Here is a 144179-nt window from a genome sequence, read left to right as displayed (position 1 = left end):
ATTATTATTTTTAAAAATGCGTGTAAAGTCTAAAATAAGCAAGTAAAAAGTGAAATGGAGGGATAATACTATTTCTTCATTCATTTTTATTTTACTCGTTTATTATCCTAAACATTCATTTTTCACTTTTAGGATATCTAAAGAAAAACATACTTGCTTTGTTCGACATTTGAAAAATATATTTTCACTTTTACTTATTAGTTTTAACATATTAACAAATGATAATTTTATTTTTTATATTTTATTTTAATATTAACTACTTATTATCAAATCATTTTTCAAGACTTAATATTAAACATCAATTAATATGGACATTATGGTAAAAATCTCATATCAATGTCATTGTTTCTTAAGAAATGTGCAAGGTCCCAAGTTGACAGTACTCCTCCCATTTTTTTTTGTTGTCACGTTCCTCTTTTCGAGAGTCAATTTAACTAACTTTCAAATTTTAATTAAATTACATTGGTTCAATATTTTAAAAATAAAAATTTCGATATTCAAAAACTATCAAAAAAGTACTATAATTTGTAATTTTTTGATTAAAAAAAAACATCTTAAAATATTAATCAAATATTTATATCGTTTGACTCTAAAAAAAAATTATCACAACTAAAAAGAAATGGTACAAGTGAACAGAGGGAGAATCTTTTTTCTTCATATTTTATTCTTAACATTAATTATTTATTTTCAAAGCATTTCTCAAAATATATAAAGCAACAATTAATATGCATATTATGATAAAAATACTTATATCTATCATTATTCCTTACAAACATGCAAATGCAAACAAGATACGTAATGGTGAACGGAGGGAGTACTGTTAACCTCAGATTTATACTATAAAATATTGAAGTAAATATTTCCCTACAAAAATATAGATAAAAATTTTGTGTCAGAATTATTTATTTTATCAATATATATACAAGATTTTAATTGTAAAAAATTGTAAAAAGCAGGTTATGTTTGGTAACAGAAAGGAGAAAATAGAACTTCTTGAAGCCTTTGTAATCAGTGATAAAGACGCTACTACCCCTAAATACTCACAGGTAAATGTCCAATGTCCTCTCACTCCTTTTGCTTATGGTTTGCATATAATGGCTTAAAGCATTTATTTTGCATTTTTCAAAACACATTACTGGTCAAGTTTTGATATATGAATGTGGGTGAATTGCCAAAGCTGAAAATTGTAAAAAATGCGATAACGTATTAAAAATGGTTTGGGGTATTTTTTTAAAATCCAAATAGATGGAAGAAATGCAAATTTGATTCAATAAGTGGAAGAATTATATTTTTGAACTAATTCTAATATGTTAAGAATATTTCTTATCCTTTTCTATTTTTTCAAAAACTCACAGATGATATATTTAAAAGTCAATTTCATGTAACATGTGGAATAATTCATTTTGATATGTTTGTTTACTCCTTCATGCAGAGGATTTACCTTTTATATGGAGATGACGATAAGATCTTTAATCAAATAATTTCAGATACCACGAAAGCGTAAGTACTCCTCCCACCATGATCAAATTTTGGAATTCGATGATAAAAATGTATCGCATATAGTTTCATACTAGATTTACTTTTGATGAGTTCAGAAAATTGGGAGAAAATACGACTGTGGAATACATAAAAAGAGCAGGACATCTTGTTCAATTGGAGCGGCCTTGCACATACAATTGTTATCTCAAGAAATATCTTTCATGCAGTACTAGAATATAAGGAAATAGCAGTGGATAACAATTAGTAGCTAAACAACAAAAAATTCACGCTAATTTCATTTAGTAACAGATTAAGCTAAGAGCTATTTAGATACCAATTAATTGGAGATTACTGATAATTTTTGTAGCTAATTTGATTTTTTCTAATAGTGATAATCAATTGGTTATGGGAACATGTGGTGAATCTATCGATAAATTAAATGTCACATTTTTCGATTACATTTCTTCTTATGGTGATCACGTAAGTCTTGGTGTCATGGTAAGAATTATTTTGTTAATTCTTTTCATTAGTGTGATTATACTTTTGGTTGATCAATTTTTTTATGAAACCTAGCTAGTAGTATATATGCTATACAGACACTATAAGAAAATAACTGAATTAAATTTGTCTATAATTATCGGCGTTTGGAATTATTTTTCTCTTAACTTGAAGTCTTTTACTTTGATAACTAGCTAGATACAGGGGCCGTGCAATGTATGTTACTTTATTTGTCCTATGACATAAATGGAATTTAAAGAGTCAATTAATTCTTTTATATGTCTTTTAAAAAAATTTAAGTTGTTAATTGTTGAGATTTATATACGTTATTTTCAAGTTATTTCCTCTGTTATAATGTATGTAGCACAAATGAAATCGATAGGGTCAACCAAATTTCTCATATAATGTTTAAAATTTTTTAATTGTTAATTATAGAGATAGTGTTTGAACCATCTTGCACCCATTTCTACCATTCAAAAATGATTATGTAACATTTTTAAAAATATTTAAAGTTAACATAATTATCTTTTTGTATCATTTCGGAGGTCTTGGAAATGATTTGAATCGTATTCGACCAGAATTTCATATTGAAAATTCGAGTTTAAGAGGACTCCATCAGTGTATCCCAATTATATCCCTTGTATATTTTGATATAAATTTTTGTATAATATCACATTGTGTATCTGTTATCTCAAGTATATATCCATGAAAATGAGTGTGTAAATACATGATATACTATGGGATATACACTTTTCACAATGACATCCATGAAAATGTATGTGCGCTACACTGATATCATAGAGGTATTTTTAGGTATGATTTTTACTTGAAACAAGTCCTAATCACTTGTAGATTTTCTTAATTTTTGTTTTTAGCCTTGTCTTAATATTTTCAATCGCTATCACCCATGCCCGTTCGATCTAAAAGATAAGGAGGAGGATAAATTTTGTCTAAATAAATAGTCACATAAATTTTGACTTTGCTCACAAATTTAGCCCTTCAATTTCTTTCTATCTCAATTTCATGATCCGATTCATTCTTTTTTTTTTTACCTCTACCCCTAGAACTTCTTAGAAGTTTCCAGTTTTGCTCTTTTGGTGATCTGAATCTATAATTTAAAAATTGAAGATGAGAAGTACTTACATTCGAGCAACTTCGTACAATTTGATACAATTTATGTTTGAATTTTGTTTAAATTAAATTATTAATATAAATTTTCTTGAATAAAAGAGTGTATCTTTTTATTTTTTAGTTGGTGTCTTTTAAATAAAAGAGTGTGTCTTTTCATTCTTTAGTTGGTGTCTTTTAAATGAAAGGTTGTGTCTTTTCATTCTTTGGTTACCACCAATTCTATTTAAATCTAACTACTACAAATTTACAAATAACTTTTTACTGGAAACATTTTCTTTACAACATTCCCTAAAAAAATATTTTCTTTTTCAAAAGATCAAGTCTTCTAGCTCTTGCTTTCCAATAGGATTTCTTCACTATTTGTTTAGTGCAGAAATTCATAGGCTTGTCATATCCACTAAAACTATTTGCATACAATCCCATAGCAATCTCGTGGATGAGAGGGAGCAAATATCGTTTTTAGGAAAGCATTTTGCACTTGTTTCAAGCCTACAATTTTCTGTTCTTTTTTCATATTATCAAACCTTCATCTTAACGATCTTCTTCATATAAATTTGTGTCCTTGATATATATTTTCCAACAATCTAAAAACGATATTTATCATACATTGAATCTCGATGAAAATTTTAAAAGTGATCCTTGATTGAAGAAGAGGAAAAGAGATATTTGTGGTTCAATAGTTGTCATACGGAAGTTGGTTTTTTCCGTTCGAGATGTACCATTCATGTCAGTTTTTGAAAGGAACACTTTTGGTAGCGTTTCAGATGCAATGTCACTAATAATTCTTGACTGGAGAAGAACAAATATCAACCCCTTGGTACATAGTTGCCTTCTCAGTGAACTATGTTTTCTTGATCAAACTAATTTTTCGAAGGGAACCAAAAACGGAAGATGAATGCACAAGGTTCAGAAATTAGGAGGAGATTAAAAGTTGTTTGGATAGTAACAATGGTGAGTTATTTTGGAGATAACGACTTCAATTTTGATATAACAAAAGTGATCATATCAAAGGGTGGAGTATGATAAAATCGGGTTTTACTTTCTTAACCCTTATTATTTGTTTATATATGAATTTCTATTAATTGTGATTTTTGCGAATTTATTATCATATGGTAAGTAATATATTTGTGATGTCTTTTTAAATGCTTGATAATTTTCATAGTAACATTTTCTTGAGTGATAATTGTGATTAGTTATTTTTGCATAAAGATGATATGTGAAGTTTATTTTCAAGTTATGAAATGATATGTGAAAGGTTAAAAGACTTTTTACAAGTTTGATGTATTGAATGAAGCCTAATAATTTTGTATATTTTACTTGTTTGTGATTTGAATTATTCAAATCGTGGAGGCTTTTTGATTATGATTAAAAGTCAATATTAGACTTAGCAATAACTTGAGATAGTTTTTATGCCTTCAACTTACAATTGTTGATGAATATGTGATGTTGTATGATAATTTTTCGGTACATTGATCACAAGAAATGATACGAAAATCATAACAAAAATGAGGAGGTTTTTAATTTTCCACATTTAAAGTGAAGGATCTCGGAGAAATTGGTACCGTGTTGGGTATCAAGATCAAATAAATAGTGGGGGTACTGTATTGAGTTACTCTCATTAGATTGAGAAACTCTTAAATAAATTAGTCACTTTAACATAAAGAGGATATACCCTATTTGATCCTTGATCGGGTTAAATAATAATAATAAAATAATTATGGCTTAATTTGTTAAGCAAGATCTATTGGCAGAGCCAGTAGTGGAATTCTTGATTTTCTTTAGAAAACTAAAGATTTGAGAAACACTATGTTTCATACTATTTTATAAGGATATATTTCGGTGACAATCAAGATATTTGAGAAATATAAATTTTCGACATAATGGGCATTTACCTTGAGAGAAGGTGGAATTTCTTGAAATAAAGAAATGAATTTACATCAGTAGAAGCAAGAAAAGGAGTTGAGTTGTTGAGAGATTTCTATTCTTTTAGAAAATACATTGACTTTGCAAAATATGAGCTCAATTTTGTGATAGTTAAGCCGCTCTAACTCGAACATGTTAAAATTATATGTAGAAAAGTCAAAATGCATAACTCATTTACATGATTATGTGAGAAAGTTAACTTAAGGTGGAATAACCTCTATCACCTCTATCACATTGGTGTAGTTAAAGAATTTGACTAATCTATTTACTAAATCTCTTAAACGAGAGTTATCGAATACAACATTACGTTTGATTATGTTAAAACTCCTTATTTAAGTCCACCAATAGTGGCAACCTTACCCAACAATATAAAATGAATAGTTATTGGTTCAAAGGGTAACAACAAGTTATTGATACGTGGATGTTTCAACACTAAATTAAGAGATATACTAGTACTGGTTGTCATAGATTCGAGGGTTGAGTTCTAATACCCTTAATGATGTTCAGTTTTAGGAACAAGTGTCTCAAATATGACAAAGACACTGAAAGAACTTCACCTATATGAAAATAGAAGTGGTGCCGCTTCAATTGAGAGTTGGAGTTACTTTCATAAATGTTCATGAATTTTGGATAGCACATGGCCATTAAAGTGCTAAGCATGTTTGAGTGGAAAACAAGAATACAATGTTTACGTGTGTAATGTCACCGATGTTATCACAAGGAATAACATGTTCAAAGATTCCATCTTGTGATACTATACTAAGGTAATGTTCAAATCGAAAGATACATTACTCTATGCATGAACATAATTGGATCTTTGTGTCCTAATTTATACTTAAACCAGTAGGGGATTGTTGGATTTTGTTTAAACTAAATTATTAATATAAGTTTTCTTAAATGAAAGGGTGTATCTTTTCATTCTTTAGTTGGTGTCTTTTAAATGAAAGAGTGTGTCTTTTCATTCTTTAGTTGGTGTCTTATAAATGGAAGGTTCCGTCTTTTCATTCTTTGGTTACCACCAATTCTATTTAAATCCAACTAATACAGATTTACAAACAACTTTTTACTGAAATCAAGTTCTTACCTTCCAATAGGATTTCTTCACTATTTGCTTAGTGCAGATATTCATAAGATTGTTATATCAACTAAAACTATTTGCATACAATTCCATAGCAATCTCGTGGATGAGAGGAAGCAAATATCATTTTTAGAAAAACGTTTTGCACGTGTTTCAAGCATACAATTTTATGTTTTTTGTTCATATTATCAAACCTTCGTCTTTGTGTTTTTCTTCATATAAATTTGTGTCCTTGATATATATTTTCCAACAATTTATTGTCAATCATTTCCTTTCATGGAGCCCTAGCTAGTGTGACAGCGATATTTTATTTGTAACTTGGAAGTATGAAACCAGGAAAAGAATTATTGATTTTCATATAAAGCAAGTATAGCAAATATAGGGTCAATTTTAATCTAATTTCAAGTGAATAAATTTGTTCATTGTTCTCTCTTGTCTTCCATTTGCAATCCTATATATCTGATTTGGATAATATATGGATGGTGATGGTATATTTCAGAGGTATGGAGAAGAGTCGTAATACCAAACAGTCACATCAAGTCAATCATCATACTATCTTTTGCGTATCAATTTTAATTAATGTGTCCTTTTCCACTTTCCCTTAATTGCCTTCCAAAGAAATATCTTTTACTTTTTATTTAAAAAAAATATTTCTTTCTCTTTTTATAACTTTAATTCCAAAAGGAGTTTGACTGGGAACATATCTAATTAAGGAATAAAGTATATATTTTTTTATTTCGAACTTGCAGTGACCTTAGACATTTTTTTTTTATGATTACAAAGTATGTCGAGTATAAAAAGATTTCATTCTTTTGAAGAACTAAAACGAAATAGAAGATGGATATACTATGATGTATAATCCAAGGACTAATTAAGTTGAATTTGCGATGACAAAATGATAGAACCCCACCGAAAAAACACATGCACAATTATTCGACATGTTGCATGTGAGGTAATAAATTAAATATGCTCATTTCTTTTGAAACTTGAGAGACATATATAAGAGATTCATACGATTCGATAAGATATTGCGGTACTAGTACAATACAATAAAACATGGTGGAAGTAGCAGAAAACGTACACTATTTTACATAATTAGGACAAGGTACAATGCAATTTCCATAGAGTACTGTTAAGGGCATCTTTTTTTTTTCTTTTGTCATATACTTGACTTGATAGGTAGTGATATCCACCTTAATATCTTCTTGCCAACATCCTCACTAGTGCAGGTTCACATACCTCAGAAGCCTACTCAACAATTACAAAAGAAGAATTAAAAAAAAGAAATAAATAAATCTATAATAAGTGAAATGAAAGAGAGACTCATATTGTTAATAATTAGAAGCGTAGTGAAATTACTAGTATGAAAATTTTACATGCAAACGGCCTAGACCATAAACAACATATATTCTAAATTAAGTTCGATTAGAAGTTTGATATATATATATATATATATATATGTATATATACACTCAAATATATATACTCTAGTTAATTAATCACTTTAGATTAAGAAAATAACTCTAGTTACGATCTTACTCTTGTATCAACCGTGTTCTAAAGGGGATTAATCCTCTAACTAACCATAATCAAGAAAACGCAAACGTTTTTTTACATCGAGTAAAGTAAAACAAAAGTTGAAAAGAAGATACTAACTGAATACTACAAAAAGGCAAGAATATTTCTTAGGTTTTACAAAATAAACAAAAGTTAGAAATATGTAAAGTAATTAAAGTACTCATTTGAACCAAATAAAGAATATTTTTGAATGGTATGATGTAAAATATATCAATGATAATAAAAAAAAATACATTAGGTATCATTAAAAATACCTTTGTTGTTCACGGGTGTAATTAGGAAGAGGGACACGGCCAGATTCGATGCGCCTGAGATCTTCAATAAGTATTTCGTAGTGTCTCTTCACTTCATCGGCCGATTTTCCACCTCCTACGGCCTTCGCCACATTCTGCCAGCGGTCAGGTGTGTCCTTATCGAATTCGGCTAGGGCCTTCTCAAACTTCTTGTTTTGCTGTGGAGTCCATGAAGAAGATTGAAGTGAGCTTGATGCCATATCAATCGATCGATTTCCTAAATTAAAATTGTACTTAGGAAATAAGGTAATATGGGTGATGGAAAAAAGGGCGGAGCTTATAATGAAAGAGGTGAGAGGAGGAATTGAAGAGCCCAGTTGGAGAAGAATCTAAAATTTTGGTGACTCGGCTGCTTTGGAACCACAAAACCTACTGCCGCGGAATCTCTCTTTCTCTTTCTTCAACCTACTTAAAGTTAAAGTTTCTCAATCGTAAAATCATTGTTGATAGCAGTAAATAAATACTGCCATCAACTCCGATACCAATATGAATTAAGCAGCTGGCCGGGAATATCGTTCTGATTCCATCACATTGAACTTGTATTAATTTCCTTTTATTATATAATATAAAATATAAATTATAATATTTGAATACGATAAAGTATTTTTATTACTATGTGCGCAAATAAAAGGGCAAAAGACAAGGGATTGCATGGGTTTGATTTGAATGAGGTGATCTTGATATTTTCTTACGTGTCAGACATAAGCCATTAATCTTGTGTAGTAGTATGTGAATGGGTGGGGGGCGGGTGAGAAAAATTTAATTTTACCGTGCACGAATTAATTTTGGAGGCACATAGGTTGAACAAAAAGACAAAGAAGAACGATCCAATATTGTGTAGTGGCAGAGTTTTAATTCATTAGTTTCTCTGATATCATTGGAATTGCTGTTTCGGTTCCTTTCTGCGCCTCTCAGAAACGTTCCAAAAAATGGCCACCTGAATTAATGCATGCATCTTTTATTTTATTTTCCTTTCTGCCTCCACTTGCCAATACTACTAGTTTCCAACACTTGAATCTGGTTTTCCTAACCATTCTTTTTTATTAAAAAGAAAAAAAGCAGTTGGGGCAAGGTTAGGGATGACAGGAAAGGGATTACAAGATGGGGAGGATAATGCAAGTTTTATTCGAAAAAATTTAATTAGCTAATCGACTAAACGTAATCGTTCAATTTTAAAGGGATGTTAATTAATTCATTTCGGTGAAAAACTTACAAATTGAATAGAAAAAAATGATATTTTTAATTACATATAAAAATGACATAAAATTAAAAGCAAATTTATATAGGACTGCATAATCAAATCTCTCATACAGCTAGATCATAGTTACTATATGATGTATACAAAATGCTAGACGCAATATGATTGAATATGATGAGTTATTCCGTAATAAATTAATTTAGATTGTGATATCTTAATTAATCTTGGTGCTAGTTTGGGGGGGACATCTTAGAAGTGAAAATCATAGTGCTTTTAGTTATCTTGATAATATAAGTATGCAAGTCATCACGTAGAAATTTCATGTATTTGATGAGATAAATTTTCTATTCCAATAAATATATATATATATATATATATATATATATATTTAAACTGATATAAGATATGATCAATACATAGCTAATTTTCTTAAAGATGAGATTATATTTTTATTATATCCCAGAGGTGATCAATGTCCTATAGAGATTCCTTTTAGGGGTGCCTTAGGGAGCAGGGCAATCTTTAAAATTTAAAGGCTTGTCATTCTCAATGGGTTTTAGGACAATGATTTTGTGATATAACATTCCTTAAAATGAAGACAGGTCTAAAATTTTTGAGCACACACTAAAATTCTTTTAATTTTTTAAAAATCAAGAATCATATATGGAGATCTACACAAGTTTATAATGTATACTACTATTTAGAAATTGTGATAAGATATTGAAAAGTCATAATCCAATAAAACATGTTGCATTCTAATTAGATGTTCGATTTTGATCTTGATATTTACTGACAATTACTCTATTACTTTTGTACGATAAAGTGGTCCTTCTATTTTTTTGTGTGTATTATATTAATACCAACTTTTATTTAGTTAATCTCATTTTTTCTTCCAGAGACATTCTATAAAACCGAAACGATATAGAGAAAATTAATATGGCTCATACGTAAGCATGATACGTACCAATCGAGAAATGGACCATGTATATTATTCCTGGATAAAACTTAAATAAATTACCAATCTGATTTTTTTCTTGAATTAACCTTTTTTTTTAAAAAAATTTCTTCCAGAATGTCATTTGTCCACCCCTAAAGGTTGGACATAATTGGCGTGGTCCATTTGGTGTCAATTGGAACTCCTTTTCCATGCATAAAGAGAAACTTTGGAACAATTCCAAGATTTTGTGCCTTATACCTTTTCCATGCACTATCAGCTTATTGTTGAAAAAGTTTTGTAGAGAAATCATCCGCAAAATTAAAGGTAAATTTCATCAGTACGTAGTAGTAATTCATATTGAGTTTAACAAATTCCTCTTTCTCATAGTTAAATGACTTTTATGTAATTAAAAATAATTGTCATAAACTCAAATCAAGTTAAAAAAATTTATCCGAAAAATTAATTAGTTGGTCTTTCATACCATGTTTCTTCTAAATTTTCAAGAGATTAAAAGGTCCACTATAGCTAAAAATGAATCACCATGGTCCATGCCATTTGCAGTAAAAGTCATAGAAAGAATCTCTTTAGATAATACATATCATTATATTGATCCTATTCTAAGAATCTCTTTAAATAATACATATCATTAAATTGACTATTCTATCGTGACAATAACTAGTAGAGACATTGGGTATGTTTGGTATGAATGAATTATATATTTTCCTCTAAAAATACTTTCATGATTAATAAGTGCAGGTTTTCTTGCTTATTTTTTTATATTTAGCAGAAAATATTACTCAATAACATTTATATATAATTTTAAAAAATACTTTATAGAAATATGAAAGGGTGGGGTGGGGATGTTACGGTGCAGGTGGAGAGGAAATCACAATGAGCGTAGAATGCTATTTATGGAAATTTCTTTTCTCGACTTCCTTTAGGGAAATTATTTTTCTTGATTTTTAAAGAATTTCTTGTTCAAAAAAAAATATTTTATAAATATTTTGATCAATCAAACATGAAAAAAAATTGAACGACCTTTTTTTATACCAAAAACCAAACACACTCATAGTATATACTAACATATATTCTAAAAAAAAAAAAATCATATATTTACATGTTTGAAATTTTTTCAATAATTAGATTCGAGAGTGAAAGGGGCATTTGCCCCGATTAATGATTGAAAGGTGAATCTGTCCCCAATTTTTATGTATTGGATGAATGTCATGATCACCCTATATTCTATCAAATTGGAAGGAAAGAAAAAAGGACATGGGAAAAATAAATTCTTGGTAAAAAAGAAAACAGTTTTTTTTGCACATCATACATTTGGAGATAAGTAGATAGACGTATCTCTTTCGTGTGCCAAGCAAAGGGAATATAAATTTATCACCTAAAATTTTCTGTCAAAATTCTCTTCTTTTTCTTCTGTTGTTTTCATCTTTACTATGCAAGTTGGACATTAGATCCAAATAAATCGTCGTTGTTGGATAACGATAAAATATCGCCTATAGTGAGTGAGTGAGGTTCAAATAATTAATGATTCATGACGAAATTATGAATGAACATGACACTAGTCTCTAGTCTTCATAATGGCTCGCCTAGTTTATGTTTCATTTAAATTACCGTCTAAAGATTTTTTTTTGAGAAATCTCAAAATCATAAGAGAAAGTGTTAGGTTATGGTCTAAAATTTTATCAGTTATTCAAATGTTAGATAATAACCTAATATTTTATTTGTAAAATTATAAAGTATATTAGCAAACATATGATCGGTGTCTAAAATTATATGTCTGAAAAGTTAACTTTTTCAGGGTTAGATTTGCATAATTAAAATAATAATAATAAAATTTAATTAGTGGCCTAAAAGAATAGAATATTTATCTAAATCAGCAATTTAAACTGTGGCCGAAAGCCATTGCGCCATCTATTCCATTTTTGGGAAAATATCATAAATTTTATTAGTTTAGGGTCTAATTATGTGTTTTTTCATGAGTTTTTGAAGTTGTCGTTCGTGTCTGATTTTGGTCATCAGATATATGTGTCTTGCGCGTTCAGATACATGTATTTCGGATATATGGGTCACAATTAGGTGTAATTTATTTCAGATACACTGTATCCAAGTGGATTCGCATGTATATGGGATAACTAACTCTATTGCTTGCCTCTCTCCCACTCTCCCAATGTATCTATATCTCAAAATATATTTAGAATGTATTTGGTATGTATCTAGTGTGATTCACATATATTTGTAATATATTGACTTTCTTGCTCGTCTCCCTCCTATGTATTTATATTTTAGCGTGTATTTGATAATAAATATATATGTATGTAGGTGTATCTGACTTAGCTGGTTTGAAATTATTAATTAGTGAGACAATATATAATTATTTCAAACTAAAGAGAGAATTAATAATTATAGTAAAAAATATTTGTTATTTAGGTAATTTGTTCCTTCATTTTTAAAGCCTAACCTTGTAAATCCAAAATATGATTGGGCCATTATGTAATTCTTCATCAAATCAATACATTGGGCTATTAAACAAATGTAATGGGCTCTTATTCTTCTTCGTCGTCTTTTTCTTCACCATTGTAATGGTCTGTTCAAAGCATCCCCAACTTCTTAATTTGTATTTTGTAGTAGTAGGTAGATGGAATAATTACGAAGCTGAATCATTAGGCCATTCTAGCTTAAGAAAAATGTATAAAATGCATAAATTGTCAATATTTTATATTAATTATACATATATTATAAATATGATATACATACATTTATTGATAAACTAATTACTCGAACAATATTTAATGGTAACTATTCCGTTGTAGATAATCTTAGTGGTGCAGTGAGATAAAATCCGCAAGAAAATACTTTCTCAAACGATTTGTTCAACAAAATTAGTTTCAATAAATTAAACCCATTTTTTTTAAATGACCGTGTTTTAAATTTACAAAAGTTGGAGAATAAGTCAAGGGGTCATTTGGTAGTTGATTAGAGTTATACATGTATTAGTAATCAGTGGCGGAATCAAGATTTTTAATAAGGGAATTCAAAATCTGAAAAAGTAGACACACGAACTAGCCGAAGGGGGTTCGACATTTACTATTTATACATATAAAAATATTTTAACCGTGTATAAATAGTAAAAAATTTTAAAGAAGGGGATTCGTCAGAAGGGGGTTCGGACGAACCCCCTGAACACATGCTGAGTCCGCCACTGTTAGTAACAAAGGAATTAGTTATGATTGACTATGTATTATTTTATGAAGGTTAGGGGTGTTCATGGTTCGGTTTGGGTCGGTTATTGATTAAAATCATAACCAAACCAATTTAATCGGTTTTTAAATGTCTAAAACCATAACCAAACCAAGTATAATAATAACCACCGGTTTGGTTATTGTCGATTTGGTTCGGTTTTTCGTTTTATGACTAGCCGGCATTCTTCAAATTTCTTATGATGCTCTTTTTTCCTCAGAGCCCACAAGGGCAAACTTTGTTGCATATTGAGGGAAAGACATGCTAATGGCAAATCAGGTGGACCAAACTTGCAACAAAGTTTAGATTTAAACGAACAAGTCAAACAGAGGTTTTAAAATACAAATAACTTTGTCCATTAAAATGAAAAAAATACATATTTAAACTAAACTAAACTAACTTGAGAATCCATAATATAATAAAAAGTACTTCGACCATCTTAAATTAATAATTAAAAGGTATAAAATATCTTTAATTATTTATGAAAAACTAATATTATACATATAAATAATTATAAATTTTATGTATATATTTATCGGTTTGGTTCGGTTATTTTTTACTTTAACCATAACCAAACCAAATATTATCAGTTTTTCAAATTTAAAACCAAATCAAACCAAATGTCGGTTTATTTATTCGTTTATTTTTTACTATAATCATAACCAAAGCAAATATTATCGGTTTTCAAATTTAAAACCAAACCAAACTAAATGTCGGTTTTTTATTCGTTTTGGTTAAATTTTTGATTTGATTTTGGTTTTAATCAAAACTGTGAATAGCCTGAAGGTATTAGACTATTGATTGTGCAAAGATTAGTTATGCATATATTAGTTATTCGACTTTCTATCTTGTATAAAATAATATATAAATTTCCTCATAACTCATGCATGTATTGTATTAGTTTTTCAGATTTCTAAATTGTCAACCAAAAGTTGTATTAGTTTTATTCATGAATAACTTATTTTCTGTCTTTCAAGCAAACGCCGTATAAAATATACAAAAATTAATATATGAATAACTTATTTTTTATTCAACAATAATAAGTTACTGTTGAACGAACAAAAATACACTGAATTGATATGCATTCACATCATAATCATTTTTTTGTTGTTGTTGATAAACTAATGTAGTTACGTTTGACTTATACATCCAGTATGAGTAAATTTTTTCAATATATTTCATACCCTAATGGGTGCGAGGACTTATAAAAAAACAGAAGGTTGATGTGAAAATGCAAATTTATTACAATTTATTTTATATAGAAAATTAATAAACAAATTACATAGGAAAAAACAATAATTTCGTCGTAGGATTATTTTCTTATAAATTGAACACGGGCATAAATAGGAGATAATATTTTGACTGAAACAATGATATTTAATCCAAGAATTGTCCAATCATGAATTCAGGATTCCCTCATTGAATAATGTTTTATACTTTCTTTTTTTCTTTCATAATTCAGCTTTGTCTCTGAAAATAATCATAAGATTCCAGAAATCTTTTTAAAAAATCAACATCTATATTCTTGCATCCCCACGAGTGGCTAAAAAAGGTGACATTATAACGCGGCCCTAATATTCTCCTCACTTTTCATAAGTCATTTCATGCTTGATTTAATTCAAATTTGTTATTATTAATTTAATCCAATAATAGAATTCCATATTATACAAATTTAATTTATTTAGTGATGTTAACAATGGTTATAAAGTGATGTTTATTAAAACTAGACCTTTTAGTAGTATCCCTCTTTTCATAATATATTTTCATAAGCGCAAGATTTTTTTTTTAAAGCAGTATCCCTCTTTTCATAATATATTTTCTATTTGTTACTTCTGCCTTTTAATAATATATGCATGTTCAATAAAAAAATTCGACGAAGCGACCGCTTAGAGTAAGGTAGATTTGCCTATGCTTTTTAGCACAAAGTTCAACGCAATTTGAAGGGATGAACTATAATTAAATTGAATTTTTTTGGAAGAAACAAACGATAGTGTGTGTGAACAATAGTTTCATGAAAAGAAAGGAAAAATCTACCTATAAGGTGTAGTACGCCTCTTAATGTTATGAGGCTTTGTGGAAAAAAATTATGAGAGTTGGTCAAAACGAATAAAATTATATTATTTTAAGAGTATCTTTGAATTGTTTTAGTATAACAATAAGTTGATTATGGTGGCGTGGTTAGGAGTGGTGGTGATTGGGATGGTGAAATTGGTTGCTACAAGCTAGTAGTTGATGGTTATTGCTGAAGAATGTGTAGTGGTTCACGATGGTATTGGTGATAATGTGTGGCAATGCTACTTGTGACAATGGAGATGATTGATAATAGAGATTAGTCGCGGTGATGGTATTGGCTGATAGTGGGAACTGAGGTGGTGGTTGCAATGAAAGTTGTGGTGCATATGGATCATATATAATTACAATGATAGAGATGATAAATGAGGTAGAGACTAATTATATATAATTATAATGATAGAGATGGTAAATGAGGTAGAGACTAATTATATATAGTGGCTGGCAACAGTGGTGGTTGCTTTTTGGTGGTGATGCTTGTAATGACTAAGTTGATTCGTTGTGGTGACTGATGATTGTGGACAAGTCATAAAAGGGCAGCCCAGTGCACTAAAGTTTTCGCTATATGCAGGGTTCGGGGAAGGGACCGACCACAAGGGTCTATTGTACGCAGCCTTACCTTGCATTTCTGCCAGAGACTGTTTTCAAGGTTTGAACCCGTGATCTCCTGATCACATTGTGGACAAGTCATAGCAAAAATTATTTACGAAAAAAATATAACTCTCAGTGACATTAACACTTTGATCATGTTTTAAATTATTAAGATCTATTCAAATTAAATATTTGCTTAAATTATAATGTAAGCAAATTAAATGCCCTTGGCCTAAGATCTAAACATTGAGATTCATACCTCTATTAATTGCAAATAAATGAACCTTAGCGTCTTTGTTCATCTACAAGTTTGTTCACTATCTTTGTCCATAGCTTTGGGGACACATACAAACAAAAAGCAGTCAGTAAATTTTGTGAAAATAAATACTCAATTGACATAAGTGGCACATGATTAATCTATAAATAATTAAGCCCATGAAGTAATCGATGAGTCATGTGGAACCTTTAAAGAGAAGATTGTTAAGTATGTGAACAAAGTTTCATATTAGTGGTTGAAGGGAAAAAAAGTTCATATTAAAAGTGTTGTGATATTTTTAATAGTATGAAGTTTTTTGAAGAAAAATTGCTTAGATTTGGCACAAAACAAATAATTCCACATTGTATTTTGAATATTTTTGAGTTGTTTTAGTTCAAAATATTCCTCAATCAAAAATAAGTTGACAACAGAAAGATTTAATTTTAAATTCTATATAACAAAGCTCATATCAAATATAGAGCCCGTTTGAATTGGCTTTAAGTTGGTCTTTGACAACAGAAAGATTTAATTTTAAATTCTATATAACAAAGCTCATATCAAATATAGAGCCCGTTTGAATTGGCTTTAAGTTGGTCAAAACCAACTTAAAGCCCCTTTTTAGCTTTTGGACGTGTTTGTCTAATGCTGGCTTTAAGCCATAAAGTTCTTAAAGTCAGTCAAAAATGAAAAGTTAGGATTTCTAACTTTTTTTCCAAAGTGCTTAAAGTCATTTTCTTTGACCATGGAAATTACTTTTATATCCTTTATATTTTAATTAAATTCTCAAACTACCTTTTTTTATTCTTTTAACCCCAAAATTCACATCATAAATACTTTTATCCAAACACTCAACTGCTTATTTATAAAAATAACTTTCAGCATTTCAAAGTTCTAAAAGCACTTTATACATAAAAGTTACTTTTTTAAGCTCATCCAAATGGGCTTATAATCCTTTCTTATAGGGCAACGAATATTTGGTAGGGTACGTTTATACCAAATATCCTTTTTATGGTGTAAATTCAAATTAGTCGAACTTTTAAAGTCAGTATCATCACCAAATAAAAAGGAAAATCACAGAATTAATTATTAATTTCAATCATAGTAATCATTTGGTGGTTGACTCTTGCCAAGCAAAAACAAAAAAAAAAAACATTCATCATTGTCTTAAACGACTCAATTTCTTTATATCAAGTCATATTAAAGCTAGTATCATTTCTCATAATGTTATAGGGCTGAATAAAAGCATATGTTGTTCTGAATATATCATGTCAAGATAATTGACAGCTGAGACAAGGGGCCTAATTGTGATGTAAATGTGGCCAACATATTCAACGTAATGTCTAATTTGTTTTCTCAACCCTAACATTAATCGCTAATATTTTTGTTAATGTCAAATTAGTTATTGAATAACGAATATTGGACTCTATTTGATTGAGTTGATCACAGCACTCTAATTGAAAGATTATTAATTAACTTAAAATAGATAAACCATTATTTACAAAGAATTATTGTTAGCTGATTTTATTTCTATTTTTATCTTTATTTTCTTATGACAAATCATTTGAGTATTGAAATAAACATACTCAAATCGAATGAAAGATTCATGTATGTCATTTTTTAATCAAATTGGAACTAAAGCTTAACAGTTCTTGAGAAAGTTTTATTTAGTTGATTAAAAATAGTCGATATGCATCGAGTATTAAAAATATCTTGTCTTGTGTGATTTTTCATTGTCTTTTTTACTTCACTCAATAGCATGTTCTGAAGCAAGCGGGCTATGCCGGATACCCATTTTTGATATTGATTGAAACTGATTTTGTAAATAAGTAATTATATGTTCGAATGGAATGTTCAAATGATAAGCAATTAGTATATTTATCATTATTTCACTCATGATACCTATTTCAACAAAAAATTCAAATTTAACTCCGTGAATCTTTTCTGGAATTTGAAACTCAAAGGACTTGTTCCATGTTTTAGCTAGGGGTACTTTTATCCAGATATCGTTTTTTCCTTATATATCAACTACTCCCTCCGTTCAATTTTACTGTGTCACGTATTGCTTCTAGAGAATTAAATTGTATGAACTTTGATCAATATTTTAAGATGCATTTTTCACCATATTAATATGAGAAGGATTATAGCTTATAGTATTTTTTGTATAATTTTTAAATATCTAAATTTAAAATATTTTATTAGTAGATCTAATTCAATATAACCCCGAAGATTAGTGATTCTCGTAAAATGACAGGTAACAAATAAGTGAACGGATGGAGTACTTTTTAATTACATTTGGAACGAGAGCTAAACTTCTATTGCAGGCCCAAAAACTTATCGTCCCTTCTAAATTTGTTTTTCCATTTTTTTTTCTGCAGGTCACTATTACTTGTAGAACTCCATTAACGTAAATCACATTTTGATCAAATTTATAAAAACTCAGCTCAATCTTGTTCTTCAAATTATTAAGCAAAATTCGTTGGTCATTTGTTACGTCAGGCTCTAACTAATTAAGACAAATTTACGGTTTTCCGTTTTGTTTAAAAGGCAACGGTTATATGTCATGGTAATTGGCTCATATTACCTAGAGTCAATTAATTTCAGAATAGTGGTGTTCAAGCCCCAAGTATGCAGTCTCTTTTATTAATAAGTGTTTTACCCCTAATTAATAAAACCTTAGATTTTTATCACCTAAATAATATTTTCAATATTTACAAATATTAAATGTGACATTCTTCCATTCTGTAGAAAAAGCAAGTTACTCATGTTTGAAGATAAAATTATATTGTCTACAAATAATTGGAGGAATGGGTTGTGTAAAGAATCCAAGGAAGTAATCAAAAAAAGAAGGTTTTTGAAGGCAAATTTGTCTTGTAATAAAACCATATATTATATATTTTATATAATAAATATAAAAGAAAAAGTATGTCTATATTTAAATCTTTGACCAGGGCCCGTTGACGAATCTAGACCTTATCCTCTTTAATTACTCATTCATGTATGTATCCATAATAATATATTGTTTCAAAATCTTTGTCCTACTCCTCACGCCAAATATAAGGAACTCCAATTTAATTTAAATAGCTTCAAGATTTTTTTTAAACATCCTTAATTACTGGCAAAGAGAATAAACAACTCCTTAATTAATTATCTGTACTTTGTTGATTGTGTACTCTCCTAATTATGGCCAGTCGTTTAACTAGTTATTGGATACGATAGTTTATGCCGATTCTTTAGAATTGTCAAGATTTGATAATTAATTTATAATGTATCATCAGAATTTGTGATAAGGTAAGTTGACGAAATATATAGTGATCCGTCGAATTCTTCAGCGTCTTTATGGTCCAATGATTGGCTATATTTTGGCCGCAATTCCATTTTTATAAAAAGTGGCATTGAAAATTGTATTTGTACAAAGATGATTTACAAAGTCGGCGATCCATGCTCAAAATCGCCAGTAATTGATCATAAACAGTATATTGAACGATTCTATTAATTATTGGAAAATTCGTCAGGTTGTCTTGTCGCAAATCTAATGATACATTAGAAATTAATCATCAAATTTTGACAATTCTAGAAGATCGCCTTAAAATTCATCAGAAATTAGTATCCTAATCTTAATAATTATGACAAGTTATCATTAACTTGTTTTGTACAAATTTCTGTAATATGTTTTTTCTTCAAAATTAAACCAAATTGTCATCAATTATAAAGGATTCCAAATATAACATTCAATTTTCTAATATCAATCTTGATAGTTTTCAATTATTCTATTCATCTCAAAACTTCACAAATCAATAGGATCACATTTCAAGTAGAAGTATTGGTGATTCCATAGAGAGTTTTAGTTATTCCGGGGAAAAAAAACTCCATGCATATAATCTAACATTGCTTGTGACGGAGGAAGTAGGGAAAGTATGTCAAGATCAAGAGTGAGACATGTATATTGCCATTCCTAGGTAGGAGTATCTTTTTTTTTTCTCTGGTGTTCGCTCAACTAATTTGAATTTACGTCAGGTTGACACCATTCAAAAATAACACTCCTTATAAAAAATAATTCATATTAAGAATTCGAATTCAATACCTGGAATAAACATTTTTATAAGTGCATGCACAACATACTTTAGTGGTAGGTGAGTGAAAGTTAGTTGCCTAGGAGTTCGTTTGTGCCATCTTCTACATCAAGGGACGCCATGCACACCCGACGTTCTTTTTTATACTATATGGAAAATGTTTGTATTTTTTATGATTTAGATTCAAAAACAACCCATTCGTGCAAGCTATATATCAATCATCATCTTTAATTTATGATTTGCTGCAATCTAGTGTATATGCCGATTTCAAACTGTTTTATTTTTATGTCAATCATTGACCTAATGCTACCCTACACTACATGCGTGACTTCTCCATGGGGCATACACAAGTACTACACATGTAATATTGTAATTTACTACTCTAATGATCTATTTTATCTATCTCAAAAAGATTATTGACATCTTATTTTTCATCTTCTAAAACTCTTTTTGTTTTGACATATTCATTGTGTGTTCAATAACATGTTCTTCTAATTCATGGTACCTTGAAGATTATATTGATCAAAAGTAAGATCACTGCATTTGTATGTTAATAATACACACGTGGCATATGCTACTTTAACTTCAGTACATTTCACAGTACTATTAGTGTGAATAGAGATCAAGAAATTATAAAATTTCGAAGGGGGTTCACTCTGTTGGGTTTTTAACCTGACTTTCCTAGTATAATTGGGTTTTCTTTTTCTAAAAGAAAAATAAAAAGTCTCATATTTGGCTAGTCTTTTTTCTTGTAGTAAAAGGTTTATGATTCTATAAAGGTTCATTCCTTCTAACATAAAAACATTCACAATGTAGTCCTACAGAGCTTTAAAAGTTCTATGTAGGGGGAGAAATGGTGAAACACAAGTGTTACGTTAACACTTGTGTGAACCTCTTTGTATTCAGAGTGAATTATGCGAGGTTTTTACTCTCGATATTTTGTTCTCTCATATTTATAGTGATTTCTCATCTCCTATTATGAATGTAGATCGGTTGATCGAACCACGTTCGAGATTTGCTTTGCTAACTTCCACATGACACCTAATTATTTTCGGTCCTAATAAACTCTTCACTGCCTAGTCACTTTTTTTTATTTCTTTCTTACTTGTGTGTGTGTGTTCCATGTATTTTGTTGTCCCGGCAATCTAAGTAGATCCAAAAATAAAAAGATCGATGATGAAAGAATATTAGCTGATTAAAGTTTCTTTTAGCCAGTTTTGATACTCTCTTCAGACCACTTCGCTTGTCATCATTCATACTAAAAATAGATCATCCAAAATAGTTATCGTTTTTAAAAAAAGAAATATAATTGAGTACATTATTTTTCTCATTTTGTCCTTAATCTTAATTATTCTTGTAAATAATAAACATTGACTAATTAACAGATTTTTAAATCTAAATCTATGAACATATAAACATACTTTGATATTGTGATTTCTTAGAATTACTTTCTTTTTATTTATTGAAGAGACATAAAGAGAGAATAACTAATTATTGAAAAGTGATTAACATTTTAAATAATTAAAGATAATAAATAAAAATATTAATCAAAATACATAATTTCTTATAGAATGTATAAGTATCAAGCGATCGATTGGGTTAGTCTGGGAACTCGTAAAGTTAGTTATCAGTAAAATAAGGATCCTACGTGAACGTTATTGATTCATGTATAGCGCAAGGGATTCACCGTAAATGTTACTATTATTTCTCACTTCTGTTACATTGGGAAATTAAAGCCCTTTATTTCATTATATTTTAAGTCCTTTCTAATTGTATATATATAATATGATCACAAAGTCACTTATCAGTAGCTTCAACTATTAAATTCTCAAACATAAAATATACCATTACTCCTAGAGTAATATTAAATTATAAGAATTTCTGATATATACTCTCCCTAAGATGACAGCTACTCTTGAACCATCTATTTTTAGTAAAAATGAAAATAAAGTAGAACAGGGGAAGTATTCAATAGGCAGAGCAAACATATGCATTATATATACCCAACATATCGAGAATATTAAAATTTTACAATATATTAATGAGAGTTTAAATTTTATCTATTTCGTTCTGTATCTGATCGTTTGGAGTTATAGTGAGAGTATTCTCTTCATAAAGCTATTGCTACAAACGTTTGATAAATGAATCAAATTAAAAAGGCAGTCCGGTGCACTTAAGCTCTCGCTATGCGCAGGATTCGGAGAAGGGTCCGACCACAAGGGCTTATTATACGCAGCCTAGCGATAGTTTAATACATGAATCAATCTATCGCTAGGTAATTAGGACTCAAAATACCTCTGTTTCTTAAATTTTCTTCACACAATATACTGAATTTTGAACAGAAATATATATTCAAAATAAAATAATTTATTAAAGAAGGGAAGTCTCTAGGTATATGGTTTCCTAGGAAACCTCGGATCTGGTGCAATATTTCAGAGTACCCATATCTGGTTAGCCCATTAATATGTTACCATACGTTATACCCATTTCCTTCTCAATGGAATGGAAGATATGATAAGATAAGAGGTTTCAATAAATACACCTAATTCTATATGTCAATTATTTAATTCTCTTCTGTGTGCTATGCTGCTTTTGTATAAAAAATAGAAATTATGTCATGCACATACAAGTCTGGAGCTGTCAGCTAGCCCTTATAATTGACTTCTATGGCCTCTTCTAAACATCAAGAGCTCATTTTTATTTTTATAATGATATAATGCACCAACATCAAGAGCTCATAAAGCGAATATTCAGAATTTTAAATTTATGAATTTTAATTTATTTGAATTTGTATAAATTATTTAAGTTTAGTAATTGATTACTAATATAAATATATATGGAATTTTGATCGAAACTATTATATCATACTATCTAACATGTAGTAGAACTCTAGCTCAGCTTATGCCAACCTTCTAAATTATCTTTGTTTCTTTCTTGATTTGATGACAACCAATATATATATATATACTATCTATTTTATCTACTTTTTCTTTCTTTTCTTTTGTTGGTAATGATAGATTGTGTATTTCTTTAACTTCGTTTAAAGTTTTTTCTTTTTTTAAATGTAACATATCTTACCCATGTTTTCACATGGACAAATGGTGCATGAAAACAAAAGCAATACTGTGGGGTAGTACATTGTATGTGGTCTTGTTTATCAATATATATAAAATAAAAAATCAAGAATACAAAGGGGGCAGGGAGTGGGTTGTGGGGGGTGGGAGAATTAATAATATAAATTAATAACAAATAGTAATAGATTAAATAGATTGGTATATAGGCTGGGGAAATATATGTGCTAGTGGTAGAAGGCGGTAGTTTTCCGTTAATTTTTCCCACAATAGAAAGCGATAGAAGAATAGTGATTGAGGATGACACACAAAATGGCCCCATTCCCCTTATTGGTTTTGGTGTAAGTGTATATATATATATATATATATTCTATATTTGAAATCACTATTACCATTAATTTGAATTTATGCTTACGTAAAATTTCACTTAAAAAAAATCATCATGTTTAAAACTTGAAATAAAGACTTCTAATTAAGGATGGATGAATTCTAACTATCTAGTAAGTTTGTGGGTTTTAGAATAAAAGTGTGGCCCAGTAGTGGCCATTTTGAGGATAATGGTAGTAGCCTTCATCCTCTCTGGACTACTATTAATTCAAGCAATATATACATGGGGGTACCACCCTCTACGCACCTTTCAAAAATGATTTGCTTTTTACTATTAAAGATAAGGATCAATAATAACTTTAATTTTAAGTCTGGAAATTTAGTGATTTATCAAGCTTTTAATCATATGCTGTTTACATTAAGTTTGATACATAGATGGTTATAAAGAAAAGCACATGTACGTAGCTTTGTTGTCAAACAATAATTTTGACAAGAGACCAATCTTATTATGATTTCCAAAATAATTTTTCCCAACTTATTACAATAATCTAACTTTAGATAAAATATAGATTGGCAAATGGTTAGGGTTAGTAGGAAGTCCGCTAGACATATATTATCGAATTGTATTCTTTAATGAGTACCATAGATATGAACAAGAAGCTTCAAATGCTTTCTGAATTATATATATGCAGCTAGTAATTATTAGAAAATAAAAAAAGTATGCTAATTAACTAGCATATCTTAACCAATAACTTATTTTAATGGCAAATATAGCACTTGATGTCCACACATATAGTGATGTTCTGATATATTAACAGCAAGTAGAGGTTATTGAGTAGTCTCTTTTGCTGAAATAAACGCATTGCTAGCTAACATGATTTAACATTTGCAGCCATAGTTGACCCAACTGTTTGTTAGTTAATACTAAACACTTACAGAAAATATTTGATCAAATAAACAATTACTTAAAGAACAAGATACAATTATTAATTGTGAAAGCAAAATTAGGGTATTAATTAAAGGGAATTAAGGAGTCAGTGGTCACAAAATTATATTCATTGAAAGCTGAATGAAAATGAAACCAAATCTTTCCTCGATTATGTTGTCTCTTGATAGTGATAGCATGCATAGAAAATCTGCCCAGACCCCCCCCCCCCTCCCCCCCCCCAAAAAAAAAAAAACCTTTTTCCCCAGTGGTCCTAGCTCCATCACCCTATCCAGATTAATTCTTATATTATGTTATCCATTAAAGTGTCATCTTGCTACATTTTTGTAAACTTTTGTGTTTAATTAATTATAATGACCTACTAACAATTCAATTATTATTAATTCTAATGAATCACCCGTGACTATCTAAATATCCCTTATTCTACTCCCTATATGCCAATCAAATAAGTGCTTCTGAATTTATCTCATCTATTGAAACATATACAATACGAAGGAGCTAAGGGTTATTTGGTAGCTGGTTAAAATTATGCAGATGTATTAGCAATAAATAACTTATCTCCTAATCAATTACCAAACGTAATATTATTTATGCAAAATTAGAACATGCATAACTCATCTCCAAATTCTACAAACAAACGACCCCTTCATAGCTCATCTCCAAACCAATCCAAATTGTCCAACAACTAAAAGGTTGCAATCCAAATTATAAAAATAATATCTAATTAAAGTTTGTTTCCTTGTTGCGAAAAAAATGTAGGGATGTGCCCTACTTATATCCTCCTTCGTTCTATGAACCCTTACTGATTCAAACTTTGTTTGCAAAAGAACCGAACTTTTGACGAGCCAACTCTTTTTTATGTGCCGCTTATCAAAAAAGAGGAGAAAGAGAAACAAGGTCCGCACCTCTAAGTATTAGGAACTCTCATCCCATGATTCACGAGAAGGAAAAAAGATGTTCCATCGGACATGAGGATGCCAAGATTTTTAATTTTTTCCTTCCTGTGTTGCTTACTTCAGTTCTAATTCAAAAAAATTGTGTACGTAATTCTCTTTTTCCTTTATTGGAGAAAATAATTAAGTATAGAAATAAGTTGAAGCGAAAGGAATTCTATTTTTAGCAACTGACAACCCCGTAATATCTGAGATTCTGCTGTTACGGTATTCAATTCAGTACATCATATACTCACTCCTTTTATAGGTTCGTCATCTACACGCTCCAATAATAAACAATCGTTTGATTCACGATCATCACACGCACAGCAGAGATAGCGTTTCTCTAACTTTCAGGTACCAAACACCAATTGCCCAGAATTCTGAAAACCCCGTTATCCGCTTTTTTAGGCTGGTGTCCACGTCATCCTTCTGACATGTCACCTTTGACGGGTCCATTGATTGACACGTATCAGTGAGAGACCCAATTGTATACTGTTATGTTAGAAGGCCCAAAAAAAGCTCTCTCACACTTTGCATTCTCGGGGACAGTCTCACGTGGTTAGCCATGTCTACCTGGGCCCACTAACCATGGTCCACTTTGGTTTGGTTTACGTTCTGGCCCACTTAAAAGTCGAGCTGAATTAAGAACCCGTTTGGACAGCTTTTAGGCGTATTTGTCTAATGCTAACTTTAAGCCAGAAAGTTCTTAAAGTCAGTCAAAAATGAAAAATTAGGATTCCTAACCTTTTTTTTTTTAAGTGCTTAAAGTCATTTTCTTTGACCATGAAAATTACTTTTATATCCCTTATATTTTAACTAAATTCCCAAACTACCCTTTTTATTCTTTTAATCCTAAAATTCACATAATTTTCCTCAAGCACTTTTATCCAAAACGGGCTCTAAAATGTATTTTCCTATACCATATTATCATTATCATTATTATTATTTATTTATTTATCAGCAAAACGGTTTAGTTTTTTTTTTTTGGTTAAAAAAGAAAAATAATATTCTACATTTTGTTAGCTCTTTAACTATAATAACATTTATTCCTATAGCCAAAAAATATTATAACCTTAAGAATAATTTGGGTATTCTCTCTATATATTTCGTGTTTAGTTAAATCAAGAGAAGTAATTACAATTCCGCATCTCCCCTTGTCATATTATCCACCCTCTCCGCCTTTTCTCATACTTACTTAAACCCCACTTTCCTAACACCTTTAAGTTCACGCATTCTCCACCCCATTCTCATTCTCACACAGCATACAAGAAAAGGAAGAAAGAAGCAAAAGAACAGAACCCAATTTCTTCTAATCTAAAAGTTGAAGAGAAAAGAAAGAGGGAGTTGGTTCAAGAGGACGTAACAAAGGAACGCGTTAGGAAGCTACCTAATATTTTTCTAGTACAATTTTGAATCGCCTTTGTTACTTTCCGCAAAGTAAAACAAAGGACAGTAGCATTTTAGCAGCTTTTGGGGAGCCTTTTTCTTCTCTTTAACTCTTTCTGAAATAAATAATCTCTATTATTGATGAATATTGCTTTACCAGAAATGCTACATAACATCACCAGCAATGGAAGCTCAGAACTGAGCGTTCTCGAACGACAACAAGCTAGAGTGAAATGGCAACAAGAACAGGTGCAACAACAAGAGATGAGTTATTTTAATGGACAAAATGATCAGCTGATGAATTCATTTCATCAAACGTCTGAAGTTCAACAGTTTCATGGTCTGATCAATGTAAATGATCAGAGTCTTAATGAGCTTGTGACTCGGGCAATTAAGCCAGACCCCTGTTTGGAGAATAATTGGGGTGATTTTGGGACCACTGGTACTAATGGTTTTGGTTATGTTCCAGTTGGGGTTGGACATGGAGGAATGTCACACCCAACTGAAATGAATTATGCCATTTCAAGAACTACAAGCTGTCCGCCTACCATGGCGGACAATGTTGTTTCTGCTGTTAAGCCCAAAGAGACTATGCTGAGTTCTAACAGAGGCAGAGAGAGCTTCAAGAAGAGGAAATCAGATAAGAATCAACATCTCAAGGTATGTTTCAACTCCAACTGAAACTGTTCCCCTATCCTGCCTATGTTTAAGCCCTGCATTTCAACATGGTTGAGGCATAATACAGTCAAGTAATTAAAAGCATGCTTTATCTAAGAGCGGAAGTTTTAGATAGATAGTCACACAACTCAACATGTTAATAGAATAGTCAAAGGTTTTGGGTTCAACTCTCACAGCCACCCAAAAAGCAAAAACTATTTTCACATAAAGAATCAGATCCACATCTCATGTTTTGAGATATAATATAATTACGTAAATTAAAGTATGCAATTAGATTTATAGTTTGTACCAGTTGTTCACACAATTCAACAAACTTGTAATCTACAATTGGTGGACAATTTCAGGAGGTTACAGAAGAGGAAACAAAACACAAGAAATTGAAAGAATGCATAGAAGAGGGGGATTCTTCCAAGGTAACAACAGAGAAACAAATCAACAAAAGAAGTGCCAATAACAGTAGCAACAGTAAGGAAAATTCTGATACTTCAAAGGAGAAGTCCAAAATTACTGATGATAAAAAGCTCGACTATATTCATGTCAGAGCACGTCGGGGTCAAGCCACTGATAGCCACAGTTTGGCTGAAAGAGTGAGTTGCAAATTTGGTCAAAAGTGTTTTTTACTACTCATCAGTAATATTTTACTCCAGTGAACAACTTAACCAGCAAGTCAATTCATATTTTTGGCAGGTAAGAAGGGAAAAGATCAGTGAGAGAATGAGATTTCTGCAAGATTTAGTACCAGGTTGTAACAAGATAACAGGGAAAGCAGGAATGCTAGATGAAATAATCAACTATGTCCAATCTCTCCAAAGACAAGTAGAGGTAAAAGAAAATCAAGAAACAATAGTCCTTTATGAATTTGATGTTGTTGCTAGAAATATTATGATTGAGATTCTATATTTGACAATTCATTATCATGACAGTTCCTATCCATGAAACTAGCTGCTGTTAATCCAAGACTTGACATCGACGTAGACAATTTCTTCAACAAAGATGTAAGGGAATATCATATCAAGAAATTATTTCGTTCTTCAGAATAAAAATATGTTCTTACTTCACATTTATTTCTCCAGATATTTCCAACTAGCACGTCTATTTTTCCCACAGTGGGAGCTGGAACATCATCTGAAATGCTTAGTATGGCCCAACGTCAGTTCAATTCATTGCAGCAAATAGTGTCAAGTTCTGGATTCGAAATGGGTATTCTAAATCTAAGCGAAATGGCGCTACGTAGAACCACCAGCGCTTCTGTACCAATCCCTGAAATGTTTCTCGACTCATCCAGTATCAATGTAACTAATTGAACCAATCTTAGTCAATAAACAGTTAATTTCCTCTCTTTTTTTCTCTTTCAATTTGCTAAACAAAAGTTTCATTCAACATACAGCAAGTTCAGAGCTTTCCAACTTGGGACACTGACTTAGATAACATGTACGCAATGGAGCTTCAACAAGGAAGATCAGCACAGTTTCTTCCCCATCCGCGTACAGGTATGCACAAGTGACATGTCTAGTCAATATTTCTATCCTGTCTATGATGCTTCAACAAAAAGAAGATAAAAAATCAATTAAGGTGGGTGATACTTTCCATTTTAGAGACCCAGAACCTATCATATTGCTTCGAGAATAGTTGGGTCCTCTTTGATTTATACTCCTGTTGAAAAAGGTTGCTGATTAAGCATCTTCCCTTTATTTCTGTCTTCCACCTTAAATGATCAAAACTGTGTTACTTTTGCACGGCAAAAAATTCCCCAAAGTAGTTGATTACCTGGTTGATAGGAAGGTACTAACCATCCAACAAAAATGAACAATTATTATTCAACTACATTATTAAGACTTCGAGTCTTTGGGGGGGCCTATATTTCATTCTTTCTTTTTTAATAACAGTAGTGTCTGGGCTAATTAGAGTGCTCTCCAACTATTCCACGAGTATCCACCAACTACTATTCCACAAGTATCGGGTAAATACTACACACCAAGCCGTATGCATATTAAAGGAAATCACTTAAGTGTTCTTTCTGCCTGTACTGAAATTTGAACCTTTGTCTCTCATACTTGGAGGTCCCTACGGCCCCTATCTATCTCAGCTACTATACATATGTAAAAATGGAACCACTTATTGTGGCACTAATCTTAAATTTAACACCAGAATAATAGCAGTTAGGCTTCTGTTCAAGTGTTGAAGCTAAAAAGAATTGATCATTGTGCAGGTTTTGTTGAAGCTGGACATGACCTGAAGATGGAAATGTGACCTTACAGTTCTAGACATTCAAGACCATTGAATGACTTCACCTCAGATGTCATGGATCCTGATTCTTTTTTTCCAAGTACATAAAATAGTATATTGTGTATGTAAATGTTGCAATTCAAGAGTATCAAAGCAATACTATGACAGTGTTCATTGGAAACCTTATCTTCTCCATGACAATTAATCAAAGCTCAAATGCACCCAAGTGCCAACCATGCCAAAGATATCCACTATAAAAAAGCTAGAAAGGAAGTAGAAATCTGGAAAATTGTATATACATAAATCTAATTTCCATCTATACATAAAGGCAAACAAAATCAACTACTGGAGGGGGAAATGAAAGAAACCACATCTGAACAAAAGTGCAAAATTCATCCCTTTTTTATAACCAAGAAAATACCCTAGGACCAGTGTAAAGTGCGAAATTCATTCCTACAGAAATAATTTGTTTGGACATGAAGGTATAACTTGGTTGCAACAAAAATCAGCTGAAACCTCTCAACCGTGCCAATAGCTTAATTAATTTGGTACCACTTTGAGTTATTTTTATTTTTTCCAAAATCAGATTTGAGACTATTTTATACACACTTGCCACCTTAACAATTCACATTTTATAAATTGAAATCTCTAGTAATTGATAAAGTATTAATTAAGACAATTTGTTCAAAGTACAATATCTATATTACCCAATAATCAACAGTTATTTCAGAAAATTCCTTGAAGATTTATTTATGACCAGACTAAAAACGAAAAAGTTTTTATAAAACAAACTAACTTAGCAAATTAATAAGAAAGAAAGATAGTAAGAGAAAGAGAGAGAGTTGAGAGATTTTTGTGTGTGTTCTTCATTGTTGAAAATATGGCTATATTTATAGCCAATTGACAAAGACAAAAGGTGGGCAACTTGGCTATTTAAGTGGTCCATTTAATTAATGGAACATCCACTAATAATACTTTATAATACTCTCCCTTGGATGTCCATGTAAAAGAAAAATTCTAGTGAAAGAACAAATATCGTGAACACTCATAGATGTTGTGCCTTGTTAAAATCTTACTAGAAAAAATCTAGTGGGACAAAACTTTGATTAAGGAAAAAACAGTAAAACGCGTATTTTACTCCCCCTAATGAAAACTTCATTTGATATTTTGGAGATGACGCATTTCAATCTTATACCTTCAAAAGTTGATGTTGGTAATGCATTTGTGAATAAATCTGCAGGATTATCACTCGAACGAACTTGTTGTACATCAATATCACCATTCTTCTTGTGAAATATGTTTCGTTCTGTTTTCTTTTATGAAGCCACCTTTCAATTGAGTTATGCACGCGACATTGTCTTCGAATATAACTATGGGTACTTCGATCTCAACCACACACATTCTCTACTTGCTTTATGAATTACTATTATTTCAGCATGATTTGAAGAAGTAACAACAATAGACTGTTTTGTAGATCATCATGATATAGCAGTTCCTCCGTATGTAAATAGATAGCCTGTCTGAGATCAAGCTTTATGTGGGTTTGATAAATAACCTGCATCTGCATAACTAATAAGGTCTGTATAGACTTTGTTAGTATAAAACAAACCCATATCAACGGTACCCTTTAGGTATCGCAAAATATGTTTTATACCACTCCAATGTCTTTGCATTGGGATGAACTATACCTTGCCAGCAAATTAACAGAAAATGTTATATCAGGTCTGGTTGAGTTAGAAAGATACAGAAGTCCACCAATAGCACTGAGATATGGTACTTCAGGACCAAGAAGTTCTTCATTTTCTTCTGGAGGTCGAAATGGATTTTTCTCCACTTCAAGTGATCGAACAACCATTGAAGTACTTAATGGATGTGCTTTGTCCATGTAAAATCGTTTTAAGAATTTCTCAGTATAGGCAAACTCAGACAAAGTTTTGTCTTTCCAAGATATTTCATCTCAAATTCTTTTTTTAGCTATCCAATCGCCCTTTTAGACCTCTTTAGAGGTTCCAATGAGATTTATGTCATCAACATAAACGGCGAATATAACAAACTTTGATTCCGTTTTCTTAATAAAAACAAATGGACAAATGACATCATTTATATAACCTTCATTTATCAATTACTCACTAAGGCGATTATACCACATACGCCCTGATTGTTTCAGACTATATAATGATCTTTGCAATTTGATTGAGTACATCTCCCGAGACTTAGTATATGCTTCAGGCAATTTTAATCTTTTGGATTTTCATGTAAATTTCAATATCAAGTGAACTATAAAAGTAAACTATAACTACATCCATTAGATGTATTTCAAGATTTTTATGTACAGCTAAACTAATGAGATGTCAAAAAGTTATTCCATTCATAACAGCTGAATATGTTTTTCATAATTGACCCCGGGTCTTTGAGAGAATTCTTATGCAACAAGGCGTGCCTTGTATTTTACAATTTCATTTCTCTCATTTCGTTTTAGCACAAAAACTCATTTATAGCCAACTGGTTTTACACCTTCAGCGGTTTGGACTACAAGTCCAAAAACCTTACGTTTAACAAACGAGTCTAATTGTGATTGAATTGCCTTTTGTCATTCTGGCCAATCACATCTACACGACATTCTTCGACGGATTTAGACTTAAGAATTTCACTATCCTGTATGAGGTTAAGTGTAACATTATATGCGAAAACATTATCCATCGTAATTTTCGATGGATCTAAATTTATTTCATCACCGATAGAACTTATTGAAAGTTTTTCATCCACTTAACTCTCGGGTTCACTAATTTCTTCAGGAATATCAAGATTACTCAAATCTTGACCTTCTTCAGGAGGTTCTTTTGTAGTATCATCTTTATTATTTCTTACGCTTTTCTTTCTAAAATTTTTATCCTTTGAATCCAACGGTCTACCACGCTTCAGGCGTGTTTGGAATTCAGAAGTTATGATACTAGTGATGGTCCTTTTAGGACATCAATCCGGATAGGCACATTCACTGCAGGGATAAGTGACTTAGTTATCCGTTTCAAATCAGTAAATGCATCTAGCATTTGATTTGCCATTTTCTGTAAGTGGATAATCTTCTGGACCTCCAGCCCACATGTGCGGGTACATGATCAAAATAAGATAGTGATGAAACTTTTCACGCAATTTCTCTTTCGGACTCATTTTTCTCTCCCCCTAATTGCAGAAAAGTTGTTTCATCAAACCGGCAATCTGTAAATCGAGCAGTAAATAAGTCTCCTATCAACGATTCAAGGTAGCGAATTATGAAGGGTGAGTCAAACCCAACATTTATGCCCAACCTTCGTTAAGGGCCCATCTGTGTACGTTGTAGTGATGCTACAGACACATATATTGCATAACCAAAAATTCATAGATGGGCTATATTTGGCTCATGACCAAATACTAATTATGACGGAGAGTATTTATTATAATTTGTCGGTCTGAGACGTACAAGTGTTGCTGTATATAAAAAAGCATGACCCCAAACAGTAATCGACAATTTTATTTTCATAAGTAGAGGTCTTTCTATCAATTGTAAGCGCTTAATAAATGACTCTGCAAGGCCATTTTGATCATCAACATGAGCAACAAGATGTTAATTTTTATCCCAATTGATAAGCAATAATCAGCAAAAGCTTGGGATGTAAATTCTCCAGCATTATCAAGGCGAATAGTTTTAATTGGATAATCTGAGAATTGCGCCCTTAATCTTATTATTTGTGCTAATAACTTCGCAAATGCCAAGTTGCGAGATTTTAAGAGGCACACATGAGACCATCTTGATGATGCGACAGTTAAGACCATAAAATATCTAAACAATCCACTAGGTGGATGAATAGGTCCACATATATCCCTATGTATACGCTCTAAAAAGCCAAGAGATTCGATGCCAACCTTCAGAATTGATGATTTGGCAATTAATTTGCCTTGATAACAAGCAGCACATGAAAATTCATCATTCGTAAGAATCTTCAAGTTCTTTAACGGATGTACAGTTAAATTTTCAAGAATTCATCTCATCATTATTGATCCAGTATGACATATTCGATCATGCCATAGCACAAATGTATGTAGATCAGAAAATTTCTGATTTACGATCAAATGTGCTTCAATTGCACTAATTTCTGCATAATATAGGCCATACGATAAAGTTGATAATTTTTCCAAAATATATTTCTGGCCTAAGACACTCTTGGTTATACCAAGATATTCAGTATTTATTTTATTTAGTATCTCACCATGATATTCATTTATGCGGATATCTTTAAAACTTAACAAGTTTCTTGGGAATTTAGAAGAAAATAGTGCATCTTCTATAACAATCTGTCCCCTTAGACAGAAATTATAGTAGCTCTTCCGGAGCCTTCAATAATTTTTGAATTACCAAAAATTGTAGTAACATTTGCTTTTCTTCTAAGCAAGTAGGAAAAATATTTTTCGTCTTTAAAAATGGCATGAGTCATTTCACTATCAATTACACAAATATCCTCGTGATTGATCATTGATCTAAACAAAATTTGAGGCATATCCATAATTTTCTTCAAAAAAAAATAAAGTAAACATTATAATTAAAACATGGCTCATTATACAAATTTTATTTATTTACATGAATTAGAAAAATATAAACATATTATTTAAGTACAGACAAATGAAAAGAAGATTATTTAAATATTATCAGGCTTATCAATATTCATATTTCCTTTTGGGAAATTGAAGAAATTAGCTACATCCAGATGCATAGGCTCAATATTGTCTTCAGAGATAAAGTTTGTCTTTAGATTATTTTCTGCTCTATTCAAGGATGCCTGATATAGCTGAACCAGACGTTTTGATGACCGGCAGGTCCGTGACCAGTGCCCCATACCTCCACATCTATGACATATATTTTCTGAGTTTTTCTTTAGTATAGCTTCTTGCTTTTCACTCATTTTTTTATATTGCTGATCATTTCTCGGTGCCAGCCGAGCATCATGATTATAATTTATTCTACGACCTCAACCACGACAGGAGCCATGACCTCTTTCTCGTTGGTTATAATTTGTTTAATTCACTTCAGGGAGTGGCAAAGAACCAACGAGCAGACTATCATGATTTTTCATTAATAGTTCGTTGTGGCGTTCAACAACAAAAAGGTGAAAAAGTAATTTAGAATATTTTTTAAAATTCTTTTCGCGATATTGCTGCGGCAGGAGCATATTCGCGGGGTGACACTGTGGAGTATGTTTTTTCAAATTTGTCTTGCTCAGTGATATCTTCTCCGTATAAATTTAACTGTGCTATAATTCTAACCAATGTAGAATTATATTTAGTTATATTTTTAAAATTCATTAATCTCAAATTGAGCCAATCATTATGTGCTTATGGAAGGATGACCAATTTTAGGTGGTCATATCTTTCTTTTAGATTCTTCCACAGTTTAAGAGGGTCGTTTAATGTGAGGTACAGTAATTTTAACCCCTCGTCAAGATGGTGGCAGAGAAATATCATGGCTTTGGCACAGTCTTTGACTAGATGTCATATTGTCATCTTTGATGGTGTCTGTCAGACCCATCGATTCTAGGTATATTTCATCATCTAGTGTCCATGATGAATAGCTTTTTCCAGATATATCAAAAGCAACAAATTCAAGTTTAGAGATATTCGATATTTTAAGAAAATAAAATTCTTACCCTTTTGTTATCTTTTTAAAATAGCTCAAAGCGATGGAGGCTCGTGCTGATAACGTGTTATAAAATAAATTAACTTAACAAATTAATAAGAAAGAGAGACAGTAAGAGAAAGAGAGAGAATTGAGAGATTTCTGTGTGTGTTCTTCATTGTTGAAAATATGGCTATATTTATAGCCAATTTACAAAGACAAAAGGTGGGCAACTTGGCCATTTAAGTGGTCCACTTAATTAATGGATCATCCACTAATAATACTTTATAATAAAAGTATGATTTTTCTATTACTCTAAATAAAATTTACATCCACTAATAATACTTTATAATAAAATTATGATTTTTCTATTACTCTAAATAAAATTTAGTACTTCATAAAATATCCATATTCATCTATTTACGGTAATTTATGATAGCTAGTCGGTGAGGATTCATATAGCCAACCGGACCCCACCTTATTTGGGACTAAGAAGTAGTAGTTGTTATTGTTATGTAATATTGTAACTTGCGGTTGTAATCAATCAATACTACTTATGATTATATTAATTTTCCACTTTACTGTCAGTTCTACAAATTATCCTCTTCCAGAATTCTTCATTAAGAGAGTCGACTATAGCTCTATGATAAGCATAAATATCCCAAACATTGATTATTAAGGGTCATACTCATCAAGTGGGACAAGCTGTTACTCTTTTGACTATAACCTGAATGGAAATATAGAGCACTCCATCTCCATGACTATTCTGAAAGGGAGCCAACAAGTAAACCATAGTGGCTAGCCTAGTTGCTTTTTGGACAGAATAAGACATGCCGATAAAGACCTACAGAAAAAAAAGAAGCCTTTTTTCTCTTTCAAAATAATTGGTGATACTGAGACATCTGAACTACTTGTTATTAGGATTAATCCCTTCTCTATTAGAAAAAAAGATAAGTCACTAATCATATGGCAGCTCATGCTTTTATCACAGAATTAGAATACACTTTGTAGTTAGATCATGAGTTAGCATCATTATATTGTTTTAATCGGTTGGACAAAGAAAGGTAAAAAGAGGAATAAGTAGTTTATGTGGTCTATACAAGGGACTGAAAGATTTTCAAAATCATATCCAAGTTCCACTGATGACATACATGGAGATGGCATATTGGCGGCTTTGAATTCAAAAAGAACGGATTCATGTGGATTATCATTAACCAAACTAGTAGTAGTGACTACTTGTCATCTAATCTAACTCATTACTCCACTCCTCCAGTGAGGGAGTTTCTTTTTCTCTATATACTTTTTTCGTGCTTGCATCTACCTTCTTCTTTTTTTGGTTGAAGGGAGGGGGGTTGCAAGACCTTGTTATTGTTTTTCATCTCTCATTCAGCATTATGGAATATATAGTCCATTATGTTCAGGAGGGTATCTTTTCATTTTTGATGGTTCAGAGAAAACCAAAGGCATTAATCCGAGACTGGGCAGCACCACCATTGGGCCTAGTATATGTCATCTTGTGCCTCTAGCCATTATTTCTTTGTTCTTAAAAAATTGCTTACCTTCACTTTCAGTGAACAAGGGGGGAACCTGGCCTCTTCTGCAGACAAAATCTACTGGATTCTTCTTGCCGGAATAGATGCTGAAAGATGGTTTTGCTTGTTATCTTTCAGGACCCACTAAGGTTATGAAGCAATTTCTTTAAAATCATTAATATTAATGTATGGTCCATTACAAGATATGCGACTTGAGTCCCACGTCAGTACAATATGTTGATGTGGGATTTATACCGCCTTGGGCTCTCCCACCTAAATAACTAGCTTTTGAGGTGTGGTTCTCCTTGGGATGTATCAATGTTATTAGGAGCTACTCACCACCCTCCATGCCCACCGTGCCATGGATGTTGCCACCAGTATTGCAATGTTCCCTCGGGACTAGCAATGTCTAGGCACAGCTAGCAGCGGGTTCTTGGACACCTGGCTCAAAAATGGCTACCTGGGAAAGAGCTATCTTCTTATGGTAGAGTGGAAACTACCTAGTGTAGAGTCGTGAAGCATGACGGATGCGGAATGTGGCAGTTTATTATGGTCCATTGTAAGGTATTGGGACTTGAGAGTCCCACATCGGTATTACAATGTGCTAATGTGGGCTTTATATAGCCTTGGGCTATCCCATCTCAATAGCTAGCTTTTGGTTTGTGGTTCTCCCTAGGTAGTATCAATTTATCTTAAAATTTCCTAAAAATCTAAGACAGTTCTCATGATTTGGTGTGTAGTACAACTACCTCGAACCAACAATTTTACATAACATTTATGTTTATGCCCTTTCACCAGCTCTCAACTTCTTAAAGAATCCCTCTAGAATCTATGGACAAAGGAAGACTCACTCATTAGACTAGGATGAGCAGGGGAAGAGTGACTGGGCCAGACAAGATTTTGGTGGAGTTTTGAAAGAACACAGGCAAGGAGGTCTGGAATAGCTAACTCGGTTGTTTAATGAAGAATAGAGGTGGAGTACGATGGTTAAATTGAATAAGAACAAGGGGGATATCTAAATTAGTATATTTAGTTCAGAATCCTTCTAATTGAGCTAACAAATAGATCTTAAATTATGCTTTTCCTGCTTATATGATTCGTGGGTCTAGAAGTGATGTCTTACATCTTGATGACAGAAATTGTTAAAGTATTCCAGCACAAATGGTACGCCATCAATCTCTTAGGAACATTATCCAATGTGTTTATAGATGAATTTTTTCACAGCTATCAGCAACTATTCACAATATAAATTGGTATTATAAACAAACTTAAATACTGAATATACATAAAATAAACACAATTTAACTGGGTTGTTATTGTTGTTGTTGTAATTTAAAACCAGATAAAAATAATTTACATCAATGATAGCATAAGCTTTTTATATAAACACAGACATTATAAAGGAAGAACCTGCCACTAGTAATACAGCTGCTGCCACAATATCATACAAATCAGCATTACTTGGATGGACATCACTTCAGAGTAAGTTCCCCAAAATTTGAAAGTTCCATTAAATCACAGAGGCTTCCCCAGCTTCTGTTTTGGCAATAATTTGGACTAGTTTAGATTATTGCAACACTTTTGAGTTCAAAACAGAAAAATCAAACCAACGCTAAAGAACAGAATGCTATAAACATTATACCTTTTCCAGGAACTATGACGACTGGTGCAATCTTACAGTTGTGTAAGCAATACTCAGCGACACTTCCTTGCAGTACACTAAAAAGAAATTAACCAGAAAAATCAGTAATCGACTTAACAACCAATGAGTAACCTGTGCATACACAAGTGTGTCTTTGTGTGTGATAGAGAGAGACCTTTGGATTATGCCACGTCCCCTGGTTCCCATAACCACAGCTGAAGGCTTCAACCTTTCTGCTTCCTTGCAAATTACCTTTCCAGCATCTCCTTCCACAATCCTAGCCACTGTCTTCACCTATGTCAACATGAATCCAAAGAATTGAGTTTACTGTGTTATCAACTTCTAGAAATTATACCTATGAAACCAGAACTATAGAGATTATTAAAACCAACATTTACAAACTTCTTTCAGGGTTTATAGTACATTCTTCTGTGAAGAAAAAGGTCTTCTTGTTACACCACCGTAAGGCTTTAAAATGAAATAAATATATATATATATATACACACACACACACACACACACACACACACATATATATATACACATATATAGTGGACAAACGGCAAGAAAAATATTTCCACAGTAGAATTGGAAATGCAGATGTTGCATATGCCATGAGAATATATTCCAATGTGCTAGCAAAACTAAACTTGTACATATTTTCCAATTGTCAACAAAACTATAAACGAAAAAAATAGAGAAAACTCATGAAGATACTGTTGCATAACAAATAAAAACTTGCATAGAAATGGTGTACCATGTGTGTAATAACTAAAAATAAATTAGAAAATTAAAGACAAATGCATCATTCAAGCAACAACTAGATAAATTTCTGACAATCTTCAAGCCCTCGGGGTCATGTCTCAGATAGGGACATAAACCTTCGTGGACTAGCATAATTCTCAATAACACAACGACCAACAAACTGGGGAATTGCAACTGCCATAATTTCATCTTAATTATTCCCAGTTGGGTATTGCATGTGTCATATTTTCATATGAAAATGCCTTCAACCACAAATTTAGACTACGTTGAAGCCCAAAAGAAGAAGCATAAGCGTAAAAGTTCATACCAACCAGAGTACTACACTTTGTCAGCCTTCAATAGGTCTACTTCATCCAAATTCATTTATTATAAGCATATGAAACAACTAATGAAATTGTGCATTTATAGATCAATTTATGCGTAAGTACTTATCTTAATAACTATACGAATAACTAACGACAGGAAAGAACTCATTGCCATGATATCTATACAGGAACCAATCAGTTATGAGAGAAGTCGAAAAGTAAATCAAACAGTATACAACACGATGTCCTTCAAGCAACTATCTATTAGCCATGTCTCATATAAATCATATTTGTTGCTTAAGTACTATGTTTAGAGAGAAGATTAGCTCTTCATATATTTGATTATTTGTTCCATGACAAAACATTTATTTCTAAACGCTTGAATGGTTAAGTCAAAAAGAACACAAGCGACAAGCACAATCATGTTACTAAAATTTTGTTATAAAAGCTTTCCCTCTAGTGTTTTTAACTTCTAGTATTAGTCGCGAACAAGGGAGAAAGGGATGATGCTCTACCCCTTTGACATAATTGCAGAACAAACTAGCAGCCTATGTTGGGTGTTTGCCCTGGCTTTCCTAATATTATTGGATTTTCCTTTTCCTAAAAGGAAAACACAAAGTCTCCATATTTGGCTAGTCTTTTTTCTTGTAGGAAAAGATTTATGACTCTATAAATAGAGATTCATTCCTTCTAACATGGTAGCATTCACAAGGTAGTCCTACGGGTTTTGAGAGTTTTGTGTAGGAAGAAAAACGGTGAGACATTGTTATGTTAACACTTGTGTGGACCTTTTTGTATTCCGAGTGAATTGTATAAGGTTATTTCTCTAGATATTTTGTACTCTCATATTTATAGCGGATTGCTTTTCTCCTCTTGTGGATGTCGGTCGGTTGACCGAACCACGTTATATGTTTGTGTCTCTTTTGGTAATTTCTCGTTTATCTTCTTACTCACGATCTTTCAAAGTTTGTTTTGCTAACTTCCGCATGACACCTGATTATTTCGGTCCTAACAACCTATTCTTGAGAAGGCCAGAATATGACCTGAGTACTGCAACACAAATAATGTAATAGATCTAGCTGAACATATATTATATTAAGTAGAAGAAAACACTTGCAACAGATTGTGAAATATCTCATGACTGCTATTCAATTCTGGAATTATAAAAACCATAAGCTAAAAAAACAATAAGTAACAGGTTAGGCACCTGACTAGAATCAACTCTCACACATAGCCTAATTCATGGTATATAGTTATGAAAACTTACATGCATGTTAAATAAACCAATCAAACCATTTGAATCATGGTATTATCCAGCAGAGTAAAGCTCTATATGAGCAGCTAAAACTTCAGAAGTAATGATCATGATGAAAACCCATTCAGAAAAAGACCACTAAATCAAATCGAAATGAAACATATGCAAGTTCGGTTCTGATAATCAGTTATACATATTTCCTACAATGAATTATTCCTTAATCAAGTAACTGCAAGTTCTCAAAGGAACTATTGTGTCTTACATAATTACTGCAAAAGCAAAGAGAAAGACTAACCATGGCGACCGAAAAAGCCTCAACAGCAAGCTTCTCCATGAGTCCCTGTGTAGCCTCATAGACAATTTCATTTCTCAGACCTGAAACAAAATTAGAAACAAATAGAGCTATATATTAACTATTATTGTTAAGATCAATTGGTTAAAACGGAGATGCGAAACTTACTGGAGACGGCGTGAACGAGATGAATTGTATCGGCGAGACGGCAAAGGTGAGTAATGGCCCAATCAAAAGCGTGTTTGCTGTTAGGGCCGTGATCTATAGCGATCATTATGTCACGGCCGCGACGTCGTTCGCCGGTTTCCCTATCCAGCTCCGGCTCCGGCTCCGGCACTACGGGTATGAGAGAATGAAGCTTCACTTCGCTCCAATTGTACTCTTCGTCTTCCATTACCGTTTCCATTGCCTTTTGGGTTGTTTTGCAATTTGTGTGAGATTTGCGTTTTGGATTATCCGACTTATGAGAATTCGTATACGAAATACATATAAATTAGCACCGATCACGTTTAAAAGTATATATGAGAGGCACCAGCCACCTTATTTGAATTCAACGAATAAAGTTTGCCAACGCATTCGTGCCTGCTATTTTATTTTTGACACGTTTCATCACTTTTAGCTTTTAGAATCAAAAATTAAATAATATTTTCTAAGCATTACTTATATTAAGAAATTACAATAACAACAACCAAATTTAGATTTCAGAAGGATAAAGTGTATGCAGTATATTAAGAAAACGATGATGTGAAATACTAGTTTAAATTTATCAATTTGGTCCTGTTTGATTATTAACACCCAAGAATGTAAAAATACTCAAATTACAATAAAAACGTAAAAGTTTAAGTAAATTTTTTTCGTTTGTCTATTGTCGTGAAGGCGGGTGAGCACTAGTCCTTGGCTTGCAAATATTTAATTTTTTATTTTAAAATGAGATAAAATTAAAACGTGTCTTAAAATTTAGATGAGAGAATATAGAAAAGTATTCTAAAATTTAAAATTTAAAAAAGAGTGTAAAAGGAACAAATATCATCAACTAAAGCAAACTTACAATTATGTTCATTCTCTCATAATAACATAAGCATACTTAAAACATAAATACTTTGAAATACTTTATAAAACAAAATTATGGCAGTATGCAGGTGTGGACCCACATAGGGTCAAGAGGTTCAAAGAAATCCACCTTGTCCAAAAATTTTGGTATTTTCTATGGGTTAAATTATATAAATTGCGTATATAAACTTATTATTATTCTTTTGTTTGTAATAAAGAAAAAAAAATATAATTTTCCCATGGAAAATTTGTTGAAACAGTGTTGCTAAATTAAGTAACTTTTTAGCATTTAGTTAACGTAATAGGCTTTTGTTATTCAATGTTTAAAAAAATATATTCTCCAATTTTTTTGAGGTAAAAAAAAAGAAAAGAAAAAAGAAATGTCGATCTCAATCTTAAAAATTGTTCATTTTGTTTGTAACCCTCATTCCATTAAATAAAAACGAGTGTTGAACATATGTATTTATCGATACTATTTTTATTATTGATTAAATTCATTTTCATTGAACAATAAAATGAAATTTTAGGTCCACTATGGATAAAATGACATCGGCCTTGAATATGTGAATAGCATGTATATATATATATATATATATATATATATATATATATATAACATCTTCAGTCTTCACCGTTCAAGTTTCAACTCGATCCATGCCTTCATCATTCATAGCATCAACACTTTGATCACTTCAATTATATGATCTATTGGAAAATCAACGAACTAAATTACGTTTCAATATATATTTCAATTTGAAAATATACACCCATGGTATATACTAGCAGTTCAAAGTTTAAAAAAATTGTTGATACAAAATAATAATCGTTGAATATTCATCCATTATTCTTTGTCAATTTTTTGAGTGAAAATCACAAAAAATAACTCAAGTGGTTAAGTAACTCTAATATGCGATATTAAAGAGCATCATTATATTAAAACTCAATGGAGAAGGTCGATATTAACAAATTGAATTTACCATTAATATAATACATTTGATCGAACAAAACAATAGTACTTGAAGGGATAATTAATGAGACACCAACAATTGCCTAGATAACAAATTAACAATTATTTTCTAGGTAAGGTAATAATACTGATTAACATCACAATAATTAGTAAAATAGATTCATTACGTACATTGTCAGCCAATATAATTTAAATTATTATTATATAGATTTGTCACATGTTCGCATGCAAAATCACTTCACGAGGATGAAAGAAATTTCTTGAGATAATGATTGTAAGTGCATGGTCTCTCTAACTGAACTAGATGTCCTGCATTCTTTATGTACTGAATTGTCGTATTTTCTCCCAACTTCCTGCACTCATTTTTAATGATTCTTATTAGATATTCGATAAATCTGATAATTAAAAACATTAGTATTGAATTCTAAGATTGTTCAACAAATATTCGGTTCAATCATAGTAGCCAGAGTTACTAAGAACTTACTTTTTCATGTCATCAGAAAATGTCATATTAAAGATCTTGTCGTTATCTCCACATAAAAGATAAATCCTCTGCGTGAAAAATGAACAAAGAGATTCATGAATACTACTTTAATCAAGAGGTAAAGGAAGAATTTTGACAATTACTATGAAAACTGAAAATTCTGTTAGATGTCCAAATTTGGGTAATGAAAGTGAAGTAATAATGTTTAGAGTTCGAAAAAGTGATTTAAGGTAGCCATTGCCCATTGTGGCACATAATTAATGACCTAGTTATAATTAATGAAACAAAATGAAAATTACGTAACAATAAAGTTTGAATTTCATCATCATTAAAAAATAAATGAAACATTAAATTAAGGTTGGACAAACCTGGAAGTAGTTAGGCTCTGTAATAGTTGCGTCTTTGTCACTGACTACTAAAGCTTCAAGAAGTTCCACTTTTTCCTTTCTGTTGCCAAACATTGCCTGTTTTTACAACATTTTACTATTAAAAACCATACTACTAACACGTCAATTTGACTTACATGCATAGATATTTTCTTTTACATAACAAGTTATTTATTGTGCTATATAGATTAATTAATTATATTTATTGTAGATAATAACTTGTCATTGTATGTATATGACATCGGAGAAGTGGTCCCCATGACGTGATTCAGGTAAGATTTCTAAATCGACATATGTGAAGTCGAGATTTAAAACTTATAACTTTGAATTTTAATTTTTATAAATTATTAAGTTTTAAATTAAAAATATATACATATTTTTTAAAAATTAAGATAAAATCAAAACTACTGGTGGTTCTATCGTGGATACCCCTCCTGCAACTGAGGGGTTACAAAACAAATTCATGTATCTCAAACGATGACTTGTCAAAAAGACATTATAGCAATTAGCACATGAGTATATTAGTCCACTTTTGACTTTGACTTTTACTTTTACTCTTTTGGGGGCTGCTTCTATTTCGACTTGAAAGTTGTAAACATTATAAAGTTAATTAGCATAAGTAATTAATAGTAAATAGAGATCTGAAATATTAGTTAAAAATAAGGTACCGCGTGAAAATCCTTGTAAAAAAATTGAGGCAGCCATGGCAACTTGTGAGAACCAATATATAGAAGCACTTTGACTCCAGAGACGGTTTTGGGCAAAAGAAAATCAGGCCAATTTGTGAACCCAATATTCTTCAAAGAAGCATTGCTAATAGATTCAGTCATCTCTATAACTGTGCTTGACATAACCATAGATTCAACCATGTGAGGATACAATTGAGCCAGCTTGAACCCAACCATTCCTCCATAACTTAGCCCAACAACAGAAAACTTCTCCACACCCAGCTTCATCATTCCCTTTGCTAAGCATTCCGCCTATTTAATTATCCCATAATTAAATATATTATACATTTTAATAAACAGTTTAAATTTTGTAGATGAGATGATAATACAATATGATACCTGAATACTTGTTGACCGTTCAGGACGAGTGGTGATGGAATCTCCAAAGAAAAGTAGATCAGGAACGTAGACAGCAAAATCTGAACTTAAGGAGAGTAGTTGAAAAGGCCATGTCACAATTCCATTGGCAACAAATCCATGAACAAATACAACTGGAGGCTTAGGAGATTTATTTGATAATTTGTTGTTTGGATGAATGGAATCAGTTGGAACCCAAAAATGCATTGTAGTTCCTGGTTCTATTTCCACTAACTGGGATGTCATTCCAATTACTTTCATTACACCATGAATAATTGGCTTCAAAATTACAAACATATTTCCCATTTTAACAAACTGCTCTTAATTTTCTCAACTGATCTGAGATTTTATAAACAATTAGTCGTGCACAATACTCCACACGAAAACATTTATTAACATAGTACATGATAACTCCATCAGTGGAGTTTGACCTGAGAAGGAAAGAAAGAGAAGAAGCCACAAGAAGAAGAAGAAAGAAGAGTAAAGAGGAATGTACAGAGAAGAATAGAGAAGAAGAAGGTTGTAGAGAAGGTGGAGAAAGTTGTAGAGAGAAAAAAATATCACAGTAATGAGAGTATCTTATTTGTCTTCAGTGCAACATATATATATATATATTTCCAAACTTGTACAGTAAAGTATTTGTGTATTTATATCATCTAACATGTAACCAATTCTAACAATTTATAACAACCATCTAACAACCTTTAACAATCCATAACAATATTCTAATTAATTCTAACTCAATTTCTAACTATGATAACTTGCCAAGTTAACAGTATATGTATGTACAACTACAAGTTGAGCTGGCCAACTATACATAACATTATATTCCAGATGACAGAGTCTTATCTTTTTATTATTTAATTCTAACTCATTCTTCACGACGGCTGACTACTTTTTGTTTAATTACTTTAACAATCCCTAAGACGTGACATATTATATGGCCATATTGGTAGAGGTGCATTTATAGTTGTATTATCACTATTATCATCAATTGTCAATTTCTCAATCTTCGTACATATGATAAGATCTCGGATCAATTTATATTAAATGATTGCCTTCATTATATTATTGCTAGCGAATACTACTATTTTGGTTTTGAATTTTTCGAACCCATTTTTACTTCATTACATATTTTGAACTTGTACGTGAAATAGAGTTTTAAAAAAATTCAAATATATAAATATATCATTATTTTTTAGAATATACTTAAAAGGGAAGAACAACATACATATATAAAAGGGGTAATGCATAAATACTCTCTGAATTATGATCGAAATTTCAATGACACACCTTAACTTAATTAATGTCATATTCTAATTTGAAGTAAAATTAATATCTCCTTCCAAACAAATTCTCAAATTTTAATCAAATACTCAACACACAGACCTCGACTTAACTAATGTCATATTATAATCTGAAGTAAAATTAATATCTCCTTCCAAATAAATTCCCAGATTTTAATCAAATACACAGACCTCGACTTAACTAATGTCATATTCTAATATGAAGTAAAATTAATATCTCCTTCCAAACAAATTCTCAGATTTTAATCAAATACTCAACACACAGACCTCGACTTAACTAATGTCATATTATAATCTGAAGTAAATTAATATCTCCTTCCAAACAAATTCCCATATTTTAATCAAATACTCAACACACAGACCTCACACATACACATAGGTTTTCACTTTGAATTTTTTTATCAACCTCCAGCATCTTTAATTTGTTGCAGGGGGTAGGAACTCAACTTCTGCGTAGATACTGTACATAGTATAGTACTACCTATTCTGCTCTTTCACGATACTTTTGGCAATGTAAACGCTATTACGACTACTGTGGTGCAAGCATCACTATGTTCAACAAATCTACGGCTCAACCATAGTTCCGAAAGTTACTAAGGAACTTAGTGCTTGTTTGGTTAACTTATCTAAAACAGTTTATAAGCCAAAAAAAATAAGTTGGGTATCCCAAAAACTTATAGTGCAATCTATTATCAATGTAAATTAACAAGTACATATAACTTAAAAAATACATATAACAAACGGTTCCAAATTTTAGATACGAAATCTTCTCGATATTTTAAATCTTTTGATAATTCATGTTTGTGGTGTGTCGAATTTTAAAAATAAAGGGTAAGCAACGAAGAAGAAAGGAGTAGATGAAGAATAAGAAGGGAGCAGGTGAAGAAGAAGGATGAGGAGGCCGATCATGGCTGCGTCGGTCTTATTATGTGAAAAAAAATATATGGCCGAATGGCCATTTTCATGATTTACTTTTTTAAATGACCTATTTTTTTGTATAAAAAACTTAATTCAATGGACACTTTGTTTGATTTTGCTTTTTAAATATTCATCTCATGAGTGAAAATGAGATTAGTTCCAATTTTGATTTTTGCTAAGATCTGATCTTTTAATAGTATAGTATTATAAGTTGGTCTCGGAGGCAGTGGTTCTCAATACATTTTCCCATCAGCTAATTCCTGAGACTAAATTATCTCACAAGACTTAAACAAAATAACTCATGCTTTATTAGCTAAATATTAATAATTAACTTATGAATACAAATTTAAAGAACGTCGTTATCTATGCTTAACACATTGCTAGAAATTAATTATTGAAAGTTAAACAAATAATATAGAAAAATCTTAGTAGTTTAGTCTTGGCTTATCCTTTTCTTTAAAACTAACATAACCTTATAAAGTTGGGACTAGAATACACATGAGAGGGAGTTTGTCACAATAGTATTAGTGTTGTAGATATTACTCATTTGTTGGGTAACATGCATTTGAATTTAAAATAAAATTCATTAAGAATATAATCAATGCTACAAACAAGCTTGAAATTTAAAACAAAACAAAGAATTAAAAAAAAAAAGGAAGGTACTCAGTGGATTTAAGAATGGATAGATATATTGTCCTCAGCAATAATCAGATTAACGAGATTATTCAACAACCTCATCATCGCACCTCCTTTTATTATATCAAATTCATATAAGTGAAAGTTGTAATCAATTAACTTAGAAATGCAATATGAAATAACTCAATTTCGAGTACGCTAGCTGGCACGAATCTGAATTAATTGGGCAGATAAAATAAAAAATCCCGAGATTGCAATCTGTTGGAAAACTAAAATAAAACAATAAATGAAGAAGGTGTAAAGAAGAGAAGTGCTCAGTGGATTAAGAATGGATAGAGAGATTTTCCTCAGCTATAATTATCAGATTAACGAGATTATTCAATAACCTCATCATCGCACCTCTTTCTTAAAACAAATTATGGAAAAAACATAAAAAAAAAAAAAAGAAATATGAAACCCTGAATTGAAAGTTGAAGAGATCTCGCCGAAACAGAGTCCTTACTTATTTTGTGAGATTAGGGTTTCCCTCAAATTTATAGAAGATGGCGACGGGTACTGATATTGAAAAGATGGGCTTTTAAATTTACAATCAGCCCATTGTCTGTTTGGACCGGAACAATAGTACCAGAGGCCTCATTAACTGGTCATTCACACTTTCACAACCTATAAGTTTATAATTTCTCATCATAATATTTCATAAGTTATTTTCACACCTTTAAAAAATTTATGTCTCGCCCAACATATATTTGATATCTAAGGGAAAAAATTAAAGACTAGCCTAAAAATTAAAAATCAACTCATTTAAAAAAATTCTATGCAATTAAATGTTGATTTACAATGATATTTAATTTCTTACAGCCACATTCAGACTCTGTCTTTATTTTTAGAAGTTATGCAAATATAGAGCCGAGGGTCTTTCGGAAACAGCCGTCCTACATTGGTAGGACTCAGGTCTGCGTACACTTTACTCTCCCCAGACCCCACGATGTGGGATTTCACTGGGTTGTTGTTGTTGTTGTTATGCAAATATAGAAAATTATCTTTTCGGATAATGTTAAACTTATTTCTAATGTTTATTTATATATTTCGCAATCTTACAGAGAAATCATCAACTATCGTCTAGCATTTGTCATAACTTACGAGACTTTTAGCTTGTAGTCTAACATTTTCAATTTGCTTAAAAAGAATTTTAAGCATGATCTAAAACATCCATAAACTAAAAAAAAAAATACAAGAAAGATCATTTACTAATAAGTTTTCAAGCTTATAACTAGTTATGGGCCTTATAATTAAGCAATTACATCATGCATATCATCATTCTGTAGATTCAGAAACAAGTAAAACGTTAGCGTGTCTGCTGATTTTGTTGATAATAACATCTCATACAACCATAGCAGTATCTCTGTTCCAACTCTTATGTAGACTTTTTAATTCTTCTTCCAACAACTTTATAAATTGTAAAATATTACTCAACTCTGAATGCTCCGTCATTACAGGAGATTGGTTAACCAGCTTTATTGAATAACACAATTTATATATATAGCTAAGAATGTTTCAACCATAAAATTGAGTAAAATGGACTTCATGAATTAACAATATCTCGAATATTCTTCTTCTTCTTAATCGACTTATCAACTACACCTCAATCTCAAATAAAGCTAATGTTACCGTGTGTAGTTTTGTCCTGTTTGGTCCCAAACTACAAAGAAGAATGATCAATGAACTTGTTTAGACATTTGGGGGTCGTAGGGACGAGCGGTGCTTCAACCCTACCCCCTCCATGTGTCTCTCTCAGTAGCGAAGCAAGGAATTTGTTAAGGGTGTTCAAAACTTTAATATATATTTCTAAAAAGTTGCTTAATTTGATCAATATATATAATATCATTCTCTATATGCATCTTATAATTTTTCGACAAATGGTGTTTGAATGAACACCCTGGGGTTGATGTAGCTATGCCCCTCCTATCCCCGATGTGTGCTCACATGCGTGTTGGGTGATTAATGAATCCTGAAGCTGAAAGAGCCAAGGAATACTGAATTGATAGATTGTCTCTCGTGCCCTCTTTGTGGTGTGCATGGGAGAACATGTGCTTCTTTTGAAACAAGTACGACTCTTGCATCGAGGAAGACATAGCGAAATCAATACTTGGCGTGAATTATATTGCAAAATTCCCGTGAACTATCGAGTCTGAACGTAAGTGATTGCAATTTGCATGCACTTGAAGACATTTAGGCTAACCTCTCCTCCAAGTTGTTTATATTAAGATTATATATATATATTTTACTCCACTAATGTTGAATTGAATGCATGCATGCCATGGTAACGTGAATGGTGAACAACTTAGACCTTAATCAATCAGCAAATTAAAAAGTAAGCCACCAATCCTTTGACACTAATTCTCGGCTGCCGGCGTTCATTAAGGAAGAAACCTTCTTTATAAAGCTTAACCATGTTTCAGCTTTTTAATCACCTTTACTTTTCTTAATTAATTTACTATTAACTTTATTCTCTGCACCCCCATCGAGACCGGTGTTTAATTACTTTGAAAAATTAATTGCACATGGATGCTATTTCGTTGATAATCCAATTTCATGTTATATTAGTTCTACTCATTTGTTGTAATTTAGCCATGGCTGCAAACGACTCTAGTACGAATTTTTCCACCGCCATTCTAATAAGAGTGGACCAATCAGGTCATGGAGATTTCAAGAAAATTCAAGATGCTATTGATGCTGTTCCATCCAATAATACTGAATTATTCTTCATTTGGGTTAAGCCTGGGACTTACAGGTTTGTGTTTATCTTGTATTTTAACCTGTTATTAGGGACGGAGTGCTAGAGTTTTAGTTAGAAGTTGTATAGAACCCAATAGCTTTAATCAAAATTTATGACCAAAGGTTTCTTTGGAATCATTTTTCATGTTATGCTAGTATACGTTCTCAAACAGGCATTTCACTATATATAACAGTCAAAAAAATATCCAAGACAGATGATATGACATTACTATATAGAGATGTTTGGTTTGACTGTAATATGTATGAACTACTTAATTATTCAGAACTCGTAAGTTGTTTTTTTCTAAAATTCAAAATTCATAAATTTAAAATTGTGGATCTGCCTATGATTGTGTTAGAGTGAGTAAAAGTCTCACATTGATTGTGATCTGCTTATATGAACTTGAGCAATCTTCCCCTCATTGCTAGCTTTTGGGGTTGAGTTAGGCACATGTGTCATATCTTTACATGATATCAGAGCCAAGTTCATCCCTATTTGGGCTCCCGGTCCATGCTCCAGTTTGGCCTGGGCGTAAAGGGGGTGTTAGAGTGGGTAAAAGCCTCACATTAGTTGGAGAATGGACTGATGATCTGCTTATATGGACTTGAATTTTTTTTTCCTCATGAGCTATTTTTTGAAATTGAGTTAAGTTCAGGTGCCATATCATTACAAACTGTTACAATAGGTTATCTGGCCCTAATATTTTTCAAGTTACTAATTTCATTTTTTATGTGCAACTACACATTAATTATCATGTAGGTGAATAATTCTTTTTATATTGTCTGTCTACATAAAAATTAATTAGTATTTTTTTCCTTAATTATTTTGCATGGATTTATCAGAGAAAAGCTTGTGGTGCCTGCTGATAAGCCATTCATCACGTTGAGTGGAACAGAGGCTTCGAACACCATAATTACATCGAGTGACGGTGGAGATATTACTGAATCTCCTACCCTCACTGTATTAGCCTCTGATTTTGTTGCAAGATACATAACAATTCAGGTAAATAATTAGTGCTCACTATATATTCCTTCTTTCATTTTAAGTTGTTTGTCTAATTTTAATTTTCAATACGTAGAATTTATTCGGAACGAATGGCAAAGCTGTGGCACTAAAGGTTAAAGGAGATAGAGTTGCATTCTTTGGTTGTAGAATTCAATCATACCAAGACACTTTGTTGGACGATGCTGGCAGGCATTATTATAGCAATTGTTACATTGAAGGTGCAGTTGATTTTATTTTCGGAAACGCAGCTTCTCTCTATGAAGTAAGTTCTCATAATTCAACAATCATCATTAGATTTAAATTGTACGTATTGACAATATAAAACTAGCACTGTTTTCAAGCAGAAAAATTTAAAAACTTTTTCATCGATTTGGAGTGGGAAAACCTTTCTTTGTGAGATACAATATCTTTTATTTGTCAATGCACTAGATGAAACTACAAACAATGTCACTACCAAAAAAATTCACTACATATGTTTTGCCGAAAAATGATCTCTACATAATATGAATTGATTCTATCAGACAATAGGTGATTCTTCTTCTAACTGGTCAAATGCATTACTAAGTTGAAGTCATTGTCAGTGCATATAACTTAAACTATATCAATTATATTTGTGTAGTACTAATGTATTTGCAAAATTTGGCAGCGGTGCCACATTCATTCAGTTGCAGCAGGAGCAATCACTGCACAAGGGAGAGAGTCCCCTTTAGAAAATACAGGATTTACATTTTTAGGTTGCAAGATAACAGGGTCAGGAGGGAACACTTCACTAGGAAGGCCATGGGGTTCATATTCTAGGGTGGTTTTTGCCTACACATTTATGGCTAATATCATACAGCCAGAGGGATGGAATGACTGGGGAGATTCTACTAAGCAAAGGTAAACATTTGTATTCACTTAATCTTTAGCCACCTTAATCTAGACTACCATTTCTGTATTTGACGGTTATAATTTGTTTGTATTTATATGGCAGCACTGCATACTATGGTGAATACAAGTGTTATGGAGCAGGGGCTAATAGATCAAAGAGGGTGGGCTGGTCACGTAGCCTATCCAACGAGGAAGCCGCACCATTTCTGACCAAGAATATGATTGGCGGGCGAAGTTGGTTAAGGCCCGCACCCACCCATTTCAAGAGATTAGCCTCAACAAATCTTGCCACTCCTACTGGGGAAAATTGAAATTGAAACTATCCTAGTATATTAATTTCACAATGTGATTATTTACTGTATTATATCAGAATATTAATTTGGTTATTCAATTTCAGTAATTATAGTTTTAGATCTTTACCTACAAAAATCATGCACTCTCTAAGTTAAGTGTCTAACTGATAAATCATCAGTCTATCGAAGGAAATATATATAATAAGGAAACGAAACTGATAAGGTCCGTTTATCCAACACTGGCCTTGTAAATGACATAACAAAATACAAAATGTAAGGGATAGCAGAGACATAAGGAAAAAATCTTGATCAAATTATATTGCAATATCCAAATGTAATGTATCATTTTCAATCTATTTTACATACAAACAGTTGATGAACATAAATTCATCACATAAATTGGCCCCATTAAATTCCAAATAGCCATCGGAGAAGAAACGAAAGCTCAATGTACTGGAAAAAAAAACAATAGAGAGCCCCAAAGCCTGAATTCAAAATAGAATTGCAATAAGGCATAGCAACAAGAAAACCAGCACCAACGCGCCAATCCAAAAAGCCCAAGTCCTCCTCCTCTTCATTCGATTAGCACGATCTAACTCCTTCATCCCATAATTCACATATCCACCAGCATTAACTACATTTTGCTCAATATTGTTCATCTGATCACCTTGTGTCTCAACCATGACAGCCATATCAAGAAACACTTGGTGCAGCTCAACCAAGCTTTTCTGTATCTCTTTTACAGCTTCATGCCTTTCCTGGTTCTCTACTTTACCCACAAGAACCCTTTCTTGCATCATCTTTTCAATCACTTCCTCACTCGGTTCCTTCCCGTTAGTATTACTATACTGTTTCCTTAGGCCTTCTTTGTGTTCTGCTACAATGTTTCCCCTTAAGCACTGTAAATCATTCATCATGTCCCTCAGTTTAATTCTCAAACCATTAGTCACTGAAATCCTCGTTCGATCAATGGGGCTTCCCTCTTTATACGCTGCTGATACGCCACGGTTGTCAAGATTGGATTTATCAAGCAATTCAAGTCTTGTTTTGATAATTTTCGCCTTCCTAAGAACAGTAATAATGTCAGAGTTAATCTGATCTCTAAGGCCTTGAAGAATTTTGGCACTCGGGGCTGACTTGGTATTTCGATTAAGGTCTTGAAGATTGACAAGAAGATTGTTAATTTCTTCCATATCAGACTTAATAAGAGCAACTTGTTCAAAGAATTTTGAGAGGTTTCTTTCATCAGTCGGGTCGAGTTGACCCATTTCAATATCAGTCCCTGCTTCAAGATCCATCATAGCCTGCTTCTTCAATTCCACATAACTTAAGAATGATTTCGTCATCAGGTCATTCATCTTTACGACAATTCTGCAAAAAACTCAGATGGAGACATCAAATTCTGTTCTATTTTTGAAATCATTTAAAAATTTCCCAATCTTGTGAATTCTTTATTTCTAGTTTTCAGTAACAAATTTCCCAAGAAAACAAAGATTATAACAAGTAAGCAACAGTTGGGATTGGCTTCACATAAAATTCTTGAAACTGAAAAAGATATCAAATCTTGAAATGAATTCAAAATTACAAGTAATTCCAAAAGATTCATTCCAATACTCAACAGATAACAAGCCCTAAAATCTACTTGAACCCAGAAAAGAATCTAAATGATATTACAAATCAAATAGAGCAAGAAAATTAATTGAAATTCAGAAAATTAAAACCACAAAAGAAAGATAAAAGAAGGGCACCTTGAAGAATTTCTCTTATTCTGTGTGTGAATTTGCAGAGAAAATGAGAATTGTGGAGTGAAGAATTTGGGGTGAGAGCTGTGATGGACTTTAAAGCGACGTCTATGGCCTCTTTTCAAATTCGAAGAAATATAGCCGTTATATTTAATTAGGCTCCATTTTCTTTTACACAAAAATCTCCACACTTGGAAAGTTATTCAAAAAATAAGATAAATTACATTTTATTACAATAAAAAAAATTAATCTCATCTTCGTTTGATAAAAGAAACCTCTTTATCTTAATTGGAATTGTCAATTTACTTTCATAAAAAATAAATATTACGGATAAAAAAATCAAAGTTAATTATGTTTTACCAATATATTCATTGCACACGTGAACATTATAGTATCATATTAATTATAATTCCAAATGTTCACTATATTTTTGTCAACATAAAATATAAATACTCAAGTTACAATAAAGTAAATACATTATTGATTATGTAAGGCAACATATAATCTAGTAATTACACTCATATTTGACATTTAAGCAATTTCCTCTTCTTTGTAAGAGTTTAATGACTCACATATCAAATATAAACCCGATAAAAAATAAGCACTACATTTCATCTTAGCGAAAAGACCGAGAAAGGTATGATTTTCTTCTACTTGATTGGCTCGAATTATACCTTTGTTCTCTGCTTGTTTTCTTAATCATACTCGATGAGGGGTAAAAACAAGTAACTACTGTTCATACTCTTAATGGTCTTAATATTTCCACTCTCTAGTACTTAAACTACTTTTTATTTTTCTGAAAGTCGCCCACCCTAACTTTGAAACTGGACTATCAATAGGAGTAGAGACTACTAAATATATGTGGACAAATCAATATTGATCATGGGTGTGTTCGCTAAAGAAGAAAATATTTTTTACACAAAATAGAGGATCCACACAATAGGAAACGTGCAAGGCCTTGTGCGTCTTCCTTTTAATTCAATTAATTGCGTAAGGAATAATGTCCGATACGCTCTTAATTTTTTGATTAACTTCAATTTTTTATCGTTTCAGAAGTTTGATTCAATTTTTTTATTAATTAATTCCAAAATTATTTTATTCCATCATAATGATAAAATTATTAAATGAAATATTTTTATTTTTAATTACCCCATTCCACATACTAAATGACCCATGACTTTTCTAATTTTTAACCCCTAACCAACTTATAAAATACTAAACTTTTCCATGGAAATGGAAACTCCAAAGCCATTGACCAAACGGCTGGTGGCTACAGATCGAAACGCAGAAAAAAAAAATTGTCCGATCTAACAGATGACGGCAGATTTCAGTTTGAAAAATTGGGGTAAAAACTCAGTCCCCCTCAATGGCCGATGGTTCACTGTTTTCGCTTCAATGTTGATCTTGTCTGTTTCTGGTGGCACTTACTTATTTGGTCTTTATTCACAACATGTCAAATCTTCATTGGGTTATGATCAAACAACCTTAAATTTGTTATCATTCTTTAAGGATGTTGGTGCAAATGTAGGAATCATCGCTGGCTTAATTAATGAAGTTTGTCCACCATGGGTTGTTCTTCTAATTGGGTCATTCATGAATTTTTCTGGGTATATTTACTTATGGTTAGCAGTCAACGGTGATGAATTAGTCAAACCCCAGGTTTGGCAAATGTGTTTATGTTTAATGATTGGTGCTAATTCTCAAACTTTTACTAATACTGGTGCTTTAGTAACTTGTGTCAAGAATTTCCCAGAAAGCAGGGGAATTGTGATTGGATTGTTAAAGGGTTTTGTTGGTTTAAGTGGTGCAATTATAACACAATTGTTTCATGCTATTTATGGGAATAATGGGAAATCTTTAGTGTTGTTAATTGCTTGGCTTCCACCATTTGTTTGTTGTACTTTGCTTAAATATGTTAGGGTTATGAAAGGCGTTAATCGTCAAGAAAATGAGGTCAAGATTTTTTATCAGCTACTTTATATATCACTTAGTCTTGCTGGATTTTTGTTAATGATCACCATTTTGCAAAATAGGGTAGCTTTCACTTTAGTTGAATATAGATTGAGTTCGTGTATCATGTTGCTTTTGTTGTTTGCACCTATAGTTATTGTAATCAGAGAAGAATTGAAAATTGGGAAGAATAGGAAACAAGTTTTGGATGATTTTACGCCGTTGAAAGGACTAGAGCAAGGGAAGTTACCTTCGAGAAGTCAGGGAAAAGAAGTTTTATGGTTCAAGAACGTGTTTAAGCCACCGGAGAGAGGTGAAGATTATACAATTTTGCAAGCACTTTTGAGCATTGATATGTTGATTTTGTTTATTACTACTATCTTTGGAGCTGGTGGAACGTTGACTGCTATTGATAACATAGGTCAAATTGGTAAGGCATTAGGATATCCTAACACGAGTATTGCAACGTTTACTTCACTAGTGAGTATATGGGGTTATCTTGGAAGAGTAGTCTCTGGCTTTGTCTCCGAGATTTTCTTGACAAAGTATAAAGTACCTCGTCCATTGATGCTTACTTTTGTGCTCCTTTTATCTTGCTTTGGCCATATTCTTATAGCTATGGGAGTTCCAAGTGTTCTTGATGTTGCATTGGCTATACTTGGGTTTTGCTTTGGAGCTATGGCACCTTTGATATTTTCCATCATATCAGAACTTTTTGGCCTAAAACACTATGCTACACTGCTCAATTTTGGCGGTGCAGCCAGCCCTATTGGAGCTTATGTATTCAATGTTAGATTGGTTGGTCATTTCTATGACAAGGAAGCTTTGAGGCAAATGGCAGCCTTGGGACTTTTAAGGAAGCCCGGGGATCATTTGACATGCATCGGTATCGAGTGTTACAGGTCTTCTTTTCTGATAATTGCTGCAGCAAGTTTTGTAGGGTGCATTGTATCATACATTCTGGTGCTTAGAACAAGAAAGTTCTATAAAGGCGATATTTACAAGAAGTTCAGAGAACAAGCTTAACTTCTGGAGAGTCAGAGTTAGCTTGGCGAAGTAGTTTCATTCTGCCACACATTTTGTAACATGCTATGGTTTATAGCTAATAGTTTGGAGTCCTACTGATTGGTTATAGAAGATACTCTTATTAAATATGAACACATTATACATATATCAGGAAAAATAGAATGGCATGTTGACAAATACATAGGATTATTGGCTCATGATATTTTCCATTGGAGTTTGGCTAAACCTTATATAACTTCTTTTGTTCTCTTTTGCAACATCTCCTATGTTTCATGTAATTTTTTAAATTTTTCTTAAACAATTTCTCAAGTCTCTCAAACTCCATAGGGCAAAGTTGTGTTCACACCACCCTCCCAAGATCCACTAGATATATTGCTATCATAACAATCTCTCAAATCTTTCTTGTGTTTACTTTTTAATGTGCACCTTATTTTCATCTTTCTCTTCTCGACTTTATGCAGATTTTTGTATGTTCTTAATAACAAAAGTAATATTCATAGGTTCTATAAAATTTTACATCAAATCATATAGAGAAAGGATTACGAGACATCAAATCACATTCTGACCTTTTGTTTTTGCCTCTGTAACTTGTAAGGCCTTATTTCTTGCAAAAGAAAAAAATCCTTTCAGGGTGAGGCAGAGATGACAACCAAATGAAATAACGCACCCCGGATTTGCATGAGCTTAAATGACATGTACATTAAGAATTCATATAATCGAACTCAACTTACTAGGAATGTCTCAACAAGAGGAACATAAGCGATGGAGCCACTTCACAAAATACTCATAATACTGCACAAGCAAACTCAAGTTCCTAACGTGAGGGATTTTAGTAACTCAATTGATTAGTTATCTAAACTGACAATTGCATCTTTTTTATCCTTCAATTTCTATTATTATTTATTTCTTATACTTCGATTGTCATATTATTTTGTGGAAGTTATTGTTCCTTCTCTTCAAATTGCTTTATCATGCTTTGTATAATCACTTCCATTATTTCTTTTTTCGAACTACTTTGTTTTGCTTTTCTTTGAACCAAGGATCTATCAAAAAACATCTGCATACACTCTAGCCTCTTAGACCTCACCCATGGAATTGTATGTTGAAAGGGGTGTAAATTTCATATGCAAATGAAAATCCACTGTCAGTCACTACAAAAGACCCTGCTCCGACCTCCATATACGAAGCTTCTATTGCAAACAAAGCAATAACTCTGGTTCTCTACGTCCCAAAATTAGATTTATATTACTACCAGAGATCATCAGAAAACTGGAAAAGAAAACAATTAAAGAACGCTAAGAAACTACTACATTTGTTTCTCCGTTTTCGTGTCAGAGATTAATGTAAGTACAAATCACATTAACTAAAATATGCAGCAATCCATCAAGTTTTCTTTTTTTTTCCTACTACACTTTCTCCTGCTCCCTCCTTCATTTGGTCCAAACCTGGCAAAGCTCAGTCAGCTCTTGGGCTGCTGCCACTTGTTGATGGCCTTTTCCCGGAATATTTCTGATGCATTAACAAAAGAAACCATGTTAAACATCTCAAAATGAGATTAGTAACCTAAAGTTTTCTGCATCAGCAGATCGAATAGCTACTGAGGTTACCTGCTTTCCAAGGTTGAAAGGAATGTATCTGTATTTAATCATGTGTGTAATTTGTCTTCTCATGGTAAGGACAAAAAGAACAATCCAGTAGCACAACAATATAGGCCAGAACACAGGAACATCAAATAGGGAGAAGAAAGTCATGACAAATGCCACACAGAAAGCCTTTGTAATGGCGTACCTGAAAAAAAGGGGAAAAAAAGAGAAATAATACATATTGCTGCAACAACAAAAAGGTTCAACAAATTACTTTTCTTTAACCAGGTTCAAGAAAGCACTTAATTATCTAAAACATGCATAAAACCTCTCTTATACCATGCCAACTATATAACAAAAAGATACAGGGCAACTTCACACCCAATTAAGTCACTTAAACATAGCACTGCGTTGAATTAGCTTTCTGGCATTAACACTATTAATCAACTACCTCAATCCAAACTGGCCTGGGGTTGCTATTTTCTTAAGACTGACAGAGGTTGGCTATATGAATATTTCATATCCATTCCGCTCCTAACCAGGTCTGTCTGGCAATGCCCTGCTAAAAGAAAAAGAAATCTTCCACCTTTCTTCAATTCATGTTTCTCACAGGCAGAACATTAGCCAGTGACAAATCATGCAAAAATACATTAGTGTTTCACAACGATAATTTCATGCACACAAGGAAATAAATGATACACCGTGCTAATTTTGAGGTGGTGGAAGACCCTGTAAAGGACCATGGGACAGAAGAAATTCAAAGTAATCAGAAAAGATTACAAAACAAGCAAGCACCAAAAGGAAAAACAGATGCCAGGCTGTCACAGCCTTGGGTAAATATTTCTTTGAAAAGGTATTAGTAACCAATTTGTTAATCTCCTGATTCCTGAAGGGCCCAATTCTAATGGGACAGATCCATCAGGGATCACATAGGCCAATGCAGCTTATGAAGTGAAAATTGGACATAATATCCAAGTCCATCTGTGATCTTGGGCGCATTTATAAGCCCATGCACTATGTTTGGCCATTGTTCTGTGGCATTCTGAGAAGTAATTGAAGCCAAATGACGTGTTTTGGATGAAAATCAAGCAAGTGTGAAATAAGGTATGAGTTCCAACATGTGCAGGGATTTTGCAAAGCAAAAGGCAAAAGAAATATGGTCCTGGCGCTATAGTAGCGCGATGCGCCACTGCAGCGCCAAAACCTGCATATACTTTAGTGGCGCGACGCGCCAGGATACAAACTACTGCGGCATGTTTTGGGCGCGATAGTGGCGCGATGCCCCACTGCAGCGCCAAACGAAATTCTTCAGAAATTCCCTGGGCGCGATAGTGGCGCGATGCGCCACTACAGCGCCATCACCTTTCCAATTGTTTATTATTCTTCTCTTCAATAATTGATAGGAGAGAGAACACTATAAAATAGTGGGGTGTGCTAGGGCAAAAGGGGGCGGCCAGAGAGGTGTTTTTGGAGGCAGAAAGAGAAAGAGAAGAGAAGAAAGAAGAAGAGAAGCACAAAAACATCTTAGGTTCTTTTCTTACCTTAGTGTGTTCTAATGTATTTGGAATTGATTCCTGATTGTTGTTATTTACATATGAGTAGCTAAACACCCAAATTCCGGGGCTATAGCTACGAAACATGATTTAATAGCATTTAAACTTGGTGGAAGATGGGTTGTTGATTCTAATTACTCTTTCATTCTTGTGATTATAATTTTGATGCTTGGCCAGCATTAAGATATATATGTTGTTTATCTTGAATTCGGAAGAGGACAGGTAGATAGAACAAAGAAGGGAAGGAATGTGTTCATACTAACATACGTTAGCATGATTAGTAGATAGGATGCTTGTGACACATACCTATTTACCACATTTGGTTATGATAAAGGATGATAGTTAAATGCGTTTTTATTGTTTCATACCTATCACCGCTCAAAGATGTAGTTAGGTTGGCAATGAAGATAGGCAATTATAGGTCGGAAAACCATAATTGGATTATTAACCCTTTTTATCAGTAATTAAATAACCCATCGGAAACTAAGATTGAATGATAGTAAACATGATTTCACATGATGCTATAGCCCTGGAATCTCTTAAAGCCCGATTAATATACATAATTATAGCATTGTCTTCACTTCGAGAAAGTGTTTATATTTCCGAAAATTAGTAACAAACAATCTCAACCTCATTGCATAACTATAATTAGTGGAGGCATTTGAAAGAAACTGTTTGCCTTATCAAGGTCCCTGTGGGTTCGATATCTGGCTTGAAAGAGCCGCTTTACTACTTGAGAGACTACATACACTTGCGTATGCAATTGTAGCTATAACAATCTGCGCAGGTCAAATGCATCTTAGTTGCTATGGTTTATGAGATCTTTGAAGTAAGATATTGTGTTAAGTCAAGAAAAGGAAAAAGGATTGTGTAAACAGAACCATAACATATGTTGATGAGGTGCAACTTCCTTTTTTTAAAATCTCTATGTTAGCTAAGTACTTAATGCTGAATATTCCGGGCAAAATTTATAAATAGCTGAATCTATGGTCATGCTGCTCGTTCGAGGTATAAAGTTAATGTTAGCACAGCCAAGCCAAATATTAATCATTTGAATGGGGACATAAGCATAGGGGTGACTGTTATATATGAAAAAAGGTAAATTAGCTTAGAAAATTCATCCAGATTTAAAATCTAGGCAGCAAGGAGGTTCTACTGCATCAATTCCTACTTTCAAAGTTTACCAAGAGAGCTAAGACCAATGCAAACGTTTAACTATGAGACAAGGCAAACTGAAGCAATTCTGATACAAGATAATATATAATGTACAGGTGACAAACCCTTTCTCCGAGAAATAAGCAATGCAAAAACCATAAAGCAGGAATTATTACCAGAACTTGAACTCTGGGAGGCGACGTATGAAAGGCTTGAATTCATCTGAACCTTTAGTTGGCAACATAGGTCCATCTGAAGGTTCCAGCTCAGGGTCAACAAGAGGTGACAGGAAACCGATCAGCAAATTGAGAACATAGATGCCCAAACCATAGGTAACAACATAGAATCCTTGAACATAATAAACCCGCAGAGCATAAAGCAATGCTAAGACAAAAGTTCCAATCCACCTATATGTAGAATGAGGAGTAGTTTTATCTAAATAGTATTGGAAAAGTTTCGACAGCTCATGCCTCCGCTGGTTCAATGCTGTAGCCGCTGAGGCACCATCACCTCCAACACCCTCCATAGAGACTCAACTTCACAATCCTAGAAGTGCCATACATAAATGCAATAAGATCAACACGAGGAAGACATTGCCAACTGAATGCACTACTTGCTCAAGTTAAGAAATAGAAGAATTAGGACTTTGAATTCTATTAATGCTTAGATCATGAGGAAATTAACACTAGCGAAAAAACTGATTGCTCAGACCCCCCACCATAATATCAATCATCAACAAGTGAATGACAATACAACCTTCTAAAAACTAGAAAGTTACAACACCCTTCAAGAATTCATTAAAAAGCATACAACTATCAGACCTTACAAGAAATAAACTAGAGCAACCAAAACTTTCTGGCAAAGTGACAGGCTAAAACAGAACCCACAGAAAGCATAAGTTTTACCCGCCCATGGTACTTGAAAATAAGGCTAGAAAGAAAAGATTCAGATACAACACCAACAAAATCCTTCCAAATTAGGCAGGATTGAGATTTGAGTGAGTGATACACTTATTTAAGATTTAAAACAAACTCATCGAAGAAGTTGGTTCAACTTCAGCTAGTAGTCACAACCCATGAGAGAATTTTGAAAGGGGGAAAAGAAATTATACAAATCCTCCCAATGTAGGATAAAATTTAACTGTATTATACAATAAACTATTTTTTTAAGCAAGTCAACTATGTAGCTGGAATTAAAAGAAAACAAAATGAATGGACAAGTGATTTTTCATTTCAATGCTTTGAACTAACTATGACCCACTCCTTAACTCATCTGACTCAACTCATTTTTTACCATAGCAAACTTTTGAGGAGTTCGGACTGAACTGACTAACCCCATCATAATCCATCAATTTAACACCCCTATAATCCTCCATTAGTGCCCTAATGGAACCCAGATGTAAACCATAAACACTCCAAAAGACGCAAGGAAAATAACTTTTTAACACAATTTATTTCTCCTAATCTTAAAGATGCCCAGACTGTGATACCCATTTTGAAACAAAGAAAACTTTTAGGAGTTCAAATTCCATCCAGCCAACACCTGATAATTCTCAATCGCTACCCTAAAATCAAACCCATTTGGTCAAATAGAACCCAGCTGCAAATTGTTATCTCAAATAAGATAACTCTTAACACATTTTAGTTCTCCTAATCTTAAAGCTATGATCGCCTTAAAAACAAGAATCTATATGTTTCAAACAACAATAAGAATCAGATCTAAAACAAAAATCACATAAAACTTTAGGGATTCGGATTACATAAATGTTAGGGTTAGATAAGATTGAAAACACAAATTATGAAAAGTACCTTCGCTGACTAAAGAGCAGTGAAGAGATCTTGAGTGTTCGATGGAGAGAAATTGCGATCGGATCTGTGGTTCTTAATGGCTGCCGACGAGTCAAAGAAATTTTTATCTGTTTTTCAATAGACAAATCTCCCCTTTCTGCTATTTCTCATTTTACTTTACTATTCCCTAATAAAACTAACATTTTCTATTTATCCGCTTATAATATAACAACATTACTTAATTCTAATTTCCTTCTCTACTTGGATTTCAATTAAATAATTCCTAATTTTTTAATTTTTTTTTAACTATTGAGCTAAGGAAAGGAAAATGGGGGCAGAGCATTACAAGATGGGAAATCGAACCTTCAATAATAAGGTGATGTAGTTCAGACAATCAATCGACTTAATTATTAAAATTTTTCGATTTTTAATTAATACATAATAAAGTAAAGTTTATTTACACTTGACGAATATCTTAATAATAATATTCATATTTCAACCATTAAATTTGATGAAGGTTTCATTTATTAATAGTCAACCTACTCTCTGCTATAATTTTTGAGCTCATTCTTTGGTTTTTCTTTCTATAATAAGTATCTTCTTAATTTTTTATTAAAGTCTATCAACTTATAATATGAGTATGTCATAATGAATGCTTTCAATTATTTTCTTTTATTTATCATGCAATTTATAACTTCTTAAACCAAGTTCTAAAGATTCCCTTAAAACAAACTGACAATATATAAAAAATTGTTAGACCACAATTTATTTTATGAACATTGAATGATAGTCTATTATTTTATTAGCCTAAAAGAATATATTTGCGCAACTTTTAATATAATAATATAAATAAAATTTATAAGATGGTAAGAAACATTTTCTCTTGCGTAAATCAACGAAGTAATCCAACACATAAAAGAGGGCCAAGATGGCCCATTTTAACTTCAAGGACACCCTACGAGAGTGCACCAAATTGGGCCCAACATTTGAAACAAATTGGGCCCTAGTTGAATTTGACCTGGACCAACATAAAGCAAATTGTAACCTGAATGACCTATCAGAGGATTTTTCAAAATATTTTTTTTCTTGTTTAATATGAGATAACAAAAAAAAAAATAGTAAGAAGTTGATGAATTAACTTGAACAAATAAAATGAATTGAGATAACAAATAAACGGATCAATAATTCACCTCTATTTGAACGGAATCAAACAAATCATGTTTTCATAAGCAAATTATATCACCCCTTATTTGCAACCGTTCAAAATAAATTCAAATTAATTGTCACATTTTTCATACTATAAACAGTGCTGTACACATGAAACCACAATTAATTTATGAACAATTGCATCGTATTTCACGTGACAAATATGGTACAAATGTTGGTGATTAAATACTTGTCGTTTTTTTGTTTTTTTTTTTGGGATAAGCAATTTGTAAAATCCATCAACACGAAAAAAAAAGAAGAGAAATAGGATTATTAGATTAATATAGGTTTAGTACAATGATGGGATTGAGATGGAACAATGATGACGTGGCATAATAAAAACCACATGAAGATCTCTGGTAGAAGAAGTACGTTCGTGGCTTTTAAAGTTGCCAAAGGGGGAAAATAAATAGTCTGAGGTTATTTTATGTTCCATGGTGTCATTTGCCACTGTATTTCGAAGATTAAAATCTTTTTAATATTAATGAGAGTCTGTTTAAATTAATTTATTTTAAATATTTAAATTAAATTGATTTTTAAATATTTTTATATTTAACCTAACAAGCTGTATTATAAATAAAAAATTATTACTATCCTCATGAGTCGAATCGAATCGAGTCAAACTGAGCCGAGCCTCATGAGTCAGTTTGATATCAGCCTTATGTGGAGAATCAGTCAAATGTAGAAGATATTTTGTGCATTTTTGGGCTGTATGAATCTGTATGACCCATTGTCTTGCTCAGTAGAGGAGCCACATACACTAATTGATACCTTTTTATTGATTATTTATATTATTTATATATATATATATTTATATTGATACTTCTTGATTTTTATATAATTTTACTTTTTAAAATTTTGATATTTTTAAATCAAAATTTTGATATTCGACACTGCTTTTGTTTAATGTTCTTAAATATTTGAATTAATAGAATCAAAAATGTATTTAAATTATTTTAGTTTTTTTTAGACTGCTTTATATCTAAATTATTGAGCTTGTGGATTTGCTATTTGAATTATTATCCATAAATAGAGAAACACACTTAGATGCTGACTAGGCTAATTATTTGTCTACATATACTTTTAGGCGTGTTTGATCATAAAATTATCTTTATTCACTTATCATATATAATAACTTTATTAATTGACACATTATTTTATTGTTTTACATATCTGTTATTCAATTAATATCTTTAAAATTCTAAACTCTTTTTTTTCAGACCGTACATATGACGTGGTGTCTGATATGAGATCATGACTAAGAACATGGAGAAGAATATATGGATGTCCGTTGAGAATAAATTAATTTATATGATAATAATTTTTAATTTTTAACTAAATATTAATTTATTAATTAGCTTTGCCACAATGAAATTATTTTTCCACGTGATAGAATTTGTAAACAAAAGCGAGAGTATCGTACACATATCATAAAAAATTAGTTAAAGTATGTTTTGCTAATCATTAAATGACAATTCGAGTAGAAAACTATCAATATTAGTAATTTAAATATGAAACTCAAAAAATTAGTTTAATTGTGCTTTTTTTACTCTTAACTCTTATTATTTAATTGGACTAGTTCTTCAATATCTGAAAAATGAATATATAAGTGTTATTAAATTAATATGAAACCTACTAACTAAGATTTAAGGTCATTGATTGCCTAGCGCAATATAATTAAACGAACATGGTTGAAATTTCATCTATACCTAATCTATTTCACAAACCAAATGTGCAATCATTAACCTAAAACAACTCATATTACCTTAATTAGATTACAAACCAAATTTCCAATAAATAATAAATGCATGGCAAGGAATATTTTAATACATATTTGTAACTTAATCTTATTCTCACATTGATTTATCAATCAAGTATGATAATTAGTTTAATTGTGTAAGTGTAGATAGTATTTTAAAGAATTTTTATAGATATTCAATTGGGACAAAGAAGTGCTAAGTTTTAGAAGGCATAATACATAATAAACACACTTAAATATGGCATTAGTTGAAAAATAAATATTTGAATTTTAAATATACATATTAAGATAGTTGAGCATTCTAACCGATGAAATGATCATTTGACACCTCAAAAAACTTCATGTCACGTTAGCGTTGGATGTCCATGAGCCACAATGAGAATGACTTGAAATGTTTAGTTACTTGTTGTAATCAAGTTACAGTAATTATTTGCTATTTATTTATGTAGTGTGTTTTTTTAGAAAAGCGAATATAGTACATCCTCAAAGAATTCGATGATAGACTCATTTCCCTTAAGTTTTAAAGAATCTGATGATAGACTCATTTATTTTTAATTTTAAAAAATTCGATGAAAGATTTATTTTCTTTTAATTTTAAATAATTCGATGATAGACCCATTTCTCTTTAATTTCAAAAGATTATTCGATACTATCTAACTTCGAATAGGAATCATTTAATTAACTTTTGGTCCTCTTGAAACTTATTCGAATGGAGTAATTGCTACTATGTACTCCCTATTTTTTATTCTACGACATTCCCTTAAGACTTGGTTGATATTTTATTAATTTTATTTGGAAAAAATAATTCGATTATAAGTATTTTATATAGTTATTTATTAACAAGGATAATATAAAAAAAATATCTTAATTTATTAAAATGAAAAAATAAAATAAAAAAGGGAGAAGGGTTAAAAATATTTATATACTTTTATTTACTTGTCAAGTTTGTCTCTCATTGTACTACATTGTTAAATATATCTAAATTGTTATCAAACTCAACAAATATATGCCTTAATTGGACGGTTTGCCCCAAATCGATTAAAATTATTCAATTTCAATTGAAATAACTTAATTTTTTTAATTCGAGTCCAACTCGCTAAATTAAATAAATCTCATACCAAATTAATCTCAAAATTCATCAATTTAATCTTCCTCATCTCCTTTAAAGGCTGAGTAAAATGAAACATATGGATTAATAAATTAAATCTTTTGGAAGAAAGAATTTAGTATGGTAAAACCATATTAATTTTTCTATTTATTTCTATTTGTCATATTTAAATTTGTTTTGTCAAGTGAATAATTTAATTAAAATACCAAATAAAAATAAAAAATTATTTTTAAATGAGTGGACAACTAAAGTGAAAATAAAAAAAATTACTCAGGTGAATACTTTTTAATAAATAATTATTGATTTTAGCAATATTTTTTTATTTATTACCACATATAGCAATACATAACAATATCCTGATAAATATTTTATGTATTAAAAGTGAATTATGCATACAATATAAATGTATAATTAGTGTTTTAAAATATATTATGTTTGTTTGATAAGAAACTGACACAATATATTAAAATGTGTGATAAATATATTATCCATAAATAAAATTTATATTATATATGTTATAAATTGCTTTATGTATATCAAAACTATATCATAAATATGTTATAAGTGTCTAGTAAAAAAATATTATTGATATAAATGATAATTATTATTATTAATATACTCTCTTTGTTTTAAAAAAGAATGGCCTAATTTGACTTGGTATGGAGTTTAGAAAAATAAAAAAGACTTTTCTATTTTGTAGTCTTAAATTAAAGTTATATAAAATATACCAAAATATCTTTTAATTTTGTGGCCTTAAATATAGCCATGTAAAAAATTAAAATTAAAATTTTATCAAAAAAGAAAAAAAGTTATTTTTTAAAAATGGATTAAAAAGTAAAGGAGATCATTTTTTTAAATATTTATATAAATTTCCGAAACAAAAACGAGGAAGAAAAAGTGCAGACAAAAGGAGCCCATTGTACAGTGAAACCAGAAGGTTGACAGCTCATTACTCATAAGGCGGCTTTTGTCTTCATTTTTTATTGGGAAAAAACCTGATATACCTAACACGTTGTTTAGATGGTTTTTACAGGTGGTATGATATTGTATTATTAGTTTAAATATAGTGTTTGTTTTGATTGTTATTTAAATTTTATTGTATTGTATTGTTTAAATTTATTATTAGATAATATCGAACGAAAAAATTTATTTTATGTAATAATCGATTTGGTGTGTTTGCATCGTTACCTTAATATTTTTTTCTCATTTTGTTTTTATTTATTATTTAATAATTATTTTTCATCTTTTATCCTATCTTTTCATAATAGCTCTATTTCGTACCTTACCTTTTTTTTGTAAGTTTTATCATTCAAATCATTAATGTGTGATATTATGTAACGACAGAGAACGATATAATTTTATCCAAACATTGCATTCATTAAAACAATATAGTAAGATACAATGTAACACAATATAATACAATACGATATATTATGAAACAATACGTAACAATCATCCAAACAAATTATAACTTTTTTAGTTAAAGCTAATTGCCCCTTGTTATAAAAGTGTCTCATATTTATCTCTATTATTAAAGGACAGCCTTTGAGTAATTGATAAAATTACTGTCATGTGACCAAGAGATCACGGGTTCAAGCCTTGTGGTCAGACGTTTTATGCGCGGAAGTTTTAGTGCAGAAGACTGACTACATCAAACTTAAATTATAAAGTTGATGCTTACATCATCTTATCCCTTTCTTATTTTTGGGTGTGCTACTAGGTTTGCTTGACTTTTTTTCTCTGGTCTTTGCTTCATCATCTCCTCCTCCGCTATTTTCTGCTCTCCTCTTTTACATTTAGGAAACATATTACCATGAATCCTTTTCTAGTCTCTTCAATTTCTGTCTTACTTTTGCTGGTGAGTTCCTTTTTTTTCAGTTGCTAATATTTTACTGTAATCTTGCGAAAGTTTTGATCTTTTTTATTGGGGTTTCTCGTTTTAGACTTGAATCATGGTTTGATACTTGAATTTCTAGCAATTTGACTTTTCTGTTATTTGTATTTTGGAACAGTTTTAGTTGTCTTGATAGCAATTTTCACTTTGGGTCTACATGTCTTAGACTTAAAATCTTGGCTAATACTTGATTTTGTAGCAATTCACCTTTTTCTGTTATTGTATTTTGGAAGAGTTTTAACAATTCTTGTGATTTTTAGAATATATGATTTCTCTGATTTTTTTTGGGTGTGAACCTAGATGTAATTGTCAAAATTGTGTATCTTTAGAAGGGATGTGTGTGTGAGAGAGAGACTTGTTAAGTAAACAGATGGTGAGATTTGATGTCTCAATTTTTATTTTTTTGATGATTGTCTTTAAAATTGGATTTTGAGTACTGATTAAACATTATAATCCTTACTAGTATCCATGATCCAACTAACAATGGTGGAAAATGTTGTGTGATTATTGTTGAAGATATATAATTAAGTAAATAAAATCGTACTCTCTCTGAAATTATCTAAGCTTGAGATGGTTGACTTGAACTCATGATATATGGAGTAACCTAGATGCATTTCCTGTATAGCGTATTTGTTGTTTGTGTATTTGTGATGTTCATATTTATACATAATCATTTGCATACATGTATGGAGGTCTTGAGTCCCTAGATCGGGTGCACGCCTGCACAGTATTGTTATTGAAGACCACGCTGCAAGGACATATATATGTCTTAGCGTTTAGATGAGATGGTCACACAGTTCAACAATTATTATTTGATTTACTGCTGTTTAATTCTCTTTCCCAGGTAAAGGAGACAACCTTTTGATGAACAACTGAAGGAAAACTAGTACATTAGCAAGATCTAGAGCCAAGATATAATGTCTGATAATGATACACAATCATTTTCGGATTGTGATGGTAGAACCGGGAAGTCCATACATTCAGTTCAATCTGTTTGGATGGCACATTGGACTAGGACAAGCTACAATTCTACGGCAGAAACACAAAATCATGCACCTACGGCTCTTGGAAACAAGGAAAATGACCAAGATTCTAAGCCTCCCCGGGAAGTTGTTAATATGGAGACAATGTCGAAGCTCTCTAAATCCGTCAAAAGATTAAGAGAATCTGAAACTCAAACTTTCGAAGTCATTAACGAAACAAGTTCAAGAACCATTGCAAAAGAAACTCTAGGCAATTGGTCCCTACCATTGCACAATCCTTGTGAAAATGTCAAAACTCCTTTCCAGGATCCTTTGGATAGTGGCGAGACTCATCCATATGACATTGGTCGCGGCATTGCTGCATCGAGGCCTTTGTTAGATAATCCAAGTCACTTAGCGTCTCATCTTGTGCCACACCGAGATCCAGGCCAGTACATAACTAGCGAAGGGGGAAAGAAGCAGAAGCCTCGTATTAGTAGATCATTCTTAGCTGCAAAAGAAGAAGTGCCAAGACTAGGAATGTTGGAGCATGAACATGGGAGATCGGTTACTCCATATTTGAGGCAGAATGATTCATTCTTGCTAGATGCACCCTCCACAAGAAGAAAACTTCTTCCAGAATTTGGCGGAGAAGAGTTCCAGAAAAATGCAGGTTGTTCCTTTGTTAGGTTGTTAAAAAATGAACCTAGTCCTTCCCATGTAACTGAATCAAAAGAGTCACATCCTGGCTCTTTTGACCAACAAAAGCTACGGCATCCTTTGCTTGATGTAGAGACAATGAGAACAAGCAATACCATGGATTCTGTAGTGGGAATGGCTGGATATTGTCCCCGCGTTTCTCAAACAACCCATAGTATGTTAATCACTGAAGGAGCAGATGCTGATCTGTTGGAAGGAAACAATGTCATCGGTAATTCAAGGAAGTGGAGTAAAATTAGTGGGAAAGCATCATCAAGTAATCGTGATAGCCCATCTAAATCTCTTGGTCATTATAAGGGAGGAATGAAGCTTCAAATTCAAAATTTCTTCACAGGTAGTGAAAGAAAAGAAAATATAGAAGATAGAAAGCCTACTGAATTTGTGTTAAAGAATGAATCTTCAGCTGAAACTGATACCATGGACATGGATGTGTTTCAGGAGAAGAACCTGCTTTGTGGTATGTACTATCCTCTGCTAGTGGTTTAAGAATTTTGTTATTTACTTTGTTCATCGCCTTGCTAAGATTTCACTGATCAAAGAATAAAGTGATCTTTCTAAGGCTTAGTCAGAGATTTTTAACTGAAAAGAAAAGAAAAAGAGGTTTAATTTGAGATATACCATTTGAGTGTACATAATTTTACTCATATAATGAATCTATCTTTCCTCTAATTTTGCAGGTACAAGTTCTTCTATAGTAAAGAAGGTGATCTTGAGATTTATTTAATTCTTCATAACTTCCTATCTTCTAGCCAGGTTTTCAAGAGGGTATTTGGTTTATCTTGAATTTTGTATTGTTAACTGCTCTCATACTTATCTTCCTACCTGCTAGTTGCCTAAGTATAATGGGAGAAATCTGGGAAATCAAGTAATAATGAGTTGGTCGGCTACTCCTGATCATTGTATGATAAGTTTAAAACCAAACAGGTTTTTCAGCAAAGTAATATCTTGTTGTCAACCAAGTCTGAAAGTGGAAATTCTAATAGTGAATTTTATGATTTTTTGTTCACTCAAAATAATATTGTAGATTATAAAAGAAGGTATACAATTTATATAAAGAAAATGAAAAACTATCTACTTTTTACTAAAAATATCTTAGATCTTTGAATTATATATCTCAAATCTTCATATTAATAAATTAAGTATTTACGAATAAAATTTTTCTTTAGGCCTGAGACGCCCTTGTCATGTAGGTCAATATGCTACTGATGACGAGACTATATTTGTCTATTTAACGTGTATTCTAGAATCTTGATTCTAATTCTGACCATTAGATATTTTGCAGGTGAACAAAATGGACCAAACTTTGCCCCGTCGATTTGCACATGACGGCTCCAGGAAAGAAGCTGGACACAAACAGTTCAAGTTGGATATAAACTTAGAGCTGCCTGCTCCAATGGATAATATGGAGGCAAGTTCTTCCAGAACTGAAAGTTTCGACTTGGGATTGATACTGCTCCATGCTGAACAACCTAATTCATCAAGAGCTAATTTCTGTCCCGAAGGGCTTCTTGGACATGACCCTGCTAGTAGATGGGTTAAGCGCCTCAAAGTGAGTACATCCGGTTCTTTGGCTTTTGGTACTAAAAGCTCCAGTTTAGTAGGGGAAACATCTAATGAGAAATCACTCAGCCAAATTCCTAAAGCAACCATAACTAGCTCCGAACTAGCACCTAGTAAACGTCATGGTAAAGAATTGATGGTTCACGATAACACTCCAGACTTAGCCATGAACTCTAGGCCCTCTTCTATGAGCGTTATCAAGAAAGATATAGAGGTTTTGACTTCACATTCTTGGATTCAAAGGTTGCTTCGTGATAGGGCTACCACTGCAACAATGAGGCCCCAATCGGTGGTGGTTTGTGAGCCTCAAACCTCAAAGTTGGAGCTTGATGATTTCCAGAAGAAACAACTTCCAAGCCTTGGTGCCATGGCCCTTATGGGTAAGGCAATGAATGGTTTCCAGCCATGTGAATTCCATAGAAAAGGCCCTTTAGTTGTTTGGAACACTAGAAGTCTCTGAAAAATCAACGTTGCCTTATAATGATCAAGTGACCTGATGCACTTTGTAGCTCGATTTAAATAGTAAGTACTGTCTTATTTTTTATTTGGATTCTGTATTTGCCTAGATGGTGCTACTTTGTATTTAAACATAATGATGGAAGCACCACCTTGTTTCTCCAACAAGCTACTTGCCTGGCTGCTTTCATCCTATTTACAACACTAATTATATGCCAAAGAGGTTCGGAATAAAACTGTTATCATGATTGATTGATTATGTGCAGTCTTGATTGTTTTGTGGCTGAAACCGAGTTCATGGGACAGTTAAACAATGCCAACTTTACTTTCTGAAGAACACCGGTGGCCGACAGCTTTAAATTTTTGAGATTTGAGTATTTACTTATAGGAAGCATAATCCTTTTGACTAGTTTTTTGGTAGATCCAATCTGAAATTTGGTTGTTCAAGATTGTACCTGCCTTTTTCATGAAAACAATCAACTTGGTCTACATTTAATTAATTAAAACATGGTTAAGAGCATATTTCCATATTGTGTAACTTGTATTTTCCAACATGGGAAGCATCTGGTGCAAGATCGATCTTCTTACAAGTTAAAACCAACATCATAAATTCTTGAATATGTTTTGAAAAATCAGAGTAAATATTGATCGCATTACACTGGTCAGCACATACAGTGCGCAGTAAAAAAAAATCGAACATTTTCTTTCTCAGCGACGGTAGCTTCGTTATTCCATCAACACATCTACCATGTAACTAGGGGTGTCAAAATGAGCCCAAATATAGGTTGACCCGCCCAATCTGTCCAAACTTTTATGGGTTGGGATCAAGATAATTTGTATTGAATTTAATCTCAATCCATTCAAGCCTTAACCCATTTTAAAAGAATCTTCAATTGAGCTCAACTTAATCTCTAATTTCAACCTGTTTTAAAACTCTTTATTTGCATTAGTATGTATATTCTCACATTAAATGTATGAATTACTATCTATTTTATTTCTTTTAGGATTAATCTATCCATTTTGTAAATTTTTATTTTTATGAGTTGAATTTCAAATTGTGGTTATAAAATGTAAATAATAATATGTTAAAATTATTAAGATTAAGCGGGTCAAATTAGGCAGGTCATGACCCAACCCAAATTTGAGCCCAATCGAGCCCAACCCATGTGAGCCCAAAGTAAATTTGAGCGGGTCATGACCCAACCCGATTTTTATTCCAAACTATTTTAATATTGTCAATTTCAACCCAACCCGTTCATTTGACACCCCTACATGTAACTATGCCCCCCCCCCCCCAAAGGTATATCAAGCCACCACAGCTACTAAATTTTCGATTAATATCTAAAAAGATTACATGGTTTCCATTACTTAGCAGTCACTTGGTGTGTGGGATGGACAAGAAAAAATAATTTTGGGATAAGTTTTTTTTATCCTTAATTCGTTGTTCGGCTACAAAATGTGGAATAATTTATCTTTGGATTAATAATCATAAATGGGATAAGTTATCCTAATTGTGAGTGAAATAGTAATCCTCTATAATAAAAATGTAAAAATAACAAAAGTTTCCTCCATAAACCCTCTTTTATACATCACTTTACATCTATGCATATTCAAATAATTTTTAATACTATTTATAATAACATTACAATCTTCACTACTCGTTATTTTTATTTTTCATTAAAAATTAAAATATATTATACGTTGAAATTTTTTGACTAATTCTTATATTTATTTATATTTTAAATATGACAAATCAAACAATCAATTTAAATTAATCTCAAAGGACGCTTGAAGTGCAAAGTTTTTTTTCTGCTACTTAATGTACAAGTATCAAATTTCAAAGAGAGAATAGACACAAATAGTCCTAAATAGATATCCTTGAGTTCCAAATGCTTAGAGAATAGATGCACAATAAGAGATGCATCATAAGAGAATTTTTTTAAAGTATAGTTTTTTACAATACGAAAAGTCTAGGATTGAGTAGTAAGTAAACCATTGTGTTCTTCAGAATGCTATCTTACATATATTTGACTCTTAGAACATGAACTAGGCATCTAGAGGTGCAGCTTCGGTTTTATTTTAGAGTCGTTGTCTTGATTATACTTGCTCTTTTTTTTACACGAGCACAGAAAGCTTCCTTCGCGGAGTCAGCTGCTGAATGTGCTTGGTTTCTGTTGGGAAATAGGTCACCCTTGACCTTCTTCACGTTGAGATTTTGACTTCCATGGATGTTTCCCAAGTTCATATGACCATTCCATCTTTAATTGTGGCTTTCTCTATTATAATGGTTATCCCTGATCGTATGTAGAATCCTTCCTCTGGTCGGGCTGCTTCTTGAACGCCCTAAAGTTTCATAGGAAAGAACATCAGTGAGAGTTAATTCTAAATTATGACTCAATACACCAACTAATTGGCACCAGGAATGTAAGCGCTCTATATATTCCAGTTTTCTTGGGGGGTAAGCTTTTCACGTGGGATCTCATCAATAGAGTTCCTATAGTTTTCATTATGGCTTCTTGGGGATTTTTCGGGGATTATGCTCCCATGCTACAAAGCGTCAAATCTACGCTGACATTCTGCTTTCTTTCTCGTGAGCAGGTAGCACATCAGCAATGTGTATTGTGTGCTCTACTGTGTTTTGAACTTCAGTGTGTGGACAGTTGATGGGAAGATGACCTCCTCTCTATAAATAGTTAAATACAACAATATTCTACTAGTTGAAAATAAGACACTAAAGAAGGTCCAGTGAGGACGCAAAAGAAGCTTACATCTTTATTCATGATCACAACATTCTTTCCTATCTTTGCATTCTTGTCAATGATGCATTTCCTGTATGAGTGAAACCATGATCAAATTTAAGAATTCTCAAGTGTCAATGAAATACATTCGAGTTTCGTGTCATTCTCATGAAATATTCAATGTTAAATTCAATGTCCATTTACCTTATTTTTGTATTTTCCCCAATTCCAATTGGTACTTTCCCCTCTGCTAGCAGGGAGGCAATCTCAGATTCTGTTTGGTAATAGTCTGCTCCCATCATGAAAGTATCCTGTGGTAGTAAAACGTGTTAAGAGGTCCATACTTTACAAGAAAATGTACTAGAATCAATAAACTGGTGCATTTTTTTCACAAACTAATGAAAATAAATGTGCTTGATGAGGATAAATCTTCAAAGGAAGATAAAACTTAGGAGTACACACAAACCTTCAGTTCAACACCACAATCTAAGCGCGATCTTTCACCAACTATGGAGTGTTCCACAGAACAATCTCGCAAGAAACATCCATGAGAGATTATGGCATCCTTAATCTGAAAAGCAGAAAACAAAATCTGTTAGAACCCACAAAAGAATAGTTAATGCAAAGTACTTGCACAATATACCAACTTACCTTGCAGTTGTCTATCTTGGTTGGTGGAAGGAACCTAGGAGATGTGTAAAAGGGTGTTTTTGGATCGTAAAATTGGAACTCTGGATGCTGCAATGGAAAAATTAATCAGTTGGATTATGCACTGATGTAAAACCGCCTTAAGATAAATTTCGGAAAGATGAGCTAGTCAAAATAAGTTCATCCCATATGATGAGAAGCATAGAGGGGAATTTGCAACATGCCTCTTCTGTGAGCGCCAAGCTAGCATCATAAAAAGATTTAAGTGTCCCAATGTCCTCCCAATAGTCTCGGAATATGTATCCCTGAGAAGACAGCATAAATTCGTTAAAACTACAGCTAATCTTTTAGTTGAACAATTAATATACTCAATTCATAAAAATAACTTCAATAGAAAGATCCAAGATCCAAGAATATTTACTTGGACATTGTAATCGTCTATTGCTGCTGGTATAATTTCAGAGCCAAAATCATTAGCTGTAGGATAACTCCATTTCAACAGCTTCAACAGTACATCAGTCTTGAATACATAAACTCCCATTGAAGCAATATAGGGGGATTTCTTCGCATCTTGTGGAGATAATCCAACGAGAGTAGTATCTACTTGCTGCAGCACAAAAAATTCTATGAGTTGAGTTATAAAGGAGCACTAGTCTGAATGTTGTTGTATATAGTAAAAGGTTGCGGCAGAATTTGCTACAGAAAAGTGGGCAGATAGGAGATTACATCAGCTGAATAAACTAGGCAAATTTGTCTAGAAAGAAATCAGCACATATACCAAAAGAAAGAGTTCAACTAAACCTACCATTGCTCGAAGATCAAAACCTTTTGGTTTTTCAGCAAACTGGACAACTCTGCCTCTGCTGTCAATTTTGACCAGCCCAAAATCTGATGCTCGGCTGAAAAGTAAAGCTTAAATCTCAGCTTAACACAATCACAATAAGGTATAAAGAAACGTGATTTTTTTACTTGAAGTAATGTATATTGTATGCATATGAATATTAAGGAGAAGCATTCTTTCTCCATCTTGTTTCTGATCTCACTCAATTCACTTAAGATGAAAGAACCATTGCTAGTTGTTTTATAGTAATGATGAAATATCAACTTATTGGAAGTTAAACAAACCTGTCCCCAGCTGGTGCACATGAAAGAGTAATATCAGCATTCCGGTCAATATGGTTCTGTTTTAAGATCGGAGGCAGTCAGAAACTTTTCGCAGACAGAATGAGGAGTGCATAGGTAGTTAAAGTGGACATACCTGCACCAACTCCATATAATCCATCCTATAAAGATGATCCCCAGATAATACAAGGATATTTTCAATATTCTTGTTCTTAGTATCCTGCAAGAATTGGTTGCCTTGTAATCACAAAAGTACTATATGTCTGTACATAATAACAGATTCAGGAAAAAATGATGAAACATTTTTCAGAAATTATATCAGGTCAACAGAAGAGCACTGGTGGATTAGTGTCCTGAAGAGTTGTAGAGACCAACCTCAAATACCCATATAAATTGTCTAACAGCATCTGCAGTTCCTTGAAACCATTTTTTTCCTGCTTCCCCAGGTGTCTGAGTTGCAGCTAGTACCTGTTTTATGACGGAATTCCTTTCAGTCAGTAAAATGAAACAAGAAAGCAGAAAAACAATGAAGCAATCATCCAAAATTGTTACAGATTTTGTGTGAACAAATCACTTGGAGGACCAACAAGTTTACTCATATTAATTAGCTCAGCTGTGATATCTAGCAAGATTAATCCAGGTTCCTTCAAGAATTTCAGAAGTATAGTCTCAAACCTCAACAAATCCATCTCCGAAGCTCACACCATTGCCAAAATATGTTCGAGCAATGTGACGATTCAGGGGAGCAGAATTGTACTGTGTCAGCACAAAAATCTTGTTAATAGCACTGTTGATACAGTTGCTCATTGGGATGTCTATTAGCCTGTAGCATCCTCCAACCGGAACCTGGTGGCATGTTGCACAAACACATCAGAATCTTTAGAAATTGACCGTAGAGTGAACATCAACTTGCAATCTTGAACACATATTTTATCTATTTCTAATCGATCTGTTTAAGGTAGAAATCAACAAATAATATATCATAAAAAAATCTGAGCACATCCTAAAGGTAAAAAACAAGAACATGAAACACAGATGATCCAATTTCCCCTTAATAAGCTTCAGAACAATAAAGGGCATACTGGAGAAGGGGTGAGTCATTAGTGCCTAAATCTTAAAAGTCATAGTTGGAAAAGTCTGAACTTTAACACAAGAGATAAACACAAATAACTTGGAAGAAAAGAAACACAGTTTTAACTGGACATTAGGCATCTAAAACAAAAAAATGAGAAAACGAATGTAAGTTCATGAGCAAAGATAAGTCTCTTACAGCAGGGGTTGCAGTTCTACTTGTAAGTGGGAATAACTTGGTCCCTTCACCTCCTCCTAGTATGACTGCAGCCACATCCTTGGGATTTGCCCGGCGTCTCTCAAGACGTGGCATCTCTACGAACTACATAGGTCCAGCAAACAATCACAATCACAGGCTGATGGAGATAAATATTGTAGGCTCAACTTAACACAGTATCTTCAACATGAAACATATATATAGCAAAAGACTAGTAGTACTAGAATTTCAACAAAATTAAACTCAAAACCCATAATCTTATAGTGTCGTGAGTTCAACGCTAAGAATCTCAAATATTGGACCAATCAAGTTTAAATGATGGATTCGATATAGTTCATATCAACCTTTTTCCACCATATCTACAACACTACTATGGCATTAGTTGAAGCAAATATGTTCTAATAAAGAAATTGATTATTACCAGAGTCTCTTTGTCATTTTCAGTAGTGATCACAGAGTAAGCAACCCCAGGTTTGATCTTGTTCTCCTTCTTCTCAAGTTTCAAACTTTTCGACAACTGATTAATCCTGAGATTGTTGTTTAAACTCCCTCTCATCTTCTCCCCAAAAAATTCCTTCTCTCCATTGTTAAAACCACCAGTGCTCACTCTCCCAAAATGGACAGTGGATTTCATAGCCACACAGCAAGTATCCATTTCTGCATACAATCAAGAACTCAGCAATCCCATATATTATGACTTATCAATGGATCCAAATCAAATAGATGTATTCGAATCCCAATAAAGTATAGGTAATCTCTAAGCAATCAAGAAAGTTATAAAATACAAAAAGAAAATATCATTAATTAAAAAAATAAATGGGTCAGTGACCCAAAACCCAAGCTAGCTATATGCTTTGTACTAGTAACTCATAGCATTACCATAACATGAATCTTTGTAATATCCTCCAAATATGGGGCCCGTGAACCCGTGATCTCTGTAAAATTAGGTATAATATTATGGGCTGACACCCATACTAGGAAAGGTTGCAACCATGTTTTAGAAATTCTAAATTCGTCTATAATATATATCATTAAAGAAGTAAAAACAAGATTTTGAACCTGGAAAGTGATGATCTTGGATCTTGAACAAGAATGTCAAAGAAGTAACCAAATCACTCAAAGGAAATGGAAATTGGTAGTGGTGTAGAATGAAGAATCTTGAAAAGTAATTAAGAAGAAAGTGAATCACAAGAAGTTTGTTTGTTGAGTGGTCAAATGGACAAGTGGGAAGGGTTGATGAGAGTGTGCTGAGCTTTATTGGCTTGTGAACTCTCACGAGAAACTTTGCAATCTTTCTATTTATACTAATTTCCATATCCCTATTTAGAAAAATTTATTAACTTAAACACACCACAACTTTTCTATTAGCAATGTATTTTAACTTAACCCTGTTTTATTTTTGCCTCATTACATCAACAACCCCTTAAATTTATTTAGACCCTCAATGAATACATAATAAAATGTTTATGTTGTTTGCTATGTTCATTTCTATGTTATTTTTACTTGTTTATTATTCTTAAAAAAGAGATTTTACTTTTATTTGTCTTTTTAACATATTCAGAAAAAAATAAAAATAAATAAAAAATATTTTACCCTCGGTATTTATTACTTATTTATCAAGACCTAATACTAAGCATCAATTAATAAAAATTGTGTGGTAAAAATCATATCAATTATTATTTTTTTAATATGTATGTCGGATTCAAATATAACAAATAAAAATGAACAAATAGAGTTATTCCGTTTTGGTTTAAATTTTGGAAAACTTTTGTGCATGTTGTCATATGACCGTTATGTAAATAAAATAATTACATTAAATATATCACATTCTTTAATTATATACATTAGCTTTAATTGGAATAGACTTGAGATTGTATGATTTATTGAGCCTAACTTAATTATGTGATGAGCGTGTTTTGAAAAAAAAAATAATCAAAATTTGAGTCAGGATTATGTAATAGGAATGTTATCATATGTTTAGATGTTCAATAAAAACATGTATACTTCAAGAATCTAAATAAAATCTATTGTAAGATATCCAATAAAAATATGTATACTTCAAATATCTAAATAAAATCTATTATAAATTTAAGGAGTTGTCGATATACTTTACTTGTATTTTTTAAATTGTTATTTTTTTTTCTTACGTGTAATTTGAGTTCTTTTAAATACTTGTGTGTAGTTACGTTCATTCTTTTTATTTGTTCAATATTGATTCGACATATTTTTATAAAATAATAAATAAATTGACTATTTTATTATATTTATTATTTGAATATAATAAATTTAACGCTTTGATAAATATATAGAGAAATGACTATAGTTAATAATAAAAATAACCGACATGGATTGTACTGTGCGATCTGAATTTAATTGAGGTTCCAATGGGGGCTGCGGACATCGAATGAGAAACTAAAAATAAAAAATTAAAAAAACTAGAAATAATAAATAAATAAATCAATTGATAAATTATCTCTTAATTTTTTAAAATTAAATAAATAAAAATAAATATCTATTTTTAATATAATGATAAATAAAAATGGTAAGAATTCTTTTCTTTTATCATTGTAAAAGCGATAAAACTTAAAGTCATTATTAAATAAATCACTGAAAATTAGACTGGAAAAGTCTAGCAAACTGTGAATTTTCCAAGATTATTTGACAGAAACCATAGTACATACATGTGTGTAGGCTCCACCAAGATCTCTAGAATAGAGACCTGTCTTTTGAATGCCACTATTATTATATGGTTTAAGATATGCTCATGAACATTATATGTTAACAAATATCAATTTGATTTCACACTTATGGCTATCATTTTATATTATATTAGTCTTAGAGAGATCTTTGTCCGTTAAAAATTTAGTGGGTCCAAATTATATCAGACATTATTTATTTGGAGATTAGCTGACAATTCCTGACCAAAATCTTCAAATAATTATGATGATAATGTTATACTTTATTAATTTATGCTACTTATCCATCACAGAGCATATTAGCATTCATGTCGTTTTCTAATTTGAAATTTTACCACTATCTAACATGGAGAGAGTCGGTTTAATTCATTTTAAGTTTATGAATTAGTCGAACTATACTTAAATTAAATTGATTCGAACACTATCATTTTAGTAGATAAAAAAAGGGGAGAAATATTGGGTGTCTATTGAATTAATTAGCTAAAGAACTTGAAAAATAAATAAAGCAGAAGGTTTGTGAAGGAGACAGAGAGACATTCCATGTTGGAGATTAGTTAGATAATTGAAGGTTTAATGTAAAAATATGCTTGTCTTCTTTCATGATGTACAAGATTCCACTATTCTCTCCATCTTTGTATGTCTCTCACTTTTACTATTCATAAAACCTCATACAACTAAATAGACTATATTAATTTTTTTTGCAACTGCTCTTCATTTCAAAATTCATTACGTATATAATATATATTAGTAGAGTACTATGGAGATTTAACATTGTAGGGGTGAATATGATTTTTTTTAGAGTACATGCAAATTTGTTCTTAAAGTTGTCTTTGATATATTTGTTTTTTTAATTCAATTTTAGAGTCATATTTACCTATATACTCTAAAAAGAAAGAAGAAGAAGTCATTTTTACTCTACAAGGTTAAATCTCCATGTCCTGTCCCCTTTCTCTTTTCCATAGTACTTATGCAAAAGTTGTATAACTAGAAATCATTGAATTGGTGGAGATATTATTTTTGTATTAGGAGTTGTATATGTTACAAACTAAATATTTTTATATTATTAGTTGTACAATCATATGTTATATATTATTAGAATAAAATCTATTGTTATTATTTTTCCATTATGCAAAATATCTGTGACGATATGACACATATTTAATTTATTATATCTTGACTAATGCAGACCTATGATATCATACGCTGCCAATTCTCTATTATTGAGCAGCCATTACCATCATCTGTGCAAAGAGAGAAGCGTCAACGGTTCAGAATGAATTGTACTTCCTCGTCCTATCATTGATTTAATACGTTGTTTAAAAAAAATATTTTTAAAATTTATACTTTAAAACAATAAATATTTATGTGGTTGTGATTTATTTTATTAAAGGTAAAAAAAGAAATTCAACTATTTTTAATTATACCAAAATGACATTCTTTTTGAGACAGACTAAGAAGAAAAATAATGACACATAAAATGAGATAGAAGGAGTACTAAATACTTCATTCGTTTATTTAATTTTGATTTGATACAAAAAAAAATATCCTAAAAAACAATTTCTATAATTTTAAATTAAAATACTAAAATATATTTTTATCTTATAATCTCAAAAATTAATAAAAATAAAAGGGGAATTTGTGCATATAGCCACCTAAAAATATCTTTAATTATGCTCCATAGCTATAGTTTGTTAATTACAATTAGTAGTTATAGCAGCGTTTGTATAATTCGTCTAACATTTGTATACGTTTGTATAATTTGCTATACAATTCGTAATTTTTGTATAACGTTTGTATATTTCACTATACAATTCATGCACAACGTTTGTATAATTCGCTATATAATTCGATTCGCGCACATCGTTTGTATAAATCGCTTGAATTATATAAAATTCAACTGTATAATCATGCGAATTATATAAAACTCAAATTATAATTACAGCTAGATATTTACCATAAGCCATAATTAATTTAAATTATAATTATATTAGCTAATTAATTAATATATATTTGATTATCCCCGCTTAATTTTCTCAAATAATAAAAAGATGAGGAATATATGATTGCCTAAATGAAAGCCTATGAGCGGTTCATATAAAAGAAGCCCATGCGTGATATGTCCCTATCCACTGGACAATTTGTTAGTGGGCCCCAAACCAGATGTCAGCTCATTTTACCGTTCATTACTGCATTCATCTCCTTTTTTTTTGGACTTATAAGCTGTTTTCAACTTATAAACTGCTTAAAATAAGTTGAATCATTCCTAGCTAGCTATGCGTTGTGAAATTCTGGTTAATCAATCTCCTGCACTGCCGGATCGGAGCAGCTTTTCATTCATTTATTCTCGTCTTCAATGGAGTAATATTATATGTTGTTATAATTTAATACAGCAATATATAGTAGCCAGTAGGGGTGTACATGGACCGGGTTGGTTCGGATTTTTTATAAACCAAACCAAACCAAACCATTTGTATCGGGTTATTAAATCTATAAATCAAACCAAACCAATAAAGTCGGGTTTTTCGATATTAATTTTTTTCGGGTTTTTCGGATTTTTTCGGGTTATTCGGGTTTTTTCGGATTTTTCGGGTTTTCATAGTATCTTATAAAAAACAAAGAGCGGTGCTTCTTCAAACGAATTCTACTACAAAATATCAACATATAAGATGGAGGCAGAACACTGTTTGAAGTTTTAACTTTATAATATAACTTTATAAGATGAGATTTTTTTTGTATATTATTTAGATGGTTTCTCAAGTCCAACTCTAAATGTAAGAAAGAAAAAACAATTATGAAAAAAAAATTAAAATATTTATAAATTATATTTTAATAAATATTTTTATGTATAACATAATTTAAGACTAGTATATCTATAATCGGGTCGGTTTGGATTCGGTTTGACTTTTTTTAGTTAAAACCAAACCAACCCTATAATGGTCGGGTTTTTTTTCCAAACACCAAACCAAGTCAAACCAAACCACTAGTCGGGTTTTTTTTTCCGATTTGGTTCGGTTTATCGGTTTGGTGCGGTTTATCGATTTGTCTTGTACAGCCCTAGTAGCCAGTGTAGATTCATTAAGAGTGTCTGCATCTTATCTTATTGATATAGATAGATTATTTTCAAAAAATAATTGGATTAGGTCCTGAATAGAATATTGTCTTAAAAAAAGTAATTTCCTTGGTTATCGGAATGAGATAGACAAGAATATCTGTTGAAATTAGGTATCTCACCTTTTATATGGGATAGTTAATTTCATTATTTTAAAACAAAATATATCCGGGAACTAACAAGCATTCATAACCAAATGGAGATATAATAATACAATATTTTATTTAGAAATTGTTAGTTTTATTCCACCAACCAAACGACAACTTATATGCACAATCTTAAAATAGGGACCCCCCCCCCCAAAAAAAAAAAAAAAAACTAAATGGGACTTTAAAGAGGTCTTTTACGTAAATCAGGCTTCTCCAGTACTTGAAATTATCTCGGTCCAAACAGAAAATGGGCTCAAAAGCCCATTTCTTATTTTTTTGTCTTTCACTCTTTTGAAATGTCAAAGACTAGTGTTTTAAAAAATATTGCACACAAGTTCTTCTATAATTTATAGACTATAGTGTGCAGCTCAGAAGACATTTCATGCCTATCAATAAGGAAGCTGGGGATTCAAGTTTTTTATTTTATCTATTTTAGGAATAAGGTGAACTATCATATAATTTGTGGGGTAAAAAGAAGAATTTTTTTTAAATGAAAAAAATATTTCTTGAAACTTGTAGTAAGTATTCAACAAGTTATTATTCTGGTTATAAGAGAGTGGACATGAAACACTTAAAAAGGCTAGTTATTAGGTCCTTGGTGTGGCAAATATGGTTATCTTTTGTGTAATGGACTGCAACATTGTCTAGCTTCAAAACTCAGCACTAGAGATAAGCACAAACAAGTTGGAAGAAAAAATAATTGACAACACAAATGTTAGTTGTAACTCTACAGTAAGTGGGAATATAACATACCTGTACTCTGATGGAGATAAATATTGTAGGCTCAACATGAAAAATATATATAACAAAATCTAATACAACTTCAATACCATAATTTCGCGTGCAGTGAGTTCAACGATAAAAATCTCAAATACTGGACTTATCAAGTTTAAATTTTTGGATCCAACTCCAATCACAATATAGTTCATATCACACAAATCAACTTGATTTCCCACCATACCTACAACACTATTGTGGCAAAAGCAATCCCAATGTTTGATTATCCATTTTACTCGAAGGAGCTAAGCCCAAATTTTATAAGGCTACTGTTAGCAAAACTGAACTTGCAACAAACAAAAATAAGCCAAGATACAACACTATTCTAAGACATGAGACATTTAAGTATGGATTACATAATGAATCACTCAATTATTGCAAGAGTATGATGGAACGATCGAGTTTGTAAATGTAGCTTTAGACTTTACCACTTGAGCAAAATCTCAAAATTCTTTATAATTGAAATCCCCCCCCCCCCACACACACCTGAAGAACATGATCATCACGATCACATCCATTATATTTTCAGAAGAATTGATGCAGTTTGACAATACACTAATAATTAAATTTCCCGTCTTCATGTCATAAGAGCAGAAAGATTTTTTGTCTTGCTTCACGGAGAACAATACAAAATTGTCGGCAAATATATTGTTGACCATAATAATTAAGATAAATATATTGTAGATCATAATAAAAAAATACCTTAAAAAAATAATTACTAATTTTAAAAAATTCGTAAAAATTTCATTAATCAGTATGCTCGTGTCAACAAATCAATCATGTCTTGCCTGTCTGAAAATGACTGTGTTAGAAACCTCTGTTCCACTCGACGTGATGAATGGCTTATCAGCTGGCACCATAATCTTCTCTCTGATAAATCCATGCAAAACAGATAAGAAAAAAAAATAGTAGGACTTAACAATTGTGTACGTAGACAATGTAAAAAAATTATTCACCTAATGATAATTGATGTGTACTTGCACATAAAACATGAAATTCATGTTGTTAATCTGTAAATAAAGTATTACTAAAATAAGAACAGAAAATTTGAAAAATTACATAAGAAACAATACGATTTAAAGAGTATTTTAAAAATCGGAAAACTCAAAATCAATAAACAGAAAAGAATCTAAAGATATTTTTCTAAGAGAAGAAAATTGAGTTTCCTGAATATACAGTGTTTTCTCAAGGAAATTATTCCCCTCAAGAATTCGAGGCTTATCGAATATATCCTGTTAAAATAGAACGATCTTACGCAATGGTGTATCGATATCTAAAACTACGGTGTCAGCGAACCACTCAACAGCAGTAAAGTACACTAAAATTTGATTGTGTAGAAGAAGAAGTCCAGAAATTCATTGTCAAAATTTCCCTCCTATTTCCCCCCTACAATTTTTCTGCTTTTAATTAATGTTACACATATGCTCTATATGAATTAAGCGACATAACTTATTGTGACGGCGTTGACCCATCGTGAGTGAGACCCACACTAACCATTTGATGGGAGAATCAATACTACGTCCAAACTAAAGCATACTAACAATCAACAAACATTTAAATATGTGTAAACAATATTAAAAATTGAGTTCCCATAAACTCATGTAATTTATCAAAATAAATATGAATTTTAACTAGTTTAAAGAGAAAATAGCCAAATATTCCCTAATATATAATTAGATTTCCAACTACACACACTTAATCCCCTAAACCTTTTAAAAATGAAATATATAACCACTTAAAATTTTACAATCAATTATGTGTCTTATGTGAAACACACATTTTACACGTGTATTTCACCATTTAATTTATTCTTTTAAAAATTTCCGATTTCATCTTCCTCCCTTCTTCTTCCACCATTTTTTCAACCCTAAGAAGGCTTAATTTAGGAAAAATATTGACGGATGGGTTTTCTTCACCTCCTGCCTCCATATCTGCCTTTATCACCTCCTCCACCTTCATCGTTATCTTCTTCACCTGCTCAAAGAGCTCTCTGCCATCTCCTAAGAATAAAGCTTCGGATTGAAAAGAAACATTCAAACCCATCACCAAAATCATCATAAATTTAAGTTAAATCCCACCACCAAAGAAAAAAAAAAACCTTATTTGGGGTTTTGTTGGTTGTTCGTTGCTGGCAGCAACGGGAGGTGGGGGTGTTTGTTTGGTAGTTCGCCGGATCGGCGTCTTGTTGCTCGTCAGCAGTGACTAGGAAGAGAGACACTAAAGGGGTTTTGGTTAGGTGGAGTTGATGCTCCAATGATGGGGGTGGTCTGGTTGTTTCATTATTGTTTGCTGTTCGGAGCTCCGGCGTGAAAGCCGGTTGGAGCAGTGACGAGAAGGGTGAAAGAGAAGAAAGAAAATAAATAAGGAAAAAATAATAATTAAAAAAATATATATTCATAAATAAAAAGAAATTAAAATTTTAATATTTACTTTTGATGCTCACTCTCTCAATGTGAGTGTGATTAAGTATGGATTACATAATCAATCAGTCAAAATGATAAAGAGTAGAAAGATAATAGTATATATATAAGGTCTGAAAGAAGCAATAAAAGATGTAACTTTAGACTTGCCACTTGAGCAAAATTTCAAAATTCTTAATAATTGAAAACCCCCTCACACCTGAAGAAGATCATCATCACGATCACATCCATTACATCTTCAGAAGAATTGATGCAGTTTGACAATACACTAGTAATTAAATTTTCCGTCTTCATGTCATAACAGCAGAAGGATTTCTTGTCCTGCTTCACGAAGAACAATACAGAATTATCGGCAAAAGCAATAAATGTCATTAGCTCCTTGAAGAAATCCAGCTTGATGATCCGTATTGTTTCATCCCATTTCAATTTTCTGTAATCGTTTAATACCAAGACACGGAGCTCATCTTTTACTTGTTCAACGAATGAGAGCTGGCCATTCCAATCCATGAGACTAGGGCTGGTGAAGAAACCTCTAGGGAAAGTAGTATGACCAATGTAGGTCTCATCAACCATATCCAACACATCAATTTCTATATGATCCCTTTCAGCATGACAAATGCAATAAGCAACTCCCATCCTAAAGAAAACATGAGAAATTTCGTCGTTCCTCTTCTTCGATAAGTTAACGTCTCGCCAACAATAAGTAGTTTGATCGCTCCCAATTCGAAGAGAGAGGATTTCATAGCCATGTTGATGAACAGAAATCAACTTGACAGCTTGGCTATCGAAAACAAAATCCAAGGCAATGCATAAAGTAGGATTTTGTGGATTGGGGATATCAAGCCTTTGGCGTAATATAGAGCATTCAATGCGCATGCGGTATCTCAAATTCGTACTAGTTATAGCAATAGGAGGATAAGAATCATCATCACAGATGGTAGCAAATTTGTGGAGTAATAAGCCTTGACTACTCGAACTAATATGGTTTAACTCTACTCCGTCTCTGTACTCGTTTCGTAAGTCCTTCAATACCTTTTCCCTCACTTTCAAACTGCCTGTCAGATCATCCAAGTTTAAACCAGATTGTGAATTTCTATAATGAAAGGCGGCGAAATGAGGGTGAAGAAAGAGGGTATTCCATAGCTTGCAAACAGATCGGAATTTGAACAAGCATGAAAGTGGCAAGTAGCTCAATATGTAGAATATTATTTTATCAGGAAGCTGCGGGTACTTCTCCTCATCCATTCTCATGTTAATGCACATTCTGGAAAAAAGAAAAGCAAATTACAAGTTAATTAACTTTGCTTTGAGACTAGTGTAGATGAATTATTTGCCAACAACATAATGATTATTTATAAAGAATACATACTCCCTTGTTTTTGCTATCCCAAACCAATATCAATAAGGAATTCAAATCCAAACCAAATAAGGTCAACTAACAAAATTAAATTACTATTTTTACATGGAAAAGCCTCAAAAGTCTTTATTAAGGAATTGGGATTTTTATTATCATATTAACAAAGGGAATTGAGGACCGCCATAGCTAGCATCATAAAAAGATTTTAAGTGTCCCAATAGTCTCGGAATATGTATCCCTGAGAAGACAGCATAAATTCGTTAAAACTACCGCTAATCTTTTAGTTGAGTAACTAATGTACTCAATTCATAAAAATAATTTCAATAGAAAGATCCAAGATCCAAGATCCTTTACTTGGACATTGTAGAGACCGGTGGCGGATGCAGCATTTTAATTTAGGGGGTTCAACATATAAAGAAAGGAAATAAGCAAAGAAAAATTAAAGCAGATGTTTGCTAAATTTTAACTCGCCTTATTTGTCCTTTTAACATTTCTTTCCATTTTTCTCTACACCGTCGAGCCTTTTTTAAAAAATATCATTTTTTTTAACTTTCACTTTGCACTGTCCTACTTTATTTTAAACTTTCTATTTTTTCTTTTAAATTAATGCCTCACAAAAGATAAGTTTCTTTAAAAAGTGAGTATTGAATTATTAATATCATAATATATTTTTTTGAAATTGATAAAGAAAATAAAAAATATTATGATATTAATAATTCAATATTTACACTTTTTTAAAAATAATATATTTTTAGTACTCAATAATAATAGTAATAATAACAAAAGATGTTGAACAACATCAATATATTAATATGTAGAATGATAAAAATATAGTTGAAAAGAACTTACTATGTAACTCGATAAATAATATATAAAATTTAACAAAACGAGATATGCATAGTATGTTATTTCTTTTCTTTTGGTGAAAAAGTGTGTTAATATTGAAAATCAGTTAGAAATTATAGAAATCCAGTTAGGGCTTATATGTGAGCATGAAAAGGAGAGAATAGGAATATTTTTCATTCCAATTACATAAAAAAAATATATAAAATATTTTAAATACAATATTTAAACTTAAGAAAAATAAAAAAACAATTAAGTAAATAACAAATATACACAAATGGGCTAACTACTTTTTGTCTACCCAGCCACAATTGCTCATTTGAGAGTGAGAAAGGCTCAAGCCCAACAACATATCCAAAGCCCAAAATGCACATTAAATAGAAAAGGGAGTAAAAAACTTTTAAAGAAAGACTTGAGCGAGAATCAAACTCACGACCTTAGTTATAAATTGAACCCCCTTACCACTGAGCCATTCTTTTCAATTGTACTAAGGGGGTTCATTAAAGGGTATATATCCATAATATTCAAATTTAACCTTCTATATACAACATAATTTTTCGATTGAGGGGGTTCGAGTGAACCCCTCACTCCCATGTAGATCCACCCTGGTAGAGACCAACCTCAAATACCCATATAAATTGTCTAACAGCATCTGCAGTTCTTTGAAACCATTTTTTTCCTGCTTCCCCAGGTGTACCTGTTTTATGATGGAATTCCTTTCAGTCAGTAAAATGAAACAAGAAAGCAGAAAAACAATGAAGAAATCATCCTCAATTGTTACAGATTTTGTGTGAACAAATCACTTGGAGGACCAACAAGTTTACTCATATTAATTAGCTCAGCTGTGATATCTAGCAAGATCAATCCAGGTTCCTTCAAGAATTTCAGAAGTATAGTCTCAAACCTCAACAAATCCATCTCCGAAGCTCACACCATTGCCAAAATATGTTCGAGCAATGTGACGATTCAGGGGAGCAGCATTGTACTGTGTCAGCACAAAAATCTTGTTAATAGCACTGTTGATACAGTTGCTAGTTGGGATTTCTATTAGCCTGTAGCATCCTCCAACCGGAACCTGGTGGCATGTTGCACAAACACATCAGAATCTTTAGAAATTGACCGTAGAGTGAACAACAACTTGCAATCTTTAACACATATTTTATCTATTTCTAATCGATCTGTTTAAGGTAGAAATCAACAAATAATATATCATAAAAAAATCTGAGCACATCCTAAAGGTAAAAAACAAGAACATGAAACACAGATGATCCAATTTCCCCTTAATAAGATTCAGAACAATAAAGGGCATACTGGAGAAGGGGTGAGTCATTAGTGCCTAAATCTTAAAAGTCATAGTTGGAAAAGTCTGAACTTTAACACAAGAGATAAAGACAAATAACTTGGAAGAAAAGAAACACAGTTTTAACTGGACATTAGGCATCTAAAACAAAAAAATGAGAAAACGAATGTAAGTTCATGAGCAAAGATAAGTCTCTTACAGCAGGGGTTGCAGTTCTACTTGTAAGTGGGAATAACTTGGTCCCTTCACCTCCTCCTAGTATGACTGCAGCCACATCCTTGGGATTTGCCCGGCGTCTCTCAAGACGTGGCATCTCTACGAACTACATAGGTCCAGCAAACAATCACAATCACAGGCTGATGGAGATAAATATTGTAGGCTCAACTTAACACAGTATCTTCAACATGAAACGTATATATAGCAAAAGACTAGTAGTACTAGAATTTCAACAAAATTAAACTCAAAACCCATAATCTTATAGTGTCGTGAGTTCAACGCTAAAAATCTCAAATATTGGACCTATCAAGTTTAAATGATGGATTCGATATAGTTCGTATTTCCACCATATCTACAACACTACTATGGCATTAGTTGAAGCAAACATGTCCTAATAAAGAAATTGATTATTACCAGAGTCTCTTTGTCATTTTCAGTAGTGATCACAGAGTAAGCAACCCCAGGTTTGATCTTGTTCTCCTTCTTCTCAAGTTTCAAACTTTTCGACAACTGATTAATCCTGAGATTGTTGTTTAAACTCCCTCTCATCTTCTCCCCCAAAAAACTCCTTCTCTCCATTGTTAAAACCACCAGTGCTCACTCTCCCAAAATGGACAGTGGATTTCATAGCCACACAGCAAGTATCCATTTCTGCATACAATCAAGAACTCAGCAATCCCAAATATTATGACTTATCAATGGATCCAAATCAAATAGATGTATTCAAATCCCAATTAAGTATAGGTAATCTCTAAGCAACCAAGAAAGTTATAAAATACAAAAAGAAAATATCATTAATTAAAAAAATTAAAATGGTCAGTGACTCAAAACCCAAGCTAGATATATGCTTTGTACTAGTAACTCATAGCATTACCATAACATGAATCTTTACAATATCCTCCAGATATGGGGAACCTGAACCCGTGATCTCTGTAAAATTAGGTATAATATTATGGGCTGACACCCATACTAGGAAAGGTTGCACCCATATTTTAGAAATTCTAGATCCGTCTATAATATATATCATTAAAATGTGCTGCTGAGAAGACATTTCGTGCCTATCAATGAGGAAGCTGGGGATTCAAGTTTTTTCTTTTATCTATTTTAGGAATAAGATGAACTATCATATAATTTGTGGGGTAAAAAGAAGATTTTTTTTTGTAACATTCAAAAAGATATTTCTTGAAACTTGTACCAAGTATTAAACAAGTTATTATTATGGTTATAAGAGCGTGGACATGAAACACTTAAAAAGGCTAGCTATTAGGTCTTTGGTGAGGAAAATATGGTTATCTTTTGTGTAATGGACTGCAACATTTTCTAGCTTCAAAACTCAACACTAGAGATAAGCACAAACAAGTTGGAAGAAAGATCAAACTTTTAACTAGGACATTAGGTCATCTAAAACAAAATAATTGACAACACAAATGTTAGTTGTAACTCTACTGTAAGTGCGAATATAACTTGACCTGTACTCTGATGTAGGTTCAACATGAAAAATATATATAACAAAAACTAATACAACAACTCCAATACCCATAATTTCGCATGTAGTGAGTTCAACGATAAAAATCTCAAATACTGAATCTATCAAATTTAAATTTTTGGATCCGACTCCAATCACAATATAGTTCATATCACACAAATCAACTTGTTTTCCCACCAAATATTCAAGGGAATGTTGCAAGTATCTCGGATGATGACGATATTTTATGTAGTGAAGCAATATCAAATAATGAAGACAGAAAACATTTCACTGATATCTAGATAATGGATACCGGAGCAACATGACACATGACTTCCCGGAGAGAATGGTTCCATCAATATAATCCTATCTCAGGAGGGTCTGTGTTCATGGGAGATAATGATGCTTTGGATGTTATTGGTATTAGGTCCATCAAAATAAAGATGTATGATGGCACAGTACTCACCATCCAGGAGGTACGACATGTAAAAGACTTGAGGAAAAATCTATTGTCTTTGGGACAATTAGATGATAATGGATGTTCATATAAGACTCATAATAGAGTTATGAAAATATCAAAAGGAGCTCTTATAATGATGAAAGCAGAAAAACTTGCTGCAAATCTATATGTGCTTAAAGGTGAAACACACCAAGAAGGAGAAACATTAGCCGCGCCTGCAAGTTCATTTGAAGAATCAACGATGATGTGGCATCGTAAACTTGGCCATATATCAGAACGAGGTTTGAAGATTCTTACTGAGCAAAAGCTTCTTCCTGGGCTTAAAAAGGTTTCACTACCCTTTTGTGAGCATTATGTTACCAGTAAGCAACATAAACTGAAGTTTAGCAGTTCCTTTGCTAAAAGCAAGGAAATATTAAATCTGGTCTACTCTGATGTCTGGAAAGCACCGGTGGAGTCCCTAGGAGGAGCGAAATATTTCGTGTCATTTATCAACAATTACTCCAGGAGAAGTTGGGTGTATCCAATCAAGAGCAAGGCAAATGTTTTTCTGATTTTCAAAGAATTCAAAGCGCGGGTGGAACTTGAATCTGAGAAAAAGATCAAGTGTTTAAGGACAAATAATGGAGGAGAATACATGTGTTTGAGGACAGATAATGGAGGAGAATACACTGGTGATGAATTTGATAACTTCTGTAAACAAGAGGGTATTAAAAGGCAGTTCATGGTGGCATATACTCCACAATAAAATGCAGTAGCAGAGCGGATGAATAGAACCTTGTTGGAATAAACAAGAGCAATGTTGGCAACTGTAGGGTTGGAAAAACCATTCTGGGCAGAAGCAATCAAAACCTCCTGTTATGTGATTAATCGGTTACCATCAATCGGAATTGATCTGAAAACACCAATGGAGATGTGGATAGGAAAATCAGTTGATTATTCTTGGTTACATATATTTGGAAGTTCTACTTATGTTATGTACAACACTCAAGAAAAATTAAATTTAGATCCGAAATCCAGAGAATGCATTTTCGTAGGGTATGCTGATTGAGTTAAGGGATATCGCTTGTGGGATCCCACTGCCCGCAAGGTGATAACCAGCAGGGATGTTGTATTTGTTGAAAACACGTTACAAGCAAAAGAAGGCAGCACTTCGAAAGAAAAATCAGAGACTACTACAGTTGAAGTTGAAGAAATAGAAGAAGTTCCAGTTTCTTCTGAAGTTGCACCAGAACACAAAGAACAAAAACAAACTGAGATCGAAACTCCACAAGTTCGACGGTCAACTAGGGAGAAAAGAGAACCAGCTTGACACTCAGATTATTCTATGGAGGTCAATATTGCATATTGTCTATTAACCGAGGATGGAGAGCCTTCAACTTTTCACGAGGCTATGAAAGGCCAAGAATCATCTCTGTGGATAGTAGCAATGCAAGAAGAAATTGAAGCTCTTTATAAAATTAAAACATGGGATTTTATTTAATTACCACAAGAAAGGAAGGCCATTGGAAATAAATGGGTCTATAAGATCAAACACAATGGTAATGATCAAGTGGAGAAGTATCGTGCAAGATTGGTGGTAAAAGAATTTGCTCAGAAAGAAGGTATAGGCTTCAATGAGATATTTTCTCCGGTGGTTCGACTCACAATAATTTGAGTGGTCCTGACAATGTGTGCTATATTTGACTTGTACTTAGAGCAGTTAGATGTCAAAACTGTATTTCTTCATGGAGAGCTTGAAGAAGAAATTTACGTGCTCCAACCAGAAGGTTTTGAATAACAGGGAAAAGAAAACTTGGTTTGTAGGTTGAACAAATCTCTATACGGTCTCAAATAGGTGCCAAGGTGTTGGTATAAGAGATTTGATTCCTTCATTATAAGCCTTAGATACAACAGACATAGTTCAAATCCTTGTGTTTATTACAAGAGATTTGGTGATGACGATTTTGTTATTTTGCTGCTATATGTTGATGACATGTTGGTAGCAGGCCCCAACAAATATCGTCTCACAAATTTAAAAGCATAGTTAGCTAGGGAGTTTGAAATGAAGGACTTGAGACTAGTAAATAAGATTCTATGAATGCAAATTCACCGAGACAGAAATAATAGGAAGATTTGGCTTTCTCAAGAGAACTACTTGAAGAAAATCTTGCGACGCTTCAAGATGCAAGACTATAAGTCAATTTCTACCCCACTTCCTAATAATTTTAAGTTATACTCAAGTATGAGTCCTAGCAATACATCAGATAGGATTGAGATGTCTCGAGTACCGTATGTATCAGCAGTGGGAGGTTTAATGTTCGTCATGGTATGTATAGGACCTGACATTGCACAAGAAGTGAGAGTGGTTAGTCAATACATGGCTAATTCTAGTAGAGAGCATTGGAATACTGTTAAGAGGATCCTGAAAATATCAAGGATACCTCAGATGTTGCAATGTGTTATGGAGGATCAGACTTTACTATTAAAGGTTATGTTGATTCAGATTATGCAGGTGATCTTGATAAAAGCAAGTCCACCACAGGTTATGTGTTTAATCTTACTGGAGGAGCTGTAAGCTGGGTTTTAAAACTGCAATCTATAGTGGCTACATCAACAACGGAAATAGAATATGTAGTAGCTACACAAGCTAGCAAAGAGGCAATATAGATGCAGATGTTACTGGAGGAGCTCGGGCACAAACAAGAGAAGGTTTCTCTGTTTTGTGACAGTCAGAGCACTTTGCATCTTGCAAAGAATCCGACATTTCATTCAAGGACAAAGCACATACGAGTTAAGTATCACTTTGTTCGTGATAAGGTAGAAAAAGATAGTATGGATATTCAGAAAATTAACACTAATGACAACTTAGCAGATATATTTACGAAGCCGATCAATAGTAACAAGTTTGTATGGTGTCGATCTTCTATTGGCTTAGCAGAAACATAACATTGCAGTAATTGGGTAGAAAGTATGGTATGGAGACTTAATTAATTCTCAATTAAATCTTCAAGTGGGAGAATGCAAGAAAGTCAAAGAAAACCAAAAAAGGAGGCAGCGTCCAAGAAAAGATGACAACAACTTTTGATTTGACAGAAAATTAACGCGTAAAATTTTCTTTACGCGCTTTTGTTTCCTATAAATAGAGGCCTTTTGCTCTCATTTGTATCATCCCAAAAAGAGAGTTATACACCAAGATAAATATTATAGTTTTGAGTGTCCTCTTTAGTGAGTTATTCCTTTTACAAGAGAGAAGTGTTTATTTAATATTTTCTCCTTATATTTGAGAGCAGTGTACTCCCATATTATAGTAAAATCCTTCTACCCCGTGGTTTTTCCCTTCTATCTGTTTGAGAGGTTTCCACGCAAAATTCTCGTGCCCAATTTATTTTCATTATTTATTATCCTATCAAACTTTAGTTGTGATGCTTCTACCCTCTAACGGATATGCCTAGATGTGCTTTCTGGGATTGTGTCTTGGTCCGGTATATATTAGTCATATTGTAGTAGCTTAAATAGGTGGTCATTGATGCATTTAATTTTCGTATTGTGCAGTTAAATGGGATGGAACAAGAACACGAGTTTCGTCTCTCATCAGTTTTTATAGTGTTTTCTGTTTATGAACGCACTATTTCTCAAGGAAATCGTTAAAACTGTATTCTTGATAATAAATGCTGTCTCTCTTGTAAATCTCGAAGTAAATATAGGTATTTACTATTCTCTTGTCTGCATTTGATGATCAACTGTTTTAAGAGGTTGTGACTTAGGTTTTTGTTCACCTCAATCTTTTGCTTGATGAAGAATTATTCCAACACTCCAATACTACTTCTATGTGTTCTTATACTATTTTATCAGAACTGGATAGAATACACACCTGAAGAGATAACTTCGTATCATACAAATTTAACCAGCGAAGAAGAGGAGAAACCCAGATCAATGGTACTAGGTGCCAAAGCATATGCGCGAAAAGTGTACAAAATGTCTTTGCAGCCAAATTCCAGAGCTTCAAGACATATACATCATGTACCAAAAATCAATCGCATGAACAATTTGTGTACCGTCTTTTAAGCAAAGCTTGAATGACCTTGACCTGACTTACGTTCACTGCTGCTTTTGCATACCAGCAATTCCCTTTTAGGAGATCCCACGTAAAGAGAAGTTTCAAAACTTTGCTGCACAAAAAGGAGACCTTCCATCTTGTATTTCCTCTCCCTATTAAGTCTACGTAACAATGGATCTACAAACTATTTGTCACCAATGGACACTAAATAAAACTTGTCGGCCTTGGCCTATCATCAATCAAGACCTACAGAAAGAATGTGTTCATAACCATAAGAAGTAACCAAGAGCATCATACATTCTGCAATAATAGGGCAGAATACCCCTAAATCAGAAACTAATTTGATTTTGATCACAGGTTCACATGCCCGAATTTTCCCTATAAATCTTCCCCTGCTATTAATGAGTTGTCTCCAAGTCATAAAGACCCTATTTTATGTTGTATTCTACAATTGCAAGTAGTATTCTGAATGTTTGGAACTTTTGTGTTGATTGTATTCTTATTCTATTCAACTCCACCATATGTGATCCGTATAATCGAGTAAATGAAAAATGGGGTTGTAGATCAAAATTGCAAAGAATCGACTTATGATAAACAGAAAAGGAAAATGAGAACATATTAACCCCCCTTTAAAAAACAAAAAATGACGGGGTTATACCTCAATATTCCCATTCAACAATTCAAAAGCTCCATGAGTGTTCCATCCTGCATGAACCAGCCTTAGTGTTTTCTTTGATCAATACAGATATTCGGCAAACAGTAGCGCACAGTTTCATCCCAAATTGTGAATCATAGAGATGTTTTCAAAGTTAGTTTCCTTCTTAAATCGTTAAATCACCAGTGTGAAGTGCACAATCCGTCATCAACTCCAGAACATCAAATCGTATTTCGAGGCTCTATTTTTATTTCCTTAATGAGAAGTAGTTCAATATGCTTGATCATCCCTTTCGCATAAAGAGGGGAAAGAATTGATATACTACTCTTGATCTGAGACTAAAGGAAATGAACTACAGCAACATGGCTTTATTATCGAGCAAGAAAATATACAATCAGAAAGGCCAAGTCATCATATTCAACACAAGAGCACAACACCCAAATGGGCATTATCAGTCTTTTTGTCCAAGATTGCAGATGGAGGCATAACCAACTTGCGCTACATTTTTCTCATTAATCTGCTATTCAATTCAAAGAAAATCATCTTCTATTACCATCCTTGTTGTTACCCGAATTCTCCTTAGAAAACTCACTTGTTTCTTCGTCACCAGAGGTACTGCCAGACGTGTCAAATTCGACCCGAATCCTTATATGCTTGTCTGAATCCTTAGCCTTGGCCTTTGCAGACATGATGGTATAAAATGTCATCTTCATCTGAGGCTTTTCCCTTAGTGAAGGAAATGTCATAGGAAATATCATCTTTACACCCTGATACAACATTCAAGAAAACTTCATATTCAAGATTTTCAATTTAGAGAAAACTTAATCGCCTGATTGCATACCTTGTATATACAATCAAGATGCAAAGCTTTGATGAACCAATTATTGATGTACCTGAAATCCAACCTACAAAAAGTATTAGTATAATTCAAGTAACTGAAGTATCAAGTTCACTCTGTTTCTTGAAACTTACCTCGGTGGATCAAGCAACACATAGTTCAGCTGTATATCTGCTTCAGGAACATTTCGCCTACCCAATTGAATGTACACTAAAATTGCACGATTCCTCTTTCGTTTTATTTCAGAAAGTTTACTGAGAAGGAACTCCTTTGTAGTTGAGTAATTCACATCGTCTCTTGAATTTCGGATGAATATATTCTTGCAGTCACCCCAAATCTCTTGTCTTTCTTTTCCTAGTTTCTCTAAGATGGAAATCCGTTTCTCCAAACGTGCACATTCAATCTCCCACATTCGGAATCGTTCCATTTTGAAAAAATAAAACATTGTTTCAAATTTTGAAAAGTGAAAGGAAGATCTATTGAAATTTGAAGCTAAGAATGTATATATATATATTTAGCGCCAGAGTAGTACACATCCAATATCTTCTTGAAAACGGTTAAAAAAAATTGGGGAAATAACTATATTAGGGATAAAAGAGTATTTTTGGACCAAATTAGGATAACATAAGTATTTTTAGATCACACTATTAATAGGGAGATTTTTATCTAATTTCACATAATTCAAAAATATTTCGGTCATTTTTTTATTTCTAAAATAAAAGTTAATTATGAAAAATTATTATTTAAAAAATATGTGCCTTTATAAATAATATTAAATTAGATGTTTAAGATGCATAATATAAAAAAATGTACTAGTTAAAGGTTGTTATTTGTAGTATGCTTAATGGGTGGAGTGATTGGGTAAGCCGAAATTCCAGTGGTATTCGATAATTCGGTATCTATTGCAAGAACAAGAGTGACATTCAAAATTACAATAACTTTAGGATATCAAACTGTTAAGTCACCCTATAAAAGTTTGAGAGAGGGTGGTAGAGATGAGAGTGAGCAGGACAATTTTTGTAAATCGGTTCGGTTTTATGCCAGGATGCTCGACTGCATAAGGCATTCATCTCGTGAGGAGATTGATGAAACAATATAGAAAAAGAAAGAAGGACTTACACATGATGTTTATCGATCTAGAAAAGGCTTACAACAAAGTCCTTAAGGAGGTTCTATGGAGGTGCTTGGAGACTAAAGATGTACTTGTAGCATACACTAGGTCGATTAAAGATATGTACGATAGAGTCAAGACTCGAGTAAGGATGATGGAGGAGACTTAGAGCATTCTTCTGTGTTGATAGAGTTGCACCAGAGATCGACCCTATCATGAATCAGTTCACGAGATCTTGTCGAAAATCCACTCGATTCTAATTTGATGGGAGTTTTTTTTTGACACCTAATTTCGGTCCTTCACAACATGATTTAATTATCAAGTTTCTTCAATTTCAAACAATTTGAAATTATTGTCTTTGAAAAATACAAAAAATATTTTATATTAGTTCTTAAGTATTTTGTTATTTTTCAAAAAGAATTTTGTATTTCTATATTTATATAGCGTTTAACTTAAAATCATCTCAAAAAAATAGTGTTTAACTTAAATACATATTTATTTCCTTTAAATTAGTAAGTTGTAGTTAATATTTAACTAGTCTTTTATTTAGATAATTAGATAGTTATTTTGTTTTATCAAATTAAGAAGCTTGACCAATTAATTTAGATTTGCTTTGGCATTACATTCATTGTAGGCTATTGTATAATTTTGAGCAAAGGTAGAGGAAGCAAATTGAGAATAGATTTATCTATTCAACGAATGAGCTGTGCGGAAGCAAATTGGGATAAATTTATTATTCGTCCAGCGGAAGTTACAGAGAAACCTGAAATGTTCAAATATTTTGATTCATTGATGGTGGTGCTGTTTATTAACTTCCCTGTAAAACCCAAAGAAGAAGGTCTTGTTACTGGAAAAAGTAGTGTCATTGATCAAAGTGTGCACGATGCATACATTAGTGCTAAGAATCACAAGCAGGGGAGAGATTTACGGTCTACATTGTTCTTCCGATATGGCCAGAAAGTGATTCGATTCAGGCAATTTTAGATTGGCAAAGGATGACAATGGAAATGATGCACAAAGACAAAAGCTGTGCCCTTAAGGCTAGGGGAATTACAACTGCTGATCCTAGAGATATGTGTGTGTGTTCTAGCAAATGAACCTTTGTGCAGTGAGTCACGTGGTTTAGGATGTTTTAAGTTGCTTAATTTGAAGGTGAAGACATAGCATCTTCCACATTATCATGAGCCTGCAGAATGATGGGATTCAATAATATTATTATCTTCTCAAAGCCTACAACAGTAAAATTTATACAACAGGCCCCAAAATCTAAAGAAGCGAATATAATTTTAGAACTAAAAAAGGGAAAAGAAACGTACCATAGCACCTGGAATAGCAGTGGGCGATACTGGATAGTGTTTTATAGAAGCGCACATATACCTCGTAGTGTAGAATTGCATTGATCTCCATCAGTTGTCCCTTGATTTTCCTTGAACATGGAATCCTATGGTGGCACATAGTTAATGCAACATGACATTTTATTTAAGAACCCCTTCGGTCGAGTTCCCATCTACATGCTACATTTGGTGCTAGGTCAAATCCCATAGAAATGTTTAAATATCAATATAGCATAAGCATTATACCTTCATCAATATATGCAAGGAAACTTCAAATATATCAGTATCTATGCATTTAAAGTCATCATGTAAAAGTCCATAAGATTTCATCATTTAAAATTAAAAAACTATTTTGAGAAAACATTTGGGCTCCATGGGTGGAAGGATCCATGGATGAAAACTCATATACCTTGAGGGAAATAAGACCCAAAGAAACTTGAAGAAGAGAGGAGATTTGAATGCCTAAATTTTGAAACCCTAGCCTTGTCTTGAGGTTCTTTGGGAAGAGAGGAATTTGTGTTTTGAGTCTAAGTGTAGAGAATGAGGTCTTGGAAGAATTTAGGGACTTTAGATAAAAGGATTCAGCCCTCAAAATGATACCATTTTGATTTAAAACTTAGGGAAATACTAGAATGCCCCTTTAAAATCTACCAAAAGAGACCTCACGGAGATCCTTTGGTGGGGTCCCGTGATAAGGGACTTAGAGAAATTCAAAAAAAGGACTTGCAAGATAGTCTTTGAAGTTTCTTCATGGACACCTTGGCGGTCCGTGAAATGCATTACAACTCGTGAAAGGTGGCCATGGTGCAGGTCCTGCAAGAGGCCTGCAGAAGTGGCCATCACTGATCACACCACGGTCAGTGGTGGTCATCCATGGACCCTGCCTTGGGAAAAATCCTGAGGGCTTTGGGGAGGGCTCACCACAGAGGGCTTCATGACCTGTGGTGCTCACCACGGTCTGTGGTCTTTTATTATGGAGAAATTAATGCAATTGAAGCTCATTTAATCGTAAATTAGAAGTTTACTGATTTAAATACATTTGTATTATAGCATGATCGAATATGTCATCTTGGATCAAAAATGATGAGACAAATTCTTGAAAATTCAATTGAACGTCCGTTAAAGTACTTGAAGATTCTTACAAATGATGATTTTTCATGTGCTGCTTGTTATCAAGGCAAATTAATTGTCAGACCATCAACTTTGAAGGTTGGAATCGAATTTCTTGTCTTTTTAGAGAGTATATATGGGATATATGTGGATTTGCTCATCCACCTAGAGGATTGTTTAGTTATTTTATGGTCCTAATAAATGCATCATCAAGATAGTCTCATGTGCGTGCCTCTTATCATCTCGCAACCTGAAGTTTGCGAAGTTATTAACATAAATAATAAGATTAAGGGCGCAATTTCTAGATTATCCAATTAAAGCTATTTGCCTTGGTAATGTTGCAGAATTTATATTCCAAACTTTTGATAATTATTGCTTATCAATTGGGATAAAAATTGAACATCATGTTATTTATGTTAATAGTCAAAATGGCCTTGCAGAGTCATTTATTAATCGCCTACAATTGATAGCAAGATCACTACTTATGAAAATAAAATTGCCGATTATTGTTTGAGGTCATGCTATCTTACATGCAGCAGCACTTGACGTCTCAGACCAATAAATTATAATATACTCTCTATCATAATTAGTATTTAGCTATGAGCCAAATATACCCCATATATGAATTTTTGATTGTGCGGTATATGTGCCTATAGCACCACCATAATGTGCAAAGATGGTCCCTCAAGGAAGATTGGGCATATATGTTGGGTTTGACCCACCCTCCATAATTGGCTAGCTTGAACCGTTGACATGAGAGTTATTTACTGCTCGATTTGCAGATTGTCGGTTTGATGAAGTAATTTTCCCACAATTAGGGGGAGAGAAAAAAAACCCAAAAGAGAAAGAGAAATTGCGTGAAAAATTTCATCACTATCTTATTTTGGTCCACGTAAACACACATGTGATAAGAGGTCCAGAAGATCATCCACTTACAGAAAATAGAAAGTCAAATGCCAGATGCGTTTTACTGATTTGAAATAGATAACGAAATCACTATAATGAACTGCTCCCATCGTTAGGGATAGGCTATTGGGGAAGGATTTTAGTCAAGAAAACTTCGGGTAGTAACTTCGAAAAAATTGAGCCTAAGCCAGATTTGGATGAATTTTGAGTCAGGTGAAATCTAGGGTGATCATGTGAATGATGGGAGATCAAATTTATAAATTAATTAGAAAAACTGATAGCTAAGGCGATACGGAGCATTTTACAGTTCGCAGAATCTCATTCAGGCGAGTAAAACTCTGGCTATCAAAGTTTGCATGTAGAGTATATTTAGATACGTCCTTGAAGGGGGGTGTTGTGAAAGGAAAGATTGGAGCACAAACTCCAAGCTCTCTATTTTTGCCTATCCCGCCAGAACGGGATCTATCCTGCTGTGGCGAGACAGTCGTGACTTAAGTCGTGAAAAAGATCAAAAATAGTCTTTTTCTATAAGTTTAGTTTCTAAAACCCCAAGAGGCGACCTAGGGTGATTTTAATTGATCTTCCGCGGATTTTCACGCTTAAGGTTACGCTTTTACTCCCTAGATTCATACTTTGATTCTTAGGAACTAGAAGTATGCGTGATAATCATTGGGGGGTGGACTAAAAATCTAAGGTGGAAAATAGCCCTAGAGTAAGATTAGGATCATGGGTTTGGCCTAGAGAATGAAATTATGTTATATTTTTTGATAGTTAGGCCATTATATTGATTCTTGATATGTATTTAATGTTTCTAGACCAAGAACGAGGAGAAAGAACTCGAACAGGGAAGGCTATTGCATTGTAAGGTTTTGAAAGCTTGAATTTGAGATAGATGATGGTCTAGTTTTATGTATGTGATTCATATACTTGTTAAATTGCTTCATGATATGCATGTGTGTATATGAATAAGAAAACGTGCTAGATTATGTGTGAAATGATCACTTGATGGCATGTTATATTGATGAACCTGTTCTTGGTGGTATAAATGTTGTAAACATTGTATGTTCTTGTGATTGTGATATCTTGGGATTTGGTATCACGTTTTGACATATTCTTGAATCGGGTGTCACGTTCTGACACGTATTTGAATCGGGTGTCATGTTCTGATACATACTTGGATCGGGTGTCACGTTCTGACACAAAGTTGATTGTTTGTAAGTTCTTTGAGAGGACCCTTGTGTGAGATTATAGCATGTGAAAGACATTGAGCCTTGATATTGAGATGTGGTTGACTTATTCTGTATATATAAGATTGGAATGCGTCGTCTCCAAAATATCAAATGAAGTTTTCATCAGGGGGAGTAAAATACGTGTTATACTCTTTTTCCCTTAACCAAGATTTTATCCCACTGGATTTTCCTGTTAACGTTTTTAATGAGGCAGCACTCAATGCGTATTACCAGATGTGTGTACTCTTTTTCCTTTACCAGGCTTTTTTCTAGTAAAGTTTTAACGAGGCACAATATCAATGGGTGTTCTGGATATCTGTGTATATTATTTCTTGTAAAGATTTTAATGAGACACATTTCACATGAACATCCAAGAGGGAGTATTATGAAAAAAAGGTAATGAATGTTTCACTTTATTTATGGGACCCACACCCACTTAATTGGTTGATGTAAATCCTGTCCTTCTGTGTCTGAGTTCGGCTATAAATAGTCTATCAATTTTGTGTAATTAAACACACTGAATAAACACATTACTCCTCTGCCTCTTTCTTCCATTGCCATTTGTCCTCTTCATTTCTTTCTTTAGTTTTAATATTTTATTTTATAACAATTTCTTCTTCTTTTTTTTGTCTTTCACTCTTTTGCAATGTCAAAGACTAGTTTTTTTAAATAAAAAAAAATTGTATACAAGGTCTTCTATAATTTATACACTATAGAAGACATTTCATGCCTATCAATCAGGAAGCTGGGGATTCTTTTATCTATTTTATGAATAAGGTGCACTATCTTATTATTTATTTTTATATTATTTTTTTTGGGAGGGGGGGGGGGGCGGAGGGGGGAGAATATATTTTGGCGCATTCAAAAAGGTAATTTTTCGAACTTAGTAGTAAGTATTAAACAAGTTATTATTATGGTTATAAGACCATACTAATAGGTGGGCATGGAATACTTAAATAGTAACATTGGGGAAAAAATGACAAAATAACGTGAAGAAGAAGATGAGGAAAAGGGCTAAAGATGAATAACCAAAGGGGTGGAGGAAAAAGACCAGTTTCTAATATTTTTTTGGCATGTCAGCTACTAGAATGGTATTAAATTCATTTTTAATAAATCGTCCGATTAGTTAAAATGTGTAATCGACTTTTTAAGACAAGTTTTAAGGTGCATTTGATGTCTTTTCCCTCTCATGTTTCTATTTGTTTTGAGGAAGTAGATCTCTCATTTTCATGATGTAAGAGAGTTGTTTTTTTTCATTTTTCTGGCTGGGCACAAATCTAGTGGGCTGAACAAAGAATTGGATCATGCTAAAGAGAATACTGAATTGGGTTTCAATTCGAAGTCCCGTGATTTTAATTATAATATCTTTACAACGAAAAATAAAGATGGGGGAAATGGACGAATATATGATCCATTTTGCTTTTTTTGACTCAATTAAATGCTATTTTTTGGCCATTTATATCTATCCAAATCAAAGTTGCATAAATGACAATTATATGAGTACATAGCTATTTCATTAACTGTTTCGAAAGTGGCATAAATAAAAGTTGTAATATATTTAATCGCCATGATTTTTTTTTTATTTTTTTTACTATTGAAGAAACCATTACTAAATCAAATCAAGTCGCAAATAAATCAAAAGGAGAAAATATGAGGCCCAAGCTCAATGATTTTGGTTAGGGGTGGCCTCCAGCCAAATTGAGAAATTCATCCTTCATTCTGTTTTTTTTTTTGTTATGAAAGGCAGACCTAAATTGGTACACGCCAATTCCATTTCGCTAGATGGTATGGTAGATACCAAATATCATTTCAAAACTGAAATTTTTCACACTGTAGTTTGAATTTTACGGTATTTGGTTTGTATTTTTAACAAGTTTGGTATTTGATATTTATAAAAAAATATCGAAATAGTAAATACCATACCAAAGTATATAGTTACATAAAATTCATATATATGTAACTATATAATACTAGCAAATATATAAAATAGTAACTAATTATTTAAATGTTGAAATTTTGATTACTCTATCTTTATTTAAATGTTCTTTTTAGGTGATTGTTTAACAAACATAATTGTTTGAACTTTATTTTGAATATTTTTTTATATGTATAAGGTATTAGTATAATATAATTGAGATGTTTCTTAAAAAGTCAAAATCATAATTATTTATTATATGAGTATATATAAGTTGAAGACCTGAAGTTGGCCAAACTGTGATAACTGATTTATAGTATGGTAAAATATCGAAATCAAACTTTAAAATACCGAACCATACCGAATTAACTTGATATGATAATGATATAATATTTTTAAAAACGTAAATCGAAATTACCGAACCAAACTTTTTAATACCGTATCATGCCCATCCCTAATTTTGGCCATGTAGTAATGAATTATTAAAAGTGGAAATTGTGTGGTTTCTTTTATGAGAAAAAATAAAATAAAAAAGAAGTGGTTTCTTTTGCTTCCTTTTGCTTTATAACGAAAAATGTTGGCCCCTTTAATGTCTCAATCACGGTCTCAAATATTATACCAGAAACATTTTTTTATTTGAACTAAAATGTTCATATTATTGTTTTCTAATTTGTTCCTCTAGTGACACTTTTTACTAGACACAAAAATTAAGAGGAAAAGAACTACTTTTGAAATTAGTTTTAACCAAACTATAGACATTTACATCACTATAAATTATTTTATTATAATTAAAAAGAGAAATTGAAAGTTAATTAATTCTAATTATAAAAAGATGAGATTTTTTTTGAGACTGATAAAGTACTGCATAATTTATAATAAACCTCGAATAATATGATATAAATATTTTCCATGAACTGATAAAAAAAGAAAATATACACATAAATTAAGACATCTCAAGTGAAATTATCTGCCATAAATTTAAATTAATCAAGACCTAAAAAGGCTAAAAAAAAGTAAAATTGATCCGACCATTATGAGCCCACCATAATCAAAAGATAGATACTATGTTTTTCCTGTGAAACGTTTATAAGGAAATAAAAGTGTAGGAAAACCGGGATGCGGCAAATGACAATATGACAATTTCTTAGTTTGTAAGGAAGATAGGTGAGGCTTCCAATATTATATGTACACTTGAAAATATACTTCGGAATTTAGTTGTCAAATTTTAACTTGACATATTTATTAAAAAAAATAATTAATATAATAAATTTATCATTTTACCTATATTAATTAATAGGGTCTCAAATATATTTACTAATTATATTTTTAAGGACATTAACTCAACGTAAATAAATTAAAGATATAATAAAAAAAAATATTTCCTTGACATAGGTATTATTATAGACATATACTATACAGTATCCCAATCTATAAAGCATAAAAAAATAATAGTATCTCAATTGGAACGGTTGAGTCTAAACTAATAGCTCGGTCTCTTTTTTGGTGCGGAAAAAATAAAATTTAATATTTACTTTATTTCAATTTATTTATCTTATTTTTTTAAAATTTATTTTAAAAAATATTTTTTATTTTAACTTTTATATAATATATTTAAGATCATAAAATTAAAAATATCCAAAATTTAATAACTTTTTGATATATTCTACGTATTTTAGTTTAAGACATTTGAAAAAATCCACTCAGAAAAAAAATTATTGTGATGAATATAGTCATATAACTTGAAGAAGTGGAGTTGCTCTAATGGAAACTACCTCGTAAAAAGGTGTGAACTCTTAGTGAAAGAGTAAAAAAAACACATGTAGCTTAGAAAATATATTAAGAAATTTCTTTCAATGTAGCCAAAAGAAGAAAAGTTAAAGTGAAAACGACAAGCATCTATTTCAACAATTAACAAAAAATGAGAAAGAAGAAGAAAAAAAATATACTTGGATAGCCTATATATATACTCCCACGTCGCCCCAAAAATCCCCAGAATTTTAAAAACAAACATAAAAAAATAACAAAGGAGGGTTCACTTCTTCAGAAACTTTTCTTCCTTAATCATTTGTGCTTGGAGTGAAAATACATGGAATCCTTAAATTTCCACAACATCAAAATTGAGAAAGCAAATGCTATATTAAGGTACAAAAAGCGTCAAAGAATGACAACGTGGTTCCGTTTCATCGAACTCTGCCTATTTTTCGTCGTAATCTCAAGATTTTCCATTCAATTACCACTCTCTTTCGAGCTCTGGACGGATTATTTCAAGGGATTTGGTGTCACCCTCATTAGTCCTCGATTCGTCTTCGTCCTTGTAAACGCCATTGTTATCATCCTCTTCTTTAAATCAGGACATTCATCCGCTAAAGATGGTTCCATGGACAACATTAAATTCGATTTGTACGATGAGTACAAGCAAGCGTGTTTGATGAACAAAGAGGCTTATTATGAAAAGATCGAAAAACAGAGCAAGAGACAGAGGAAACAGAGCATTTTGGTTGAAGTGGCTAATTGTGAACAGAGCATTTTGGTTGAAGAGGCTAATTGTGAACAGAGCAAGAAACAGAGCACTCTGGCAGAAAGACGAGTAGAAAAGGGAATTCATCGCAGCCATTCAGACAACGCTTTAAATTCGTCCCATAATGAGGAAAAAACAAGAAAAAGAATGATCCGGTCAGCTACAGTTGGATGCTTGAAAAATATAGAAACCGCGACAAGGAAGATGACAACAACCTCATTTCCGGAAGATAGGATGAGCAGTGACGAATTCAGGAAAACGGTTGAGGCATTTATTGCAAGACAACAAAGATTATTGAAGGAAGAAGAGTTTTCAATTTCAACATAAGAGATAAATACAAATATTTTGGAAGAAACATCAGAGTTTTAACTAGCACACTAGGTGATCGGGAAAAAAAAAATAGTTGAGAAAACAAATTAATTAGTATAAATGTTCACTTTGGACGAGTTATGCGAATCATATTTTCATGAGCTGATGGTTAAGGATTGGCGAGTTCTTGTAGTAATACACTACTTTTAACTTTCAATTCATAAGAAAAGTTCTAGTTTCATAACAAAACAAATATACTTATGGCAGAGAAACACAAGAGATTGTTATTCGTTTAACTAAATAGAGCCAAACATTCATTATTTCATATTATATAGTATTAGTATATGTACCCGTGTGTTGCACGGATATTTTAAAATATAATAACTTTAAAATTTAAAATAACTAATTCGAATTATTATTATTTCAGAAGTGCATGTATAATCATATATAATATTTTTGATTTTATATATACACTTAATGCTAACAAAATGTTACCCTAATCTATGTGCAAGGATGATATATTCTTCAATGACACCAAACATCGTTCTAACAACTTCTCCTTCTCCTAGTGTAGTGAAGATTAATAGCATATATGATGTTTGTTGAATTGATATTTGTGATAATTAATTAAATTTTAAATTCATAGATCAATCCAAAACATAGGATTAAAAATATTAACTCTACTTTTAGCTAAAATCTAAATATAATTTGAAAAGCATGTTGCAACCTCTTTAGTACACTCCTCTCTCGTTAAAAATAAGACGATATTCATTTAATCAAATATAATTTCATAAAATATAAATTCACAAAAAAATGAATTTCAATGATCAATTAATAAAATGCTATAATCAAATTTATATATACCACGCATAAAAATGAACTATTTTTAGTGCAAAGAAAAATTTGAGAGATAAAAAAGGGGTCTACTCCTTTGATTTATTATAAGTTTCTTCTTGTATTTTATGAATTTTTGAATTTGTTTAGCCTTTTTTAAATATATTTTAAGTTTTTTAGTATACGTATAATTTAACGTTAGCAAATAATATTAGGATTTATATTTAAATTTTTTAAAGTAATTTATATAAATAATTAATATATGTTTATTTTTAATATTAATAAGATAAAGTTGAGAAATTATATAAGCACCACCAACATGCTATTATGAATATAGCGTGAAAATATATATAGCATTTCATTTCAAATCAATTCAAATTCAAAATTTTGAAAGCAATAATATCAATTACTTCCTTAGATTTAAATACATGTGGAGAAATTTTATATGAAAGAATGAAAATTTTAAGATTATAAGAATAAAGTTGATAAAATGAAAATCTGAAAATAGCACTTTGCAAGTCATCATCCATTTTGTTCAATATATTTGTGTTAATTTCAAAATTATTTATCGAAATAGATTATTTTTTTTAAAAAAAAATATGTTAAGATCAATAGGAATAGTTGCAAATCAAATTGTCTCTAAAAATGAAAAATGAAAATGTTCAAACATAAAAATAATTAAAAAGAAAATGAAGAAAACAGTAAACAAAATTTATCAACAAACCTTATGATCAATAAAAAAAAAGAGAAGGAATCTTAATATTATAAATCATTGTAGGTGTATATATAAGAGAGGTTGAGAAGTTAGAACTTTAGTCTAACTCAAATTTTATTTAAATGCAAATTCAAATTCAAAAATCATATCAATAATTAAAAAGATCTTGTTATTTCTATTCCTTATCCTAGATTTTATATATATACATATATAATGCACATATTTATTATAAATTTCTTATAAATTATCTATGTCTATATTATTATAAAAGCACGAATAATAATGTTGGTTGACCAAAATATCCACTAAAAGTTAAATTACGTATTTGCCCTTTTAAGTCAAAATTTCTCCATCTAAAAATTTATTAACGGGTATAAATGTAACTTTGTACTAGGACTAAACAAAATATATTTCTATTAGGGCTAAGTTTATTACAGGATACATATTATCCTATTAATAATAGGAGCTTAACAATAAATCTATTTCAAGTAAATTATGAATAGGGAATTTCTACACATTTTACAATATTGGTTGAATAAAATATTCATTAAATATTGAACAAATTTTATATCCTTAATGATTAAATATTTAATAGTTATAACTTTGGTTAATTTCAAAGTCCTACCTATTTGCATAATAATAAAATAACAATTATTTAAATAAAATAGTAAATGACAATTTTGTCTATTGTAGATGTTATGTCGGAAAAAGAAGATTTAAAATTAAGTTAAATTTTTAGAGAAAAAATCAATTTTAGAAAAAAGAGTCGCCACTTAATTTTTAAGGAAAATCAAGAAACCTTAATTTTAAAGACCCTAACAGATTTAAGTCTTAAAATTAGAGAAAATGGATATCAGGTTCTTATTTTCACTTTGAGAAGGTGCTAGCATTCAAAGTGACCGCTAACGTGCGGTTATCCGACGATTTGAAAAATTATTTGACTAACTTTTTAAAATATTAATTTATAAGGAAATGAAGACTTTAAAATTATTATTTTTTAAATGATCAATCTTAAACATTGAAAATAATATACATGTAAAAAAAAGTAAAGTTTATCAAATGAATAAATAAAGGTAGAAAATCATTTAAAGAGTAAATTAACATGAATTGGTTTATCTTTTAGGGATTTTAAATTAAGTTAAAATAAATTAAAATTAATATCTAAGCAAGCATAAATAACATAAGTAAATAAATTATTACAACCCGAATCAATATAAACAAACAATAAATAACACATGAAAATATGACCCGACACTTAGTTTCTGTACGCTTGAACTAAGTTATTAGGTCATCTGCGTTTTGGGCCTTAAGCCCATTTTCACTATATATCGCAGATGTATATACACTATATATCGGGCTGTATATACATTTTATGCAGTGCACACAATATTATTTATGTATATCAAATTATATACACATTGTATACTACCTATTTGTTCTTTGTATTTACTGTATATCACTGTATATACACTGTATATTAGTATATACAACATTATTTTCTTGCATATCGGACTGTATATATATTATATATCAGTGTATATAATACCATTTTTTGCCTATATTTCATGTATACAGCCCAAATCAATATTCAAACCACGTATATTAGCTTTATTTCCATGTATCAACTTTTCAACAATTCATGAGAGACTTAAAACTCAATAATATGCAATGATGAAAATCAAAGATGGACTAAAATCGATATCACATGCACCAAAATAAAATTACATAAGCATCTACTCATTTTAAGCTAAATCAAAGAATATATCATAATATGTTAAAGTATCAAATTGATGGACATCCTAGAGGCGACTAACATATATTATATGTAAACAAAGAAAAGAAAATAAGAAATATATTCAAGTAACTAAATGACACGAAATTAATATATACGTTATACTAACTCAAATTTTAAAGAAAGAATTAAATCAATTAGGCCATGAAAGTTCTAACTAAATAATAACTTAAGCATATTTTTATTATCTAAATTATTTTAAAAAAAGAAATTGAAAACATGAAAATCTATATTGTCAAAGAAAACTACTTGGAAAAATAATGAACAAAACTAAGTATTTTCATTAAATAATTCTAACACATGCTAGCTAATTAATCCGAACACATGCTAACTATAAAAATTATTCTATCATTAATCTAACTATTCTTAATACATGCTAAAAAATGCTACGAATCAACTAAATATAAAACATGAACTAATTAAATAAAATAAAATTGACAAAAGATTTTACCTCTTTTCGAACAGCGACACTAAAGACGACGAGCAGAAGATGATTTCACCACCACCCAAGAACTTGATGGAACTCCAATCCACAAAAAGAAAAACCAAAAATTTAGATTCGAACCTTCGTGGGTTCGACATTATAAGAACTCCGTTCTTAGCTTAAATTTTGACTTCAAACTCCTATTTTCCTCGAAGAAAAAAAATATACATTGAAAGCTAGAAATTTTCACAACTCTTAGGTGGGGGACAAGAGTTCAAAATCCTAGCCAAATTTAGAAAATTTCTAACTTTGGTTGGCTAAAAAACCTCCACTTCTTTCCTCTTCTTAATGAGAATATGAGCCTTTATATATGCTCCAAAACCCCCAAATTCTTCATGAATTTTTGATGTGGAGAATGAATTTTTTATTTATTTTTAGAAAAAACTAAAAATTTCAAAAATACAAACTATAATTAAAATAACCTAACTAACATTGTATTTAGTTAAAAATAAAATCTTTTTGAGATGATTTTCGAATAACCACATAAATAGTAATAAAAAATATAGTTATATAGAAATATATCATACTAAAATTTATAAAAGATAAAAATAGTTAAGAATAATATGAAAATATTTTTATTTTTATAAAAGCTAATTATTTTTAAAATATTTGAAATTTAAAGAAACTCGATAGCTAATTTGCGTTGTGGAGGGTCAAAATTAGGTGTCAATAGTAGAAAAATAGTAAATGATAATTTTATCTATTATAGAGTTTTTCAATAAAGAAAAATATATTCAATCAACAATTTAATGAGATATAACCTCATGTAATTAACCTTTTTTTGTTAAATTCAAGATGATTCAAGAACCAACTCATGGATCCTGAGTCTGATCGGGGTTGGATCTCAATTTGAGTTCGAATCCCAAGTCAAAAATTGAGGTAAGATCCTGGGTGGTGGGGTGTTAGGGTTAGGTTTCGAGTTTGGTGTTAGGGTAGGTTTTGTGTTTGGTGTCAAAGTCGGGTTTCAAATCGAGAGTCGGGCGGATCTCAAGTCAAGTATCAGAGTGAGTCCTTAATCAATCATTGGGATCGAATGACGGAATTAGATCCCAATTCAAAAGTTGGATCCCGTGGTCGGGTACTAATTCAAAAGTCGGGTCTCAAATCGAGAGTTAGAGCCTAGTACTATGTCGAAAGTTGAGATCGGGTCCTAGGTTAGGTGTCAGGGTCAGATCTTGGTTCATAAGCCAGGTCTAGGATCGGATCTTGGGTTGGAAATCTGGCCAGGATAGGAGTGGAAAGACGGAGTTGCGTCTCGTGTCAAATGTCAGGATCGGGTAGAGTCAGATCTCGATTCGAAAGTCGAGTGCAGGATCGAATTTTGAATCAAAAGTAGGGTCCCGATCTGAGATTCGGATCAGATCCTATGTCAGAAGTTGGTGTCAGAAGTCGAGGTCGAATATCGGGATCGAGTTTTGAGTTGGGTACAGGGTCGCATATCGGGATCGGATCTTGGGCGAGAAGTTGGGTCTCGGATCAAGTCCTGGGGCGAGTGTTGGATCGGGTCCTGTGTTGGGAGTCGGGATCAAGTCTTAGTTCAAAAGTTGAGTCTCGATTTAGGGGTGGGTATCAAGGTCAGATGGTGCGGTCGAGTCCCGAGTCGGATGTCGGAATGGGACTCTAGATTAGTCATCGAGATTCTATTTTGTATGATAATTGATAGGGAGTAACGTGCAAAACACGTTCATAGATACTAGTTATCTTAAAAGCATGAAGACCCTTAAAATGTTGATTGAACTTTTTGCCCTTCATTAAAGAACTTCGCTTTAGACAAAATCGTCTTTTCACTATTTTTTCTTCAATTATTATATTATTATTTTAATAATATTTAATATTGATTATAATAAATATAATAATTAAATGAGAAAGATTTTCTTCTTATTATTAAATTCCTACATGACGTAAAAACAAATCTCCAACTAAAATAGATTTGATCCCAAAAAATTATTCAAAAAGCTTCCAAAATAATAGGCAAAAAGAATTTAAAAAATGTCTAACGAAATAGGCAAAACATTGTCAAAAAAATGTAAAAAAGTTCCAGGAAAAAACAAACAAAAGTCCAAAAAACTAGAAAAAAAAATCTTCCAAAATAATAGGAAAATTTTTCTTTAAAAATAGGCCAAAATAATTTTTAAAATAGGCAAAAAAAAAACAGTCAATTATACCGGCTTTTCTATTTTACTTCATTAGTTATATTATTATTTCAATAGTATTAATTATTCATTATAATATAAATCCTAAAATAATTGACCAAAATTATTTATGAATAGGTTTAACGTAACGCTATAAGTAGGTTTAGGCAAGTCCCAAATATTTGATAAAATATTTTATTTATTAAGATATCCTAAAATAAAAAGAAATTTCAGGAGTCCTAATTATATGAGGACAATCCTAAATATGGATAACTTAATATTGACTATATTACCTAAACTAATGAAAAAGTTCCGTGAATATGTATTGATTAGACTCCTAAATAAGGGTAGTTTTAACTCTAAATTTGGATAATTTTGGACTACTTTAGATTTGATTATTTGATTATTCTAAATCAATTAGAATTTTATTTATATAAAAAGTAAAAGTAGTACAAAGTTACCATAAAAAAAAAAAGGGCAGCCCGATGCATTTAAGCTCCCGCTATGCGCAGGGTCCGGGGAAGGGCCCGACCACAAGGGTCTGTTGTACGCAGCCTTACCTTGCATTTCTGCCAGAGGCTGTTTCCAAGGCTTGAACCCGTGACCTCCTGGTCACATGGCAGCAACTTTACCAGTTACTCCAAGGCTCCCCTTCAAAGTTACCATAAGTACTAATTATAATTTAGGTAATTTTGTATTTGTCTTATATTTTTCTATTTTCAGTTATATATAGCATGTTTTGATAAGAACTGTACTTAAAATAGAATTTTAACTAAACATTATCTCTTTAATGTTACATTCAAAAGGATACTAAGGAATAATCAAACACACACCAAGTAATTTTCGGAGTTCTTCATTCTTTTTCTTTTCTATTTATTTATATTTGCTTTCTTTTATAAGCCGCACACATTTTCATTTATTGCTTTTTGGTTTTACCAAATTGTGTGATTTTTATGTGTGCTTTGTGGTATTGTAAGATTTTATCTTTAATTTTATTTAAATTGGTTCATATTTTTTAATTTGTCATAGTTTATGTTTGCTAGGTTGTGACCTCACCTAGAAAAATGCAAGACTCAAAATTTCAAGTCAAATTATTAATTTCATAAAACACTAACTATAATTGATTTAACTTTACGTACGTTTTTTTCTTTGTTTCCGAAAGTTGGTCTACATAAATCTATGCATTGTAGGTAATGAAATAGTTGAAGTTTCTTTTGTTTTGGTTAAAATTGTGATATCACTATTATAATAGTGTTGCATACTATTACGTTATTTGGAGTTCTTTTTATTTTTATAACAAGGCTGAAATGTTTTTGTAGGATATAGTGTATATATTATTATCTTTATAACTATTTAGATGATTTTTTGCACGAGCATCTCTAAATGTCATTTAATTATTATTCTAATTCTAATATTTTAAACTTTCAAATTAATTAAAATCTTTATTTGATCTAGGTAAAAATCATAATATTTTACCATTCTAAATTAATCAAACTTTTATTCGTATAAGATAATATTGCTTTGCCTTAATAGTCGTATTTGTAAGATCTAAATTCCATGAAAAGTCCATTATGAGAGAGTGTAACAATTAACATCCAAAGGGACGTGTGATGCTTAAGGCTGAGGCAAATTCGTTTAATATAGGGATACCACTCTTATTGTTGGCAATGTTGAGCACAAATTAAAGTTGATGACCGTGGTATTTTTTCTACGTGTTCCGGTGATTATACTATTGTTATTAGTCATCTATACTATATTAAAAGTGCGATATTATTTAAACTTTTTGCCTTTCAATATTTTATAGATATTGTTATAATGTTGATAGTGTAATTTTAGTTTAATTTTTGTTTTTTGAATTAATCAATTTGGATATTTCAATTTTGATTTTTTACTTTTGAGCCTCTACCATGAAATTAACAACCTCAACTTACATAATAGTTTATTCTTTAGAATCTATAATTTCTACCATTAACAAAAATTGAGGTCACCCTTCTGCCCATGTTGTACAATTCCGTAATACACTTAATACTATAATAGATGGTGGTAGGGTATTAATTTATTGAACCTTTAGAAAATGAATTTATTAGTATTGATAACGTTTGATATGGGTAGGACTAAATAAAAGATATAATTATTTTGAATTTTCGAATATCCAAAAATCGACAGTACTAGATCTAATATACAATCCAATTCAAAATTCATACCAATCTAAAATCCAAATATTCAAATCAAATATCCAAAAAAATAAATAGATTTGTACTTAATTTTCAGGTTAACCTCAAATAAAAAAAATGGTAATCATTTAATTAGAAGAGTAATAATATATCCAAAAAAAATAATATAAAGTTGATATTGCGTATTTGGAGATGTGTCTTTAGTCTTTACAAGACCACTATACCTCCAATCAATTATTTATTTATTTATTCATTTTTGGTGGAAGATCTAGGAGGAGATTTTCGAAATTATCACTTTATTTTAATATCAATTGTTATTTTTTTAATAATTTATTTTTTAATACAATTTATTGATTAACGTGATACACACGTTCACTAAACTAATATATTTAAATTGAGATTAATATTCAGGGCATTTTATTTTTTCCTACGTTTTGTTTTTCTTTCTCTTTTCCTCATTTACCTTTATTTCTTTTTTCTTTCGATTGTTAGTTATTTTACTATTTTATTATTATTAATTTTTACTAGTGTTGCTTGTACTACTACCACTTCTATTATTTATTATTTACTTATTTATTTATTTATTAGTAGAGTAGTAATAGTTGTAGTAGCTCTATATCATTATCTTTTTATTTAATAATATTAAATCAACAGTATTTGAATTTATTTTATAACATACAAAAGGATTTTTAACAGAAGATATTTTTTTATCACTTTTTCTTATTCTTGAGTTTCAAGTACAATTCAGATTTTTTTTAGAAGTTATATATTTTAATTGAGAGAAATATTTGAAATCAATGAGATACTTTGTTTCATGCCAATATAAATTATCCAATGAATTTATCCTTGCAAAAACATGACAAAAGATCAATCAAATATATGAAGTTTCATCAAACAAAGTCAGTTTATCGAGAAATCATAAATTCTTTGTCATCTATTCAAAGAAAAAAGAACTTCTCGCTTTCTCCCCTGCTTCTCTACAAATGACAACCTATCAGAACCGACATTTAATGTTGAGATTAATAAAAATAATTGTAACCACCTTATCTTTTAAAAAAATGCAGTTAACTTCAATTCAAATTTTGAATTTAAAAGTTTAATTAAATTCATTTAAATTGATAAATTTAAAAAGTCAAAGTCAACAAATTAATTGAGTGGGTTACGTGAATAATGGAGTAACTGATGTTAGTTTTTTAATTAATAAGTTTAAGTTTTTTTTAAATCTACAAACTGATTGGTAAAAATTTGCAAACTGATTTATAACACAGTTTTTGTGTTTGGCAATTTTATTTGTCAGTTATTTAGCATTATTTTAAAAAAATATAATAACGTAGTTCCTTTTATTTTAGCTAAGTTTTAGATTCTCTAAATACTTTATATTATGATGTAAAATTTTAATTGTAAAAATTGCCTTAAAATCATTTCAAAAATTAAATTTTAGCTAAGTTTTAGATTCTCTAAATACTTTATATTATGATGTAAAATTTTAATTGTAAAAATTGCCTTAAAATCATTTCAAAAATTAAATACTAGTAATTTAATATTTAATCCTATTATATGTAATTAAATTTAATTATTTAAAAAAACTAATTTTTGTGGTGCTGACACGTAGGCCTTTTCACCTCTCCTATTATATATAGATAGATGTGATTTTGTTAAATATTTTCTTCTCATTAATATGAATACCAAAATACTAGTGAATTGTAATATTCTTGAAAGGGCAAAATAGAGAGAGGAAAAGAAAGAAGGAATATAAGGAAATAAGTGGCAGCCAACTCAAAATGCCCTCAATCTACCATAATCATGTAGCGATATATTTCTGTCGTTATGAATAAATTTATAGGAAAAAAAATTGGGTCAGAAAATTTTCGGGTAGTGACTTGAAAATTTTGAGTCTAGGCCAGACTTGGGCGAAATCTGAATTAGGTGAGGTCTAAGTAAATCGGAAAATCCCCCAGGATCGAATTGTTAGTTTGACCAGATGAGTTGATATCCAAGACGATACGGAGCCTGTACGGCTTTGCGGAATAGTATTCGGGCGAGTAGAACTCTCAAAATTGAACTTGGCGCGATGCATATCACTACTAAAAAAATTGTAAAAAGAGACCTAAAAAAGAGTCCTCATGAAAAGAGACCTCAACTGTTGGTCGCTAGAACGCAAGTGGTTTTATTGTAGAGACCTCCTGAGGTCGCCAAATAGAGACCTCACGAGGTCCCTACCATTTTTTTTTGCAGAATTATTCACAAAGAGACCTCGTGAGGTCACTAATTTATTTTAATTTATTTTTTAAAAAGAGAGACCTCATGAGGTCTCTATATTATTATTTATTTTTATTTTATATTTACGTAAAGAGACCTTATGAGGTCTCTAAATATTATTAAATTTATTTAAATTCTTGAATAGAGACCTCATGAGGTCGCTTTATCTAAAACACATAATATAAATAAGCGACCTAATGAGGTCTCTTTTATCTGGAATATTTTTTTCCAAAAAAGAGACCTTCTGTGGTCGATTTATATCATTGCTTGAAAAATAATCATTTCAAAAATTAAATTTTAGCTAAGTTTTAGATTCTCTAAATACTTTATATTATGATGTAAAATTTTAATTGTAAAAATTGCCTTAAAATCATTTCAAAAATTAAATACTAGTAATTTAATATTTAATCCTATTATATGTAATTAAATTTAATTATTTAAAAAAACTAATTTTTGTGGTGCTGACACGTAGGCCTTTTCACCTCTCCTATTATATATAGATAGATGTGATTTTGTTAAATATTTTCTTCTCATTAATATGAATACCAAAATACTAGTGAATTGTAATATTCTTGAAAGGGCAAAATAGAGAGAGGAAAAGAAAGAAGGAATATAAGGAAATAAGTGGCAGCCAACTCAAAATGCCCTCAATCTACCATAATCATGTAGCGATATATTTCTGTCGTTATGAATAAATTTATAGGAAAAAAAATTGGGTCAGAAAATTTTCGGGTAGTGACTTGAAAATTTTGAGTCTAGGCCAGACTTGGGCGAAATCTGAATTAGGTGAGGTCTAAGTAAATCGGAAAATCCCCCAGGATCGAATTGTTAGTTTGACCAGATGAGTTGATATCCAAGACGATACGGAGCCTGTACGGCTTTGCGGAATAGTATTCGGGCGAGTAGAACTCTCAAAATTGAACTTGGCGCGATGCATATCACTACTAAAAAAATTGTAAAAAGAGACCTAAAAAAGAGTCCTCATGAAAAGAGACCTCAACTGTTGGTCGCTAGAACGCAAGTGGTTTTATTGTAGAGACCTCCTGAGGTCGCCAAATAGAGACCTCACGAGGTCCCTACCATTTTTTTTTGCAGAATTATTCACAAAGAGACCTCGTGAGGTCACTAATTTATTTTAATTTATTTTTTAAAAAGAGAGACCTCATGAGGTCTCTATATTATTATTTATTTTTATTTTATATTTACGTAAAGAGACCTTATGAGGTCTCTAAATATTATTAAATTTATTTAAATTCTTGAATAGAGACCTCATGAGGTCGCTTTATCTAAAACACATAATATAAATAAGCGACCTAATGAGGTCTCTTTTATCTGGAATATTTTTTTCCAAAAAAGAGACCTTCTGTGGTCGATTTATATCATTGCTTGAAAAATAAAATTTCCAAAAAGAGACCTAGCGAGGTCTCTTTTATGAAATTGCTGGAAAATAAAATGCAGAAAAGAGACCTCAAAGTGTCCTCATGAGGTCTCTTTTTTGAAAATAAATTTGACAGCTTATTGTTTCTTTTACAACTACCCACCTACCGTTTTAATTCAATATATATTCTAATCAGCTAATTCAAGCTCAAAGAGCTGTCAACAATATATCAATATAACAAATCATTTACTAAATATTCTCTAATCAACTCAATATGAAAAACAACTTAAAAGTGAATCGAATTTGAATGAACAGATCATAAAAGTCATAAGTTATATATAATAGAATACCAAAGTTATCATGCATTCACAACACACATAATAAGTCACATAAAACAACTATAAAGTAGAATTAGATTATCTAGTACAACTCCAAAGTTCACTAATGCAAGAGTGTGTTTTTCACATGATCCTCGTCATCTTCTTCACTACTAGACTCATCTATCAAACCTCTTTGTTGACCATATATTGGAGGTTGAGTAGGTCGAGACGGAGTAGATCGAGGAGGGTAAGTGACATCATCAGGACAAGGGAGAATCCCTCCAAAAGCAAGTAATGCATCTAATTGGGCCTTAAGACACGCATACTCTATGTTCCTCCTCCTTTCCCTAGTCTGAGAGGCTTCAACTTGACTAGATAGCTCATCAATCTTCTTTTCCATAGCCAAATTAGTCTTCCTTATGTCATCATCAAGAGAACTACCTAGGCCTTCTAGCTCAGAATGATATTCACGAAAGGTCCGTTGTGGCATGCCATAAGCATACCCATATCTACTCGGACCACCAATTGAATCTAGCCAAATTCTCTCAGCCTGCTCTTGGCTAAGTGGCATGCCTTGGTTATCTTCTGGCTGAGTCTGACGAAAATCCTCTAAGGCTTGAAGATATTGATTCTGAATTGAACAGTAATAACATTAGAATATAAATTTAGAAAATAAAGCAACTGTTGTTTTAAATTAGTAGATTACATAGGTTTGTTCAGCTCATGGCTCAATCCAAACATTAGGATCTTCAAGATTTTTCTTCTTCCTTGTGTGTGTAGCTTTGAATGCCTAGCTTGAGTTACTAGCCTCCCCAGTTCCTTTTCCTACAAATGAAATTAATTAAGTTCTAACTAGTTTTAAACTAATTTCAACGACTAAACCACATTATTTTAAATAATAAATCAAACTAGGGATTAAATAAACTTTACTTCAACTTACTTTAACAACTAAACCACATTAACTCTAACTAGTTTTAAACTAATTTCAACAACTAAACCACATTATTTCAAATAATAAATCAAACTATGCGTTAAATAAACTTTATTTCAACTTACTTTAACAACTAAACCACATTAACTCTAACTAGTTTTAAATTAATTCCAACAACTAAACCACATTATTTCAAATAATAAACCAAACTAGGGGTTAAATAAACTTTATTTCAACTTACTTTAACAACTGAACTACATTAACTCTAACTAGTTTTAAACTAACTCCAACAACTAAACCATATTATTTCAAATAATAAATCAAACTAGGGGTTAATTAAATTTTATTTGAACTTATTTCAACAACTAAACTACGTAAACTCTAACTAGTTCTAAACTAATTCAAGCAACTAAATATACCAACTAAACCACATTATTTCAAATAATAAATTAAATTAGGAGTTAGTTAAATTTTATTTGAACTTATTTCAACAGCTAACTACATTAACTCCTAACAATTAATTCAAACAACTAAATCAAACTAAGGGTTGATTAAATTTTATTTGAGCTTATTTCAACAACAAAACAACAATAATCGTTCTAGTAAGAAAAATAATTTCGTCATCAATAGGATCAACTAGTGTTGGTACTTATGCTTAACAAACACATTATCCCTAAATTTAAAGCTAAGTGTCAACACTAGATTGACACAAATCGATCTTGCAAGAAAATCAATTTTGTCATCTATAGGATCAATTAGTGTTGTCACTTAGTTAAACAAATACATTATTCACCAAATTAAAGCTAAGTGTCAGCACTAGATGGACACAAATCGATCTTGCAAGAAAATCAATTTTGTCATCAATAGAATCAACTAATGATGGTACTTATGCTAAACAAACACATTGTTACCAAATTAAAGCTAAGTGTCAGCACTAGATGAACACAAATCGATCTTGCAACAAAATAAATTTTGTCATCTATAGGATCGACTAATGTTGTCACTTATGTTAAACCAACACATTATTCACCAAATTAAAGCGAAGTGAAAACACTAGATGGACACAAATTGATCTTGCAAGAAAATCAATTTTGTCATCAATATGATCAACTAGTGATGGTAATTATGCTTAACATGGTACTTATGCTTAACAAACACATTGTTACCAAATTAAAGCTAAGTATCAACACGAGATGGACACAAATCGATCTTGCAACAAAATATATTTTGTCATCTATAAGATCAACTAGTGTTGAACTTATGTTAAACAAACACATTATATTAAAGAACACTCTAAAATTTCAAACAAACCCTAAGAAAAAATGCAAGTGTTGTACATTGAATAAAAAATGTAATATATATAATAATTATACTTTTGGAGGAAAAAACACCTCGACTTTTTTTAAGGGTTGGAGATAGAAGGGTTTGTGGTGACGTTGGAGATTGGAACCTTTAATTAGATTATACCTCTGCACTTAAAAGTTTATACACAAGTAAAAACCTTATACACAATTTACTTTCTTATAAGACAATGACTAAATTTGACTAAAAAAAGGAGACCTCATGAGGTCTTTTTTAGCAACCTTTTTTTGAGGTCTCTTTTTTTAGGTCTCTTTTTGCATTTTTTTTAGTAGTGATAGATGTTAAAACATTATGGGATGAGGGTGTGTCGCAAACTGAGGAACCTTGGGACTCAACACGGAGTTTCTATTTCCGTTCGATAAAAAGTCCCAAAACCATTTTTAGTCATCCCACTTCATTCTTAAGAGATCAGAAGCGACCTAGGGCGATTTCTTGCAGTTTTCCACTATATTTTGTGTTAAACGTAAATTAATTACTCCATTAACTTATATTTTGATTTTTAGAACTTAGAATCTTGGTTGATCATCGTTGGGGGAGGTTTTGGCCTGAAATTAATGGTGGAAAAAGCCCTAGTTAGGCATTAGGAGCATGAGTTTGGCCAATGTTAGGGAATTTGTTATAACTCAAATATAGTAGGCCATTTTATTAATCCTTTGCATTAAGTGTGGCTATTTTTAGACCAAGAACAAGCAAAGAGAATTCAAAAAGGGATAGCTCCAGCAGTTTAGAGTTCCAAAGTCTGGATTTCGAGGTAGGTGATAGTTTTGTCTTCCCATATGTATTATATATGCTTGTTAATTGCTCCATTGTATGCATCTATATATGTGAATAGAAAAAATGAAATGAATCATGCGAAATGTCTGTTTATTGTCTATGGCTTGCAATTAAAACTGTTCTTGGTAGATATGACTGTTGAACTATTCACTGTATTTGTGGTTGATTGGATCGGGTGTCATATTCTGACACATAACAGGATCGGGTGTCACGTTTCGACACATGATTGGATCGAATGTCACATTCCGACACAACCTTGGATCGGGTGTCACATTCCAACACACTAACAGGTGTTGTAGGTCACATGATAGGACCCTTTATTTAAATTGCAGGATAATTGGGACTATTAGTCTGCGAGTATGTTTAAGTACTGGTTATGAGATGATGAGTGGCAAGATGCTCTGTATATATGTGTTAACTGTGCTGTAATTGCTTGCTCATATCTCACTTATTGGCTAGTCGCGTGATTCTACCAGTACACCGTTATCTTTGTTTACTAATATTGCACTTGCTATTTTTTTGTTGAGTACAGGACATCTTCAGGTGGCTGTTAAGAGACCTCGCATTGAAGACCGTTAGTTGATCAGAGTTCAGGGGTGAGTCAGTTCTTTCAGGCTACCATGAACTCTTCTTATTCTTAGTCCTTCACTCACGACTAGACTCTCAAATACTTATTTATTTTATGACTTTTGGGGTTGCATCCCCTTCTTTTAGACATGTCATTTCATTAGAATTTTGGTACATCGACTTTCAAATTCTAGGGGTATTTTCGCATGTTTAGTTGAACTGGCTGAGTTTATGGAAACTCAACACCTTTTTTCTTATATTTAATTTGTTTAGTACCTTAAATTATTTATTTTCTTGCGATTGCAGTTAGTTTGGACGTAATAGTGATTCTTCCACCGGAGGATAAGTGTGAGTGTCAATCATGACGGTTCAGGATCATGAAAATTCAACAGAGCATTACTTAAGTAAGTTAAAACTAAATATATAATATACAATTAATCAATTATAATGCAATTTTTTTTGTAATTAATAAGCATCGTTGCATAAGAAAGTAAGAAGCATAAAGAATCAGTATCCTCGTGTCAACAAATCATCCATGCGTGCCTAAAAGCTAGAAGAAATTAGTTAAAGTAATTAAGATTAAATAATGGGATAATACACAAGTACTCTCTCAATTATAATCGAAATTGTTAGAACACACCTTAATTTTACTTTGGTTTTATTATCCCTCTGAATTATTTTAAAGATAATAAACACATCATTTAGAACCGAGGTAATACAGAGAGTGTGTTCACTCTCTTTTAAGCAAGTGAGAGACAAAAAAAAAGAATAAAATCTGACTAATTTGGACACATGTCCATTTTCAATTGGACATTTTCATTACTAATCAATACACATAAGTAGTTAACATTAAAACTTAAGTTGATATCTTTTTAATTAAAATTTCTTTTAAATAGAGCCCAATTTTATCATTTTTAGAAATATAAATATTTTTTTCACATTATACTTAAAGTGTCAGTGATCTTTTTCTAGATATTTCATGAATTTGTATAATATCAAATTTTTTTTTCTTTTTTACTTGAACACTCAACATGAAATTAGATTATTTTATTTTTTTGTATATTAGAAATTTAGTTTTGGCAATATATGATGAGCATAATTTAAATTAAATTCTTCTTAAAAACTATATTTTTTAATTTTTTTTAGATCTGATATTTTTTTAATATATTTGACGATTTTTTTTTATCCAAAGATTTTTTCTAAATATGACGGTGTGCTGACATGGCACTGCTGTGAAGACAAGTATAAAACACTTCTCTTTATGTGAGTGATTATATAGATTTTATGGTATGTTTATTATACTTTAAAATAATTTAGAAAAATAATAGAATCAAAATAAAACTAAAATATGTCCTAGCAATTTCTCTTATAGTTAAGAGGTTACTTGTGTATTATCCCTTAAATAATTAATAGTACGAAGAAATTAGGTAAAGTCTAAGAAGGCGGTTCAAGAGTAAAAAGCTAATAAAGCTATTGTTTTGGGCCCAATTTCTTTTTTTTATTAATGGATTTATGATTTTATTTTCACTTGGAAATTATTGAGGAAAAAAGGGAGGAAGAAAAAGTACAAGACCTTTACATATTGAAAAAAGAAAAGAAAGATGTTGTTCTTTTTTAATCCATAAAATATTTTAGATCTTGAATTAAATTATTCAATTTTTTTAAATAGTAAATTCAACTTCTTATAAAGACTATAAATTTACTCTCTTTAGTTAAATTTATATTATTTATTTTGTTTCAATTTTCCTAATGGTATTTCATTAAACATATGGATTAAGAGAGAGAAAATTTGAGTTGAAATCATCTGAGTAAAATGAAAAGTTTAAAATTAAATTATTATTAAATATTTAAAGTACAAATTCCATATCAAAATGTCATTCACCTTTTTATTCCTTTAAAATAGAGTTTACATATGAAAATAATAGTCATTTAATTATTTTTCTAATGTTTCGAATTTTAAATTAACTAAATTTTATGTATTAAATATTTTCTTAAAATATATCAAAAATTTTAATATTTAAAATCAATTAAGATTTTATCTTTTAAGAAATATTTACACGTTCGAGAAAATTGTACTTATAATGTAAAACAGTTTTATGTTTAGGACTTTTTAAAATATAATTGCATTTAGACATAATTTTGTTGTTAAACTATTGTTAGGAAAGAATAAGATATTAATCTTGATTTTTATCTTGTATTTTGAAATCCTTAAAAGATTTGGAGCCTACTAAGTTTTCTATGTTTCCCACTAATCCATCAAACAGTTTGATAATGTAAATAATTAAGCAAATTGAGACCTTTGATGAAAACTTTTTAAAAAGAAAATCAAAAAGAAAATAGAGCCAACGGATCGGGGCTCCAAAGCCGCCCTCAAGCCCAATCATTCATTGAATTGACCCATTCAATGGGGCCCATGGCCCACCCTACTTTGTCGAATTCCAGAAAGGGATAATTATCTTTTTTGAGTTTTATTTATAAAATATTTACTGTTTTTAAATATATTTTTTATTTATTCCCTAGCCATATCATATTTAATTTTTTTTTTATCATTTATAACAACTACACTATGTATTAAAAATGAATTATATATATAATATATATTTATTATAAATGTATTATGTTTGTTTTGATTAAAATAATTACACTATGTATTAACACCGAATTATGCATGTAATATAAAATGTATTACACTATGTATAAAAGTAATTTTGCATGTAATATAAAATGTATTATAAATATCTTAAAATATATTAGGTTTGTTTTGGTAAAAAATCTACATTATATATTAAAAGTGAATCATACATGCAATATAGATGTATTAAAATTATAAAACTATATATGATAAATATTTTTTAAATGTAATATATTTAGGTAAGTTCCCTTTCAGAAATAAACTATAATGTCTTTACAATTATTTTCCCCCTTTTTTCTTTTTAACGATATGTACAAACTAACCTTGATAAGGTCTAAGTTTAGTTTCTTACTAAAGAGTAATGACTAAAGACTAAATACTATATCATTAATTAATAACTCAATAACCAGTATTTTTATTTTTTTTTCATAATTAAAAGAAATTTAAGTATGTTTTATGACATTTAATGTCGTCGCCATTTATATGTATCGAAGTCAATATCATAGGTGACAATTTTACAAGTAATTGTGGAAGTGCCATATATAATTATTAAATTTATATATAACTTCTCCGAATGTTATTCTTGTAATATTGAGGAAACAATTACTAAAGCAAACGAAGTAATAAAACAAACAAAAAGGTGAAGATATGGGGTTCAACTTCAATGATTTAGACAAAGTAGTAGTGAGATGTTAAAAAGTAGGAATTATGTGAGTTTTTTTAAAAAAAAAAAGAAGAAGAAGTGGGGTCTTTTACTTCTTTTCTAATTTATCGACCAAAAGTTGGAACCGTTTAATGTCTCCATCACTTTTATATGTGGTATTTGAATTTAACATACTCATCAATAAAAAATAATTAACGTGACTATTTTATTATATTATTTTTAATATTAGGTCTTAGAAAATACTTTAGAAAAAAGTAATTAATGAGAATGATAAAATATGAAAAATAAATAATTATCTTTTTTTGATACATATATTAAAAGTGATAATTAAAAAAATCAAAGAACAAAACGATCTTTTATTATATATTGTCACGTAAAATCAAACCGACCATAATGTGCCCACCATAATCAAAAGATATATATTTTTCGTGTGAAAGTTTAGAACAAAGAATAATAAAAAGAGTAAGAAAACTGTAATGTGACAAATTCAATTTCGTAGTTTGTAAGGCAGGAGGTGAGACTTCCAATAAAATATGTACACTTGGATATAAGTTTGACACTTGGAAATACATTAAGTAACATATATATTATTGAGTTGAAAGTGTCCAAAGTGTCAAGTCACCTCATTGGAGAAAAAGTAGCCAAATAATGAACGAAAATCTACTACTTAATGAATAGTATCAATGTAACACTTAGCAGGATGTTTATTATTCCCACTAAATGGATAAGCTTATAGCCTTTTAGTGTATGATGATCACCTCATTGATAATTAGTAGTGTTGATTTGTTGTAAAATCACTTCACTTCCAATAAATAAAAGATTAGGTTGTTTTGTGTTTAATGTATTAAAAAAATTACACCATAATACTCTATATAAGTTATGTTAATTAGCTATACAAAGCTATGCTAGGTATTATTCATGCGGATTGAATGTGGAATATGATCAAGTGTAACTAACAACAACAACAAAAAAAAAAGTCTTCAAACTCATCCCCACATAACAAAATTTTCAAATTATTACTCGCCGCACATTAATTCACTATATTATTCTTTACAAAATAAATATTTCATGCATAGCTTCTTCTCCATCGTCTAAGCTTTAATAAACAATTACTTGATACCTATATTAATAGAAAATAATAAATATTGATAATTAATTGAGATACATGTAAATTAGCTTGAAACAGTTTTTTCTGATTTTTCCTCTCTTGTTGATTATCTTTTAAATAAAGGATCTTTTCCTTAATTCATGTATCTTCGCATCCGTTTAATTAGGGTGTCAAATGGACGGGTTGAGTTGAAATTGAGAATATTAAAATGGATTGAAATAAAAATCGGGCTGGGTCATGACCACCCAAATTTGCTTTGGGCTCAAATAGGTTGGGCTATAATTCGGGTTGGGTCATGACCCGCCCAATTTGACCCGCTTAATCTAAGTAATTTTAACATATTATTATTTATCTTTTACGATCACAATTTGAATTTCAACTCAAGAAAATAAAGATAAAAAATTAAATACGGATAGATTAATCATAAAAGATATAAAATAGATAGTAATTCATACATTTAATATGAGAACATACATTACACCAATGCAAATAAAGAGTCTTAAAATAGGTTGAAATTGGAGATTAAGTTGGGCTCAATTGAAGATTCTTTTTAAATGGGTTAAAGTTTGAATGAGTTGAGATTGAACTCAATATAAATTATCTTGAGCCCAACCTATAAAAATTTGAACGAATTGAACGAGTTAACTATATTTAGGTTCATTTTGACACTCTTACTTGTAATGCTGGCAAGATTCGAGGACATCAAGTGGCCATTTAGTGCAAAAACACTATAATAGGATAATCCATACTGGACTTTCTCACTTGTGGTCTTTTTAATTTTATGGTTCCTAAGTTAAATGAAAACAAATTAAAAATTAGGGTCCATCACTTTATGTGTATGATTAGAATCAAGAATCATTCTTTATCTAAATAATTGAGTTGGAAATGCCGATACCATATTCTAAATTATTATATCCACTTGTAACAAACAATATCACCTTATTAAAACCCCATCAATTAAGTGAAAATGACAAGAATCTATTTCAACCATTTTAACGATTAGAATACATCTATTATTTACAAATGATCTTAAATTTGAATTTTAAAAGCATGTCACTTTATTAAAGTCCTATCGATCGATATAAATTTAAATTAGTTTGATCATTCTGATAATGTAGAACCTCTTAATACGATATGCTTTAATATCCATATCAAGAAGCCATTTTTGTGGCCTTGTTAATTTAATTTTTAGTTGAGGGCACTAGTCCAATTATCAGATTTTAAACTCATCAAGACTATGTGCCACTTTCAGATATTGGAATACTGATTTAATTTTGAAAAAGATGACCAACTTCTTCTGCAAAAGTGACTATTTATATAAATGAAATATGGTTTATTCCCTTAGCAGGCATATCGGACACAAATCTAATGAAATTGAATATGCCTCAAGGCTCAAGCAAAAGAAAATAAATAAATAAAGAAAGTAAGTAAGACTGTATACTTCTATTGCCATATATATAACACTCGAATGTTGCCTCTAAAATCCCCACAATCTCAAAGCAAACATAATTGGTCTATTTTTTCTTCATCTTCTTTCAAAAAAAATAAAAAATAAAAAATCAACATCTTTCACTTGAAACCCAAATTTTATTAGGAAAGTTGGAAAAAACAAATGGAATCCTTAAATTTTCACAAAATCAAATTAGAGAAAGCAAATGCTATATTAAGGTACAAAAAGCGTCAAAGCGTGACAATATTATTCCGTTTCATGGAGTTGTGCATATTTTTCGTCGCAATCTCAAGATTTTCCATTCAATTGCCATTCACTTTCAAGCTCTCGATCGAGTATTTCAAGGGACTCGGTGTTACCCTCATTAGTCCTCGATTCGTCTTTGTTCTTGGAAACACGATTGTCCTCATTCTCTTCTTGAAATCAGGACAGTCGAATACTAAAGATTGTTCCACGAACAATGTTAAAATCGATTTGTACGATGAGTACAAGCAAAAATGTTCGATGAACAAAGAGGCTTACTGTGAACAGAGCAAGAAACAGAGTATTCTGGTACATAGACGATTAGTAGAAAAGAAACTTCATCATAGCCATTCAGACAGCTTTACTAGTTTGTCGCATGATGAGAATGAGAAGCCTAAAAAAGAATTAATCCGATCGGCTACAGTAGGATGCTTGAAAGTTATACACACTGACAGTGTAAAATCGGTGGAGGATGAAATGAGCGGTGAAGAATTTAGGAAAACTGTTGAGGCTTTCATTGCAAGACAACAAAGATTCTTGAGGGAAGAAGAGTTATTTTCAGCTGTTGTATCAACATAAACATAGACATCTTGTACCAACATAAATCTCTAACGGCAGCAGTTGCAATTCTACTTGTAAATGAAAATAGTTTTGTGACTTTTGTCCCTGCACCACTCAACTTTTGTTAACAGGGGAAGATATCTGTTGTGCATCCGCCTGTTAACTTTTATCTATTAAAAGTACAAGGAATGCTTCACTTCTAATTTCTTGAAACCACCAAATAAAACAACATAGTAGGAATTACCAATCAAGGTTGTGGTGTAATGATAAGTATTATTTCATCCTTAATGAGATTTCGAGTTTGAGGCGAGAGCCATTTACCTGCAATGTTGAATCCAGACTTAATCGGACCCTAATACAGATTCAGATATCGAGTGAGAAATCGAAAAAAACAAAACAACATAGTAATTAAGTAGAGCTCTTGTGAGACAGAGTCTATCGGAAGCAATAGAGACGGATCCAAAATTTTAATTTTATGGATTAAAGATTTCCATTTCAACCAGTGAACACACCTTTATGCGTTCATGGCTCAATTTTTTCAATAATGTTGGTGAATTTTATGTTGAAATCCAGATTTAGGATAAAAGTTATGGGTTTAGTTGAAACCACAAAAGATAGAGATAAAAGGTTTGCGTATATATTACTTTTTTTCAAATTTTAATTCTACATAAAATTACATTGAATATAATATTATTGTAATATAAAACATTTCAATAACTCCCGTTCTTTATACAACTATAGAAGTCCTATCAAGATAGGTAGGCTCAAGCCCTTCCTCCCGCCCCCTTCATAATTAAGTAGATATTAAAAGATGTTTTTCTAATTATGATAATCTTGAAAGCCCCGAGGCTTAATACAAGTGGCAAAGATTGAGGAATTTGTGACTTTAAATAATAAGTTGGAGCACGAACATTGCTACCTCAATTTGTAATTTAAGAGAAGAAGTGTAGAAGGATGGACCCTTTATCCCGAGTCTCAAGCTCCAGTTAGTCTTGAGGGTTAGACTTAGGATTTCTCCATTATAAATAATAAAGAAAAATAAAAAATAAGAAATAATCCTGGAAAAAAAGGGAGGAATATATCAAAAGGAAAGTGGTGTCCAACTCAATATACTCATATATTATCCACTGGCCAGAATCAACAGAAAAATTAATTATGTCATACATAGTAGTAAATCCCGACAGAATATTTAGTCACTCATACACAATAGTAAATAAATTATAATGCAATTAATTTCTGAATTTTTAAAATATTATTATTCTAGAAGAAACACAGAAAGCAATATCCTCCTATCAACAAATTATCAACGAGACCATGATTGTCCAAAAGTAAGATTAAAATAAATAAAGCATCTTTTTTCTTGTTAAGTTGTAAATAATTAATTAATACTGAGAAATTAGTTAAAGTTTACGAGGTTGATTTATTAAACGGACTAGGTCTTATTTAATTGATTGTATCATAATCTCTTCCTAAAAAGGTCTTTTAGAAGCACAAAGTTTGTACTAAGATATAGAAAGAATAACATACTTGCATAAGTGGCGGATTCAAAAAAAAAATAATAGTCAAAAAAATTGAAAAATAAATATGTAGTGTTTGGTAGATTTTGAACTCCTTCAATTATTAATTAAGTCAACCGCTAATATTATGTTCATAAATTTCAAAATATATCTATGTATATAATTATTTTTGAAATATACCTTATATATATCATGTAATATTTGCCGAAGGGATTCACCCTTCAGTGAGTTGCACTTATGATTTGGTAGTTAAACTACTATCTATCTATATATAATAAGAGAAACAAAAAGTGTCATATGTCTCTAGAATTTTTGTACAATTAAAAGTAATTGTTTGTAGTTAATTTACCACATAATTTCAGCTTGCTAAACAATAGCATCCGAATAACTACTTACCAGTTCATTTTGAATTTTAAATTTTAAGCAGCCCAATTAAATATCAAAACCGTCATATGTTTTACTTATCCAAAAGTTTAAAGTCCTAATTAACTATTCCAAGAAATTTAAAATTCCTCATCTCCTTGCGATTGTGAAGGAACTGAGGGAGATGTGATGACAAAGGAATAGGTGTGGAGAGAGAAGTTTTACTTCAGCAAATGGATTTAATCTTGAGGTATTACTATTCAAAATTTCTATTATTTTTCTCTCAAAACATTTTCTTTTTTATTTACAGCCTTTCTTCAACCTTTTTAGTTGTGGAAACAATATTTTAATTCTGCCGTTGAGAGTCACTTTTCATATGCATGACAAAAAATAAAATTTAAAATGTGTTTGTTCTTTAACGTTTTAGAAAAAAAATTGGATTTTTTAAGATAATAAATCAAGATATTATAAAGAGGATACTTAAAAATAAAATTAAAAACTCGCATTTCATTCACCTTCAGATATCCCAAATTTACGGAAGAAGAAACTCTCAAGAACCAAGTTGTCTTCTAACCATTACATTCCCACTAATGCACAAACTCGAAAAACTTATTAACAAAAAATTAATAAAATAAATAAAATGAGTTACCACATGGCAGTACCAGAAACTTAACTTTTAAGTTTCAAAAAATAATTTATTTTAAAACAAAAACAAATTAATGATCATGTTTTTTAATTAATTTTTATAGCACTTAGATGACTGTGTGCGTAAAATCAAAATTATAAAAAACTAGAATTGTTGGGGTAATTTTTAATGAATTTTTGATATAAATAAAAATAACTATATCTCCTAAAATTTTGATAACTAATACACATTTGATAATTTTATTTTTTGGGGGGATTTTTTTTTCTCTTTTAATGAATTAAATTTAATTAAAATAAAAATTACAATTAATTTTATTTCCTACAATTTTGATAATTGATACAAATGCGGTAATTTATATTTAGTCATATATAAAAGGGTTACATTTTTTAAGTAGGTTTATAATTAAAAAAATGATCATATCTTATAAATTTTTGGTGCTCATAATCATTTGATTATGTAAAAATCTGAAAAATAAAACTCAAAAACTAAAAATTGATAGTTATATATTACTAATTTTTATATAATAGGAGAAGCAAAATATTACATGTCAGCACCCACAAATTCGTCAATCTTTCAACTTTTCAAAAATATATTATTAAATATTACAAATTTGTATTTTTACAAAAAAAGGACACGTGTCATCACAAGAAATGCGATCAAACTATCATTTTTTTAAAAAGAATAAATTTAAAATATTAAAAATTTGTATTTTGCGAAAATAGTAATACATGTCATCGCTAAAATAATTTTCAAATTTTGAGTTTGAATATTTTTTAAAATATAATTTTTAAAGCATTGTTGCAAAACACACACATATTTATTAATAAAATTCAAAAAATAAAAATTGATAGTTATATATTACTAATTTGCATATATTATATTATTATATCATATTATATAATAGGAGAGGCAAAAGTGTCACATGTCAGCACCCAAATATTCGTCAATCTTTAATCATTATTTATTAATACTTATATAAAATTAAAAAATTATATGTGATTGCACCTGCACTTCTAAATAATAATTCATATTAACAATTTTGAAATTAAAAAATTATTCATTATAAAATTATATATGATTGCACCTGCACTTCTAAATAATAATTCATATTAACTATTTTTAAATTAAAAAAGTATTCATCTCAAAATATGGGCGCAACGCGCTGATACTATACTAGTTAGGATAGAATAAGAGAATAATCTTGCCTTTTGTCTTGTATCTTGTTAATTCATGTAAAATTTTGTTCTGATTTGGAGTCTACTCAATTTTCAAAAAAAAAAAGAGACTTTATTTCGTGGCGTGCACTTCATTTACTTATTTTATCCCAATTTCGCTGTTCACGCAAGTGTAATTTATTGTGAAAATTAAGATATCTGTTTGTAATTTATTAAAATAAATTTATATTTTTTTGAATAAATATACATTGAAAAATATATGTTTATAACCATAGTGAAAGAAAAAAAATATCATTTATTGTATTAGCGGTTTTTCAAATAACATAAGCACTAAACGGCAGTAAAATTTGTCAAATTATAATTTTTCAAGGGTGCAAAGTGCAAATATTAGGATTTATTGATGTGACTGCAAAAAGGAGGATGTTTCCCGCTAATCTATCAAATCGGTTAATTTAAATAATTAAACAAATTGAGTCCATTAGAGAAAAAGAAATAATTATAAAAGAAAATACACTTAGTATTTTAAATGTTTATTTAATTGGCCAATCATTCATTGAATTGGCCCACTCAATGAACCCCACGACCCGCGTAATACACTCTAGTTTTTAAAGTTTGTTTTTTCTCTTTTAAACGACTTGAACAAATTAAGTAAATGTTGTAGGGTTCAAACTTTAATTTCTTTGATAAATTAAGGAAACAATTACTATTTTATCATATTTTCTATCATTTGAAAAAAATTACAAAAATTTCTACTCTTTCATATTCTCTGATACATCACTGTACGCGATGTATCGATCGGATATATCACTTTACGTGATATATTAGGACGTCAAATACATTATTTACGTGATCTATCAGGACGTCGGATACATCATTTTACGCAATGAATCAGTCAGATACATCTCTTTACGTGATATATCAGGACCTACGTAATGTATTCGAAGTCCACCAAAAAGAAAAAAATTCGAGTAATTTTTAAAAGAGCAGAAATATAGTGTAATTGAGAAGAATCACTACGGAAAAAAATTACTATGAGATTTAGGTAAGTAAGGATAATTTTATCAAACAATCTCAATTTTTCGTTGATAAAATAAAATAAATATAAGATTATTGATGGTTAACACTTATAAAATATTATATATTTTTACTTTAATTTGAAATGTATAAAGTTAAATTATTGAATTTGACGTGCAAGACAATATTTTTGAGTGGTACCAATTAAGAAATGACTTAACATTCTTTGGAAGGTCTTTTCTAAAGCAAAAACAAACCGATCTCTTATTATAAAATTGCCACGTACAATCAATCCGACCATTAAGTTAAAAGATTTATATATTTTTCTTGTGAGATTTTTATATAAGGAGAAAAAAAGTAGGAAAACCGTTATGTGGCAAATGACAATTTCTTCGTTTGTAAGGAAGGAGGTGGGACTTCCAATAATATATGTACACTTGGAAATACATTAATATTAGCATATAATATTAGAAGTATCAAAAGTGTCATATATATCAGTTCATTTTATTTTAAAAAAGGTTAATCAAGCAAAACAGCCAAATAATGGAGCGAAAATCTAGTACTATAGTGTTTAAATTCAGTTCCCAACTAATGGATAAGTTTTACTTCATATATTTGAACTGTTAAAATAAGATAAATAAGTAGTAGTACTTTCTTAATTTGCTTTAATTCTGAAAGTGTTATAAAGATGCATTTCTAGTACGTATTATCATATGCTTTAATTATAATAGCCCTCTAAATAAAGAAGTTTGAATGGCACAATATAATTAATTGTCAACATGACCCAAAATAATACTCCCCCTGTTTTTTATTTATTTATCTAATTTGACTTGATACGAAATTTAAAAAATAAAAAAAATATTTGAATCTTATAATTTTAAACTTATAATATTTGAATCTTGTGATTGTAAGCTTATAATACGTAGAATGCAAACAAATAAATCTAGAAACTTGAAGGCGACAAGCATTCAGGGTGCAGCCTATATGCACCCTATTAATTAGTGAATATGTTAAAAAAAATATTATAGAAAATTAGGATTCATATTTTAACATATGCAAAAAATAAATATTAGTGAACATAAGTCATACTATAATGTTTGGTTGGTTATAAAAGCTGGGAGTAACTAAAGTCGTAACGAATTTTCTCAAGTAATTAATTTCTGCATAACAAACCCTCTCTGTTAATATTTGGGCTTATAATGATCTTTACATTATTATTATTATTATTATTATTATTATTATTATTATTATTATTATTATTATTATTATTATTTTTCATGGGCACCACATAAGCAATTCATGCATTATAATTTCTGCATAATTAATACGTGAACCAAACAATCTCTAAATAATTTATTCTCATGCACCTAATTAAGTTTTAATTAGTGGTAAAATATAGTTTAAGGTATGAAAAGATATGTGTATTATATACAATCCCTTCTTGACTTCGCCACATGCAAAAATTAACGAATATTCGTGAAATAGTTGAGATGCACGATAAAAGTTACACACATAAGTAAAAAAAAATTATTCGAATTTTCTTCGACGAGAAATTGAACCCCTTTAATTTTTTCGTGTGTTTCTTCTCCTTTTCCACTCTTATTGATAATCTTGTAGATAAAAGATTCTTTGTTTACTCCATGCGTGTAATGCTGGCAAGATTGGAGAATATAGCCTGATATATCAAGTGGCCATTTAGTACAAAACATTATTATATAGGATAATCCAAATAGGACTTTCTCACTTGTATGTTTCTTATTATATTAAAAATGAGAGCAAACATTAGGGTCCATCCCTCATGTGTCTGATTAGAACAAAGAATCATTCTCTTATCCAAATAATTGAGTTGTAAGATGTTTATACGATATTCGAAATTATTATATCAAACAGTATCACTTATTAAAATTCCAGCAATTCAGTTGCTATGCCAAACAACAGAGAGGCAATGGGAATAAGAAACTATTACGTATAATATACCAAAAGCACTATAATTATTCTTAGACATAAATCGAATAAGTTTCCTAAGCGATAAATGTAAGGGGTTGTTTGGTATGCTAGACAAACATATATACATCTGAGATAAAAATTTAGTATTGCGTTATCTTTTGTTTGGTTAGTACCATGATAAGTTATTTCTTCAGAGTAGAATAATAGTACTATTAGGATTAGTTATTTCGGGATAAACAATAAAAGTGATAAAAATATCTCTGAGATTCTCTAAACCCTTTTTCTTCTATTAAGGTGGAGGATATCTTTATAAACAAACAACTCTTCTTAGAAATTATGTAATGCATGTTATTTTTAATATAACAAATTAAATTGTTAATAAAAATAATATCAAAATAACTAATTCAAACGTAACTTATATTCGAACCAAACGATGTGACAGTCCCTTCGGACAAAAAAACAAATCAGAATTGGAACTGTTAGGTAGTGTGCTTCCTTATTTACTGAAATGTGAAACGAATAAAAAAAGGTTAAAAGTGAAAATATCAAAGAATCCATTTCAACTATTATTATAACACGAAACGAGAAGAAAAAAGATTCACCATGGGGCTTAGTGGATGGTTGGAATCATGTGTTTACAGAAATTTTGGATGTGAATTTTAAACTTCAAACTTGGTGCCACTTTTAGACTTAGAGCCGTTTTGACTTTTAAGTTGGTTAAATCTATTTTTAAGTTAGTTTTTTATTTTTGAAGTGTTTGACAAATATAAAATAACTTAAAATAAATTTAAAATGATTTAAAATAAGTTAAAAATTAAAAGTAGACTTCCCCCTACTTTTTATTTATTTTTTGACTTAAAATCATTTAAGCTTGACTTTTTATTTTTGATTTAAAAGCTACTTCTTTTTAAGTCAATCCAGACGGACTCTTAGACCATTGATCTAATTCTGAAAAAAGTGATCAAATTCTAAATAAAAATGATCTCCACTCCCTTTATGAGGTTTATACGGTACAAAATTTAGATTAATTCTAAAAAAAAGGAAGGTATTTCGATAGGACATGACACATTTACAGATTACTGAAGACATGACTTTAGATAAAGAAAAAAAATACGAAGGTCAATGATTAGGATAGCCCGTTAGTAAGCAATAAAGTATTTTCTCCAGTCGTTGTGGTTGAGTCCTAGTTTGAAGCTTATGTTCTCTTACCAATATTATTATTATTATGTTTGCACTATCTTATGCTCCAATTTAATTACTAGTGCTATTATTTTTATTTTAGTTATCATTAATATTTGTATTGTTGAGACTTTCCTTTCTTTAATATTTTTATCTTAATATTTTAATCTTATTTTTCTTTCACATTTTTTTAAAATAATTTTCTTAAGCCAAGCATCTAGTGGGAATAATTTTTTTTATCCACAAAAATAAGATTTTTGTACATTCTTCCTCAGGTTTTATGAAACTATGGACACAAGTGCACGCTGTTGTAAAGCAAAAGAAAGGGAAAAAAAGAAATAAATGAAGAATATATACTTATATAGCCTATATAAACTCCAACATTGCCTCTCAAAATCTCCACAATCTCAAAACAAACATAAAATAAGAAGAAGAACAAAGGAGGACTTGCTCCTCACATTCTTCAACTTCTTTTCTTCAACATAAATGTGTTTCTGATCCAAATTTCTTTTGTGCTTCCAGTGAAAAACTCACCCACCAACTACTCTTTCACTTGTTAGTAGGAAAATTTTAAAAAAACAAACATGGAATCCTTAAATATCCACAACATCAAAGTGGAGAAAGCAAACGCTATGCTAAGGTACAAAAAGCGTCAAAGAGTGACAACGTTGTTCCGATTCATCGAATTCTGCATATTTTTCGCCATAATCTCAAGATTTTCCACGGATTATTTCAAGGGACTTGGTGTCACCCTCGTTAGTCCTCGATTCGTCTTTGTTCTTGGAAACGCGATTGTCATCATCCTCTTCTTGATATCAGGACAGTCCTCTGCTAAAGATGGTTCCACAAATAACGTTAAAATCGATATGTACGATGAGTACAAACAAAAATGTTCGATGAACAAAGAGGCTTATTGTGAACAGAGCAAAAAACAGAGGAAACAGAGTATTGTTGTAGAAAAAGCTTATTGTGAACAGAGCAAGAAACAGAGGAAACAGAGTATTTTGGTGGAAAGACAATTAGAAAAGAAAATCCATCGTAGCCATTCCGACAACTCTCTATCTTTGTCCCGTGATGAGAAAAAACCTAGAAAAAAATTGAACCGGTCCGCTACAGTAAGATGCCGGGAAGTTATATACACCGACAGTGTAAAACCCACTATGATGATGACAACGACGTCATATCCAGAAGACGAGATGAGCAATGAAGAATTCAGGAAAACTGTTGAGAATTTCATTGCAAGACAACAGAGATTTTTGAGGGAAGAAGAGTTTTCAGCTGTTGTTTCTTATGAATCATAGCTGTATAAGTTCACGTTCTTGTTCAAGTACTAGTTTTTGCTAAATTCATAAGCAGCCTATCCTGATGCAAGCATCTACAGCCGATTATACGGTTTATGTTTTTTTTTAAAAAAGACGAAAGTATATACATAGTAGTAGTCCTAGTTCTTAGGCCCTCCTCCATGTTGCCGATGAAAGCCATTGTGAGGTTTTTGCAAATGTATCTTTTGCCTTAGATCTTTGTTAATATTTTGAATCATAAACTTACTTTTGGTATGTAAATTAATTTGTCATTTTTCCTTCACCTGATTCGTGTTTAGTTTCAAACTTGATACGACTGAATTTTTATTTTCAATTTTAACCTTTCTTAAGGTAACTTTTTGAAAAGGGCTTCCCGGAAGGACAATTTTCATTTTATTGTTTTATCTAGGTATAACTAATTCTTGGATTGATATCTCATATTTGGATTCACGTGGGGGCATTCGAGAAGCCATCCACCTTGTGGGTAGACTGGTGGAGAAGTATAGGAAAAGGAAGAGGACCTTCAGTGTTCATTGACCTTAAAAAGACCTATGATTAATTTATAAAGATCAATTAGTCTAATCAGGAGGAGGCTTCTTAATTATGTTATTTGTGGATGACATAATATTGGTTAATGAGACACGTGACAACTTAATGCTAGGTTGGAGGTTTGGAGACAAATCCTAGATCGCAAAGGGTTCAGATTGAGCAGAACCAAAATAGAGTATATGGAGTGTAAATTCAGTGTTGAATTGGATGAAGCGGACATGGAAATGAGACTTGTCACACAGACTATTCTCATGATTAAGTAGCTTAGGTCCATACTCTAGGATAGTGAGGACAGTGACGATGATGTCACATATCGCATTGGGGAAGCATAGATGAAATGAAGGCTTGCCTTTGGAGTCTTATGTTATAAAGAAAGTACCATCTAAACTTAAAGATAAGTTTTACACAGTGATTGTTAGACCGTCCTTGTTGTATGAGGTGGAGAGTTGGCCAGTCAAGAACTCATATGTTCAGAAGATGCATGTTGCGAAGATGAGAATATTGAAATAGATGTGTAAGCATACTAGGAGATAAGATCAAGAATGAGGCTATCCAAGAGAAGGTAGAAGTGGCCTCTGTGGCGTATTATATCAGGTAAGGGAGGTTGAAATGGTTTGGGATGTGCAAAGAAGGTGCGTTGATGCCCCAATGAGGAGGTGTGGGAGGCTGGAGAGAGATAGAGGTAGGCTGGAGAAGCATATGAAAAAGGTGATTAGACAGAACATGGTACAATATCATATTACCGAGGATATGACTTTAGATAGGAAGGAGTAACAGTCACGTATTAGGCTAGAAGGTTAGTAGGAGTGAAGTGTTGTCTTGTCGTGCATAGGTTTAGGCTTGTTAGTGCTTGTCGTAGTTCTAGTCATACCCTTGTAGTTCTTGCCTTATGTTGTGTATTGTGTTTCGATTATCACACTATTTTGTTGTTGTTGTTATTGTTTTTTTCAATCTTGTAGACTTTACAATGTTTTACTTATTAACGGTCATGCTTTTTTCATTGTTTCTTCTTTTTTTACGTGCGTTTGATACACTTGTGTCGAGGGTCTTTCAAAAGCAACCTTTCTACCTACTCGAGGTTGTAATAAAATCTGCGTACACTCTATCTTTTCCAGACCTCATTTAGTGGAATTTCTCATTTAGTGAAATTTCACTAAGTATGTTAGTGTTATTGTTGTTGATGGGTTATAAAATAATAAAATTCTAGTTCTAGCATAAATTATACCGATATTATATATGAACTTCCGTAAGTTTGGTCAGGGAATAAGATTTTTACCCTAATAATCCCAAAAAAAAGTTTCTTAAAAAAGAATCTGACTGTGTCATATGGACTTCCTAAATTAATTCCAAGAATATATTTGAAAAAGAATAAACATATATTTTTTTCCCGGAAAAAAGATTTAGACATATAAACATGTGGAAATATGCCAAAGGGAGAATGTTCAGTTATTTTCAATTTTTCATGCATTCACATTTGATCTATTTGGATTTTGGACCACCAAAGGACTTGTAATGAGATGAATATGATTCCTCGGTTTTCAATTCAAAATTTTGCGTTTGAGTTTCCAATATAGAAAAAATCTTACTAAAAATGTCTTTCTTTTACTAAGTCTTATGTATTGTGAATCTGAATTAGTTGTCTTATATATTGTGAATCTGAATTAGTTGAGATTCTGATACAAATGTCGAACATTGATTGGAAAATTAAAAAACACACACATGTACATAAACTATTTGAACTATGAAAAAACATGATGCCTATATACTCATCACTGATACTCTATTATATTTTTGGGATAAAATCACCAAAAAGAATATTTTGTGGACATTAGTGGAATGTATTCTAGATTTTCTGGTTCTAAAAATCAGATGCTTTTGATCTATTGTAAGTTAGTGATTTGAGTAATGAAATTTAAACATTTTTAAAAAAGGCATAAAGGAAAATGCAAAAGTAGATCTA

The 144179-nt window shown here is 31.3% G+C and overlaps 16 protein-coding genes, 3 non-coding genes and 1 pseudogene across 21 annotated transcripts in view; 9 read left to right on the top strand and 11 right to left on the bottom strand.

The window, feature by feature from the left end:
- Positions 1 to 1736, top strand: part of LOC129884485 (uncharacterized) — a 3577-nt gene extending 1841 nt beyond the window's left edge. The window contains exons 3-5 of the mRNA XM_055958779.1: positions 957 to 1046; positions 1433 to 1500; positions 1596 to 1736. Coding sequence (XP_055814754.1) covers positions 957 to 1046; positions 1433 to 1500; positions 1596 to 1719 — 282 coding nt within the window. The 3' untranslated portion in view covers positions 1720 to 1736. The remainder of the gene's footprint in view (positions 1 to 956; positions 1047 to 1432; positions 1501 to 1595) is intronic.
- Positions 1737 to 7105: 5369 nt separating this feature from the next.
- Positions 7106 to 8254, bottom strand: LOC129884484 (protein RADIALIS-like 4). Its single transcript, XM_055958778.1, has 2 exons — positions 7942 to 8254; positions 7106 to 7357 (listed from the first exon to the last, which is right to left on the bottom strand). Exons 1-2 carry the CDS (start codon positions 8178 to 8180, stop codon positions 7330 to 7332), a joined length of 267 nt encoding a protein of 88 aa, XP_055814753.1. The 5' UTR covers positions 8181 to 8254; the 3' UTR covers positions 7106 to 7329.
- A 1809-nt stretch (positions 8255 to 10063) lies between these two features.
- LOC129888127 (U6 spliceosomal RNA) lies at positions 10064 to 10167 on the top strand. Its single transcript, XR_008766554.1, has one exon. It is a non-coding gene; the product is annotated as a U6 spliceosomal RNA (small nuclear RNA).
- A 16593-nt stretch (positions 10168 to 26760) lies between these two features.
- LOC129885444 (transcription factor HBI1-like) lies at positions 26761 to 30149 on the top strand. The gene is made up of 7 exons (XM_055959720.1): positions 26761 to 27679; positions 28042 to 28284; positions 28385 to 28519; positions 28621 to 28692; positions 28771 to 28989; positions 29085 to 29187; positions 29907 to 30149. Exons 1-7 carry the CDS (start codon positions 27161 to 27163, stop codon positions 29945 to 29947), a joined length of 1332 nt encoding a protein of 443 aa, XP_055815695.1. The 5' UTR covers positions 26761 to 27160; the 3' UTR covers positions 29948 to 30149.
- Positions 30150 to 38334: 8185 nt separating this feature from the next.
- On the bottom strand, positions 38335 to 41868 carry LOC129885443 (universal stress protein PHOS34). Its single transcript, XM_055959719.1, has 5 exons — positions 41527 to 41868; positions 41362 to 41441; positions 38917 to 39035; positions 38742 to 38818; positions 38335 to 38635 (listed from the first exon to the last, which is right to left on the bottom strand). The coding sequence occupies exons 1-5, from the start codon at positions 41762 to 41764 to the stop codon at positions 38610 to 38612; spliced, it is 540 nt and encodes a 179-aa protein (XP_055815694.1). The 5' UTR covers positions 41765 to 41868; the 3' UTR covers positions 38335 to 38609.
- Positions 41869 to 43440: 1572 nt separating this feature from the next.
- LOC129884482 (uncharacterized) lies at positions 43441 to 45883 on the bottom strand. The gene is made up of 5 exons (XM_055958777.1): positions 45313 to 45883; positions 44914 to 45225; positions 44228 to 44323; positions 43860 to 43927; positions 43441 to 43728 (listed from the first exon to the last, which is right to left on the bottom strand). Exons 1-5 carry the CDS (start codon positions 45634 to 45636, stop codon positions 43614 to 43616), a joined length of 915 nt encoding a protein of 304 aa, XP_055814752.1. The 5' UTR covers positions 45637 to 45883; the 3' UTR covers positions 43441 to 43613.
- Positions 45884 to 48216: 2333 nt separating this feature from the next.
- Positions 48217 to 48300, bottom strand: LOC129888180 (small nucleolar RNA U30). Its single transcript, XR_008766602.1, has one exon. It is a non-coding gene; the product is annotated as a small nucleolar RNA U30 (small nucleolar RNA).
- Positions 48301 to 48503: 203 nt separating this feature from the next.
- LOC129888179 (small nucleolar RNA U30) lies at positions 48504 to 48589 on the bottom strand. Its single transcript, XR_008766601.1, has one exon. It is a non-coding gene; the product is annotated as a small nucleolar RNA U30 (small nucleolar RNA).
- Positions 48590 to 50686: 2097 nt separating this feature from the next.
- LOC129884481 (putative pectinesterase 11) lies at positions 50687 to 53160 on the top strand. The gene is made up of 5 exons (XM_055958776.1): positions 50687 to 50982; positions 51810 to 51969; positions 52046 to 52234; positions 52619 to 52851; positions 52946 to 53160. Exons 1-5 carry the CDS (start codon positions 50753 to 50755, stop codon positions 53151 to 53153), a joined length of 1020 nt encoding a protein of 339 aa, XP_055814751.1. The 5' UTR covers positions 50687 to 50752; the 3' UTR covers positions 53154 to 53160.
- A 267-nt stretch (positions 53161 to 53427) lies between these two features.
- On the bottom strand, positions 53428 to 55037 carry LOC129884480 (syntaxin-112-like). Its single transcript, XM_055958775.1, has 2 exons — positions 54884 to 55037; positions 53428 to 54506 (listed from the first exon to the last, which is right to left on the bottom strand). Exon 2 carries the CDS (start codon positions 54491 to 54493, stop codon positions 53627 to 53629), a length of 867 nt encoding a protein of 288 aa, XP_055814750.1. The 5' UTR covers positions 54494 to 54506; positions 54884 to 55037; the 3' UTR covers positions 53428 to 53626.
- A 945-nt stretch (positions 55038 to 55982) lies between these two features.
- On the top strand, positions 55983 to 58165 carry LOC129885442 (uncharacterized). Its single transcript, XM_055959718.1, has one exon. It carries the CDS (start codon positions 56192 to 56194, stop codon positions 57851 to 57853), a length of 1662 nt encoding a protein of 553 aa, XP_055815693.1. The 5' UTR covers positions 55983 to 56191; the 3' UTR covers positions 57854 to 58165.
- A 914-nt stretch (positions 58166 to 59079) lies between these two features.
- Positions 59080 to 64170, bottom strand: LOC129885441 (protein RER1B-like). The gene is made up of 4 exons (XM_055959716.1): positions 63953 to 64170; positions 62321 to 62690; positions 59461 to 59641; positions 59080 to 59362 (listed from the first exon to the last, which is right to left on the bottom strand). The coding sequence occupies exons 2-4, from the start codon at positions 62668 to 62670 to the stop codon at positions 59309 to 59311; spliced, it is 585 nt and encodes a 194-aa protein (XP_055815691.1). The 5' UTR covers positions 62671 to 62690; positions 63953 to 64170; the 3' UTR covers positions 59080 to 59308.
- A 5538-nt stretch (positions 64171 to 69708) lies between these two features.
- On the top strand, positions 69709 to 74118 carry LOC129885440 (uncharacterized). 2 transcript variants are annotated; one of them, XR_008766082.1, is made up of 5 exons: positions 69709 to 69862; positions 70743 to 72037; positions 72258 to 72283; positions 72863 to 73662; positions 73863 to 74118. XR_008766082.1 is itself a non-coding variant. In XM_055959715.1 (4 exons), exons 2-4 carry the CDS (start codon positions 70816 to 70818, stop codon positions 73598 to 73600), a joined length of 1986 nt encoding a protein of 661 aa, XP_055815690.1. In that variant the 5' UTR covers positions 69709 to 69862; positions 70743 to 70815; the 3' UTR covers positions 73601 to 73855. The 2 variants fall into 2 exon arrangements, 1 of the variants encoding a protein (XP_055815690.1); XM_055959715.1 differs by lacking the exon at positions 73863 to 74118 and having other exon boundaries at positions 72863 to 73855.
- Positions 74119 to 75489: 1371 nt separating this feature from the next.
- On the bottom strand, positions 75490 to 80722 carry LOC129885439 (glucose-1-phosphate adenylyltransferase large subunit 1). The gene is made up of 15 exons (XM_055959714.1): positions 80452 to 80722; positions 79814 to 80049; positions 79375 to 79497; positions 78780 to 78950; positions 78480 to 78572; positions 78241 to 78324; positions 78108 to 78163; positions 77788 to 77881; positions 77404 to 77589; positions 77207 to 77287; positions 76986 to 77072; positions 76801 to 76905; positions 76539 to 76645; positions 76365 to 76425; positions 75490 to 75939 (listed from the first exon to the last, which is right to left on the bottom strand). Exons 1-15 carry the CDS (start codon positions 80705 to 80707, stop codon positions 75838 to 75840), a joined length of 1842 nt encoding a protein of 613 aa, XP_055815689.1. The 5' UTR covers positions 80708 to 80722; the 3' UTR covers positions 75490 to 75837.
- Positions 80723 to 91619: 10897 nt separating this feature from the next.
- On the bottom strand, positions 91620 to 92934 carry LOC129884479 (glucose-1-phosphate adenylyltransferase large subunit 1-like). The gene is made up of 3 exons (XM_055958774.1): positions 92674 to 92934; positions 92243 to 92365; positions 91620 to 91818 (listed from the first exon to the last, which is right to left on the bottom strand). Exons 1-3 carry the CDS (start codon positions 92836 to 92838, stop codon positions 91642 to 91644), a joined length of 465 nt encoding a protein of 154 aa, XP_055814749.1. The 5' UTR covers positions 92839 to 92934; the 3' UTR covers positions 91620 to 91641.
- A 6292-nt stretch (positions 92935 to 99226) lies between these two features.
- LOC129884478 (uncharacterized) lies at positions 99227 to 100224 on the bottom strand. 2 transcript variants are annotated; one of them, XM_055958773.1, is made up of 3 exons: positions 99851 to 100224; positions 99720 to 99771; positions 99227 to 99645 (listed from the first exon to the last, which is right to left on the bottom strand). In XM_055958773.1, exons 1-3 carry the CDS (start codon positions 100159 to 100161, stop codon positions 99418 to 99420), a joined length of 591 nt encoding a protein of 196 aa, XP_055814748.1. In that variant the 5' UTR covers positions 100162 to 100224; the 3' UTR covers positions 99227 to 99417. The 2 variants fall into 2 exon arrangements, with proteins under 2 accessions (XP_055814748.1, XP_055814747.1); XM_055958772.1 differs by having other exon boundaries at positions 99720 to 99783; positions 99851 to 100223.
- Positions 100225 to 109324: 9100 nt separating this feature from the next.
- Positions 109325 to 110497, top strand: LOC129884477 (uncharacterized). Its single transcript, XM_055958771.1, has one exon. It carries the CDS (start codon positions 109408 to 109410, stop codon positions 110164 to 110166), a length of 759 nt encoding a protein of 252 aa, XP_055814746.1. The 5' UTR covers positions 109325 to 109407; the 3' UTR covers positions 110167 to 110497.
- Positions 110498 to 122357: 11860 nt separating this feature from the next.
- Positions 122358 to 124444, bottom strand: LOC129887482 (uncharacterized; annotated as a pseudogene).
- A 7220-nt stretch (positions 124445 to 131664) lies between these two features.
- On the top strand, positions 131665 to 132881 carry LOC129884475 (uncharacterized). The gene has a single exon (XM_055958770.1). The coding sequence runs from the start codon at positions 131887 to 131889 to the stop codon at positions 132544 to 132546; it is 660 nt and encodes a 219-aa protein (XP_055814745.1). The 5' UTR covers positions 131665 to 131886; the 3' UTR covers positions 132547 to 132881.
- Positions 132882 to 140758: 7877 nt separating this feature from the next.
- Positions 140759 to 141953, top strand: LOC129884474 (uncharacterized). The gene has a single exon (XM_055958769.1). The coding sequence runs from the start codon at positions 140954 to 140956 to the stop codon at positions 141668 to 141670; it is 717 nt and encodes a 238-aa protein (XP_055814744.1). The 5' UTR covers positions 140759 to 140953; the 3' UTR covers positions 141671 to 141953.
- Positions 141954 to 144179: the final 2226 nt, after the last annotated feature.

The sequence above is a fragment of the Solanum dulcamara genome, chromosome 4 (assembly GCF_947179165.1).
Source record: "Solanum dulcamara chromosome 4, daSolDulc1.2, whole genome shotgun sequence".
Lineage (NCBI taxonomy): Eukaryota > Viridiplantae > Streptophyta > Magnoliopsida > Solanales > Solanaceae > Solanum > Solanum dulcamara.
Note: the sequence above shows the minus strand (reverse complement) of the source record. Positions and strands in the feature narration are given on the sequence as shown.

Coding starts and splice junctions, on each gene's coding strand:
- LOC129884484 (XM_055958778.1), bottom strand. CDS start 8,180: ATGGCATCAAGCTCACTTCAATCTTCTTCATGGACTCCACAGCAAAAC. Junction 7,358..7,941: donor TACACCCGTGAACAACAAAG/GTATTTTTAATG, acceptor ATTGTTGAGTAG/GCTTCTGAGGTATGTGAACC.
- LOC129885444 (XM_055959720.1), top strand. CDS start 27,161: ATGAATATTGCTTTACCAGAAATGCTACATAACATCACCAGCAATGGA. Junction 28,285..28,384: donor GCCACAGTTTGGCTGAAAGA/GTGAGTTGCAAA, acceptor TATTTTTGGCAG/GTAAGAAGGGAAAAGATCAG. Junction 28,520..28,620: donor CTCTCCAAAGACAAGTAGAG/GTAAAAGAAAAT, acceptor TTATCATGACAG/TTCCTATCCATGAAACTAGC.
- LOC129885443 (XM_055959719.1), bottom strand. CDS start 41,764: ATGGAAACGGTAATGGAAGACGAAGAGTACAATTGGAGCGAAGTGAAG. Junction 39,036..41,361: donor AGGCTTTTTCGGTCGCCATG/GTTAGTCTTTCT, acceptor ATGTTGACATAG/GTGAAGACAGTGGCTAGGAT. Junction 38,819..38,916: donor GGACGTGGCATAATCCAAAG/GTCTCTCTCTAT, acceptor ATTTCTTTTTAG/TGTACTGCAAGGAAGTGTCG.
- LOC129884482 (XM_055958777.1), bottom strand. CDS start 45,636: ATGGGAAATATGTTTGTAATTTTGAAGCCAATTATTCATGGTGTAATG. Junction 44,324..44,913: donor TTTACAAGGATTTTCACGCG/GTACCTTATTTT, acceptor TTGTAAAAACAG/GCAATGTTTGGCAACAGAAA. Junction 43,729..43,859: donor TTTTCTGATGACATGAAAAA/GTAAGTTCTTAG, acceptor AAATGAGTGCAG/GAAGTTGGGAGAAAATACGA.
- LOC129884481 (XM_055958776.1), top strand. CDS start 50,753: ATGGATGCTATTTCGTTGATAATCCAATTTCATGTTATATTAGTTCTA. Junction 51,970..52,045: donor CAAGATACATAACAATTCAG/GTAAATAATTAG, acceptor TTCAATACGTAG/AATTTATTCGGAACGAATGG. Junction 52,852..52,945: donor GGAGATTCTACTAAGCAAAG/GTAAACATTTGT, acceptor TTTATATGGCAG/CACTGCATACTATGGTGAAT.
- LOC129884480 (XM_055958775.1), bottom strand. CDS start 54,493: ATGAATGACCTGATGACGAAATCATTCTTAAGTTATGTGGAATTGAAG.
- LOC129885442 (XM_055959718.1), top strand. CDS start 56,192: ATGACGGCAGATTTCAGTTTGAAAAATTGGGGTAAAAACTCAGTCCCC.
- LOC129885441 (XM_055959716.1), bottom strand. CDS start 62,670: ATGGAGGGTGTTGGAGGTGATGGTGCCTCAGCGGCTACAGCATTGAAC. Junction 59,642..62,320: donor CTCCCAGAGTTCAAGTTCTG/GTAATAATTCCT, acceptor CCTTTTTTTCAG/GTACGCCATTACAAAGGCTT. Junction 59,363..59,460: donor CTTTCAACCTTGGAAAGCAG/GTAACCTCAGTA, acceptor TTAATGCATCAG/AAATATTCCGGGAAAAGGCC.
- LOC129885440 (XM_055959715.1), top strand. CDS start 70,816: ATGTCTGATAATGATACACAATCATTTTCGGATTGTGATGGTAGAACC. Junction 72,038..72,257: donor GGAGAAGAACCTGCTTTGTG/GTATGTACTATC, acceptor CTAATTTTGCAG/GTACAAGTTCTTCTATAGTA. Junction 72,284..72,862: donor GTTCTTCTATAGTAAAGAAG/GTGATCTTGAGA, acceptor GATATTTTGCAG/GTGAACAAAATGGACCAAAC.
- LOC129885439 (XM_055959714.1), bottom strand. CDS start 80,707: ATGGAAATTAGTATAAATAGAAAGATTGCAAAGTTTCTCGTGAGAGTT. Junction 79,498..79,813: donor AAAATGACAAAGAGACTCTG/GTAATAATCAAT, acceptor GGACCTATGTAG/TTCGTAGAGATGCCACGTCT. Junction 76,646..76,800: donor ATTGTGGTGTTGAACTGAAG/GTTTGTGTGTAC, acceptor TTACTACCACAG/GATACTTTCATGATGGGAGC.
- LOC129884479 (XM_055958774.1), bottom strand. CDS start 92,838: ATGGAGAGAAGGAGTTTTTTGGGGGAGAAGATGAGAGGGAGTTTAAAC. Junction 92,366..92,673: donor AAAATGACAAAGAGACTCTG/GTAATAATCAAT, acceptor GGACCTATGTAG/TTCGTAGAGATGCCACGTCT. Junction 91,819..92,242: donor GTAGAACTGCAACCCCTGCT/GTAAGAGACTTA, acceptor ACATGCCACCAG/GTTCCGGTTGGAGGATGCTA.
- LOC129884478 (XM_055958772.1), bottom strand. CDS start 100,161: ATGTTTTATTTTTTCAAAATGGAACGATTCCGAATGTGGGAGATTGAA. Junction 99,784..99,850: donor GTGTTGCTTGATCCACCGAG/GTAAGTTTCAAG, acceptor TACTTTTTGTAG/GTTGGATTTCAGGTACATCA. Junction 99,646..99,719: donor ATCTTGATTGTATATACAAG/GTATGCAATCAG, acceptor ATGTTGTATCAG/GGTGTAAAGATGATATTTCC.
- LOC129884477 (XM_055958771.1), top strand. CDS start 109,408: ATGGAATCCTTAAATTTCCACAACATCAAAATTGAGAAAGCAAATGCT.
- LOC129884475 (XM_055958770.1), top strand. CDS start 131,887: ATGGAATCCTTAAATTTTCACAAAATCAAATTAGAGAAAGCAAATGCT.
- LOC129884474 (XM_055958769.1), top strand. CDS start 140,954: ATGGAATCCTTAAATATCCACAACATCAAAGTGGAGAAAGCAAACGCT.